The sequence below is a fragment of the Poecilia mexicana genome, unplaced genomic scaffold (genome assembly GCF_051168715.1).
Source record: "Poecilia mexicana isolate PSO_F unplaced genomic scaffold, ASM5116871v1 scaffold_11, whole genome shotgun sequence".
NCBI classification, from domain to species: domain Eukaryota; kingdom Metazoa; phylum Chordata; class Actinopteri; order Cyprinodontiformes; family Poeciliidae; genus Poecilia; species Poecilia mexicana.
Window position 1 is genome coordinate 17384980 of NW_028263380.1, and position 140491 is coordinate 17525470.

Below are 140491 nucleotides of genomic sequence, written 5' to 3' on the forward strand. Positions count from 1 at the left end.
AAGGTGTGCGTCTCTGTTTCAGAGCAAACACACATAAACTCCAAAGACAGTCCAGCAGTAAAACAAGGTGTGTCTTCAGAGGTGCTACGTCGCAAACAACAATGCCTGGATTTAGCGATGATCAAAGAAAGTTTAATGTTTTCTGTACCAGAGGAAATCCACACAATAATTTTGCTGTTTGAGGACAATTACATCAAGTCTCAGGAAGCAGCTGTAGCATTTTGGCTTGTTTTGTACCCTCAAATGTCTGAGTTTGAGCAAATGTTAGTATCAAAAATAACCTGAGTAGAGACAGATTTCTTTTATCAAGTGAAAAAAAAAAAGCTACAATAGCCGATTATGAAAAAGCAATTGCCCCCGAAACCTAATGGCTTCTGGTGCCACTCCCAGCTGCCACAACCACCATCAAGCCTTTGCAGTAACTGACAGAAAGTCTCTTGCTCTCCTTTACTGAAATTTATTTTTAAAATCCAGTCCAGTTTCAGAGCACAGCAGGTTTAAGGTAATGCCGCAGCAGCTCAGTCAGATTTAACTGGATCTTGACTTTGTTTTGGAGTGGATGTTGGAAGTCACAGTCTGATGAACGCTCATTTTCCTTCAGGATTTTTTCGATTTTATGGCTGCATCAATTATGGGAAGTTGCTTTGTCTCTGCGAAAAGCAGCCAGACCATCACACTGCCACCACCGTGTTCTTCTGCTCGTCTGCCAATCTGCTAAAACGCCGGCAGATTTACTCTAAATCCAATTACCTTTCAAAAAGTCAAACTTTTATCTCATCGGTCCACAGGATGTTGTCTTGAGGATCAGGAAGATTTCTTAGAGATTTTGTGGTGCTAGTGGACTTTATTCAAAGTAATGAGACAAGAGAGCGTGAGGAAAGAGAACGGGGACACGGAAACTTGAGCCAAAAACTGCAGTTAGTCACAGAGAACAAAGTGTGAAAACCTTTTGTCAAGGGGCCAGGTTAGGTTGGACGGTGTTTTTTCACTTCATGTGTTGAACTAAGGCATTCTGTTTGCTTTTTCAAACCTTTGTGTGTACCGACGTAGTGATCCATGCCTGTTCACTTGCACTTTATTGCCCTCTTTTCCACTAAACACCCGATTCTTCTACCTTTTTTACAACTTTAACCCCTTAAGGCTATAGGAATTCGTCCTTTTCTTGTCAAGAGGAGCATTATTTTTGATCAGCTAATTACACAGCTGGGTAGTTACACAAGGAGGGCAGGTTAACCCAAAACACTCCAGATGGCAGAGCAACAGGAACACCACAGCTCCGTGTCTCATTCTCCGTTTTACTTTCCCAGAAGTTAGTTTTCTGTGAACTTACCAGGCCTCTTTTGTTGCTACATTTGAGTTTTCGATCACTGTAAGTTTTATTTTATTTTATCCTTCTGCCATTTCCTTTACTTTTTCACACTTGCATGGATGCAGTGAAGGAAGGGAAAGCGACAGAGCCAAATTGTTTCACTTTAAAACCACAAACTTTATTGTTCTTCTGCAACTTGTAAATGTTTCTCCTGAATTTGACTCAAATCACCAAACAGATGCATGTTCTTCAAATGCCAGGGATCATTTTGGAAGCGCTCTAAACATGCCCACTTGTGCCTAATTTGCATCTGGTTTGCATGCGTTTATAATTTCTCTGATTTAATTATATTCAAATAAATGTTTACTTAATGCTGAATGAAAACAAAACCTTGAAAAAATAAAATAAAATAATATATATATAATTTTTTTTTTTTTTTTTTTTTTTACATAATTACAAATGAATCAAGGCTGTAAATAGTAATGGGATTTTACAGGATCTGGACTGATTGTAAACTGCAGAGAGCAAGCAGGCGACCAAGAGTCCAGAAATAGACGGTTTGTGGGCCGGATGTGGACCGTGGGCCGCCATCTGAGGGTCATTGGTCTACAGAGGGCCACATACAAACATGATGGTTTTTATGACCAATTTAGTAGTCTGTAGCATAAAATATATATATTTATACATATAGAAAAACCAAAAAAGTCTGGGTATATAAAAAGGACAAAATGAGGTCTGGCTATTGTTAAAAGAAGCTACATGCTATTCATTTGTTATAAATGGTGTGCTTTCAAAATTTTAACATCATCTGCTTCTGTTGTTATGTTTTTTTGAACAATGTATTTTACATTCAAAGTTTGACATTTCACTTGATTAACTGATTAGTCAGTGAAATCGCTGTTTGCTGACATCGCCACCGGACGCTAAACTCAATCAGACCGTCCTCGTTTAAACCCATTAACACCAAAACCTGAGAAAACTCCACAACGAGACGAAGGGAGACGGCGGCGAACAGATGGGGGTTGGAGAAATCAGTGAGGATGCCGACAGAAGCCTGGAGGAAGAATAAGGAAATCCCACAGAGGAAGAAACCGGCACATTTTTTCTCTTACAGGAATATTGCTTACAACGGTAATGAAGTAGGACGAAGGAGGAGATCGATATTTAACCAACAAGGATATATGAAGGTGTCGAGACTGATTGATGAGAACAAATTATCTAAATAATCAATATGCCCATAGCTGGTGTTCATGAATTAATCACAAACAGATGCATGGTCAAGGTAACGAGAGGTTGGAACGGCTCTAACCAACGCCTGTAGCAAAATACAAAGCGTGTCTCTGCAGAGGCAATAAGCGTGTACAGGCATGGCGTCACGTGGTGCAAACCCCTAAGACCAAATGTGCTCAATAACTTATGACGCTCAGAAAGCACATCATAAATATGCATTTGGACCTCTGCTGCTTGAGACGGGTTCAGGAAACATATTAAATGTCATTTCCTATATTTTCATCTCACTTTTATTGGCAACTGTGTGGTCGGCGTGCGCAACAGGAAGACCGCGATAATCGTTTTATGAAGGAGTGTGGGATTGATGCTCCATATATGCAACGCTTTCCTCCTGAGCGAGAGGCGACAAAAGGATGACAAATGGTGGCGAAGATGGAGGGAAGTGATGCAGTGGAGCTGCACAGATAGGTGTTGGGACAGTGAGAGATGGCGGGCGGGGGGAGCGATGGCACTTGCTTATTTCATCCGCTCCTTTAACTCCAGTCGCCACAGCAACATGCCTGGAGGGCACTCCAGAGAGGCGTCTTCGCCGACAAAAACAACAGAGAGGCGCAGACTGAGTGCGGGCAAACGGGAGGCAAAGTAGTCGCACTGAAATGAATGGGAGCTGCAAAAAGTGGGAGCCATGTAAGCCTGACGCAACAACCAAAGAACATTATCGGGGTTTTTTTATGTGAGAGATGAACACGAAGGAAATGATGACTAGATTTCACAACGGTTCACCAAATGCAATCTGAAAGTGCGGCGTACGTTTTACACCAGGGTTTTTTTCTTCTGTTTTACAATTATGTCTAGCAGTTTTGCATGTCTGGGGAATCATATTGTCGCTGATTCTTTACAAAACAGCTCAAACTCAGTTGAATGGAGACCATTTGCATTCTTTCTTCAGATTCTCTTCAGGGTCTGTACTTTGACTTGGCCATTATGACACAAAAGATTTGTGCAAAACATTTCCGTTGTAACTGTGGAAGTCCCCGTTGTTTTTCATCAACTCTGTCCAGCTTCCCTGTCCCTCCTGAAGATGCTCACAGCATGATGCTACCACCACCGTGTATCACAGTGTGGATGGCGTATTTAGGGTAATTTTTCAGCCACAAAATGTATTTTGTTGATGGCTCAAAAATATTTACCTATGTTCTCCTTTGTCCAGAGCCTCTTTTTCCACATTTTCTGCAATTACGTGACTTCTAAAGTAATCTAAATAGTTTCATTTTACTGTCACAATATCCATTAAAATACGTTTTCTTGCAATGTAAATATAAAAAGTATGTTTTCAAGAAGAATCATGCCAAATAAAGAATATTTATTCCTGTAAAGTTTAACCAACAGTATCCAGATTTATGGGTGTGAATGTCACTCACATGCCCTTGAAAAATGTTATAAGATACAGAATTAGCAGAGTTAATCAAACCAAGACTAATGTTTCACATTTGAAATTAGCAGAGCTGTTAATATGGCGGGTCGCCATTAGGATCGATAGAGTGGTTAAACTACCAGCGGCAAAATGAAGCAGGTTAATTAAAGGCTCCAAATGTTCAAACCCTCTCCCGGTGCAAATTCTGCTATTAAACACACACAGACACGCAGGTACACACACACGTGTAATCACTCCAACACATTCGGTATCACTACACGTCCAGTGGCTTCCCGCAAACAGCATTAATTTCCTCAAAAATATTAATCTGACATTAATCCCAGCTAACCTCAAACATCAATTTTGATTTTATTTCCTTCTAATTCGGTTGTTTATATCTCCCAACACATTATGAAAATCATTAAGAAGAAGAAATTCATGCTGGAGCTCCAAATGTTTTCCTTTCAGTTGCATCCAAAAGTGTTTTCTGCAGTGATGGGAAGAATCTAATTCAAACCAAACAGGTTTGGGGAATCCCTGAGGATAACTGGAGAGTTTTCAGCACAACTGCAAACCTTTAAGTAGATGCATATACATCTATGTATTTATTTATTTGCATCTACCCAACCAAATGGATCAGCAATATTGTACAATCTTAAAAGCAAATGTATATGTATGCATCTGCACATTCAGACAGATCTGCTCTTCTTCTGAACTAATAATAATCCCAATTAATTGCACAATCGCCCTGCGTAACTCACGATTAATTGCAGATTTTTTAAAAACGCACTTGATGTCTCAGCTGAATTGGGGTGGACCAGTTATTATCCAGCCCAAACATGATGAATATTAGCACGAATATTCTACAGAAAACTCTCATAAAGCGACCCCATCCTCTGAAACTTTCACCAGAAGCATTCTTATGCAGAAACTTTCACGCGAGACAATTGTGCGGAGAAAACAACAACAGATTTTAAGTTGGATTACAACAAGGAAACAAATATAGCGCAACAAATGAAATCTGACCATTGGAAGTGTAACGCAGAACTCGTTCTATGAAGAGCTGTTAAAATAAGACACGTTTTTGTGCTGATCTTACATGCATCATTTGATGCAAAACAAGAAAAAGTTCAGATGTTACAGAGAAACGTGACCCGTATCAAGAGGCAGCCTGAAGCAGGAGGGGTGAAGCAAAGAGCAGCGTGAAAAATATCAAGAAATCACGACGTTTTCCTCCCTCTAAGATGTGATATTTGCTGTTTAAAGCAACATCCTAAAGCCACTGTTTCAGCAGCATGGTGATGGTTGATAAGACAAACCAAATCTTTGAAAAAGACTTTCTGAATGCGCCCACTGACTTCAGCACACAAACACTTCTCTGGAAGCAACGTGGATATAATGAGCATCGTGGCATTCTTTGGTTTCCATTTGAATCCACTAAGAAGATTCACTTTTAACCAGCATCATGTTGTTTTTTTATCCACTTAATTTGCCACCAGCTTCTGTATCAATTATGTTCTTTTTTTCTTCTGACAGTTGACGAGCATTTGAACAGCATGCCAATGTGTAAATACAGCGTAATGATTAAACCTTGGATAATGAGCCAGAGAGGATTTTAGTCTTAAATTCTCTTCTTTCAGCTTAATCCCAAAGTAAACAGCAGCGGGTGAGGCCTGTTCTGCATTTTAAAGATATTTTCTTGTTGCCATGGAAGGATTTTATTCCCCCCCTGATATATCAAAAGGAGAGAGGATGTAATTAGTATGTTTGTCTGGTCGAGCCTCAAAATTACCAGAAGTTATTAGGGAAGCGCATTTTGCTTTGTTTTTTATGCGTGGCTGCACTGAAAGTGATAATAAGAGAAGAGAAGTGCATATGTTCACAGAATGCAAAAAGTTACCGGTGTTTTACAGCGGCACAGGCACAAAATGTGCACTGCTGTAATAGTCCTAAAACCAGGAAAATACGAAACGTTTGAGTAATTTGGAGTTAATCCTGTTCTGGTTGCAGGTCACATTCTTAGTGGACGTATTTTAAATGAACAGAATGTAATCAATAAAATCACCAGTTTATTAAAATATGACTAAACTCCCTGCAGGTGCAGGTGCATTTTCAAATGTGAAATATTCAGCATTTTCCTGCACATTCTTCTTCAATTTGATGCAATTGAAATCATGTTGTTTGCTTCATTTTACCTGAATTTCTTTCTTAATTTGTGTTTGCTTCTGTAGTTGGACTATTTGGCTTGATGTGCATCAGATTTATGTCAGGTTTGTGTTGCACTTTGCACATTCAGCCAAGACTTTCAGATATCCATTTTGTATATCACCCAGTAAGTGTGAAATCCTGGCAAAGAAACTCGCTACGGTTCGGGCTTGACATTCAGAAGAGCGAAACTTTCTCAGAAATACTTTGACAAAATAACGGGAATCTCTCTTCTGCTATACCTAACCTATCTAAAGTTTTTCTGTTAAGAAGCTAAAGTCTCTATAAAAGTGTTGCAAACCTGAGTGTAGAATAAAAATGGTTAGATTTAATAGAGCTAATGTCTTGTTAATAATAACAGCTTGATCAAATTCATATGTTTAAAACCAAAGCTAAACAGAGGAGAAGCACCGAGCCTGGGGTACTTTCTATGCTAAAGAGTAATCAGAGTAACTGGCAGCAACAGCTTCTTTAGAAAAGATGCAGCTAAACATCAACAGTATGGAGAGTTGATGACAGCAATAGCTCAATCATTGGCTTCATCCAAAGTGAAATAAAGAACTTTGTTCACGAAAGTAACAGGAGAAAAAAGCTTCAGGTGTTGGCTTTATTGTTTCAGTTGTTGTTTTGTTTTATGTCTGTTTTATTTGGCTTGGTGTACAGCATTCTGGCCAGCAGTGTTGTTTCACATCAATCAGTCAATCAATCATTTTTATTCAGACACAAATCTGGTTGAGAGTAAACAAAAACAGACAGAACAACAAGAAGACAATACAAACAAAATATAAACTTAAGGCGCCACAAAGTAGAGAAAAACCTCACTGTTCTTCACAAATAAGTGCTTGAATAAATCAAACTATGCTAATGATTACTATTTTGTTAATAAACATTTAAATATGGAAATCCTGAGTGTGACATCACTGAACATGGTCACTGGGGACAGCAACGACAGAAAGCCTCAAATCCCATTACTAATTGTTTAGCGATGCAGCGCAGACGTTTTTCATTCTTGTTTGTGAAACGAATCACCAAAAAAAAAATAAAATAAAATAAAATAAAATAATAATCTCCTTTTCATTTTAAATTCAATCACTGGTTGTAATCCTTACCTCTGTTCAGACTGGGAAGACCTTACAGATAGAGCTTTTACAAATCATTTAGGTGGATAAACTGAATTTGAGCAAAAATATATATGCTTTAACTTGAAGGAAAATTATTATTTTACAGACAGTCCATGCACACACCGTGCATGAGATGAGGGGGCGTGGCGGACGAGCGGACGGACATGTGCGCGCCTCTCTGCCATCAGAGGGCGGGTTTGTGTCGTTGTGTGCGCAGCGTGCGGCTGCTGCTGCGGCTTCTAGTGAGAGAAGTGGCAGGTACCCCCCCAAAATACCTCCCAGCAAAGATCCAGCGGCTCGGATGTGACTTTAACAGCTGACCAACCTGCAATAAACTCCGATATATGTGAATTTGGCGGCTTGTTTCGCCCCTTCACCAGCTGTTTTAAATGAACGCTGAGCTCGGAAACAATAGGACGGACTTAAAAGTACACAGAATTGGCTCAAGTAAAGATGCCTGAGCGGGTTCCGTCGTCGCGATGGGGCTTGAATTGAGGAACACGCATCCCGAAAGAAGAAGTCGCTGAAGTTGAAGACGCGCTCCTTTTGACCGCTGGGATGTTGTGAACGACGCGTCGTTTGGGACAGAAGGAGCCAAGAAAAAAAAAAAAAAAACAACAAAAAAAAAACAAGGAAAGAGGGGGAACCATTCAGGGTTGGAGCAGCACCCGGAGGGATTATGGCTCTCGTAACGTTTTCTCTCAGCCTCGTCACCCTGGTGCTTACAAACTTGCACCTTTCGAGAGCCAGCAGCCGTCATGCGGTGTATTGGAACAGCTCGAACCTGCAGTAAGTAGCTCTCTCTGCAGCTCTTTGTTGGTGCGCACCTCTGCTGCGAACTGTGTGCAAGATTGTGGCTGATGCGTTTTGTGACAATACAATAAAGAAAAACACAAAATCTATTAGTAACGAGATGAAAAAAAAGAAACTGCAAAAACAATTTTAATGCCACATCTCTGATAAAAAAAACAAAAAGACAGCACCTGACGTGGATGCACAATTGTTGCTAAGTCAACCAAGTCTTAATAGATTTCCTAACAATATAGAAATCAGTATTAATGAGCAGGCGGTGCTCCAGATACCGTCTCCTTGGCTTAAATCAGGACACATCTGGAAGAAAATTAATAGTTAATCTTCTCTGTTTCAATCTTTTAATGAAAAGTCTTACTGTTATCAATTACAACACATTTGAGCTCTGGTAGACATGTAGTTTCCTAACATACAGGTTCACCACACTTCATGCAGTTCAAAATGGAAAATAAATAGATTTAATATACAGAGCGATCTAGTCAAAGTCTTTATTTCTGTTCATTTTGTGGACTAAGTAATTAGAACCAAGACTGTAAATTTCTCAGGAAAATACAAAGTAGAAAATTAATAACAGTGATATTTGTAGCTGTTTACACAATGACTGGGAAAAGACATTGTTGATTTGATTGACACCATCAACAGGAGCATCACTGAGTAGGATTTAAAACTGGACATGACGCCACACGTTGCAGAACAAACCAAGTCCAAATAGATCTGCAAACAACAATAGGTGATGCATTTCCTTATATTTCGTCTTTGACAGACAAAGCAGACAAATATCAGGACACACTTCTGGAACATTGTGAACAGCTTTACTAGAAACTATGGGGCCTGAAATGGTTCCTTCAGGTATTTGTAGGTTACTTTTGTAAGCAAACAAACCAATTGGTTTGGGAAAGGATTTGAGAAGGAAAATGAGTTAGCTCCAAATGCCTTGATGCTTTATTAGGTCATAATGTAATGCCTGGTGTGTCTACATGGTGACACTATTGATAAAGTTCGATGAGGTATCATGACTTTCATTGCTGGAGTGGCCGTCCCTTCGAAAGCCTTCTGACTCCTCCAACATGACATGCATGTTCCTGTAGTTGGACGTGTTGTTAACCACTGAAGGCTGCTCAAACTTGCAGGAACGAATCCCTGCCACGCTTTCAGCATGCAGACATAATTCCTGCCCATTGTTGGACTCCAGTAGAAGTCTGGTGTCTTTCCTCAGGTAAGCCCCTGCAGACGATCCGGGCTGCTTACACCTGTACGAAAGCCGTCGTCCTCTGGGTCAGGGATCGATGTGGATTTCTGTTTCTTTGTCTTCTCATTAGTCAACCGTGAATCCATCTTTTTTTTTTACCCCCCAATATACACACACACACACACACACACACCTACACACACACACACACACACACACACACACACTCTCCTCCATCCGTGCTCCACGTCTGTCCATTTGTATTCCCCTCAGATGCTGGCCTCTCCTACATCTCCTCTCTCCATCTCCTGCTTGGTTATTTTCTTCCCTCTCTTATTTTTCCGAGGTGTCTCACCAGTTTTTCTGTCCTCTTCAATTACCTTTCTTCGGTGTCTCATTATTGTCGCCCCTCAGCATCTGCTCCTGGTCCCCCGTTCATCTCCTGACAGGACGCACGGTCAATGATTGGAATTAGAAACGGTGGAAAACTTGAGACTGTGACTCAAAATTCGAGACGAGTAGAGACAGAAATGGCCATAAAACTTAATCGAAACAGTCAACGGCGGATGCTGCAGGCCTTTCAGGAGCTAATTTATGCTAAAGTATGAATTTAAGATTTATGACTGCAGTAAATCCCCTCTGTATGACAGGAATGGTAATAAACCCTGACAAAGTTGCATGTAAATGCTGTAAAAGCGCGCAGCTTTTGAGTGCTGTAATCAATATCAGTGCTCCTTATCAACGTCGGCGAAGGCTTTTGGCAAATTCTCTGTCTGAAATGATTTTCCCAACATGAGGCTTGCTCATTTATCAGCTTTCAATTGACGTCTATGCGTTAGGGTGACAAATATGTGCGTATATTATTATGCTCAATATTGCATGTGTGAAAGAGAGAGACAAGGAGCGGAAGGAGAACGGAGGGAGACAAAATGCAGGTGTTTCGTCTGCACGCCTGCATGTGCACAAGCTCCTCTTTTCCTCCCACTGAGATACAAATCTCTAAAATAATGCAAAACCTGACCCAGTTTGCAGGTAGCGGAGAAATCCGCCGAGGCTACGGCAAGAATACCGATGGCCGTCAGGCTTCAAAAAGGCCTTAAAGCTTTCTCCACAGCTCCATTTGAGGCCTCACTCGCTCAGGAAAGGGGGCTCCCTTCGTCATCCAGACCTCGTTACGGAGACAAGCCCAGGAGAGGGAGAGCGAGAAATGAAAGTGGTGATATGCAGCCAGAAAGCAGAAGCCTTTAAGGCCAAACTTTGGTTGAAGCTGTAATGTTTTACCCGTGAGCGCATCGTTCAGCGCAGCTGCGAGAAATGGGATCGCTCTAACAGCAAGCTGTTTGCTCAGAAGCCGTGAAAATGTCATTTTCTGATATTTTAGTTATAGGATGTCTTTTTTCTTTTTTTTCTGTGGCTTTTGAAGGTAAACGTTTGCTGTCAACCTTGTGATAGCCTTACAGCACTCAGAAACTGCACTGTCACAGCGTTTACGTGCAACTTTGTCGAAGTTTATTACCATTCCTGTCATACAGACGGGATTTACTGAAGTCATACATTTTAAATACATATTTTAGCATAAATTAGCTCATGGAAGTCCTGCAGCATCCACTGTTGTCTGTTTCAGTTAAGTTTTATAGCCATTTCTGTCACCGTTCGTCTGGAATTTTGAGTTTCCACCGTTTCTAATTCCAGTCTTTGACCAGGCGTCCTGTCATTCTGCAAAAACACAAAATATTACCAAGAATTTTTGTCTCGTTTCTAGTGCAAATATCTTTGAACTCTTGAAACGGGACAACACTTGCTTGCTAGTAACTTTTTACCAAGATATGCGAGCCTGGTTTAGGTAAATAACTCTGATAAATAAAAAGTACTAGTTCCACTGGTAGATTATTTCACTTAAAAGTCTGCCAATGAACTAGTACTTTTTATTAATATTTGAGAAATACTGACTTAAAAAACAGATTTCCCGCTAAAAAGTTAATTGTAAGTTAGTTTTGTCTTATTTCAAATGTATTAAGATATTTGGACTAGAAACTGGGTCAAAATACTCAGTAAGATTTTGTGTTTTTGCTGACAGTATTGAAACACTGAAAGGTTTTTGAAAAGTTTCCAGTCTCACAGCATTGTGTCGGCAGCATCATGCTGTGGGGATGCTTTTCTCCAACAGGCACGGGGAATCAGGCCAGATTTGGTGGGAAAATGGGTGGCGCTAAATCCAGAACAAACCTGGAAGAAAACTTGAGGGTGTAAACAACTTGAGATTGGGGTGAAAGTTCATCTTCCAGCAGCTATTTCCTTCCAGAATCTTTGGCAAGACATGAAAAAGAAGTTTGTTATCCAATCTGACGGAGCTTTTAGCAAAAATGTCTGACTCCAGGTGTGAAAAGCTTACAGAGATAACTGCAACATAATGTGGTTCTACCAAGCATCGACACGTAGGAACTGAATCTAAATGCCCAACACACACAAAATATTATGCACTACTTTTATCTTTCAAAAAAAAACAAAAAACAAAATACAATGTTTTCTTGTTATAGCGTGACAAAATGTGCAAAAAGTTCAAAAGATACAAATGTTTTTCAAAGGCACACCACACGCCTAATATGTTCTGCTAGCGCCAAATTTGAGCAAATTTCTTCCTGGGGGGGAAGCCTTCCCTTTCGCCATCGATAACCAGCACGCTGTGTGGATTTACACCGCTTTCAGGAAGTAAACAATATCTAACAACTGATTACAGGTTTTTCTGCTGCCTTGGACATTTCCAAACAAGATCTCTCGATTATTGTAACCCAGAGAAATGCCTCGGAGCTCTTTGATCATCGCCCAAGTCTGTCACTACCACGCCGCCTCCCTCCCCCCGCCGCCCCCTCCGAATAGAAAGTGTTGGTCTCAGCTTCTGCTCTCAGCAGTGTGCCCGGCCAACTCGTTACAGATGTCCCTGCTAATGGCTGACTAAGGCAGGAAAAAACACACACACAGGCCATTAAATCATCTCGCTTCTGAGGCAATCTGCCAATTAGAGGGGGAGATGCGGAACATCTTGAGAGAGCGCGGGAGCAGCGGTGCACTGCGGTAGCCTCGCCTACTCGCGAGCAGCGTGTCCCCTGCTCCTTCCACTTCCTCCCATCAGGTGCTTGGCCTCTCTGGATACACGGGGGCACGTCTCTGTAATTGGGCACCCCGTGTCAGCATGATGGAAACAGGAGACCGGCCTTCATTTAATCTACTACTCCTTCCATAAGTCATGCAGTGTCCCTACTAATGTTCAGCCGAACACCGAAGCACAAAGGAAATGTGCCACACATCTCCTTGCTAAATTACTATTCCCTTGCCCACTCAGCAACTGGAAGGCGATCTTTTCAGCTATTTGCGGCTGGTCCTGAGTGATTTACAGCTCTGTGTGTTTCATTCTGCACATTATGACCCTGATTTGGACCTGAAATGGTGTCTGTCAGCCCCAGCTCGCCTGATGAAAACAACCCAAGTCCCGACACACCATACCTAGTGCTGGAAAATAAATTATCACCTTGACAAATGGCTTCCCCTGGAGTGCTTGGAATTTAGGCTTTGTGATCAATGTTTATTGGAGGTGCCGTCTTTCTAAACAGGCTCATTAACTGGCAGGCGGGTATATCTCGGAGGTTTGACCAAGCGGTAGCTGGAGGTGGTTTCCCTTGGGTGAATGGAAAGCTGATGGCTTATGGAGAAAATCTGAGCTGCACTGAAGGAAACTATTATCAAGATACAACAGGAAGTACGCTAAGTGATATTGAAGGGGTTGCAAGATGAAAATTTAAGAGATGGGGAAGTGTTTTACAGCGCATAATGGGAAGGAGTTGGCAAGCTTTCTTTTTTTTTTCTTTAGCAGAACATTGATTGAGTTGGATACAAGTCAGAAAGGCAGAACAAAGAGCATTTGTATTTGTATTTTTTTTTTCCACATGCAGAAGTTGAGTTATTTGGCCGAATGTGCTGGAGCAGCTGTTTTCTGAGGAGATGATACCCGTAGGAGTTGATCCGTGTTAATGTGGACACCGGCTGGGTCAATCATGTGGACCGGCGCTTGGAGACAATAGCTTCAGCCATCCGCTTGCCCCTCCTGCCCCACACGCCTTGGCACAGACGGTACAAGCAGATTTGCAACCTGATTACATGGACGTTTGTCCGTCTGCAGCTCCGTCTCTGGGCTCTCTGCAATTTTGCATACAAATGCATCCTATTTATTGGCATTTGATGTTTTCCTCCGTCATTGCACAATGGCGGCGTCTCAAACAGCCAAACGGAAGTTAGATGTTTCATACAGCTAGCTTCTGTTTTTTAGTTTTAACAGATTTGTCAAATGTTTTTTTTTAGTTCTAACTGTCAAATCTTAATTGTGATTTTATTTCAGTTTTAATGTAAAACAACAACAATGTAACCGAGCACTTAGGCCAAAGAACATTTCTAAAAAAAAAAAAAAGAAAAAGAAATTAGGATATCTCAAATATTTAGTTTTTTCAAAATAACTTGCATAACAATGTCTAAAGCACGACTGCTACTAAAGTACTAGTTGCACTGGTAGCTTATTAACCTACTTCTATGATGTAAATGAAATAATCTGCTAGTGTAGCTAGAGCTTTTTAGTCAATATTAAGAAATCATTTACTTTAAAAGAAGCTTTTCTAAAAAGTTACTTGCAAGTTAGTTTTGTCTTATTTCAAGAAACTAGGTCAGAAATCCTCGGTAAGATTTTGTGTTTCTGCCGTTTTCCAGAAGTCTTGGTCTTTGTAGATGTTCAGTTTGCGCTTTGTGTTATTTATAGAGAACACGAGTTTCTCTTCCACACTTCCCATTAAAGTTGTACTTGCCTGAATGTACAGGAATGAAATTTACATCAACAGCAGCAGCAGTCAGCTGTAGGACCTGTGATGGCCCGAACATTTACAGACGTTTTTCTCGTCTGATTTTAGGGTGAACGTGCTTGGATGAGCAGACCTGGGTATGTTGGCAGATGTTTCAAATGAGTGTAGCATATATTTTATTATAACAGATAAAAACAATACCGATCATGATAAAGCAAATGGATGAAAATAAAACCCATTCCAACACTTCATGACCTAAAAGTCTCTTACCCAAAGTTTGCTAATGTTAGTGTTAACATGCTTAATGTGAAGATGGAAGAAAACTGTTACACCCATTGAACTATGGAAGTGTGACATTTCCCACTAACCCCAACCTCAAAATCCAAAATGGCTGCCACATGTATGAAGTGTAGTCATGGTGGCACTGATGAGCTGTTCATTTATATCTCAGAGTTTGTATCTCAACACAATGTATGATCCATAAAAAGCTTTTTTATTGAGACCCATTAAATAAAGAACAAACAAAATACAATTCCTGATCTATGAGTCTGTCCCATTATTCTTCAGTGTATAGAAATTACAGGAATACATTACATTAGCTTGTTATGCTAATAGTAGCTTGTTTGTTTTTGAGTATAAGCGATTTCTCTTTGTTTTCCAACTTTATAATTGAGCAAAACTACAAGATCCAAACTATTCAGACAAATGGAAAGCAGAGTTTGTGTTTTAAACATTTGTATGCTAACTGCTAACGCTAATGCCAACGCGCAGATTAACTACATCTAACCACATTCAGATTAGCTTTCCAGTCTGCTGCTCTTCATATTTGCTATTAGTGACACAACTTGATAGAGAAACTCAGAGTATTTTTAATGGTTTGCATGGGCCGAAAAGCAGCCGAGTAGATCAATGCATTTCTATGGTATGGGAAGGTGAATTGACCCCGAGCAGAACAAAAACATAACCACGTTGCTTTCTGAGCAACAATCAGTCTGGGCGCGAAAGGTAATCAATTTCTAAATGCATTTTTAATTAGATTTTGCTGTGTCAGTAAATTGCCATGAAGCATTTGGAGCTCGGGTCGGGGAGCTCAGATCAAGTGTTGCCTCGGATCGACATGCTTGTGAATTGATTATGAAGGGCTTGTCAGTCACTCCTGTGGGCTTGGAGCTCCTCGGAGGCCACAAGTGTGTTTATGTCAAACTAGTTCTGGGTATGGCTGCAGCATCTGACGTTTAAAAAAAACAAAAAAAACATTGAGGTAAGCTTAGATGACAAGGAGGCGCCTTTAAGGCAAACGTGACTTCTAAACAATAGTAAAATGGGGCATTCAATCCAGATCATCGTGGATTAAAATTCAGTTTTCATAACCAGGAGGGATTCCCCTCTTTCCTCCTGCTCTAGTCGAGCTCATCATGTATATTTTATGGTGAGCAGAAGCTCAGCTGCAGATCTTTTGCCATAGACGGCATTTTCCCACTTCGCAAACTGAACTTTTTTCTTCAAGTCAAACACATTTATACAAGTCGCTGCGTCTCACTCTCTCCTCCCACTGGGGCCACACATCCAGCTGAGGCGTATTGCTGTTTACATAAATATATGATGTTAAATAGTTTAACCTTAGTTTATGTAAAAAGGGAGTCATGAAAACGGCATTCACCGATTATGCAACCCTGCATGAAGCTAATGTTTGACTTCGTGGGCAGGTCTACCTCTCAGGACAGTGGTCGATTCTTAGGTGAGATCAGTGGATAAGATCAACTTCACATGTAAAAATCAGCCGATCGCCGATAAATCGGCTGGCCTATAAATTGGTGCACCTCTGTTCACAACTCCTCATTCTGTTCGCCAATCGGATGAAATTCAACAGGAAAAAATAAATTCAATGGGAGCAATAATCCCAGAGCAGCTGGACACTGAAGGGAGATGAGAATCGAGCTGAATTGCAAAGGAAGCCAATGACCAACTTGCTGCAGAGACATTTTCACCCATTTTAATGCAGATTTATTTATTTATTTTTGTTCAGGGGCATTAGAGGAATTTTTACAGCTACTGTAAGGTCATCCCAAAGCATCTCAGTGGGATTTAAGATCGATCTTTTTGTTCTTTTTGGTCAGCAGTGCTTCTCACCTTGGACCTCTCATGGCTGCTATTTTTACCCATCCTCCTTATTATCGTTGAATCATGACCACTGACCTTAACGGAAGCAAGGGAGGCTCGTAATGCTTCAGATGTTTCTCCTTCCACTCCTGGGAAGGTTCATGTTTTCTCCGTTTGTGGTTTGCTGGAATCCTGAAGCTTTAGGAAAGGTTTTGCGCCACGTGGCTCAGTGGTAGAGATGCAGATGCAGAGGCTGCTGTCCTCAACGCCTTTGTCTTCGGTTCGATTCCTGGTCCATTTACTGCGTGTCAAAACCTTTAATAAAATGGATTTGCAGAACTTTCCATTCTGAAACTTGTTTTTGAAGTCCTTTAGGGCATTGTGTGTTGCCTTACATCGTTTTGCTTGAACTATTTCGTAGTTCTGCATGTTTGGCAATAATCAGGTATAGCTAAATCCCAAAGGTCACATTTAATTCATTCAACTTTTTCACACAGGGTTAAGTTAGTTTGGAAAGTTTTTTTTCCCTTGGGTAATAAAATCATAATTTGAAATCTGTATTTTGTATCAGTTTATCTTTGTCTATTATTTACTTTTATTTAGGGGTGCAGAAAAAAGGCAACAAATGAAGGAATCTGTAAAATGGAGTAAATATTTTATCAAGTCACTGAATGAAACGGCAAAAAGTAATGCTACTGCCTCTTTTTGTTATTATAAGTGCTACATTGCAGCTGCAAATTTTAGGTTGTGAAATTGAAATCTGCAAATGGTCAAAATGCATAAATACACAGAAAAAAAAATAGACCACTTGGAACGATCAGTTTCTCTGATTTTACTCTTTATAGATTTATGTTTGAGTAAAACGAACTTTGTCCTTTTATTCCATGAACTACTGACAGCATGTCTCCGGAAATCCAAGCAAAAACCTTGTATTTATTTGCAGAAAATGAGAATTGGTCAAAATAATGAAAGAAGATGCAGTGCTTTCAAATAATGCAAAGAAAACAAGAAATATTTAGAAACAAAAATATGCTTTAACTTGGGAAGAGTTCAGAAATTAATATTTGGTGGAAGAACCAGGAGGTTTTCAATGGGTTTAGTGGATTATACAGCTCTCTATATAGTTTACATTTAAGCTGAATGGAACCTAAATAAACCATAGAAGCTTTAGTTATTAATCTGTTAAGATTCAATCTTTTGTTTAATGTTTCTGTCTCTTACTCCTCTCTGGTTCCCGTCCATCTTTGCATTAATATAAGGACCTGACTGGTTCGGTGTCATTATAAACTGACCATAAGCTCTGATGGAAAGCTGCCCAGGTACTCATCCAACAGCTAACCCAGATGAAAGAAAAATGTAGTCTGCCCATCAAAAGACATTAGCATTTCCACTCTCAAAGGTTATGAAAACCGCGGCTAACAGGCGGTGGGAACCCACAGGAGATGGTACTGATCCCAGACAGGTAGAACCAATTTTAGGCTCAATGATTTGAATGCAAATGCTTCCTACAAAAAGAGGGTCCTTCCAACTTCCAAATGGTGGCTCCATAGTACATTATTCTGGGAGCCTGCACCACAGCGGCCCGGCTACCCACTGGGAAATTACATTGCTGCAATGATAAAAATGGCTGCCATGTTGGAAAAAGATCAAAGGTGTTGATAGGGGGACGGTCACTGGCTGGAGTTTGATTATTTGGGAAATGGGTCTTTTTTTATGGTACATTGGCTGGAAAAACGATCTGGCCGGCTCAGCGCCCGGTGAGAATAAATATATCTGTTTTTTTATTAAAGCAGAAGGCCGCCTCTGAGCTGCGGCTGCAGAGGTGGCGTTTCGCACCGACTGCTTCGCTCAGAGTTATCGGCGTCCCCTAGTTTAAAAAAACAACAACAAAAAAGCAGTGGGAGAGGATCGAAGTTAGTGCTCTGTCATATCTTATTCTCTGTTCGGACCCTTCAGGTGTTTAGGCGTGACGGGTCTTCCCTCTAATGCAGCGGCGTGAGGAGCAGTGGGAACTGTCCACACAGCTTAGTGGATTACTCGGCTCCACTTTTTCCTTCTGTGGGAGGGCAGTTTTTGATATGAGCAGTCCTAATAATTAGATATTGTGTTACAATTGAGATTTTTCCTTTTGAAGACGTAATTACGTGAAGACTCTGAGAGCCTCTGGCAGCCGTCGTTCCTGTAATAAGACTATTTGAAGAAAATGGAAATGTCTCTAATTTGACCCTTCAGCAGCAGCAGGAGCTGCCTTTAATGAGTTAATAGCTGATTCTTAATTTTTTCCTTTTATGGAAAAGTTTCAATCCCCTTCAACTGAAACACCAAAGTCTTTAAAGCTTGAAAGTTTGATGCATTTGAAACTTGGAGAACTTTTCCTGCTGGCAGCAACAGAAGTGTATTTTCTTGTGTAAAACATTTGAAGATATTAAAGCTCATCCGTATTATATGATGAGATGAATTGAGCATGCAATTCTCAAACTGTCTTGTGATTATTCCTCTATCATCTGATGTAGATATCAAACTGTTCGGTTACTTTAAAGTTCAGGAGTTACTCCATTTAATTAACCCATCAAAGTTTTTCTAAAGAGTGATTGGTCTCTCTGAGGAGCGAAACTTATTTATAATAAATGCAAAAATTAATTGAACTCTTGTGTTTTTTTTATTATTGCTCAATTAAAGTGCCACAAGATCACAACAAATCTAAGAGGAAACAAACAAAATGTGACTAAAACAAAACAAAAAAAAAACTTTACCAATTCCCTTTCAGATTCAGGTTAAAAAGCTCCAAAAGCTTAATATTACTTCCAGTCAGAGGAAACATAAAAATGTTAATTTAAAGATAATTTGGGCCTCAACTCTAAAGAAAAAAAAGACAAAACGCAACACTCCAATCTTGACAAATTAAAAAAAATGTTTTCCATTCTTGCATACTCAGCATATACAAGAAAACAATCTTAAAGAAAAGTCAAATTAAACATGTTCACTGGGGATGTTAAATGCTGAAAGTTTTGAGTTTGAAATCACTTTTCAGAAAACTGATGGCAGATTTCATATAAACAAACAACAAGCAGAGTGAAAAAAAATCACTTTTTTCAGGAATTGTCACCCTGAGGTGAGGGGAAAAATAGTTTTGTTTCGTCTGGAATAAAGTCTGAAGTGACCTGGACAGAGAGAGTGTCTCTAGGTTAAAGGTCGGATCCAGCCGTGTGAGGTAAATGCTGGCCCAAGTTGGGGTTGTGACACAATATTAAAAATGAAATTAGAATTAATATTTGACGCATTGTATCAGACATCTGACTGCTTTTTCTAATTTCCTTTTCCATTAAACCGGAGAGACGAGAAGGGCTTAAAATCGTGTGGATGGAAGATTGTGTGAGAAAGTAATCTCATCTTGTCTCATGTCAGACAGTCCTGTCAACTTATTAAAGTCGGTTTCCAGCTCCAGTCTGTCATTGACTCGGCTCGGTTCGATTTCCGCACGAGTCGACTTCCCTTTTTTTTTTTTTTCTATCCAATTACCGAGGCAGATTTCTGCCAGAATTAAAATTCTTTTTTAGTTTCAGATGTTGGGTTAAACTATCAGTTTTAAAGAAAACCAGAGCTTTTTTTTAAATTTCATGTCAAACTGTTGGACAAACCACCCAACTTGGCAAAGTGGACACAGTGAAATGTCCCAGTCCAATATCTTTACTGGGATGTTTCCCAGTAAGACCAGTGGCGCTCATTTGCCTCCAAATCTCAATAACTATTTTTGTCTCCCAAAAGTTTGGAGTAGCATGAGACTAAAATCCATAAACTTTGACTGTAACAAATAAGTAATTAAGTTAATCTAAAGATTAGTCCTCATCTTTGCATATTTAATTACTTTTCCTAAAAATCTTTTCCACAAATACGAGTTCCTCTCTGAGTTTCCTCAGACAGTTCATTCATCAGCCCAACGAACTGGCAACGTCGCACAACAGTGTGTGATCACAAATCATAAGCTAATCAAACAAAAATGTGTCAATGAATTCGCCTTCTGGTGGATTTTAATGTGGAACGTAACTCCAATCTATTCATGGAAACATTTTAAAGAAAATGCAGCTGGAAAACAGAAACGCCTTGATGCCGGGTAGCGTTTCAATCCAGGAGTTGCATTTATTTCCTTGCAGCTGATTGTAGAGTGGAAATAAGCACTTTTTGTAGCTTATTATCTTTATCGTTTTTTTGTTTTGTTTTTACTTTTCATTGTCTAAGTAAATATGCAGTTCTGGAAAAAATGAAGAGCCCACTGCACTGAACCCCATTGAAAACCTCCTGGTTGTTCCACCAAATGCTGATCAAATATTGGTTTCTGAACTGAGTTAAAACATTAGTATCGTTGTTTCTAAATGAATACCAATTTGTTTTCTTTGCAGTATTTGAGGTCTGAAACCACTGCATCTTTTAGTTATTTTAACCATTTCTCATTTTCTGCAAATAAATACATTTTTGCTTAGAATATCAGAGACATGTAGTTCGTAGAATAAAAGAACAATGTTCATTTTACTCAAACATACACAAATTAAAGGTGAAATCAGAGAAACCGATCATTTTAAGTGGTCTCTTAATTTTTTCGGTTTAAAGAATAACAAAAATATATAGTCAAACCAGTCATGCAGACAGAATTAATTTCTGCCACAAACATTCCAGTTCAATCTTTGTTATAATTCACTGCAGTAAAAGTCAGTTTATGCTGGAAACGCTTACAAAGTTTTATGTTTTAGTTATTTTTGCAAAGGAAAACTGTGCACCGGTCGCTCATACTAAACAAGCATATGGTGACTGTGCAAAAGAACGACTCCCCTTGAACTTGGGAACTGGATCATCTCTACACAGAGAGCAGCAGCAGCAACAGTCCACTCCCTCCTCAAGCACAAAACTGGAAATCTGTAACGGCACAAATACTATTTCATAGCTTTGTGTTTATCGGCATCCTAACAGAATCAGCTGGGTGAGGGAAAGTTGCAGCAATGTTTTTGCAAAGTCATGCTTGCATGCAACCCCCCCCTCCCCACATCTCTACACTTACATAATCCACTGTATAATCTGCAGTCAGCAGATCAGAAGTAACACTGTGATATCACACTCCTTCCTTTTCATCCTCTGCCCCACATCTTCCACCTCATCATTTAAGCAAGTCTCGTGTTGGTCCGCATCAAAAATCTGTCCGGGAATTCGCTCACCGCCTTGATGTGTAAATTCAGTTATGGTTAATACATGAGCTACGGCGCATGCATAATCATGTCTCTATGCTCACACATGGATTCCCCCCCCCCCCATTCTCTTCCCAGTGTTATCAGTCATTGATTTATACGGGCGATGCGTGACGGCATCCTCCGTCAGCGGAGGTGTAGGAGGAGAATCTCCTTCCTTTCCTCCCCCTGTGGGTGGTGGTTCAGTAGGAATGGCTCTACAGTGCAGTCTTTTTTTATATGTGGGGCTTGTAGAGGGATGATTTTGAACGGTATTAACATAGAGATAGAAAGCAGCACATTTCCACAGCCTGCATCAATGTGCTTCTTTTTTTTTTTTAATGTGCCGAGTTATTTCAGACACGTCCTTATGTTTGCAGGCGAGGTAAAACCCACTTTCTGACTCTAAGTGGTGCAAAAGCGAGATTTGTGTGTGCGGCACATGTCAGAAAATTGATTATCTGCATCATTTAAAAGGACGCCTTCAATGCAGCACCAGCCTGCATCTAGACTCGTGCGTAAAAAGTGGGAAAAGCAAATAGAAGAGCCCGGCTCCTCGCCATGCTGTGTGTGGGTGTATAGAATATCAATGTCCTGCTGTGCTTTCACTCCCGAGTTTGCCCGGCTGCTGTTAGTTGGCATTTCAGGTATTTTCACATCTTATTGTCAGACTCGTTCAGAGCGCTTGTGCGTGGACGCTTGTTTGATTGATTGTCCGTGAAAGCGGAGTAACGATTCTATCTGCGCATCTTGGAACTTTCTGTCTCTTTCGGTCAGAGCTTGCACGGCTTCTGCAGCAGCAGCAGCAGCTCTCCGTGACTTCCTGCCGCGTTGTTTGAAGTGTTTTTCGCTCAGCCTTCTGTTCCCGCTCCGTTCTCACCTTGCTTGGAGTCAATGGGAAGTCCCAGAAGACTGCTGCGCTCAACCGCATTGCTGCGCGTTGGCGGAGGATGGGCCCTGCCGCCCATTTACCTCCATTTGCTTCATCATTCATTAGCGCAGCTACTGAAAGAGGGGATCACATATGTCGCCTCGTTGCTTGGAAATCCCTTCGCCTATTGGACACAGTTGCATTTGTTATAATTACTGGCGCTCTGGGTGAGCCCGTCATCTGTCCCCCTTTTTGTGTTCATTAAGTTTTTTTTTAAGCAATCAGAGTAGAACACATTGTTTCTGAAATATTCCTTCCATAATCTTTCTTTCTGTTTTGTTTTTACAAACTAGATTTGTTTGATTTGTGGGACTGAGAGACATTATTGATATTGGTCAGATTCCCCCAATTATGCTGTGATCAGTGACAAACTCCATGATTCAAAATGCACAGAGCCTTTGGCTGGATATTGGAATTGGCCAGTTTTCTATTGATCGGCTGTAATTATTGAACAGCAGGTCTAGTTTTGATAGATTCATCAAAGCATCTAAACTAAAATTTCCCACTATCTACAGTCTACATACACATGAACCCACAAGATGCATTTTTATGCTTTTTCTTTTTTAGTTTAATAAAAAGTTGAAGGTTGGAACAAATGTAGTGATGCACAAATTGGAAAAAAATTGAAATTCTTTGATTTGATGTTGGATTCAAAACTTTTCTTCTCTCTAATGAAAAGCCTGGTTCACATTTATTTATTTATTTTAATTTTGTCAGGGTTATAACAATCAGGATAAATGGGTCAGAGCTTAGAGAAATACATAAACTTGCATTATAGCCTCACTATTCCTGGTTATGATTCAGGGAAGCAATAAACAAAGCTGAAAGAAACTTATCCGCAGATTCTTGGTCCGACCCACGAAAAACAAACTTAAATTTGAAACTAAGCTAAAGCGAAACCGTTCTCCTGTTGTTATCCATGACTGTCTTCTCAGTGATGAAAAGAGGTATGCATTTAGAGAATTGGTTTGAAAAGTGGGAGTTAAAAAGCTGACTACACAACAGTTTAAAAAATGTACCTCACTGGAACCGTAATCTGAAGTTAAAGAACTGGAGTTACATGCGAGAGAAAGAGGAGTTTAAGTTGACGGGTTGTTTCAAGATTCATCTACGCCCTAAATTTGGACACATAATGGACTTGAAAAGGTCTTGTGTCAGAAATCTAATTCACTTAAACTGTGAATAAAGTGGAGGGAATTCTGGTTACATTGGTATTTTTCTCTGGCATCTTGTTGAAAACCTTTAATCCACGGAAACGGGATGAAGGCAGTTTTGAAACGATAACTGCTTAAACACTGGCACACCTTGATGCAGCCCCAGACCAATTGCACACGCAGATTGCTTTCTGTTGCAGTTTAAAACACATGAAAAGAATCTGTGATCTTTCCTTGCAGCCTGTTTGTATGTCTTTCATTATAAGGTAAGGATATAGGTTGGGTGCGATGAATAGATTTGCTTCTGCTGCACTTAAAGGGATTCTGTGCCACTTCCCAGGAGGAAGACGTAATAAAAGGGAAAAACTGCGACAAAAAGAAAAATAACCGAAAGGAGAGAGGAATAAAGAGGGGTTGGAGGGAAATACTCGGAAAAAGAAGAGATGTGGGAGGGTGATACAGTATAAAGCAGCGCTGATATGTGAAGGCATCGAAAGAGTGTGTGGAAGTGAGTATTTGCAAAAGGGGGACGAAGGGGATATTCGTATGAAGAGGAGAGGAAGAGTGTGTATGGAGAATATTAATGGTGTGGCAGGAAGAAGAATATCTATCTAATCTAATCTAATCTAATCTAATCTATCTAAATGCAATCCCGCGCCATATTTTTTTTGCCTCTGTGGGAGGACCCTGAAATCCCTCTGAGTGCTTGTCATCTGTTGGGATCTACAGCAAAAAGGAGCCGAGAGGGAATTACGGATGTCGGCGTGTGGGTGCGTGTGTGTGTGTGCGTGGGTGTGTGTGTGTGTGTTTGAAATGGATGGAGCAGAGAGGGACGGAGAAGAGCCGCTAATAAGCTGCACGTAACATAACTAATGTAAGACACAAATGACCCAAAGAACGGGAACCAAAAAAAGAACGAGGAGGCGGGGTGAACTCGGAGAACAGCCAGAGAAGCACATTGTTAAGAGTTAAATGATGTAGCCAGGGGAATAACACACACAGCCCGGGGTTGTTGTGTATTATTGGAATAGCAGGGGTGACACGCACACGGCAGCTGCAGAAGATGGATTCCCCCTGTGGAAAGAGGGCCGATGCTGGGAGTTTTATTCCCTTGAAGCTCCAAACGCTGGTAGAAACACCTCGGTTCTGATTGGAGGGACGGCGGATAGCTGCATTTTTTTTTTCTTTATTTGGATTTATAAAATAGGAACATTTATTTGAAAGTTTGAGTCAAAGTTATTTTCTTTTTCTGGAAATTATCCTCAGAACAATTGCAACAACTTCCAAATTGGCATTTGCAAATTACAAAGCACTTCATAATTGCTTCAGTTGTACTAATTGGTCTGAACTTTCAGTCATATTAAAGGTTCCACCAGTCTTGATTTTAACGTCAATTGATTGTAATAGGGAGGTAAATTGGTGCCAAGATTATTACAGTTCCCCAGCTAATGCGTAACATTTATGTGGTGTGTAACTTTTGGTATTTTTACCTCAGATTGCCTCGGTGATAATGAAACCGTGGAGGTTTTACCAATATAATCTGCGGCACTGCATCACTCTATTTACTCTATTCTCTTGAGCTGAAAGTTGGAACAACTTGTGATTTGGCATTTATAAATTACAAGACATGTTGCTAGAAAGCTTTTATTTTTCTAATTGGAAGGATGTTTCAATCAAAACTTGTCAACCTTAGTTCATTATTGTAACTGTACACCATGCCATTGCTCTGTTATGCTATAATTTGGTGTCACTCCACTGTGCTTTTTGTTGTTACGGTGGAGATGTTTTGTTAGTGTTATTCTTCATTGCTATCGTTAAAGATACAGTACACAAATTCATCTATCTTTTCCTTTGTGGGTTGCTATAATTTATCTGTAGCTACGTTGGACCCCCACCTATTCACGGTTCAGTATTTCTTGGATTTGTCTCCAAGTTATTGGTTGATATTTTGCCTATTTGCTAACTTTTTTAATAGAGCACATCCCAAATAATTTAAAAAAATCACACCTTAGGAAGCAAAAATACTTATGCGCAGTAGGAGCAATTCCACTTGATGCACTATTGGCTCGTTTTTGCAGAGCCGGCAACCCTGGAGCGTAGCTTTCTTTCTTTTCTGCTTGTACGTCCAAGAGTCAAAATAAAGAACACCGCGGATGTTAAGTTCTGCTCTTATGCAAAAACAGTTTTCACTGAGCGTATTAACGCTCATCAGGATATATTTGGTGTCTGAACTTTTTAAATTGGCAGTTGTGTTTCCAGTGGGACCCTGAAGCTGTCAAGAAAGTGAATCTTAGCGATTCGTGGTTCCAAACCTTATAAATACAGGTGTTCCTATGTATTTATAAGACTTGAAATGTGTAAAAATGTCAGTGTCATTGAAGACCTGAAATTTAAATCAAATTACATGTTCTATCAGTCTTGATTCTAACCTTCAGTGTTGCCAAGCTAATCCTATATGTTCAAACTCTTAAAGAGGCGGTATTATGTATTTTCCAAGCAGATGGTCAGATTTTTTTTAGCACAGTCATGTAACTGTTACCTTCAGTTGTTATCTATCCGTCTATCTAAGGTGTTCGATACAGGTCTAGCCCTCTGCGAGGTCATTTAACGTCACTTTCTGACCACTTTTATTGAAAATGTGACCAGAGGAGACAGGAAGTAAACGAGCTCTGGATTCTTGTCTAATGAGCCACTGTTCAGCTGTAATACAGATACAGTGAATCACAATGGTGGCCAATGATTGCCGATTTCTGGTGTTTGTTTTTTTTAATTGGTAGGAAAACCTGAGCCAATGAGAGAATGTCTGGTCAGGCAGCATTTCACTGCAAACAAGTGCAGACATACATTGTTACTGTAATGAGCTATTGGCTTCCCAAACTGGTGTCAACACCAGTGAGGTGTAGAGAAAACAGCCTTCGAGGCGGCGGCCGTGTTCTGAGGTTTGCATTATTTCCTGTTCTGACCTCCCTAGATTTCAGTTTCTGAATCTGATCTGTTTGGTTTGTCCCTCCCGTGTGTTGTTTTGTCTTCATTTTCTCTACTCTCATGCTACTTCCTTACACTGTTTCTGGGTTTGTTAGACTAGAGCGTTGCAGAACATTGACATGCTGAGGAGGTTGTTGCTACCAGGGAGTTGAACTACGGATAGAACTACAACATGCAGGACTGGCTTTGGACAACCGTTAAACCTTGTCCAGTCTAACAAACTGGACAAATTTTGTATGGTTTTAAACTTAATGATCAGAATTTTAGCTCTTAATAGTGTATAGATTTTTCATACTAGAGCTTAAATTACATTTATTTGTCTTGCATTTGCATTTTTGGTTCTTCAATCAGTTTCTTATTACAATAAGCTAATTAACTTTTGCTCCCAAAACTGGCTTTTTAAATGTCTAGGTAATTGAAATTATATTGTCTTTTTGTGTGGCGTTTGCTTGTTCTCCACATGCATGTATGGGTTTTCTCCTGGTACTCTGGCAGGCCAAAAGTGACAAATTGCACTTTGGTATGAATGTGTTTGTGCGCTTTCCTGTCTGTCCTGAATGTCTTTTTTGTTGCCCTGTTATACACTGGTGCAAATTAAATCTCAAGAGTAAATACATTTTATAGGCCACATTGCTATATATTTAATCATCAATATGGAGTAATATTTTAGCAGTGGTATATGGAGGAATTTTTCTGCCATAATCCAAGAGCAGAGAGTCCGGGCAGAGACTAAGTGTGAGTTCGAGGAGAAGTTTTGAAACGTTACAAGTTTTGAGAAGAAAGACATGAAGTCCTGCTTTCAAAATGAAAATGCATTTTCAGACTGATGATATGTGCTCTTGGATTATGGCAGGAAAATTCCTCCATAGAGGAAAACCTGTAACTAATAGTTTCTTTTCTATTTCAAATCGTCTACAGTTTTATTTAAAGTTTTTTTTGAAAATTGTAAGTCTCATACCAACTCGTGCCTTCAGCTTGTGCAACACACAACATTTATTAGTGATGATTTTTCTTTTGTGTTTGATTAATGATGAAGGCTTCTCTGCATGTTGTAGTAATGAGGACAAGGACTTATTATTTTTTTCTTTGGTCTCTGTGCTTTACCAAGATTTTAATTTATTTTCCCATTGAATAAAACATTTTTTCAGTCCAGCTGCCTCTTAAAAAAGCATTTAAGTTCATGTTCTGCCATTATTTCGGCATATTTCAGTGTTTATCTTATATTACGCTCTCCCATTTCCCCCCATGAGTTGCTTGGTTTTTGATGTGGAGGCAGATGGCTCAAAGCTCGTCTGCCTTTGATGTGGGAGACCACAGTTTGACTCCTGAAACAAATCTGTAATTAGCAGAGCAGAAGAGTCCAGCTAAAGGGTCGTGAGCCCTTTGCTAAAGAAGAAATCTCTTCTTTTTAAAAAAATATTTTGTCAACATTTACTCCCGCTGTAACTGTGCGCAGGGTATCGTCTGGTAATTTCTCAAGTGACTCAGTTTAACAGAGTACAGAAGTGGTTCTTCTGGGGTTTTTTTCTGCCTGCGTTCTCCTGTGATTACTGGTTCCTGTTCTAACAGATACAGAATTTAAATGAAACCGAGTCTCACCTGGCAGCCGGTGCCTTAGGTGTGAAACTGTAGGGAGGAATTGCATCGCAACGCTTTGCAGTCGTTCTGAGAAACGCTTTCCCAGCTCAGCAGTCGACTTCAGCAGTTTAACTCAGAAGTAGCATCTGTCTCTGGGTGATCATTATCCCAAACAGGCAAAGTCGACAAATAATAGATTATTTATTTCGGCTGAATAAGCATCAAAATCTGTCATTTTGGAATAGTAAAAGCAATTGGGAAAGAAAAACATCTGGATCGTCCTCTGATTACTTCTCAGATATGATTGAATATGTCATTTAATTCTCATTAGTTGATAAAAAGAGAAAAAGAACAAAACTTGTTTGGGATTTTGTGTTTTATTTATTGAATAAAACTGTACATTATTAAGTAAATATAAGTGGCATAAGTGTGCAATTCCTCCTCCTCCATATTTGAAATCAGTCTTGATTAACTCCAGTTAAATAATGCAATGAACTTGTGAAACATTTCTTCTTCTTACTGTTCCTGTACTTCTCATTTTACGTCCTCGTCTTTGGTTCATTTTTCCTTTATTAGATTTGATTTAGTGAGTCCAAAGTTTTATTTATTTATTTATTTACTTTCTTTTTTTTCAAATCTCCATCTGGAACATCTCAAAAATACTTTCATTTAGAAAAGTTCCCACAGAGTCTGGAAAAGTCTGGAATTGTATGAAAACATGTAAGTTAATGGTGGAATTAAGTTTGAGTTGCCATAGTCAATTTTATTTTCTAAAATATAAAGTCTGAATTGATAAAAAAAACAAAATGGCTTTTTTACTTTGGTTTATTTAGAGGAGCTTTCTCTTTAGTTTTGAGATTTATTATTTTACCTTTACATTGCAAAAAAGACAGATGATTCTCAAAGCTTTTTCTCTTCTCTGTTTAGACAGATTTTGATGAATTAAGGAGATAAATAGTTTTAAAAACAGTCAAGTTCCATGTAATCTAATTGTTTAATACAATCTGAAGACCCTGTTTCCATTCATTTTGATTCTGACGCCTGTGCGAGTCAGTCATTTTTTTATTTAACCTTCATTTTAGCAGGATAAAAAAATAAGACATTAAAAACTTCTTTTTTTTAAGGGAATCCTGGCCAAGAGGCAGCAAAAAACACAAAGTAAAAAATAAAAATACACAATCACAATACTTCTAGTATGACTGTTTAGGAACCCTGGCAGATAATATTCATAGTACTCTATAAGTAGATTATTCAAAATGAAATAAAATCTCTTGTTGCAGGTACAAAAGTCCCAGAGGCAGACGTAGACGCTATTGATCCATTGGTGGGAAAATGAACTTGTTATGGCAGCAGACACAAAATAATGGCGCACAGTCTAATAGCATTTAGAGTACAAAGTAAAAATAAATAAATACAAATACAAAAAGTGAATTTAAGTGACAGGAAAATGATAAACTGCAGGGTTCTACACTCTTAAATAATGGTAATAAATGACACTCAGGGATGTTTTAATGAACTCCCAGAGTCTTAAAAGCATCCGCAAAGTCAATGTTTGAGCCCTGAATGTTGAGCGGTGTGTGTTTCTCCAAACGTTTAGAGTTTAAGCAAAGATCGTTGCCCTCACAACAGTCCACAAAATCCCTGATGACATACTTAGACTGCAGGTCGTTCTCCTCAGACTCACGGCTAGCAGTGGCTGAATTGTCCAAGAACTTCAGGAGATGACAGCTGCTGGTGTTGTACATGCAGTTATATGTGTGTGAAGGGTGAAGAGGAAAGGTTAGAGCATCGTTCCCTGAGGAGCTCCTGTGCTGTAGACGACCACCTCAGACATGCAGCATCACGTACTGAGGCTTGTTGGCGAGGTAGTCGATTATCCGTCCAGCCCGGTGCGTGTCCACTCCTTCTCCTCTACGCTTCTCCTGCAGCAGGGACGACTGAATGGTGTTGTCCATTAGTCCAGTTTCTTCTCTGAAAAACGCAGATATGAAACTTTGTCCTAATGTGATTCCCTGTCTTGTTTTTAATCATTAAAACTGAATCTCGTGACGTCAAATTGCAACTTTTTAGATAATTTCTAAAATCATGCCTTTATGTAACAGAAATTGCCACTAAGACGGGAAACAAACATTTTGGACCCTCAGCTGTGAGACTCATCAGAAGGCTGTAAAAACGGGGAGATCTTGTTGTGCGAGCCGATTGGTCAGCCACTTGACGGTGATGAGGCTGAAAGAGTTTAAAATGAAATTGACCCACAGTCTGTGCCCTCATTTGGTGACAGCGGCATACGCACACAAGTCTCCTTGCAGATCAAAATTATTATATACCCCTCACCGTTTCCCCACCTTGTTCCTCTGCGGCTGTCAGATTGAGTCGTGACAAGCTCATCAGCTGACAATATGAGGGCATGCACCTTCTCTGTGGTGCTCATGGTAGAAATGTTAGACTGTCAAAAAAATAATAACCACCAAAGTGAAGGAGCAAAGATAATATCTCCTAAAACGGCGCTTAGAGTGAAGATAGTTGGCCATAAAAAAGAAAAAAAAAAAAACTGCTGACGGAGTCACTTTTTGGAGGAGACGCCAGCAGGAAATTGTGACAAATTCTCAGCCAGCGTTTATACGCAGATATAGTCTCATTTATCCTCAAAATGTTCAGCGTATCTTCAAACGTGTCCGTCTTCAAGGATGTGCAGAAAATAAAAATTGTCGTTATCCTGACGGTGAACACAACGACATCAATAAAGATTTCTAACTGCTTAGAATGTGTTTAATTATTAACCTTTTAGACAATTAGGCTAATTTTCTCTGACGAATCCTTGTTGGTAAAGATCTAACATTGGTAAAGAATATTCTCCATTAGTACACAGGTTATCAGCGATGGTTTAATCTCTTTTAGCTGTATGAACATCTGTATCTTGTTTTCTGAAATTCCCAGAAACCTGCTTTTAAGAGGTAATAATGAATTTCACAGATAATTTAGGATGAAAGCAGTTGTTAAAAACCCATTCTCAATATAAATTATCCACTCTTCTGGCTAGTAAACGACAGAACAAACATGCTATTTCTGCATTTGCTAACATTTCAAAGTGAATGTCTACAATTAAACATATCTTTCCTCAGCATCCCTCTGCTCTTAAAGGAGCAGCTCCTCTTTCCCCCCTTATGGCTCTGCAGCTGTGTATATATCTCTAGTATATCTGTACTAGTCAGCAAAAAAGTACAAAATAAAACTTTCAACAAAAGTTATTGCTGTCCTTTACTTGGATAGCATTAGCACCCTTGTTTATGCACCAATGCTGGCTCTTTTAATAAGAAACAAACTTATGCCGAATGTGAACTTTTTAACAACACAGACTCCTAAGTTAAAGCTTCACAATGTGTCATTACTGTAAGAGTAGTTTACTTGTTAATATTTTAAGACCGCAGTGTTTGGGCGGAGTCTTTGTGCAGCAAACACCTTACCAGAGTCACCTTTTAACCTTTTAGAATGAGGTGGGGCGGGGAAACACCAGATAAAAAAAATTTAATTTATCTGTCAAATATGCCTTAACCATGTTTCCTGTTGCTTTTATTTATGGGAAGCTGTTGCCCACACTTGTTGCTGACAATAGAAGGACAATCTTACATACGATGTGCATTTTATCTGCACAATTTATAGATGATTTTCAACACTTTGACTGGTGATGGGACAGCAGAAGAAGTGGCTCCTCACCCAGGAGTCATTAACGTGAAAACTGCCACCATACCATTTAGAGCAGGGGTCTCAAACTCCAGTCCTCAAGGGCCGCTGTCCTGCAGTGTTTAGATGTGCCACAGGTAAAAAACAGTGGAATGAAATGGCTTAATTACCTCCTCCCTGTGTAGATCGGTTCTCCTGAGCCTTGCTAATGACCCAATTATTCTTTTCAGGTGTGGTGCAGCAGAGGCACATCTAAAAGTTGCAGGACAGCGGCCCTTGAGGACTGGAGTTTGACACCCCTGATTTAGAGTGATGTTGTGTTGCAATGCTATTAATGTCAGAATCAATGATATTGTATTTTATTTTTCTAATATAATGCAACTCCAATGCAAAAGGGCTTCCTGGCTCTGTTTCCATAGACAAAAAACAAAAACAAACTTCTCTTCTCAGGTATTACAGCCTGAATTAACGCAATCAGAGTTAAACTAAACACACAGTGTCCTAATTTTTGGAAATTGTTTTTCTGAAAGTTAATTAGTTACTCTAATATCAGTTCATTGTTCAGCTGCAATAACTACTATAATTTAAAAAAAAAGTCACATTTGAATTCAGTCAATTTTAACAACGATCTTAGTTACTCGTGTGGCCCTTTGGGGAAATTATTTGCCCACTCTTGTGATAAATGTTGATTGAATTAGATATGCTTCCTGTAGATATTTTTTGCTGTGACTTTGCTTGATTGAAATAGTTTAAACTAAGCAAAACTTTTAAGTGGAAATTCATTCAGGTTAACTGCTTCATGTATGATAGATATTTTTGACTTGTCTGTGAAGGAAGTTTGAAAGTTTTTGGTGTTTTTTGATATGCAGAAAATGTGATCTATTTGAAGGTTCCAAACTTTTAGGCCCCACATGTTTAAACAAGAAGCTGACATGCTCTCAAATTGGAAACGAGTGTTAAACTGCATTTACTTTAATTATGCAAATGTCCTCCAATACATGTTGGGTAATCATGGCAATTTGATTAAAGTTTTGATTGGAGGGAAGCTTTTGAATGCTGTTAAGTTATCAGTACTGTGCTTTTATAAAACATCTAATCAGAATTTGAAAAAAAAAAAGTTGTGGCACAATCAGAATAACATAATGTCTAACTAATCAGAGAAGAAAGGATTCCTGTGAGGTGCGCAGACAAACACGCGTTAAGAAAAGCTGCTAACTTTGATTCCTCCCTGCAAAGCTCCGCAGGTGTGGTCCGCTCCTCCTGCGCCGGCTATTAGCACAGCCCATCATTGGTATTCATTTCCTGCTCCTGATTCCCCGACAGTATTTTTTTTTCTCCCCCCTTCTTACTTGACAGAGGACCGTAGGTTAAACGCCGGGGGGAGCGCTTCATCACGACTAGATCTGATCCAATTAAATACAGATTTAATCAGCCCCGCAGTCTCCGAGTGAATACGCAATGCGACCGGGCCGGCGGTGACCGGAGGCCCGGCGGTGACGGCGTGGGTTTGCCGTCCTGCTTCCATCCCCAGGCTGAGAGATTGGCTTAGTGGGTGAGGAGGAGGCACCTTGATCCTATCTGACCTGTCAGCTGAACACATCCTCGTATCTGCAGATGGGTTCTAGATCCAGTTTCTTTTTAATAACTTCTTGGAGCCGGGTCCTTCATTCTCTGCGGTTCCCCCCATCGCGACGACCTCTAACCTGCTGATTCACTGCGATAAGATGCAAAGGTGGTTGCGGGAGATTTGTGAGATTTGCAAAAACACTCAATTAATTACTGATTTATGAGCTGGATTATATCTGTGTCTGAGGGAGACGATCTCTTTTCTGGGGTGTTTACCGGTCGCTCCATGGAAAGCACAGAGGAATTGATTGAGTAAAGATTTTGCTGTGTGTGGGAAGCAATCCTGTGATATGAAGTAAAGCTCCCGAGTGCCCCATCAAAGTCCACTGTAACTGCTGTGTCACCTTCAGAAATCCAGGGGAGGATTTTACACACGAGCTACTGCAGAGCCTGTTAATGAGAAGTTATTGGGGAAGAGGGCTTGCTTTTTTAGCACGGCTCCCCGTCTGGGGGTCGTTTTCCTCCTGACACGAGTCCTAATTACAGATCCCACTGTTTTGTGTGTGTAAGTGTTTGAATGTTTGGAGGGGGGAAAAATATCCTGTCTGCCTGTCACTCAAAATGTGCAACATAAATAAATAATGGCCGCCTCAACTAGCTGCGACCCACACAATGCAAACATGACACACCGCGGCTCTTAGAGCGCTGTTTATTGTCTGAGCCAAATCCAACCTGGCAAGCAGTTTACCCTGGCTGGCAAATTTAACAAGGAGTGGTGTAGAGGGGGGAGGGAGGCGTACCTCTTCCAGGATGCCAGCCACACAATGCAAACAGGATTTTCTGTTTTCTGTCTGTTTAGTGTTTAGGCTGGGGAGCTTTGGGCTATCAGATTATGGCTGTCTGGGATATAAATGTAATGACTTTTAATGAAAATCCAGTCAGTGAAGTGCAGAAAGTGTGTAAGCTTGCTCAGAAAAGCATTTCTTAATTTGTTCTGGAAGAAAGCTGAATTAGCACAAAATATTTTTTTAAGACTAAAGAACTCCAGATTCCATACCTATACAGACATATCAGTTATAATTTCAGGCATATTTACATTTTTAAAGGTGACCTACTGTGGGTGTATGGGCTATACAGAACATGTTAACATTTTTTGCACAAAATTGGTCTGCTCAGCTATGCCTATTTGGAGCTCCTTTCAGAATGAGCTGTGTTAGAGCCTCTCGTTGCTTTGAATCCAAATAAAGCCCCCTGACTCAATGTTTACACTTGCATGTGAAAATGGCTGCAAACAGATGCACAATTATACAACCGTGCATCTTTGAAAAGTAGAAGTGGAGCCTCCTGCATAACCAGCAAGAATGCAGCAAGTGCAAGGTTTCTGGATGGTGAGTCTGTATTCGCCATTGCACAGCAAATACAGTTCTAAAACCAGGTGACCAAACTTCCTGGAACTCAGCTTGGGTTGCTAGGTGATGGGCGGAATTCCACTGGGGTTGCTAGGCAATGAGCTGGGCTTCACTGGGGTTGCTAGGTGAGAAGCGGGGCCTGCTGATTTGTTATATTATATTCTGGACACTAAAGAAAACATGAACGTATTGCCAAAATCAGCTGGGTGGTTTTTCTTCTTTTTTTTGTGGACTTGGACTTTCCTTAGAAGCAGTAGAATTCCAAATAGAACTACAGAAATATGCAAACTTTGATTTTTGCATAATATTTCCCCATTAAAAAGAATTTAAAACTCTCTAAATTTAAGTCTGGAGGAGTCTGGAATACTCCAATGGAAAATGAGTTGCCTGTAAACCAGACCTAAAAAAGTGTAATGTGTTAATTGCTTTGGGAGACACTTTTAGCATTTGACACCTGGATCTCAGGTCAGTCGTCTTTAATTACTTCTCGTGTTCAGGGAAGTCTCTCATTTATTACTTCCATGTGTGAATGAGGTGAAGAGAGAGGCCTCATCAGACGGCGCGCGCTCCTTCAGGATGGCCTCCGCCAGTCGCTGCTGTAGTTTGACATCTCAAACAGAGTCGTGTTTGAAGTGCTCGGTTGGGTGCCTGCGCTGTCTGCACCGGGGTGACAGTCGCTACGCTTCTTCAATTCCTGGAGTAACCCCCTCCTCCCCACCCTCCATCCCCTCATACCCATGCAAGTTGCTTCTTTTGTATTTGCATACCGAACAAACAGGAAATTGTGTTCATTTGTATGCAAATGTGTTTGTCCCCAAGGCTGGGATTTTGAATTAAAAGTTTTACCGTCCCATTAATTCCAAATTACACTCCCGCACTGACATCGCCTCCTCCACGCGACGTGGGGGTGTTCGACATGCCGTCCAAACGCATCTCAGTCGGCTTGGGCTGTTTAGTTTGCCATCTGCGAAACCGAGTCAGAATTTGGATTTAATCTGGTCCGCTGATTTGCAGATTGATCGTCTGCACAATGTTGCAATCTCTTCTTAATTATCTCTGGAAAATATGCAAAGATTTCTGCGTGATTGATATTTGAAAGTACTACTTGAGACAGACGTGAGGAGGCCTTGAAGTGGCTGACTGACAAAGTCGTGGGATGCACGGCGAAGTAAAGGTTGCTGAAGGCCTTCCTCCATGCCGATGCACCACACCTCATCAGCCCAGCTCATTAGGTGGCGCCTCATGAAAAATGCATGGCCCCGTCGGTGACGTGTGGCACGTATGGCCTGATGCTGACAGTCAAGGTAATGTGAAAAATTAGCATGTGCACATCTGCTTCTCAAAAATGGCTTCGTCTTTTCATAATACTGCAGACAGAGCAGAAGGATTATATGAATTCAGTCGTTTGATGAATTACGTTAGTTACAGGAACTAACGCTAAGCATATATTAGTTCAGACCTCTTAAACAAACAGCAACAGATTTATCAACTTTTTTGCACATGACTTAGAAGGACTTGTCTTATTAAATCTGATGTGATGAAGGATGCTTTAGCCACTGTGATCTACTTCAAAATGGATTATTTTGCACATGTTGCTTGGCGATGCTGCACCAAGCATCTCGTCGTTCGCATCCGACCAGAATGAGCCGTGCACAGAAAGTTTTTGTGAAAGGATCACTACGAGCTGATCACACCCCATTTTTAGAAACTTAGAATTAAGTTGTGTTTTGTTGGTATTAATTTGAGAACAGCGACAGTCTCTGCTTTTCATCCAGAGCCGAGTAATTGTTGCTAAAAGAGGCTAAACTCTAGCGACTTAGCGATTTTTGTTGATTGTCAGAATGTTGGGGCTGCCTGGTGGAACGATTTGTAAGAGTTTGTTTTTTTACAGTAGAAAAAGATCTTACAGTAATTGGAACTAGTCTAGAAAATTAATGAATTTGAAAAGTATTCAGCTATCATCCATTTATGTCATTGCTTATCCGGTTAAATTATTTGGATGTTAAAAACACTGCTCTTTAGTTTCACTTTTGCAACTAATAAAATTAGAATAATTAGAAAAAATATTCAATGCAAATTATAAAAGACCCAGTAACTTGTATGTGTTGGACCTGGTGAGTAAACGGCTCCTAAAACGAATGTCTAAAAATGTCAGAAAAAAATGCACTGCCCAACAATGTTGTTCACGATGAATTATGGATTGGACACGTCTTGTCACCATGCAGACTTTTGGCAGCCATCTCACGTGTGTGTGTGTGTGTGTGTGTGTGTGTGTGTGTATGTGTGTGTGTGTGTGTGTGTGTGTGTGTGTGTGATGAGCCAAGGAGGACACATCATATTTGACAAGAGTGAAAGTGTTAAAGTGCTCAGATGCCTGTTTTGCTGATCAAAAGAGGATATAGTTTTCATGTCTTTTCAGAGACATTAAGCAGGTTATTTTCATTCATTTTTGTTTTTTTACAGCTCCAATCAAAGTCAAACTCTCATCTCTTGATCTCAGTCACTCACAGATCTTTCACTCGCTGGTTTCTGACTACACTACGCGACGCCAAAGGATATTTTTAACAAGACTTGCAACTGAAAGGCACACTTTCCAATCATGCCAACGCATGGACTGGATACAAGGTTCCCACGTATTATTACTCTGAGTGAAACTAATTTCCAAACGTGTAAAATAATCAAATTAATTTTAATTAAAGAAGCTTCGCAGCCAGTTTGAACTTGCTAGTTGTAGTTGCTGGTGGTGCAACCCCCAAAATTGAAACAGACCAGCTTCTGCTTCCACTTAGCAAGCTCATCTGAACTCTGGTGCTGACCAAACAACTCACCTGTGGTCCACCCTAAAGCACATGTCTCTGTTTACTTTTAGTAGAAATGCAAACAGACTGATCCAAAAAGCCACAAATCTTCTCTCTGCATCTGTTTAACTCGAGCAGAACGTCACACTCTCCCTCACTGCTGCCTGTCCTCTTATGTGCTGCAGGATTTGTCTCATTTGAATAGAGCAACATGGTGATATGTCACTGCCTTGCTGCTGCTCAAACTGGCCAGCATCTTGTTTTGATAGCTCTCCCAAAAAGCAGCTGTCGTAATTCGGTTTGTTGTCCGCTTTCGAAAGTGAATTCCAGGTTCAGTCTAACCAAGTCGTCTTGGACTAAGCTGGTGCAACAAAGACCAAACAAAGTCATGTTTTTGTGGGATGTAACTGGAGTAACGGGAGAGAAGTAAACGACTTGCAGAAAAAACCCAGGACCGACTTTCTCACCATGCAGCCTGACACTTAGCAAAACTGTAATTTGACTCAAGTGAAAGTCAAATTACAGTTAAAAAAATACATTTTGGAATTCATTGGAAAATACTCTTCTATATTTAAAATAATCAAATAAATTGTGTTTTGTTTACAATTAGGTCTTGGGTTTTAACTTTCTTACTGGTTTGCTACCAGTATTTAAGACAAAATATATCAACACATTTGAAGAATAAGTTTTGCTCCCTTTTCTGTTAAGAAAACACATGATTGGTTTTCTTCTGGTTCCCTGTTTGCTAAAGCAGAAGTAAATTAATAAAAACAAAAAGCAAGCCATTGGAAAAAAAAACAACAAAAAAACCCCACAATCTTTCGAAGCATCTGCAAAAACTGATTAAGTGGTGCGAAAACAAAATGTTGTAATTGGCGTGCTTTATCTTTGTAACAAAACAACGTTCAAAAGAACCACTTAAATTAATTTTCTGGCACATTTCACAAAGATGTGCCAAAATTAATGTCAAAAACAGATGAAGGTGAAATTGCTTTGCACCTAAACAAACCCCACTTTTTAACACCCAGAGAATAATTGCTCTGTCTCCATTAGCAGACCTCAGAGTCGCACTTTCTGACATTTACATTTTTATTCAAAATACTTTTTGTTTGCTGCAAGGCTCTCATTAACATTTCCGTATTACTGAAAACATTAGATTGCTGCCTTTAAAACTACTTTACACCAGTTGGATGATATGAAACAAGCATTTCTTTTTTTTTTCTTGTTATAAATCAGAGTAAAACATGAAAAATGTGCTGTTGTGTTGACTTGTAGGAAGGTTATGAATTATGAAAATATTGAGTCTCACATTGAGTGCATAAAACAGAAACAGCAGAATGACTCATTCTTTACTTATTTGAGAGCTCCGTATTTTATATTTTTCTCCATCGCATTTATTATTAATGAGAAAAAAAACCCGTCTTCTTATTTCCAAGATTCAAAACAAAATAACTTGGTGCACAGAAAAAAAAAATCCCTCACCACACATGCATCATATTAGCCTGTCACCTTTGACCCTGCTTGCTAATTTTAAACACTGCAACATAAACTTCCTCTCTCCTCCTATTTGATCAGTAAAAAAATATCTCCACAATTTAAATACATTAAATAGTTTTTATCTCGCTAATGGTGATGAGCCACAATTAGTTTAGTTTAATTTTTACAGCACCAAATCACAAAACCATCGTCACCAGGCTCTACACAGGACAAATGAATCCATTATACAAGTAAATTAAATCAGAATTCAGTGAATTTAAACAAATTTCTTGCAGACCTGACAGATTCCAATGCAGTTTTAGTAATTCAGTTCCCAGTTGTTTTCCTCTGATCAGGTGGATCTAATTAGAGGAACATTTTACAACAAGATAAAAACATAATTTAATTTGATGTTGATTTTGTTTTATTTTTTGCTTCCAAAAGAAAAAGAGCTCTTGTGCATTTGACTACTCTTATATGGTGATTTAGTATTTTTAGATTTGGAATTTGGTCACAGAGGGAAAGAGGAATTATAACTGGACATGAATCGGTTATTTCTTATTTCTTAAACGCAAAAAATAAATGAAGTCAAACAGAAATGTGGCTATTCTCCAGTAACTAATACTCTAACAGCATGTCACTTAAAATGATCTTGGCTTTAGTGCATTAGAGCACGTTGCAGAGAAGTTGTATGTTAAATTTTATGTACATAATATTCAAGAGAGAAATGGACAAAAAAGCAGTTAAATACAGATAGGAAATAGTTTTTCAAGGGGATAAAATAAAAGTTTGGGACAAAATGCCAATGTATAAATTGGATGAGGTGGGAATTCATACTAAAACCTATAAATAAATTTAATATGCAGAAAACATAAATCAGTTTATCTTGAATATAAATGCAGCTGGACTGCATTTGTGCTGCACTTTTGGATGTGGATTATTCAAAGTACTTTACAGTAAAGTCTTGTCCACCAAATTGCGTATGTCTAAACAACTTGTCCAGGGGAACATCGACATGAAACATGAGGAAGCTGGAACTTAATCTACAAGTATTCGGTTTGCAACACAGTCGCCCACAGAAGTAACTTTTGTCAGAAATATTTTAAAAACATTTTCAAAAGCCTCTTTTAAAATGAGTGGGTCTGATTTCTAAAATTTTGCTTTAATTGGTCGGAAACTAAGCAGAACTTTGGATCTATCGATGCTCATTGAACGGCTTCCTGGTCCCGTCTTTACAGCTCCGCTCCAGACTCCATTGTTTTGATCACAGTGTCGCCTTTGATGTACGACTTCTGTTGTCACAATTGCCACGAGTCATTTTCTTTAGAGTGTTTGCAGGAAAACGAGTAACAGAAACCCAAATCTGGCCTGAAGGGAACCCACGTCGGTTCCGAGGTCAACAGAAAGTGGCATAAAAAGAGGAGGGAGAAGAACGTGGCATTAAAAGAACCAGCAGCATTATCACAACCCCCAGTAAGGGCAGCATATCCACCGGTGTTGAGCTTTGAATTGGGGGAATTGAATTAGACTGACTTGTCTTTAAAGGTTTCTACAATCTAGCTGCCAAAGGCTTTTCTGTCTGAGAGCCAGCGAGGGTCAGCCGGACCGCCTGAGACGGCAACAGCCCTCAGTCACAGCCACTCAGAGAAACACTGGAGGTGGGGAGAGGAGAGAGACGAGCACAGCTTGGCAGCTCCACTGGAGTCTGATAAGCTTTAATGGCACTGCCACAATGATTCACACCACGACACACACACACACGCGCATACAGACCTCGAGCAGCCTTGTGGGGAAAAAATTTTCCGGACCCTGGATAAATTTGCAGTAGCAGGGAGTCTCTATTTACCAGTAATTGCATTTCTCTGCCCTCTTTTAGCCCAAACTTCAAAAATGTTCTGTGCCTCGGGAAGCCGGAGGTGGCTTGGGAGAGAGCAGCAGAACGTGTTGTCGGCCTCACACGGCGCTCCGCCGCCGGTTGACAGCTTATAGGGCCAATCTGTACCACGCATGGATGCAAGCTGTGTGCAGTACATAACCTGTCAGACAAACACGCTGTATCATCTGCACTTCCTGAAAGCCTGCTCATCCAAAACAGAATGTATTTAACCAGTTCATGTCTGTCGGGTCTACACTCAGTCACTTAAAAGACCCATTACTCACTGTCACAGGTGCAGTGCTGTGAAAAAGTTTTTGCCCCTTACAGATTTCTTCTTTGTGCTTTTTTTCTTTTTTTTTTTTTTTTTTTGTCAGACAGAAATGTTATAGATCAGGAAAATAAGTAATTTTGAAAGATAATCTCATTTATTAAGGAGAAAAGATTTACCCTGTTTAGTCATTGGCAACCTTTGGGTGTTTATAATAACTAAGGTGGAGAATAACATTAATGGAAGGTTTTCAAGAGTGCCTGTTTAAGTCCACACCACCTAATCTCTATCATATCAGTGCTAACTTTGACTAGGCCATAGCATGCCTTCTCTTTAGGTTTTGTTTGAGCCATTCAAAGTGGACTCGGGTGTGCTTTGGAGCATTCCCATGTTGCTTTGCTGTTTGAGCTTACGCTCACACACTGATGGCTGGAGATTCTCCTCCAGGTTATATCAAGTTGTTCAGATCCTGTTGGTGTCCATACCGTCACACTTTCACCACAAACACCTGAACGTCACAAATACACGTAGAGCCCCGCAACAAATGCTTGTAAATGCCAGTTTTAATATTTCAATTATAGCTTAATATGCATTAAAGGGGCAGTATTTTTGCAAATCCAACTTTTTTGGAGCTTTAAATCGTGTTGCAATGTTATTCCCTCATGAAAAACATACATGGAGTGCTGCCTTGATTCTTTCATGGATGTCTGAGAAATCTCCTAATCTCCATGGCAACCATTCGGGTGTGCTAAACGCCTGGGTGGACTTAGCCCCGCCTTCGAGGTGCAGCTCCTCCTCCGAGCTGCAGTGTTCAAGCTTCTCAGCTTCCACCTCACAGAGCAGCGCTCTGCTGTGACTCCCACACTCAGTTCCTTCAGACTAGCCAGCAGCAATTAGCAAACAGATGGAGCTGCGCATACGCTGAGCTCATTATGCAAGCTACTTCTCAGTGAAACACTGATAAAATGACATTAAAGGGTTAATAGAGAAGTGAGGTCATGATAATTTGCTTAAGCTGGAGTTTCAGAAAGACAGAGACCCAATTTCTAGGCGTGAAATTACAGAGACAAGTTTCTTTTAAGATGTATTTGACATATACAGCATTTTCTATAAAAACTGAAGTTAACATATAGTCACTTGATTGTTCTATAAAATGGCACCATGTGCCGGGAAAAGACATAAAACACTCTCTTTAATCGGCTCAGTGGAAACAGTCTAGGCTCTACAGCAGAAGCTAAAATCCGTCGTTTATTTTCACTTTCAGGGGGTAAAAACCAATCGGTGCCACAGAAAATGCATGATGCTTCTTGACTGGCTGCTGTGCAAATGCAAATGTTTATCAGAGCTGCCAAAATTATGCTGGGTGCTGTAAAAAGATGTCAGCAAATTACAGGCAGGAACAAAGTGTTTTGTTTTTAAATCTGATTTTCCATTTTAGCTTGACTGGCAGCGTTGCATTCTGCAAGAGATTGTTAATATTTAAATCCCAATCCAATGATTTAGCCTGGCTAATCCATATCAAACCAAGCAGATTTTTATTTTTATTTTATCACAAGCTAAACTAAAAACAATGATCTTGTTTTCTCCATAAGCAAATAAAACTGTTTGATTAGAGCGGCCCCTCTGCCTTTAAAGCCCAGAAAGCTTCTAAGAAATTACAAGTATTGCAGTGTTTTAAGTTCTGGATTTAGTTTTCACATCTTGGGCTGCAGACTTCTTCTTCTTGTGAACATTTGGCTGGGAAGATCAATACCACCTGTCTGACTGGTTACTAGCCAGCTGCCAGTTTGCTTAGCTTTGCACAAAGACTGGAAACAAGATGAAACGGCTGCAGCAGTGTGTCTCTGTCAATAGCAAACTTGTGGGCTCATTGTCAAGCTGCAGAACGGATCATTGGATTACTGAGCTGTGTGGAAATGATGAGCAGAGCAAAATGTGCTTATTTTTATGACAAGATTGTTCTGTTTTTACGACAAATACCCCCGATTAAGTTTCTGATTGTATCACAACGTGAGCAAAAATAATGCCTCTGGTTTAGAGTAATAAAATTACAACATCAACATAATCAAATTGCTATTTTTTTAAAACACTAAAATGCAACCAACTGGGATGAGATTTAATAGACATATTTAATTAGTTATTTTGATGGTAATATAGGAAGAAAACAGAGATATGAAATCAGTTCATGGTATTTCAGGCTCATCCTTGATCTTAATTCAGCTTTAGCTCTTGATATTTTGATGATGAAGATTAAATTCCACATTGAATGATTTAAAACTGAATACATGGATTTTACGCTGGAAAATCTGTCAAATTTTTGCAATGGGACATAAAACATTTTTTTTTAAACACATAACTACTTTTATTGTGATTTATTATTTCTTTTTTGCACATTATATGTTGATCACACAAATAATTGTGGAAAAAGGATCCATAAATGAAATCATAGATTTGAAAACAGGGGGCTTCTCGTTTGGTTTAAAAAAGGCATACAATTGCAATTTCTTTTATCTATTTTGTAGTCGTTATTTATTTATTTTTGGTCTTTTCCCAGCTACCAAAGGAGTCTTACTGTCTGGAGAATTTTGAATAGATCTGCTAAATTGTCAGTGTCGTATCAGAATCTCATTTTCACTTCTCTCCATACTGTCAATATCTGCAAATCCTGAACCCCGAATCCACTGTTAGCGTTTTGAAATGGCCCAGATTCAGGCCGGAGTCCCAGCTTGAATCTGATATGGAGTCCATGGCACGCCTTAAAGATGATGGTGGCTGGGTTATACAGATTACCAAGATAAATCATCAAAATACCGGCGGGAGCTACAGGAAGAGCTGCAATCATAGGTGTTTGATTGCAGATTTTTCCCACAGATTTTTGAGCGAGATAAAATCAATGGTCGACAAGCCAGTTTTTAAATTAACGCTTAATAAAACAGATACGACTTCCACGTTGTTGTTTTTTCTTTTGAGAGATGCCTTATTTCTGTTTTAGAAAGATAGCTTTTTGCTAAATTAAAAAACAATTTTAACTCAAAATCTGCGAGGGGAAAACAGGCGAAAACCTAGAAAACAAAAGGTTTGCTCTTTTTTTTTTTTTTTTTTTACAAAGAGTCATTGTAAAAGTGGCTCTCAAACAACAATGCACTCAGCAGCGTCGTCTCTGGGGAGCAAATGCTTGCAGCCTGCTGCCTAGTGGAGCAGACTGCTGCATTTCACATGACTCAAAATGTCCATCTGCCCCCCATTATGTGAACAACGTTGTGTTTTTATTTCTTTTTGCTGCGTTTAGCATTGTTTAAAACAGAATCTCAACTCTCTCTCTTTATACTGCTCTGTGTAAACATGAAGGAGGAGGCACTTAAAAAACTAACAGGAAGGCAGCCTCAGCGCAACAGGTAATTATGTGTGTGTGTGGTCCAAATTGCATTGTGGGAGGCCTGCCTGGGACAGAAAGATGTTCTCTCTGTGCCTCAGCCATTGTTCTGTCAGTGGATCTGCATGTTTGGCCGTCCAAGAGGAGGAGTTAGCCCCTCACCGGAGAGCACGACCTCCCTGAGAACGGGAAGGCGGGTTTGGCGTTGATTCTGAACTCCTCTTGAGAACGTCGGCGCCTGTCGTGACCTGCAAATCGGCAGGTAGGGCGCCAGTAAGAAGCCCACGAACAAAAACATCTGCCTGTCAGCGTTTCTAATTGTTTCAGACACATTCACTGGATTATTGGTTTCATTTTGCTTCATAATCACTGCTCATTGTTCCCGCTCGTTGTTTCCCTGCTCAATTTGTTTGTTTGTCTTCACACTTTTCGCAACACAAATGTTTCCTTTGTCACGCCGGCCGCGCAATTTCTGTTCAAGGAAGACGAGTTAAATTGGGTTTAAGGAGCGCGGGAAGGAAGAAAGCCGAGATGGAAGAATGAAGAGGCACCTGCAGACATGAGAAACAATAAAACAAATTAAGGAATGCAAAATTAAGAGTGTTTTAGTTTCAGGCTTTACGGGCAGTTTTAACCTGCGCACCTCATACGAAATGATGGATTACTCACAAAAGGACAAATTACCATATTAAGTAGGCATGTTTTAATTTATGAGTCTGGCTGCTGAATATGGCGCCTATTCATCTCGGGACTAAGCATCCCTATCACTTTCAGATGCCCGGCTTCTACCGTCTGAGATGGTTTTGATAATCCCAGGTTGAAGCTTTGTATTTATCTGCTAAGATTAAGATTCTGGACTCCATAATCCTCTGATCATCACAGCTGCTGCTACATCTTATGTGATATAACAGGAGTTTGACAGTGGAAGAAGGCCTGCAGCGCTAATAAAACATAATGTTTCTTTTTTAGTGAGAATAAAAATGGATGAAATTTCACTTTAATCTGCCCGTTTACACTTTTCACTTAAACCTGTCACGTAAACTCTTAAATCCCAGTTTTAACTCATGAAATATTTCATTTGGGTGAATCTCCAAAATGATCAGAGACCTTGGCTCTAATCCATCTTAAAGTGAATGAAATTGCTCTCTAACAATGTTTTAATGCCCCTTCATTTATCTGCTGTACATCTGACACAACAATCATTGTTTCCGAGTGATCACATAGCCGGCTGCTGCTGATTGTCTGAGCATTTTTCCAAGTGTGTTAAATCATTTAAAGGGAATTATTGTTTTAACAGGGGTCGTATACAGAGGCTGTTGTTTCTGCATCCCTTTGGGTTGAATTGTCATTTAACAGATAACTGGAAATATTGAAACTAAATAACATAAAGTCACTCATCATCCTAATCGGTGAGACTTAATATTTCAGGCGTTGGCCTCATTTTGTGGTCCCACTCCTGTGGATACAAAAAAACAAAAAAACTTTTTTTTTTTTACACATTGCCTTAAAAACATCAGATCTTATATCCGGCTCTTATTATGAATTCACATTCCCCTTCTCCCCTCTTCACCTCACTCATCCCCATACACCATTGTCTGCTGGTTCGGCCCACTTTGGTAAAACTTAAAAATAAATAAATCACATTGTGCACACAGCAAACAACCAGATGTACTAAGGAAAGGTCACAGATGCCTTTCATTTTGAAGCATTTATTCACTCACCATAACAGCACTTTTAATTTTTCTACAGTGCACACTTTCGGTTTAAGTTCCTCCGCTAATGTTGCACCAGAAAACGCATCTCCAGTGAAGAAATGTGCATGCTTTACCCTCCGCAAAACAAAAATCTGTCCAGCTCTCCTCTAGCTGGGCTGTTTTTGTGTTGCTGGGCAGCGAGGACGGAGACGTATCGAACAAATTTTACTCCGAGTTCTTCCAACTTCCTCCCAGATCAATATGAGTCTTAAACTGCTGCCAACTGGCTGAAACTGCCTTCATTTGTCTCCCATCCAAGGCTTTGTCCAGATTTTACATCATTAATGACCGAACACATCCATTTGAGCCAAACGGCCCTGAGAGGCCAGAGAACACTGACTCATGTTGCTCACACACATTAATAATGCATTATCGCATGTTACATGAGATAATTAACTCTGCTGTTAAATGGAAGCTGAGTCCAAAGTGCCAGGATGTTGTTGCCGAAAGTGAGAAAGCAGCCAGTGATCAGTCCATCTTTGTTGTGAATGATTATAGGCTTCACACTTTTCGTTTGATTTGCAATTTGTTTCATCATTATGTCAGCGAGTGGCGCTACAATTAGATGGATATTAATCAGCTGCGCCGTAATTATCCAGAGAGAACTTTATTCTCTAAATTTTGAAATGTTTGTTACAGGATCATAATGTCTGCTTTGTCACATTAAAACATTTCCTTTGAGTTGCGACAGTTTTTCCATTAATCACTGACAGACTTTTGCATTGATTAAATTAGTTCTTTTCAACAATCAAACAATTTTCACGATATTTTCCATCAAGAATATTCCTTTCATGTTTTAAAATGGTGTGAACTACATTTCATTTATTCTTTTGAGACCAGTGATTATGGAAATGTGCAATGTGACAATAAATTATGGACAAAGTTGGTTTGTAAACTATTTTGAATCCATTATTTTAGAAAAATTAAGTGATGTCTGGGTAATGTGATAAGTGTTTTGAAAAGTAAAAAAAAATGCAGTTTGGTTGGTATTTTTTGAAGACTTGGATAAGTATGGCAAAGAGAAAAATTGAGAATGGAATATAGATTTGTCCATTTTGGTGCTTTACATCGCTTTGTGTTAAACTGGCATGCTTTATCTGATTAAGTTCCCCATCAATATTCAGGTTAAATGAATTGCCATGTTAATGGCTGTTTGCCATCTAAAAAAGCTTCAAACTCAGGCTGAATCTGACTGATGGTTCTTAATCTAAAATACAAAATAAAGTACATCAACTTGCTCTAATATTCCTTATTTGACAAGTCCAAGAGTGCCAGACTCTTGAAATACAGCTGATCTAAATTGGTCTGCTTTCCACAGAAGGAGTGATCTTAAAATTCAGAAACTACTTTTAGCATTTAGCATTTTAGGAAACGCTTGACTACTATTCAAACCGGTTCAAGACTTTGTACTAAAACACAGTTTAGAAATTTCTTGTGGCAACAGGTTGCTGCGCAAAGTGTGGTTTGTGTATCAACCTTGTGGTAATTCAAAAATAAACCTCGAAATATCAGTGAAAACATGCAAGAAGCTTGTCAGCAGTTCTAGGAAACTGTACTTTCAGTAAATACCGTTTACTCGGTTACTGAAAAGGGTATAATCATTTCAAAATGCCAAAAACAAAACAAACAAAAAAAACATGATTTTGCTTGATTGTTTCATCATATATCTTGTTTCCTCTTCAGTGAAGACGAGCCTCATATACTCAAATATTTAATTTGTAAAACTGAGTGTGCAAAATATGCTTCCAGGGCTTGCTAATAATGGCTGACACAGGTAATTAAAAAATGCCTCGACAGTATTCAGATCAGGCCATGCCTGGGAGAAAATGGTTAATCAGAACAAGATAAATGTGTGATTATCTAATTCTTATGAAATGAAAATAAATACTTGTGTAAAATCTCATTTTGTCCTTCAATTCAGCTTCTATTATGCTGTTTTGTTTTCGTATTTGACTGAAACGTAGAAGAAGAAACTATTTGGCCTTGGCAGAATCTGCCACTCTACATGGCATGACTCAGTTGTTCGTGTCCTTTAGTCATTTTGTGCTTCTCAGCTCATTTTCTGCTGCATCCTTGAGCCAGAGAGGAAACGTTTTCTCCCTCAGTGTCTCTGCAAAGTAAATAATCCGTGTTACATTTGCTGCACATTACAAATAGACTGATTCCGACTGCGATCTGCATTGTGCCGTCTCTAATCTTATAACCTAATTGATCACTTACATGCAGCCCGAGTCGTTCAGAGGTTTGCGCTCTAATTTACGTTAGCCATGCTCGAGTCGCCTCTAGCACAGCTTTTCTTTTTTTCCATCCCTCTCTCTTGTTCCCTTTGCTCTCCATCTATCCCCGGCGGTTCTGGTCCACTGCTCTCCCTCCATCTCCCTGGGCTCTTTATTGACTGTTGAGCGCAAGGCGGTGTTAAACCAGCATCGATGTAATAGTAGGCATTAGCCCTTTGAACTGCCCTTAATCTGCCTGTAATAAACTCACATTTATTTTGCTGACTTGCAAACATCCAGCATGCGAATGAATTTATGTTGGATCGGGTGAAGCAGAAAGAGACAGAGGAATCGGGAGGCTTGAGATTTCAAACGTGACAATAACCTTGGTAAAAAAAAAAAAAGCCATGTTATTGTACATTTACACAAAAATTCAAAGCAAAGCTTTTCAAAATGACATACCAGCTCTTACAGAAACCAGAAAACCAACAATTACATGTATTTTATTAATTTGTGTATGACACAGATGCACGAATACTGGACACACTTTGTTTATAAATTCTTCAAAAACTACACTGCAGAATCCCACCACAAGAAAACAAAATAGCAAAAATGAGTTTTGCTATTTTGTTGTAAATTGGTTATTTGATTGGACTCATATATGCAAGTATTTATTAGCCTGCTAATTTTTTTAGTCGTCCAAGAAGTTCTGGATGTTTAACAGACATCTCTCAAACAATGAAGACATGATGGGAAAGAAGAATCAAATTTGCCCCCGAAAAATTTGGGCCGTCACTTTAAAAGAAAATCCTTGTTGCTGCTGTAGTAATGAAAACATTTATTATAGTAAAAGCGCAACTTTTTGCATTTTTCACTGATATTTTTGATTATTTCAGATGAAGGACTCCATGCCATCACCCTAATATTTAACTCAAATTAATGGTCAAATTAAAAGATTAGTTTAAACCTCAATCTGCCAAGACATTTAATCTACACTTTGAAAAACAAACCAACTTATTTTCATGTTTGTCACTCAGGTACATTATAAGTGTGATTTTGTTCTTCAAAAACAGCTATTTTGTCCTTTTTACTTGTTTTTTTAATGCACTTTTTTCCTTCAGTGGCATTTACTGTTATTCTTCTCACTCCACTGAAAACACAGCAATCATTTTGCCACATTTTTTTTGTTTTGCATCAAAAAATGCAGGAAAGATTGATAAACAGAGCCACGAAAGAGTGGACGGGTCATTAATTTCGTCAAGTTCCAACAATACATCATGTCATCTATCACAACCCCCAAAATAATTGGCAAATAGACTTTTAGTGAAACCAGCTAATCCAACTGTGCCTTCATATGTCAGTTCAGTTTATTCCAGTGGTTTCCAAACATTTTCTGCGCCCCCCCTATGGATTACAAATGGCTGTATGGTTGAAACAATGCGTGGGGGGTGGCGGGAGGCATCGACTTTTTTGGGGGCAAAATGAATGTACGTAGCTGAAAATAGACACCAACATCGGTAGCCTACAGGCTACTTGTTAAGCTTAAGGTTCCGTATTGATATTAGCTAGTCATCTTTTAGCTAACATTACCTGCATCCAACAGCTTTACTCAACTCAGTCGGTAAGTTTGGAGGGAAAAACTGTGAAAAGTTCTTTGCGTTTTGCTGGTTTGCTGCCGTGATTCTAACACAAACCTACGTAGCTCCGCCCAGCAGCAGCAGGTCTCCGTCACAGGTGTAAACCCAGCGCGAGCGTCGTAGCGCTCATGTTGCGTTTAAAGGCGGCTCGGAAAAACAGGTTACAACATGTTAACAATGGATTAAACAGTTTTAACTGCTGATAAAAGTGACAGAGGACACAAATATGGGAATTGTGGAAGCCCCTACTGTATCAAATTGACATAGGAATAACAGAGTTGGCCATTCTAAGGTAAAAACCCAGCGCATACAGTGTTCATGTTTTTTTTTTTTGTTTGTTTTTTTTATCCAGACGGCTTCCCGCGCCCCCCCTGCAATGACACGGCGCGCCCCACAGTTTGGGAACCTCTGGTTTATTCTACCGTGTTTCCCCGATAGTAAGACACCCCCGATTGTAAGACGTATCAAGGGGTTTCAGGGGGGTCGGCTAATATAAGCCGTACCCCGAAAGTAAGACATATGTCTTACTTTTCGGGGAAACACCGCTCATCTAGCTGCGCGCCGCCTCCTGCCCACGTCCGCACCGTCCCCCTCTCCATACGTCACCGCGCCGTCCCCCTCTCCATACGTTACCGCCCCGTCCCCTGCACTTGTCACTGCCGTTAATTTTATGGTTAAAACAAAAAATTCGACAATTTTTTTCCAATATAAGACATACCCCGAAAGTAAGACATAGTGGGGCTTTTGGGGATAAAAAGAAAGTAAGACACTGTCTTACTTTCGGGGAAACACGGTATGATCACTTTCTCAGTAAACAACAGTAAAAAAAATGTTTGCTGAATATGATCAGATGTTTAAGTTTTGGAGACGATCGTAATCCTCGACACAATTTCCTTCTTCCCAAGTTCAGCATCCATCATGGGGTTGTGCATTATGCATCACCGGTTCAAACACGTTGAACTGAAAACTCTCTGAGTTGATCTACACAGAAAAAAAAAGGAATTTCTTTGTGGTGACACTGGTTGTTTACTACTGTTTTCACAATTTAGTCAGTTCTCATGACTCTTCATGACAGCTGTGTCTCACATATTCAAGATGCAAAAAAAATATAGGTATATATTTTAGGTGTTTTTTTTTATTTAATTAGAAGCAATACTATTTGACTGGAAAAACAGGAAAAGTATTAGTACATCACATAACGGACATCAATGGAACAACCAGCAAAGGACAAAAAAATCTATCTGAATATTTAAATGTTGGTGAGTTAATGCCGAAACAGAAACCAGGAGAGTAGATAATCTACTAATAATATAACAAAACATGTTCTTTGGTTTATCCTTAATGTATTAATTTATTTCTTCATCTTTCCCTTCCCCTCTTCTACCCAAAATATCTGTGGCTTGAGATCAATTAAAACAAAAAGTATCAGGGAAAAAGAAGGAAAAATACAATCGGAAAAATAAGTGCCAAGATGAAAAGAAAAATCACATCCTAACCCAGATAAGTTAAACCGTTCCACCACTTGGTTTGCACTAATTGGGTGAATTAAAAAAAGGGGTAAAACATTTCTGTCATTTTTTTGAGGAAATTATTTTTTCCCCCCATTCTGCCATTTTTATTGTAGCTGCAGTTTGTGCAGGGTGTTTGAAAGCGTTAGTATTTTGAGTATTTACACAGCCCTTTACATTTTAATTCTTTGAAAATCATTTTTGACTGATACATTATGCTTATCTGCACATTTTCATCTTTAGAGTCAGAAGTCTAATAACCTGAAATGATCTGGGTAAGTCAAGCTCATCCTGCAGTCACTCCATTTGCCAACTGATAGTAAAGTAATTAGTTTATTTTGTTTACAAGCCGTCTGTTTTAGGCAAAGGAAATTACAGCTGCCACCTTTCATCCAACTGATTTGTGCAGCAACAGGTGGAGCAAGGCCTCCACACAACTGGAGAAAACTTTCTCTGGGATCTCATCGGCACTTGAAAGTGAATGAATGGGTTCAGTTAATATTTTACTGATTTTAAATCAATATTCTTTTGAATCCTCGGCATACCTTTAGTACATCCGATGTGCCGATGTACTAAAACTCATTTGGCCGATAACAGATACCCATACGGATATTTTTTTTTTCCTAAATGCTGCATCATCTTCGTCCATTTAGCCTGCTAGCCTCCTTTTCAGCCTCCTGCTAAAAAGGAGGCTGAAAATGATGCAACACTTTCAACTTGCATTATGTTTAATGTCGGATATATTCATGACATCTGCTCTCTCTAAGACAATGACAAGAATCAAACTGTGGAAATTTGATGTGCTGTAGGCAACATCGTCACTGGGTGGTCATAAAAACAACGGCTTTTATATCGATAAGTTATTTTGACAGTATGGCTGATGCCTGATATTTAATTTTACAGCTAATATCAGCAGATACCAATACCATGCGCCCCTACTTGATACTCTGCTGTCTTCCTACATAAACTGACTTTGCAGCGGGGGTATCATGCTTGGTGGGAAGCCTGTCGAAAGCCCCCGTGTGCTGTATCAGAAGCATGTCTGAGACTTTCCTTTAATTGGAAGGTAATTGGAGCAGCACCATTGATCATGAACCACATCCACTCAGGCTCCCTCCCTGTTGAACTTGGGACTCTTCTGTTTTCCGCTCGCTGACTCTCTTCCTCCCTGTCTGCGCCACCTCCTTCTCCTCCTCCTCCCTCCATGAGGAGAGTGTCAGTCATGTGCAGTGGAGCGAAACATAGGAACAAGGCCCCCTGCCGGGTCCAGAGCACGTGGGTCAATGTACGTCTGGGGCCCGAGCCACAGGAAACGAGGAAAAAGCTCAGTGTGGCATGGAGAAGGGGGAAGAGGAGATTAAGAGAAAGAGAGCAGCTGCGAGATGTGGAATAATTTGTAGTAGCTCGTGCGCTCTATTGCTCCATTTCATCCAGCATTTAGTTAAACGGGATTTGTTTTCTTTTTGCCTTTTGTTGTGCGGAACATCGGGGAGAAGTCAATTTGCTGGCTCATTTGTCAAATGCTGGAGTGCGTCGGTGACATCTCTGCGGCGCCGTGGAGCGGAGAGAGGCTTTCTGTATCAGCTGGAGTGTAGACGGGGAAAGAGGCTGCCACAGATTGCCTGTGTACCGTCTTAAATGCGCACTAGAAAACAATAAAAACTAAGGGCAGTGGCACATCACTGTGGCACCAGATTGATTCTTAAACGGTACAGGGCAGCATGAGAGGAGGTGGGAGGGAGATAAAGAGAAAAATGGAGGACAAGAGGGCTATAGATGGTATCTCGCAGGGCTAAAAGATTTATTTTTTTTTATTGATGCTGTAGTTTGAAGGAGACCAGTGCCTTCTACGTAAAAACCTCTTTAAAAGGTTAGCAGATAGAAAAAAAAAAATGACAGCATTTAAATTGAGACAGAGAGCAGAGTGGTGACTTTCTGACCAGTGTGTGATGGCAGCTGTTCCTTTTTACCATTACCAGATGCTGAACATTACAGACGAAGACTCGTTGATCCAAAGAAACAGTGCATTCATCATTGTCCATTCATGCATTATCTTCTGTCTGGCCAAGATCAGGTCGCCAAGGTAACGGATGAAAAGGTAACCTGGACTTCCCAACAACGGATCCTCCAACTCAGTCCGTCAGGCCCCAAAATGTTAGAAGGACTGGATAATATGGTAAACAAAAAGTGTCACAATATAAAGGTTTCATATCAGTCAATATCAATAATTAATAATTAGTTTTAAATATCTGAGATACTGCCAAACTGGTAACATGACATTTTCTGTTTTATTCTCTTTTTTACTCATTTTCTCCTTTCACTTCTTTTTAAGCAGCCATGAGGCATGATGGCCAAACCTGGAACAACTACAGTCACTCAACAGGTTGTTGCTAGGTAACCGAGGGCAATTGAGTTGCTAGGTAACCAAAGAGTGAGTGAGTTACTTGATGCCACCAACTTTGCTTAGCTCGCTGTTTTAGAGATTAAGCAGCTAAAGCTTTTCCTCTAAATCCCCCAGAATGCTGTGCGGTTCTGGAACAGAGTTCAGTGAAATTATTGAACATTCAGACGGACGTATTTTCTGTTGATATTGATCACACATTTATTACAGTATATATTTCGTTATTGATGTATTAGTCAGTCAAACCCAAAACTCGTCTCAGTCTTATTTAAAAAGTCAAAGTAAATCTGGGGCTTAAGAATTATAATCCTTTCAGAAAAACACTTCCAAGTACAAAGAGGGTTTCCACTGTCCATACTGATTTATATTAAGATATATTTGGTGTTTGAACTATTAAAACAGACATTTTTAGGGGGGATCTCAAGCACTCAGATTTCAGCAGGTGGTTGTGATCCCTAATACTGACTATCCACTTATTACTCCAGTAAAAAGAAGGTCATATAAGGTTAAAGATTTCTTTTTAATCTATGTCTGCCTTACTAGGTGCATCTTGTTGGGTTGGACCTGTTGTCTTCTGTGCCTCTTGTTTATAATTGAATAGATTCAACAAGGTGTCAGAAACATTTCTCAGCGTTTTGACCTGGTTCCATGTGAGATATAAAGCTGTACAAGGGCGCAGTTTGCAACTAAAAGTCTTGGTTTTGTTGCTCTGCTCTTTGTCACTGCCTCACTCATACAGAGACGAGAAAAGGTAAAAGTGCAATGAATGAATGAGGCCATTTATTTATATAAAGTTGCACCAAAAAGCATTAACATAAGGCACAAAAAACAGAGGAAATGCTGCTTGAAACTGGAGTAGGACTCAGGATTCTTCATTTGGCATTAATGAGACATAAAGTGTGTCATGAAAAAGTGATCGCATTGAAGAGACCGAGTGAAAAATGAATGCCTGAAAGAGCAACAATAGCTGGTGAGGGGATGAGAAGCAATAATTGATGTGGAGCTGCAGCGTGAGAACGAACGAGAGCAAACAGTGTGCCGAACCTCGGCAATCAAGAAGACAAACAGAACGGGGTGATGAATACGGAGCTGCAAATGAGAGCAAATGGGCAGCGAGAGATGAAGTCAAGGAGGAGAGGGAAGAAGTGGAGAAGAGCTGGAAGGGAGGGAAAAAAGGAGCCGGCTAAAAGGAGGGAGGTTGTTGTTTTAAGATCAGTGCGGATGAGCGCGTCCCCCCCATCCCACCTCTCTGGGGAGGGAGCCCATCGGCTCCACTTGTCTGTCACTCCACTCGTTCATGCCTCGCTCCGAGGGAGAGGGCGCCGAGTTGTTGGTGTGTGCGCTGTGGGCTTCAGGTGGCTCGTGTGGAAATGGGGGCAATTTGGAAAATAAGTGTAGTGCTCTTTTCATCACCAAATGAGTCACCCTTCCTTTCATTATGCTGCTTTTCTTCCCTCAGATTCAGTTTTTTTCCCCTTTCGGATAATCTTTTCACTCTCGCTCGTTCTCCGCCTATTTGTGGAAAGGTTACTCTCATGATTGTGTTCTGTTTGATCTCGACGAGCCCTAAAGTTTGATTGAAATAATTGCTTTCATATTCTGTAAAACAGTGGATGGTTCGGTTTGAGATGGAGCACAAAATATGGTCTTCAAGCATTTTTGCAACACAGCAGCTATGATGCTGCAAAAAAAAAAAAAAAAAATACATTAATCATTTGAAATCAGACACAGTTGGAAATGCACGGAGCACATTCCTTACTTTCTGGTCTAAAATTATTCTTTTTTGAGGTAGTTTTCAGTTGTAAACCAGACATCTCAGACAGATTGGATGATCAACATAAATCAGTTTGAGCTATAAAGGCATAAACAGTATTTATACCTTTTGTTTTCAGACTTGCACTTTTCTATTTTTTGCTTTGCTTTTATTCAAAGAGGTGGTTAAAAAAATAACTTTTTTCTCCTTTAGCGACAAAGCTTTCTCTGCTATCTTTGCTATCTGATTTTAAAGGATCGGTGTGACTGGCAAACGTGCCACATCGCCTTTTACTGTCCATGAATCTTCATTACAAGCATAATACATGTTTGAAAGTAGAGATGTGCCGATCAGGTTTTTTCCTGCCGATACCGATACCGATCACCCATGATGGCCGATACACCGATACTGATCACATAATTATTATTATTTTATTTTTTTTTTTGCACTGTTATAAAATGCATTTTATTGGTTGTTAAAAGTACAGAAATGTTAGAAAAAAAGTCACTTTGTTCCAGCATAGATGGTAATTAGAATTAGTCACTTTTTCTCTCTGCTGCTGAGTAATGGAATTAATTTGAAGTCAGCATGGCACCGTTTAGTCAAACACCAGTCTGGAAACTACAGGCAAATTTAAAGCTTTCGATGAATTGCATACATATATGGAAGTCATTTTATATCACCACGGATACTGTGATTATACCATTATTCTATTTGTTCATAAATGTGCTTTTTAGCAATGGATGATTCACTTCCAACACCAATCATCATAATTGAACCCCATTACTAGTTCAATGTACAGAAAGTAATAAGTAATATCAGCCCCATAACAAACGGAAAACTAAAATGTAATCCAGTAACGTTAACTGAGGCTACAACATGTTAAATATTCTGTTTTTAACTGGATAGAAATATGGATTAAAGATATTAGCTGAACTTTTTATTTGTTTCTGATCATGAATCTACTCTCAATTCAGACAAAGAATATTTGAATTTTTTTTTTTTTGCTTTCCTTGTTAAATCTTCACTGAAAGTGTAACTTGTCTTATATTGCTTCACTTCCCAATTTTGCTGCGAAACCCGGATCTGTCTACTGCCGAACATATAGAACCAGCAAATCACTTTAATGTCTGACAGCATGAAGTAGTAGTTCATGATCCATGACTCAATTTTTAAGAAATTAAAAAACGGATAGAGAAAATAGCTGCTGGCGTCTCGACTTACAAAGCCTTTTGGGTCTCCAGTGAACTGCAATGAGAACCATTATACAGAACTGGGGAAAACGTGGAACAGTGGTGAAATTTCCCAGAAGTCGCTACTAACATTACTCCAAGAGCGCATCACCGACTCATCCTGGAGGTCAAAACATCTGAAGTAATGCAGGACTTAGTGTCTCAGTTATGGTCAGTTTTCACAATTCAGCAATAAAACAAAGACTGGCCAAAGGTGAGCTTCAAGGCAAAAACAACACAGCAGTTTGTTCACACTTTCCAAACACAAAACAAATAATAATAATAAAAAAACATGTTCAGAATCCCTGAATATTTAATTAAAATTAATTTAAAATATTCTGAGGACTGATTAAACAAAACTGGAACTTTTTGTCAATTCCATTTGTGACTGATGCATAATGATGACAAAAAGGAAACTTACAGGTTCATAGAGCAAAGACAGAATAAGTAATCATACATGATAGACGGAGGGATTCAACAGGAAACAAAGAAAAATCAACATCTTCAAAGCAAAGGCATAAAGAAGCAGATTGACTAACCAGGGAACATGTGGTTCAGTCGAGAGAGAGAGAGAGAGCAGAGAAACTGAGGGAATAGAGTAATTATCACAGGAGCCGAACTGAGACTAAAACGATACGGAAACCAAAGTGCAACAATAGATACGAAGAAACGAAGAGAAAAAAGCCACAACTATGAACATAATCAACCCACAAGAGAAAATGACTTTCACACAAATAAAACCCAAACAAATGTGACGGTAAGGAAAAGACAATTCATGTTCATCATGGCAGCGGTTCGATTCTTAGGGCTGCTGCGTTTCGTCGGGATCAGGACGACTTCCTGTGATTGACGGGACTATGTTTTTATTTATTTATGCTCTGCAGCAGAAAATCTGGAAGAATGCTTCTCTTTCTAAAAAAGTCCCAACATGAAGGTTCCTCAGTGGCCTTATCAAAGTCCACCATTAAATCTGGATGAGATGCCACAGCATGGGCCTAATCAAACTCCTCATACATATAGCAAAATTAAAACTAATTTGCAAACAGTGGACAGAAATGACTCACCAGAGATGTACAGGACTCAGTTTCTACAAATACTGTTGTTAGTTTTAGAGGGAAATTAATATTATCATTCGGCCAGTGGAAATGTTTTTCCCACAGTGTTTTGTATTAATTCTGGTTTAAAATCAGATCTGAAACACTTAGGAGAGATAAAATAGTAAACAGTGAGAACGCAAGCACTTTTTCACAACACTGCAAATAATAATAATACTAATAAAAATCTATTGTTGGATTTTTCAAAAATTAAAAATCTTGATTTTCTTTATCAAAATGTTTCATTTTGATGAAAACATTTTTCATAAAAATGTTTGTATGTAAAATTGAAAACATTTTCATCATTTTTCTCAACTGATAAAAATTTTTAATCAGATTGAATCACACTCTGCTGCAGTGCTGAATCATGAGTAATCAATGTGCTCAACTTTCTAAGCTTAAAATTATTTTATTTCATGTTTAAGAAGATCTTCTATTGCCTCCTCAGTTTTGCAGGTCATATTCAGGAAGTTTTAAAACAAGTTTCTAGAAATGTTTCTGTAAATTTGATGTTCTTCAGTGGAAGGATAGCTCATCGTGTTGGCAAGCAGACTACATTCTGCCTTGGTTTTATCCAAAACCTGTTAGTGCTGGTATTTATTTTAAGATTTATTTGGCTCTAGTGGACTTAATTTGACAGTAATCTATAGAACGGGGCAAAGAAAGTGAGGGCGGGATTCGAACTCGGGTCTATCACCTCTTCAGACGGGTGGCCCATTCTAACTGTGGCATTTTTTTAAAGTGTAACATGCTACTGACATCGCCGGTCTCCTTCATCCCACTCGTTCTTTCACTCACGTCTGTAACTCTTCATTGTTGAATCAGAACAAGACCAGGTAGCACACTGCTTTTAATTAATTTAACTCATAAGTGATGTGATTAATCTGCACGATGTAAATGTGTTAAACTTTTCAGGTTAATCGCATGTTAACATCGACAGCCCTACACTGCAGATACTCTGACATGTACAGTTCGTAATGTACATGTACATGTAAAGCACTAACTTTATCTGAAATATCAAAGGGGACATTTTTATTGCTTATAATTTGATCAGTGGTGAGATTATTTTGCAGAAGCCAGAAGAAGTTATTGTTTTTCCAGTTGTGCAGGCCTGTTGTCATCCTGTGTGTGTGTGTGTGTGTGTGTGTGTGTGTGTGTGTGTGTGTGTGTGTGTGTGTGTGTGTGTGTGTGTTCAGCCCAGTTACCATGAAGGTTATCAGCCCAGCACACAAACCAGACCAGGGGTGTTGAGGAGGCTCCCTGCAGATTATGAGGCATGAGTATGCAGCACCAGGTGCTTATTTTTACCGGCGGTTCGTGCGTCTGTTTACCCGCCGCCGCTCTCCCTGCGTTGTTTGTGTGCGCTCGTGTGCAGAACCTCCCAGCAGGAGCAGCCAAAGAGCGTTCCTCTAATGTCATCCTGTGGCCGTCCTCCAGCTAAAAGCCAGCGGCTTTCTCTCCTCCTCCCTCAATGTCACCTTTCCTCCCCTCACTTTTTACCTCCTCTCTTCCTCTGCTGCCTTCTCCTCCTTCTCCGCCTCCCTTCCCTCCCTCTCTCTCTCTCTCTCTGTGTTTGTCATTTTTCATCATCTTTGTGTGTTAGCTAATCTCCATCCTCTCGCCGCTCTCCGTCTCAATTCATCATCCCCTACTTGGGTCCTGCGCTGAAGGTTACCGAGTTGCTGATAGAAAGGAGACGAGGAATAGATGATCATAAAGACTGACAAGGATGCAACGAGGGATTTAACCTCCATTCTCTTTTCTTACTTCTTATTTCTGCCTTTGTTTCTTATTCTTTGCCTCCATCTCTTTATATTTCCGCTCACCTCCTGCTCCTGCCCTGATCTCTGCCCTTCTGTCTGGTTCCTCCTGATGACATGGCTCATCTCTCCCTCCCAGTCTGCCTCTTCCTACCAACCACCAACAAAGAGACTTCTCAGAAAGGACATCTGTTCATTTTGTAACTTTACCAACTCAAACATAAAACTTCAGTCATATTTGTTGGGGTGTTTTGTGTCGAACCAAGAAGGTCGCTAAACTGGAGAAAAATGATGCTTATCACTAAAAAATCCAAAAAGTTTCAATTATTGAAAGAAACGTCTACTAAGTTAGTAATTGATTAATTGTTAACTGGAGTATGCAGACTTCAAAAAAGACAATTTTCTGAAAGAACAACACAGTCAGAGCAGTAATTAAGAAAAACCTGTACAAAAATATGTCGATTTTTGATTTATTTATTTATTTTTTAAACTTCTTTGACAATAAATATGTTCAATCGTAACTCATGAATTGGAACAATTGTAGCTTCACCTTGTTAAAAAAATTACGTAACAAAAAAAAAACTTCTCCTGAGTACATTTGGCAAGCCATCTATTAATCAGTTAATAAAAAAAAAAAGACCAACCCTGTGCTGTATAAATGCTAAGTCAAACAGAAAGGGTTGCACTTTTCACATGTTGAAGTTAGAAGTGTTTTTTTTTTACCTGCAGATGCATCCTTTGCTACAAATAACCAAATAAATGTTGGTATTTCATTTTCGTTTATTTTCTTATGTAAAAAATTAATTGAATTATTTGTTTATTTGCATTTTTTATTGTGTTTTAGAAACTGAATAAAACCTAGATGAGCTTAATAGTGTATATCTAAACACTATTAGGTAGAGAAATAATAATAGTAATGTAAAATAAATAGCTGTAACAATCACCTCTCCACTACTTGGTGAAACACGGTGGCGGCACTATCATCCTGTGGGAAAACTGGCTTTATTCTTACCAGGGACAAGATGGATGGAGTTCAATTTGGAGCATTTCTGGAAGAAACTGTGTCAGAGACTTAAAAATTGTGCCTTTGTTGGAAGACATCCTCCCTGAACATAAAACGAGAACGGCAACGATAAATGGTTTACAGGAAACTATATTCTTATATTAAAATAACCCAATCAAAGCCCAGGCATAAATTAGATTGAGAAACTAAATTGATTTTCACACTTGATCCATCCACCAATGACAACACATATTTTGCATCTGCATCTATTTTGCAGAGAAGATTGGATAGAATTTGTAATTACTAGATTTTCAGGTTCTGGAAAAGAAAAAACAACACCCTCCAGCTGTAATTAAAACATAACATGTTGTTTCCACACTTTTCTGACTTTAGTTTGTTAAAAAAATAATAAAAATAAGTTTTATTTTCACTTCACAAGTGGATTGCATTGCTCTGCTGCATAACATTTCTGTTTAAATACTTGGCAGATTGCGGTTTTGCCATGAAGAAGTGTGGAAAGCGTCATATGGCCACCGTAAAACATATAAAGTTAGACATTAACATTCTGTACTTTGATTTGGTTCAATTTGCTCGCATATCAATATACAGATATACACATATGCACACGTGGCTGAGTGTGAGAGTTGTTTGAGTTTCCTGTCTTTACACTCATAAGGTCACATTCAGACCACGCCTCGCTACACAGGACGGCTGCATTAGGCGCTCTGCCTGTCTATCTGAAATTCTAATCACTGCACACAGACATTATTATTCAGTCTGTGCTCCTACTGGCTGCCTGTGTAACCTCCTAAGCTTTGGACTAAAGTTTCAGTGAAAGCACGCAGGCCACAGTCCATTTCATAGCACCCATATTTCTGTTGCATATTGATAAAGCCAATCTGTCGGTGACTTTCTCCGTCCTCCCCTCTGCCTTTGCCGCTGGTGTCCCACCCCACATTCACTGTGAATTCACTGAAACTGTTCCTTTTGTCACCAGCTATTTATGCATTACACATCTCCTAATAATCTGTCTTCTCATCTTTCAATTTTCTCTCCTTTGCTGCCGTCCGTCTCTACATCCCTTTCTTCTTCTGCCTCGCTTAAAGCGGTTCACCTCTCCGCTATCTCCATGCCGGGGCACACTACCCCACCGTGCAACACAATTCTTATCTCGCCCTCTATATTCCTTCATCTCATTCTTTTCTTCTTTTTTTTTCATTTACTATCTTTGCCTGACTACCTCTCACACATTCTTGCTCCGTTCGCCCTCCGTACGCTCTCCTGCCCCGGCCCCCGTCTCTTTCGGCTGAAATTAAACCCAGTCAACGTGAGTCGGTTCAACAGCGCAGACCTCAAGAAAACAGACCTTGAAAAATGAGATAAACTTGATCAAATCTGCAGTAGCTCACCGCTTTGCGGGCAGCGTGTGTATTTTTACACCCCCTGCCCCCACGCCCTGCTCCACCCAGTCTGTCTGCGCTCTCCTCCCCTCGCCCGTTTTCTCCTGCCTCTTCTCTCTCCGTCTCCTCCTCAGACAGACGCCGTCACAGCCTTGACAGTGAGGAGAGTCTGCAGTGATTAACACTGATTAAAGTGGTTAACGAGTCTCCTTTTCGTTCTGCTGATTTGAAGGTGCATGCGTGTTCAACACTTGGGCTTAGCTGTGAGGCGCCGTGTGTTGGTGTTCAACATGTGTCCATGAAGCTGTCACTCATGTCTGCAGGGCGTTGGAGAAGCAAAGTCCAGCTGTGGGAGCTGGAGGTGTAGAGGTTTAATCGGATTGTATGAACCCAAATGTCTATGTTACAGTGGATTTGAAGGTATAAAATGAATCAGGACTCTGTTTTTTTCTTTTGTTTCACATGCTACATTTTGAACACAAGATTTATTGTGAATCAAATGGCCAAAGTATAAATTAGCATCCAAACGTTTTAGCGTCAGGACACTGTTTCTTGGAGAAGCATAAACATAAGACAGGGGGCTTTGCAGTGCCAAATAATGCAGTTAAATAATTAATTTCATTTAAAATAGAAAAGTGAGAGGATACCATCCCTGTTGTAGTTCACACTATAACCACTAGATGGTGGTAAATCATCGTAAATAAGATGGTTTTATGGGCCACATATGTCTCAATCAGCATTTGTGGTGTAGTTATATTCAATAGATTGCTATCTCATGTTACACTGTCATGACAGCGTGACTGTCTTAACAAATATATGTAAAAAACATGTTGTTTATAAAAGCTTTAAGCAGGTATTAAACATACTTTTCATTAATCCCACATTTATGTATTAAAAATAGCTTTTTTTTATTGATTTGATGTGATAATTTCCTCTTAAATGTTATATTTTCATTAGCTGTAAGCAGAAAATTATCACAAGTATCAGAAATAAAGACCTGAAAACGTCAATCTGAGGGTTTAATTATTGATTTATGTGTCTCATTTAGTGAACCGAGCTACTGAAATAAACAAACCTTTCAAAAATATAACATAGATTCCCTTGAGTGTATTAAAACCGAGCGAGGATTGATGCCAATTCACAACACTCATCCAGTGGTAGCGTTTGAAAACTGGCAGAAAAGTTTTCCGAGTGGTTGAGGATTGGACTATCATTTGGAGACCTTTGCACCCTAAACAATATCCAGACTGTTTTTATGGGAAGAAAAGCATTTCTGAGAAATAAACTGTGACTTAGTGCATTTCTGTTTATTGGTGAGACGTTACTTATCCCACAGAGAGTGTGATCTGTTCTAATACCTGAAAGTGGAGCTCCGCAACCTTAAAAACGTGTCCAAGCTTACAAAAACACTACATTACTTTCCCCCAGGCTTGTTGTTTACTACATAAAACCAAGGTCTCCTTGAAAAAAATAAAATAAAAATGTGTGTGAAAGTATAAACAATCAATCTGCCTGTGCAGCAGGTAGATCCAGGTGTGATCGAGCGGGCTGGCTCAGCCTTGTACGACGAGCCCAGGAGCCCCAGGAGCCCGCGGAGCAGCAACCCTCCCAACTGAGGGGGTTCAGGCTGAGCGAGCCTTTGAGGCGCACAGATTCACATTGGACATGGCTGCCTGGGCCATAAGAACAACTCCATGAATTATGAAAGCGCACAAGTCCATTGCTGGAAAGAGATGGCGGTGGAGATAATGACACGATGTAGATGGAGAGATGGTGTGGGGGCGAGCGGGGAGGCAGAAGAAAAAGAGGCGCTGGTGCAGGAAGAGGGGGCGATGAGGACTGGATGTGTGCTGGAGGAAGAGGGGGGTTGGTTTGGTTTGGATGGAGGGAGGGATGCAGGAAGTGTGTGTGCTTGTATTTGTGTCTCTGTAAAACCTGCAGTGTGTGTTCACCAAATCTAACCAGCTGCATGAAGAATGGCCGAGTAAGCTGTTGGCATCAGACCCATCGCCCGTCGGAAAAAAGGCAACATTTTCACACAGACATCATAACTCACCGCAGGCAGGCTTTGTTCCAGCTTCTTCAAACAGTTTTCACTGTGGAGGTGTGACAGCGCGCCAGGCGGGGGATCTTCTGCCCACCATCTCTAAACCCTAGTTAAAAAAAAAATGAGGCAGAGACGAGGGATTTTTTCTCTGTCGCTCTTTCTTTTGCACCAATTATCTAATGTGTGATCTGTTCGCCTGGCTGCCTGTCATGCTCAGACTGCGGTTTGTTCTGTCTTTTAATCTTTCCAGTAATCTTTTTGCCACTGCTGAGCCGGTGTCACAGCAGCGAAGTCCAAGACGAGGCAATTCCATTAGGAGATGGCATGAGGCAGCATTCATTAATGGCCCCCGCCAGACGCTGCGCCTCTCATGAAATGAAGGCGTGGGGATATTTGGATTTCATTTGATTCCTCGGGATAATGCGTCGCGCCGCGTCACAAAGTTGCTACAGTTCCGGTTTTCAGAAATCTGGGGCTCTGGCTAGTTTCCAAAATATAATAAGATTTTCTTTTATAAGATTGTAATAATAATGAGATGAAAATGTAAAGACGAGGTCAGTACACAACCTTAAAATCTACGAAACTCTAGAATGTTCCAAGTCTGGATAAATATAGAAAACAGTTGTACGTTTTCAGACTCCATGTTACATTTGGAAGAACATGAATGAGGTCATTCATGTTCTTCCATTTTTATATCACAAGGAGAAAATAATCTTTTGAGCTGGCCAGAATAATCCTTCAGCATCGTTGCTTTTCGATACGTTTGAAAGTGAATATTGTTATTAAAATGATATGTTTTGTTGTTTTTCTTATTTTTGCTGGATTTTTTGTGATCTTTGTGGCTTATTGTACCGTCTGCTCCAGCTTCACTTTGCCATTTTACATGCAGCATTTTGGTCATTCGCTATTGATTTGTGCTTTATCGATTGATTTTATTTTATCAGTAATGTTTCTGTTTGAACACCTTCAAGTCCTTCATCTCTTAATTAACATTTTTCTCAAACCAATAAGATATTTCAATCTACAAAACCCCAGAATGTAAAATGGTTGTCAAATCAAAGCAAGCTTACAGATGCAATGGCACCTCAAATATGTGAAGAACGATTCCTTATTTTAAAATAAAGTGAACATGATGAAGTTGTCTTATGCAAAAAGAAATTCATAATCTCTTCTTTTAGATAAGACAATAAAAAGATGAGATGTTATCTAGGCACAATGAGACATTAAATTATACCATGAAACACCAAATTTGAAATCTTATTCTAAGAAATTAATTCTGTTATTGGTACAAAACGATCTTAAAATACTATCACATTACAGGGAGATATTGAAAACTGTGGAAGAAAATGACCTTGGCAGTTTTGTAATCTATTGTGAGTTTTATTATCTCTTTTCTTAAAAAACTTGACACACGGAGCAACTCAATATTTCATTTGTTGAAGATAAAGATGTAAAGAAATTTTCTAAATAGTAACAAAAACATTCAAGGCCAAAGTGGGATTTGTGCAATTGTGGAGCTCTTAGTGTTAAGAGATGGAGATTTCATTTCCCAAACGCCGTGTAAAAAAAAATCACCGCTGCTTCCAGTTTGATGACAGAGATGGGCTGAAAATTCACTGAGATATTTGAAAATTTATGTTTGAGACCCAAGAACTGTTTATGCAGAGGATATGTCACATGGTGAGTGTGTGAGAGAAACTAAGAGTATTTTTGTTCCTGTGACCTGGTGGCAAATTATTATTATTATTATTATTATTATTATTGCTTTAAATTTGTTTTTCAAATCTTTTCTGACCGGTCAGGCCTGATCAAGCTGAAACTGACCTTAATCTGCTCACCAGACAAATTTTTTGCTCCATTTCTACAAATATATCTTTTTTTTTTTTCTCATATTCCATTCCCACTGCACCCAGTGATCCCAGTTTCCCTCCTTGACACCGTGTTCATGCCCCAGGAGCTGCCTTTTTAGGAACTGTCCTGAAGAAATAAACATGCTGCCAGATGCCCCATATCAAACGGCTGCAGAACGCCGCTTCCTTTCTGTCCTCCGTTACACAAGTGCCTCCTGTATATGTGTACCGGCAACATTCACCATTCATAGCCTCGGGGGGATTTGGAGCGATTTTAGTCTGAGCAGAGCGACGCACAACTTGGAGAGACGGGAACATGGAACAATCAAAGGAGGGAAACCATGCAGGTGAACGGATAAAGGGCCGTGAAGGAGAGTGAGAAAACGTGTTCAGCAGCCAGTCAATTATTCAGAAGAGAGAGGGTCTGTTGCATCCTGGGAGCAGCTTTCAGCTTGTCCGCCTGGCATCACCTGCTAATGGGCCACAGATTGACATGCTACCTGAGCAGACTCTCCTCACCTTCGCCCCCCTCTCCCCCCCTCAAAGCCTCTCTCCTCATCTGGACAGGCTCTTATCAGTCCTCTCTGGTGGCTCATGTAAATAATTACTCCATGACCGCTGTGGTGTGCAAGCCGGAGGCCTGTTTGCACAAAGAATTGGAGATGGATAAAGGAAATAATGTGCAATATTTAGCTAAAATGAGCTGTCTTTCACAGCTGCGTCCATTTGCTCCATTTGCTCATTAGGCATCATTTTTACACACGGAGACGATGTAAACGATTATTTACAAAAACGATCACAAGCTTAATCACGAGCTAAATATCATTTTATGGTTAACACAACAAACCTGCAAAGCATAATCCAAAGTAGTCCAAATAAATTGGTTAAATAAGTTACTTTCCAAGCTAACAAACTGTAGGAGATTTATAATCCAGAAAAGTCAAATGTTAAACATTTACAAGTAAAGTTTGAGATTATTGATCCCTTGTTTCACATCAAACCTTCCTGGACTTTTACCAAAAATCTCAACTTAGACTCATCTGACAGAAAACACAATTCCTGTTAAAGTCCTGGTACATTTCAGGAAACATATTTGTGATATTTAAGGTTGGAACAGAAATGCATCCTGAACTTGTGGACGATATCTTGTTGTTGCTGTAGAGAAGCTTTTTTAGGACTTAAACTGCAACAAAAGGCTTACAGTGATGGTTAACAGTCAGTCCATGATGGCTCTTGCTTCATTCTGGCCTGTTTTATGTTAATTTTGAATTTAAGTGATGTATAACATTTTAACTGGCTGTGTTGTTAAAGGCCCATCTGGGAACATTAATTGCAAACTAGCTAAGGCTATAAATGTTGTAGTGTTCAGTATTTATTCATGCTTAACATTTGTTCCCATGCAAACAAATAAACAAACAAGAAAGAAGGAAAGAAAGAAATAAATGAAGGAAGGAAGGAGAAACCTTTTCTTGTAGGCAAAAAATGTCTGTCAAATTTTCTCATTTATAGAGATCAGTGCAATAAAATCACTTTCTCTGGCCTTTCCCATTTGGAAAGCGCCTTAGAGAAATGGGTTTCTGTGTTAAGGCGAATTTAAACTTTATGGAGAAATAAAAAGCTGTATTACTGTATTACTATACTAGTATACTTTCCTTTTTCGATTTAAAGGGTCCATCTGAAAACATGGTATGATCTTATGGGGAAGGAATTTATACGTTTTTTACTTCTTCCTGCTCCTTTTCAAGCGTGTTACGAATATTGTGGTACAAAAATATGTATCTTTTCCATTCCTTGTTCATGTCTGTTACTTTACACTGCTATCATGTTCGAAATAAATAACTATTACCGGTACTAGCGTGCTAGACAAAATAGCTAACTTAAAAAAGTATGGTTATTTTGTAAAGACAACAATTTCTTGGCATATCGTTATTTCTTCACCGGATGAATGTTTTCAAGTTAGAGGTTGGATTATTTTTTAGTTTTTTACACATTTCTACCAATGCTGACAAAAAACCTTCTGTGTGTGGCTGTTAGACATGCAAACAGAGTCACTGTGGCAGTCATAACATTATGATACTGAATGAATTACCACAGCATGTAGTGATGACTGAGCATGTCCGCGTTTCTTAACAGTGCGTCCATTTGAGTCCCTGCAGGAGGAGTTTTGTATCTACATGAAGCCCTGCCGCTGCTGGGTCCAGGAGATAAAACACCCGATTTATTCTACTTCCATTAGGCTGGCGCTGCCTGAAAGTGGTCCAGTCTAAATCTGACCCAGAAGTATTTTCCTTCATCTTTCTTTCCACTTTTCTCCTTCTCCCTCTCTCCCTCCATTGTTCTCTGTGCTTTAATTTTTTTTTTTTTTGTACTTGCTCAGAAGGCGGTGTGTGTGCCAGGCCTAAGAAGGAGCTTAAAAAAAAAAAAAATCAAAAATCAAAAATGAACTCCCCGCCGCGGTCGGCTTCCTGAGAGAGCAGACGCGGCCCCTCGCACTCTGAACTTCAAAGCTTGCATACTAAGCTCTGTACAGATAACATTAAGTGCCACTGTTGCTCTCTGTAGACTCCATGCTCACGTTTTTACATACATTTTCTGACCTCCTAGTGTTGTCCTCATTTGTGCATCTCTAATAGCTAATCTGCAGCGTTTTTCTTTACGTGCGAATGCTCAGCTGCGTTTTCCTGAATGTGCAACCTTTTCAGACCTTTTCTCGGGTTTGTGGTCTCGTCTTTAGCGAGACAGCTGGAGATTGGCAGGATAAGCAGTCTGTGTTTGGACGTCGCCTGGTGGACCAGCGTGAGCTGCCTGGCACAGTCGCAGAGGGTGTGTACTGTGAAGAATTCATCTTGATGGCACTGTCTATTGTCTGTCACAGCTCCTCTTGCTGGGTTGCTTTTTGTTTACTTTGCCGTCTCTATTTTGGTTCTGTTTCTCTCTAAAGTCAAAATCTTGTACTGCAAAACGAACAAAGCAGAAAACGAACCTCTTCCCTGGAATAACGCGAAGTAAAAAGAGCCGGAGTGTCTGACACGACTCAAAGGAGAATTTTACTCTGGGTTACTTGATGAGCGTGAATGTTTCCTTTAAGATTGTTCATTATTTAAACTCTCCTTTGTCTTTTGTTGAGATTGAAAATATGTTTCTGCACTATGCATTATGTACAGTACAACAACTTAATGTTATTTTTTTAGGTCATTAGGTCATTAGCAAGGCTCTGGAGAACGTATCTGCACAAGGAGGAGGTAATTAAGCCATTTCATTCCAGTGTTTTTACCTGTGGCACATCTAAAAACTGCAGGACAGCGGCCCTTGAGGAGTTGGACACCCCTGGTTTAGAGGATTTGGTCTTTGACATCCTTGTTTTCAATACTTTGAGCCTTTTTGCCAATTGGACAACATTTAGTTTGGTGTTACAAGGTTAGAGAGAGGAATCTTTAACCATTTCTCTCTTCATTATCCAGAGTTGTTGGTCCTCTTTTATGATCTCTTTAACGTATCCTACAGGTTATTTTAAATATTTACTTCTAAGGTCTGAAATGGGCTTTGGAAAAGCTTGATTTTGTATCAGGTGAACCAGTTTGGTCCTAATTTGATAATATGTCATATATTTGGATTAATATTCTGTTGGAAGACCTCATGACCAGGACAGGAAATTTGTTTAACTTCCTACAATTACACAATTAAATACATTATTCATGCACCTGCTGTCAATCAGATTCTAAATTAAGTTGAGATTGCTGATTTTAAAAATTAAACATAAATCAAAAAAATTATATTTATTATGCAAATATGCTTATTTAGGCAAAACTCAGACTACTGGATGGTGACAGCATTCCGCAACCAGTCATAAATCAGCTGCTCTTCTTTCTGCATTCACTGTGGCTCAGATCTTCAGTGCTTTTAAATTTGCTGCAAGTAATTCTTGTAAATCTGTAATTCTTGTGAGCTTTTATAGTGATGCAAAAATGGGGCTTCTGGGGTAAAATGTTGGAAAACACAACCTTAAATTGTAAATGTCGCTGAGTGCACATCGGTTTTAGTGACTGGTCAGGAGCATAAATTATTCACAGACGTAAATGTTCGAGCAAGCAGTTTCTAAAATTGTCGCAGAATCATCACTTTATATGTAAATATTGCGTAAATAACTGTACTACAGCTACTTTTTCACTTGGTAGTGAAAAAAAAAAAAAAAAAATATATATATATATATATATATATATATATATATATATATATATATATATATATATATATATATATATATATATATATATATATATATATATATATATATATATATATATATATATATTTTAATACGAGTCTCATTATGAAAAATTGAGAAGGGAATATCAATCATGAAATCAGCGTACATTCAAGCATTCATGCAAATAATCAAATTCTACCCCCCCTCGTCCCCCTTGTGTTTGGCAAGAAAAGAATCATCTGTCCAACCAACAAGCCACCTTCTGTTTCATTTATCATTTCAAAAACCAGTTGCATGTCCCTCCTGTATTCATCCCCGCTGAAAATTAATCACAGCCACTGACAGTGTTGTCTTTGTCTCTTTTGCCAGCTGCCTCCACAATGCCTTCAATTTACTCCTCATAACTTAAACTATTCTCATGAAAATCCTTTTATGCTCATTGCTTCACAATCCCACGATACGTTGTCAATTTAAACTGTTGGTTCAGTTCATTAGGTTGATTTTAGACCTTTGCAGGAAAACGGTGAACGACTTGGGCTTTTTCATGATCCTGCTGATCTGACTCTGTGCTGGAGAAGCTGATGAGAGGGATAAAGCCTTTAATAGGGAGATACAATTAGAAACACACCTTCAAAGAGATGGATGCCTTTTTCATCTGCATGTCGCAGAGTATAATCACAGCAATAACTCAGCAGGTAACATCACTAATAAGGACCGTCCAGGAGTATGGGCCAGCCTGCAATGCGATACTACCACGAAGGATTTCTGTCTGCGGTTATTAAGTGAGAAAGCATTCCCGCTTCACATCCATTCACTGTCTGTACCGGCTCATCCTTAATTTAAAAGACAGTGGTGCCGACCTCCAGTGATCATTGGACGGCAGGGGTGGGGTCACCCTGGACAGGTCGTCTGGGTCGGCGGTCAGCAACCTGTGGTTCTTTGGAGCTTCTGCAATGGCTCTTAATAAGTTTGATTGAAAAGGATAAAAACAGAATGACACTAAAATACTGGTAATGCTTCTCAGTTTAAATTTTTTCTATCATTAGGTTAGAAACTAGGAGGTTTTTAAAAAAAAACTTACATCATTTTCCAAAAGCATCAACAGCTTATAGAAGGAAATGGATCCATCTTCTATTCTAAAAATAGAAATAAGACGACGGTTCCTTAAAAATGACTACAAACGTCCCTGTAGATATTTATTAAAAGTTACAAACTGTCACTTTTTCTGACAGTCATGTAACATTTTGCAGCTCTAAACAGACCCCTGACCTACGACCTTCTTGCTTTAAGGTGTTCACGGTGCCCGCCATGCGGCCTGGATTCACGCTAGTTTTTCTATTATTGTTGTTATTATTTATTAGTGACAGATATTTCTTTGTTCCATAATTAGTTTTTGTTTTGTTAAGGTTAAACTTTTATCTGTTCATATTATATTTCACGTATTTTGTACAGATTAAAGTGTCCTCTCATCCCCATGCTTGAAAATGCTTATTAGGTTATTTTTAACGTTTTGATGATGTGAGCTGCCACACGTCTCATTACTGTACACTTTGCTGGTGAAAACTGTTATTCCACCTATAAACCCGCAGTGGGATCAGGATCAAACAATGCTACACAGATTCTCTTTGCAAACATCCCTGCTGCGATAAAAGCAAATATAAAACGCCATCTGTCCTCTGGTGGATTTATCCACCAGTTGGAGGAGAGCCAATGTTTAAATTTTAACTGCATTTTTGTCTGATATTTAAAGTTACTCTGTGCAACTCTAGTAAGTAAACAACATCATAAAGTGCATGTATTATTAAAAAAGAGATGCCAGTTCATATTCCCTTCAAGTAAAGCTGACTGCAACTCGTATTGCTTTGCAAGTGATCAAATCAGAGGATGAAGATGCTGAAGTCTCGTTATTATGTTGATCGAGTTTCGTTATTTTCACGACTACAACTCAAACAAACATCTGAAGTCGTCCGTTTAATCAACGCTCTATTCGTATGCTCGATTTTCAGTTTTCGGTGACGAGAAGCAAAAACTGAAGGCTGAATTTCACCTCAGCTATTATTTATTTGGCAGACGTGAAACAGTTTCTGTGTCTTGATTTTGAAAAGCGAAGATGTTTTGTTTACCTTTTCTAAACAAATTTGATTACTCAATTATTAATCATCAGGATAATTGATTACAACAATAATTTTAGCCACAGCCTTAGTGAAAATTGGATACCAGCTAATGGCTCAAAAATATCTTTATAGTTTAAACAGATTTGAAGGTTAGTAAATCTGAGTCATTTATGAAAAAAATAGTCATTTTTATGCGTGGTGCTGAGAGGATGCATAGATCTCTAAAACTCAGACATTTTTGAAGTGATGCTGAAGGAAACAGTCACAAAGTGGCTGAACCACAGAGATGAAGACATTCAATTTTACTAAAACGTCCACTTTCAGCTATCGGGGTGGCATGAACCATCCGTAACTCTCCCACCTCGCTCACAGATAAGACACCGGACTGATAACATCCAGCAATTGTCAGGGTGGGACTGCAGCTCTGACTGGTTATTGTTTCATTTATGAAGCTGTTTCAGTTTATCTTTGTTGGTGCGCCGATTAAATGTCATGACCAGACGACTTCTCACTAATGTATTAATTACCAGAACGATTCTTCGTCTGAAAGCTTCGCCGTTTCAACGCGTCTCAGCTCTGCTAATGTCTGCAGGCAGTTTGTGGAGTTTGATCTAAAATCCCAATGATTAAGCGATAAGTTCACGGTTATTTCAGTGGCTCGGAAAAGTATTCATACTTCACACTTGACTGTTTCACATTTTTATCACTTAAGGAAGCACGATATTTACTGGGATTTAATTTAGTAGACCAACACTTGTTTCACTCAGAAGTGGAACGAAATTCTGCACAGTTTTCAAATGTTTTAAAAAAAACCCTGATATCTGTGGCTTGTTTATGTATTCATGTTGATCCTTTGTAAAACCAACTCCTTTAAGCCTCTTCCAGCATTTAGAGTCTTTTTTATGCTCATTGTTCTTTTCAAAATAGCTCAACTTAATCAGATTAGTTAGAGAGCTTCTCCCTCTAAGCCTCAGTTTTCTTGCTTCAGATTCTCAGTTGAATTTGGAGGATGAGCTCCAGTCTCATTCTCTGTTTCCTGTCAGGATCGCCCTGTAAACTCCACGCATCAACTCCAATAATCCTCCCTGTCTCTCCTGAAGAAAGCATCCCCACAGCATGCTGCTGCCACCCCCGTGTCTCACCATGGGGATGATGAGCTCATTGTGATGTTCAGTGTCAGTACTTCTCCCCGGTTCTTTACTTTCTGCCTCAGATTGTAATTCTGACGTAAAGCTTCACGGAGCAGCAGAAAAAACGGTCTGCATCTTGGGTAAGGCCAGTCAGAGAACAGAAATCAATAAATTGCTGTCGAAGTAATTGGTTAGAAAAAGGATAACTCTGTCAAGGTGTCCTTGGCTCACAATTACTTAAGCAGAAATCCAGGCTCACATGGGGTCAAAAAGATGCTTTATTGCTCAGAACCTCGTCGCAGTTACTGGTGTTGTTAAACATTCATGACAAAGTGTTTTTATAATAAAACTGAACCTAAACATGTAAAAAAAAAAAAAAAACACAGCCAAACGTAAGGATGGGGAGAGATGGAAGACATGTGGAGGAAATCTTTAAATATATATAAAAAGGTTCATCGGTTTTTGTGATTCCAGAGTGGCTGAAAGGTTATGAAAGAGAGCGATGGACGTCTCCCTGCGGTTTAATAGCAACAGAGGAGGGATGCAGCCGTCGGCCTCTTCCCACTAACTTGCTCAGCACTCGTCTGTTTCTCCGTCCTCCATTTTGGATCGAAGCGTCGTAAACTGGCCCGTTAATTGCAGCGTTAACTCAATCAGGGATGACTCACCGGAGATGGAGCTTGTGTGCACGTGCAGGTTTTGTCTGTGTCTTTGTGGGCGCATGGTGCCCGAGTAATGAGTCGCTGAGGTACAGAGAAAAAACAGCAGAGTGTTGCTTGTCCGTCCGACTTGATTGTAAGCGTCTTAGCGGAGGTAAGCAGAGGCCTGGCGAGAGGCATTTGAGCTGCAGCGGTTTGTAAAGCCGTGGTTTATCCTCCTGATGAGGCTGATGTTGATTACCCTGGGGAGGGCCTTTTTTAAGGTCATCGTTGATGTTGTCCAGCTGACCTCATCACTACTGAGAGGAACGTCTTGCAACACTGCGTCTTGTGGGAATGCTGCAGAAGCATACCTGCAGGATTTTTACATTTAACAGACTCTCCTAATTTATTATGGCAAGCATAATGGAAATAGATCAAAACAAATTACCCCGATAATTAATTATAGATTAGTTTGGCAATAAAGTCCTATTTGTGTTATGTAATTTGTTGTTTATAAAAACCGTTCTCATATTTGCTCTGAAGACGTGGAAGCATGAAAAGCATCAGGGGAGCCAAGTAATGCATGTCTCTTTAAGAAAAATCCATTTCTGCAACAGCTCCCATCTAGCATTGGATGTATTTTAGCCCAGACTTCTTTGCAGAATTTTTTATACTTTAGACTTAATTATTTATTTATTTTTTAAATCAAAGTTAAGTCTAAACGATGTGATGTTTTCAGAGACGGACATGCCGGTGCTTCGGATCATTGTCCTGCTGCAGCATCACCCATTAAGTTTTATGGTTGCAAACTGTCCTTTAGGCTTTTTCATGGCAGAGAGCAGAAATAATGATTTTATCAACTGCATGAAGCCATTCTGGTCCCGAAGCTGCAAAACAAATGGCTTAAACTAAAACACTATGTTCTGACATGATGTTAGTTTTGCATCAGACGTAACAGGACAAGCATCTTTTGTCTCATCGCTCAACAGAATATTTTCCCAATAGTCTTGGGGATGATCAAGACGCTCCATGTTTTCTATTTTTGCATTTTGCAAACTCTGACCTTATTGTTGCCCTGTTGTTAGATGTTGTTCTGGGTTCTTTTGTGACCTCCTGGGTGAATCTTTGATACTTCTGGTCTTCCATTCACTCTCAAGGAAACTTCAACATTGTTTTATGTTTTCTCCATTGTGGATTGCTGGATTCCCAAAGCCTTAGAAATGATATTAGCAGTTTTATTACTCATGTGTCTAAATTACTTTAATCAGTTTATGATGTATTGCTTTTAGAGATCCATTTGATTATGTCTTCGATAAATAAAATACAAAAATAATTGGTGTTTAACGTGAACATATGCTTTCAAATTCTTCCTTTGCACATTTAGATCATTCAGTTGTGGTCTATATAAAGTGGAACTGCAATGCGTTGCTCTCAGTTCCTCGTTTTTGTAGCTGCACATGCCTCTCCTCTTTTACTCCTGTCCTGAGGTGCATCTGAAAGCAACTTGTTTCGGTTTGGTCCTTTTAAATGAAACTAAGGCATTTAACACCCTGCCCCCTCTCCAGAGTGTTCCACTCCACCATGTTCGACCATTTTTTACTTTGATAGTAATGAAATAAAATGACATCAGAGTCATATAGCACTTTCAAACCCTTTGAAGGTTTAGCAGTAGAGATACAACTATTTAACGGGGAAGAAGAAGAGAAAATGCCAAAAGAACCAGGGCAGAATATAATGAAAGCTAGGCTGCACCAGGAGAGACTACATTTTACTTTTCGATACTCCTAAAGACTTCAAGTACACAACTAAATGGATTTAAAGGGTAAAATAGTAGATTTTGCATGATATGTTGCCTTTAACATCTATATTATAACCTAGAAATAGAGTGGAGAAATTTATTTATTTTAAAAATAAGAAGTTATCACAATCAGTGCCACTGGCAATTTATTTACACTTCCAGTACTGCTTACTACTGGCATCCATAAAACGGTGAATATATTTACATGTATACAGCTCTGGAAAAATGTAAGAGACCACTTAAAATGATCAATTTCTCTGATTTTACTCCTTATAGGTTTATGTTTGACTAAAATGAACATTGTTCTTTTATTCTATGAACTACTGACATCATGTCTCTGAAGTTCCAAGCAAAAATTTTGTATTTATTAGCAGAAAATGAGAAATGGTCAAAATAGTTAAAAAGATGCAGTGTTTTCAGACCTCGAATAATGCAAAGAAAACAAGCTCACATTCATTTAGAAACAACAATACTAACGTTTTAACTCAGAAATCAGTATTTGGTGGAATAACCAGGAGGTTTTCAGTGGGGTTCAGGGCAGTGGGCTCTTCATTATTTACATAGACAGATAATATTTCTATGGAAGTCTTTTAGCACAAAACTATGGAACTGGAGAGACGTTGATCGCTGTAACAATTAATTGTGTTTAGACCTTGTTGCGTCTTCAGAATGATCGGCTTATTTTTTATTACATTTATATAATGCAGTCGCTCCAAATGTTCTGTTAGCACTACGAGTGTCTCCTACTGTATCCTGACCTCGCCGCTGTTATTTATTGCTTCCTGTATTCTCCAAAGACTCCCTTCTGTGCAGATGTGTAAGGTATAGTGGTGCTATCTTTGTCTCATCCTCTTGTCCTCTTCACTTACTCCACCTCTCCCCCTGCTCTTTCACTCCACCCCCTGCAGGCCGCCTCCCCCGGCAGTCTTCACCAGCCTGTGCAGCCTTTACTAACTAGCTGTGCGCTCCCACTCGCAGAGAAATGATGATGAGACAGCAAAAATCACGGCAGAGACAATGCAGGGCGGAAAGAGGAGGAAAGTGAAAGAGCTGCAGGAAAGAAATTTAAAAAAATGGAAGAAAAAGAGCCACCGGTCTCTGTATGGCTCTTTTACCTTGTATGTTCATTCCAGGGAAGCATTATGTCTCTTTCTGGATTTTCCTGTCCTTTTCATGGCTCTTTATTGTCATGCAGTGCATTTTTCCCTCACTGTTCCCTTCTCTTCTCCTCATCCTATCTTAACTTATTAAGTCTGACTCACCCCTCCCTCTCTTTACTTTTCTTCTCCTGTCTGCTCTTCGTTTCTCTCTACCCGGCAACCTTTTTGTCTTGTGCCACTAAGTGGACGGCTTATATAACGGAAAACACCTGAGGGGGGACTCCTCTCTTCCTCTCACCCACACACTCTACATCATTTCTCTCCATCCTTTGCTCTTGCTTTCTTCTCTCGTCTGCCTCGCCTCCTGTTTCTTCTCTCCTCGTTTCGCTCTGGTGCTGATTATGCTTGAAACAAACGGCTCTTCCGCAGTTGAGGTTTGGTTAATGAGTTAAAGCAGGTTTGGGTCGGCTTTAGCTGCATCACAATTTTGAAAAAGCTGCTCCCGTTAAGTTTCTCTTTATTTGGATGTCAAACACAGTGAGAACTTTTATACAGTTTTAATAAGCACAGAGTATTGTTGCCCCTCCCCCACATGTTGCTGCAAGCTGTCAGTCAGCTGTGTAGGCTGAAAACATGATGGACACTTTATTTTTTTTTTTCCCCTTGGGAAGAATTTTCAACATAAACACACTTTCTGTACAAAAGCACCAGAAAGCTTTTGGTTTTGCAGCCTTTATGTTCTGTTTATTAGTCGGTCTGTTCCCTCTAGAGTTAATTAGTTTGAATGAGCTAAATTTTTTAGAGGGTTCAATAAAAAGTAACTTTGTAAATCTAAAATTTTAGTTGTTTTTTTTATGTCCTGAACTGGAGATATTTGTCCCAGAAATGATCCAAATACTTTAAAAATATTTGTGGAAAATATGTCTTACATGCCAAAGTATTTTTTAAATTTTTTTAGTTGGACTAAAATTTACTAAAGCTCATTTTGCCCCTTTACCATTTTTATATTATAGTATCTATATGTCTCTATACATCTGATAAATATGACCCTTAGTATTGTCATTATAACAGTAACGGGAATTGGTGGTGTTGACAGTGGTATTGTTTTAGTTCACTAGTCCTTATATTTCATCTTAGCTGTTCAGTTAATAATACATTTGGATCTATTGGTTCTCAAACCTTTTATATTTCTAGCTAAATCTTTTGCGAATTGGTTTTACATCATTTCAGAACCCTGAAACATAACATGCTGAAATCTCAGTGTAATGTATGGAGCTCTGTGGGAGGGAAAACTATCCTCTCTTCAAAGTGCTTTTAATAAGTTGTGAGACTGATTGATTTATGGACGCTAATATAAGCTAATGTGGTTTTAACCTCATTAAAATGTGCAAATGAGCCACTTTGGTCGCCTCTCCTGCACAATTAGCATTTTTCTGGTGTCTTTACTTGCAAATCTCAAGGTGGACTGCCTTTTAATACCTAACTGGCACTTATCACAGAAATAAGCATTTTTATTTTTCAGGAGTCATAAACCCTCCTCAGGTAGTTTCAGCGTTAGTCGAACGTTGCCATCCTCTAGGATAATAATTCTCTCTTACTTTTTACACAACACTTGACTCCCTCTAACTTTTTATACACATCTCATCCCTCATCCCTCCCCCCCCATCTCCTCCACCGTATTCCCCCCCAGCCCAGTCTCACTAAATATAGTCCCTGCAAAGCGTGGCTGCGTCGTCTCTTCCTGCATCGCTGTAAGACGAAAGTCTGTCATCTCACATCTGCAGCAACGGGGACAGAAAGTACAGATAAGATTGATGGCCAGAAAAAGAAGAGGAAGCCATTAAAAAGTAGATAAACATCTGCATGTGGGTAAATGAATAAAAGGGTACAAATCTAGAAACAAAAGGTGAAATTGTAGCATGCTCGATAGTGAGACACAAAGAGAGAAAAGATGAGGTTTATGCCGTTCCTGCCGTTATTTTATTTTTAATTGAACAATCAAAACTGTGGAGGCCTAAACGTGTAATGAGTCTGGCACCGCTGTAAGAAGCCCGATGATGGATAGTTATGACTGTGTAAGTGCTGCTATAGGAACAAAACAGATGATGTGTGTGGAGGAGAAGACAACCAAGAGATAAATGTTGTTGCATAGGGAAGCATGGAGACGTTGGACCTTATGTTCAGCACGATATCTCCACCTAATGGTAGAAAGGAGTCATTACAGTTAGTTAGAGTAGGTTACACATCACTGCAGCCGAGGACAATTCCCATCTCATTAGCTCACCTGCAGGAGCCTTTGTAATGATTTCTACTTTGTCTAATTACAGACTGTGTAATTTACATAATAGGTGTACTCAGTTTTACACACAGAGTAGGTAATAGCAGTCACAGCACCCTCGCAGCTGTTCAGCGAGGGGCTTAAAGTCATCTGAGGGGGTTATGTTACCATCACATCTGCTTGACCACAGAGAGGCTGCACCTGCCTGCGAACAGAAGCTCATCTGTTCGTAACGGCTCCCTGAGGAGCGAGCTCCATGATGGGCACAACGTGCAGACCGGTTCCCCTGCATCCAGGACATACATCGGCCCTGACAGGATCTCCTTCTACCTCAATGACACGAACGTGCTCAGGGCAGGTGTTAACACTCAGGAGGGCAGATTATCATTCCCAGCATGATCCTCGGCCCTCGCCAGGATGCATTAAGTGAGGAAACGTGTTTTCACACGTGGAGAGTCCAAACTGCACTCGTGCACCATGTTAATAGCCTCCTATTGTTTATGGATGCTGATGTGAAGATGGTAGTCCTGCTTTACTGCTACATACATTTGAAAAAGGGATATTTTATTTACATTTTTTGTGTAGTCATAGTATTTATTTATTAATTTTTTTCTAAAAATAGATTCATGAAGTTAGGGTGTTTTACCACTTGATTGGGGACCAAAATTGCAACACTTGTTGCATTTTCAGCTTGCATTTCCCAACTTTAATGGAATATCAACAAAGTTTTGCACACATTTGTACTGGAAATTGAGCTAGTGTCAAACGAAAACCTCCTCCTTCTCCTGTGGTGGCGCTGTCGATTGCACATCCACGCCTTCCCAAACAAACTGGAGTTTGATTAAAGCAGACTAAGCAGGAGTGGTGTGAATATATCCTCGGACATTTTGTCATATCCCAGCCAAACGTTCTTCTGAAATGCATAACGAATTTTCATTAGCGTCAGCTTCTCATCCTGATCCGTGTCTGTGTTTTAATTTCCAGGCTTCGGAGAGAGGGATACACCGTGCAAGTCAGCGTCAACGACTACCTGGACATCTACTGCCCGCACTACAACACCAGCCAGCGTGGGACCCTGGAGCGCGTGGTGGCCGAGCAGTACATCCTCTACATGGTGAACTACCGGGGCTACTACACCTGCAACCCCCAGATGGGTGTCAAACGCTGGGAGTGCAACCGGCCCCACGCGCCGCATACGCCCATCAAGTTCTCTGAGAAGTTCCAGCGATACAGCGCCTTCTCGCTGGGCTACGAGTTCACCGTGGGCCAGGAGTACTACTACATCTGTGAGTCACCGGCTCATTGTGATGGATGGAAAAGGCCTGAGGGTGCTGCACAGCCAATATTGTGATCCGAGGCCGTAATTTAGAGCGTCTCTTCGCCCACGTGTATTGATGCCGTGTGGGTTTTGATAATAGATTGTCGAAGTTTAGCTGAGGACATTGAGTTTCCTGGTGCTGCAGTTTGTATAGTTTGTGTACTGAACCTTGAAATTTGTCAGATTTTGTCTCATTAGAACCACAACTTTAATTTATTTTAGTGGGAATTTATGTGCTAGATCATCACAAGGAGTGCAGATTTGTGAAGTGGGAGGAAAATAAAAGATAAATGTTCTGGTACAGCTGAATACAGGGGAAGTTCAGTATAACTTGCCACCATTTCCGTGCGAGTGTGTGCGTGAATGGGTGAATGACTATTCAATGTCTATTTACCATTTTCCATTTTCCTTCAGAAGTTGTAGTCAGTAAATAGAGTGCGGTTGTGTGTAATTTAATATCAGTATAATTACAACTGCTTTTTGAAGGCCTACGGGGTTTGATGAAGAACATTAGTGGATAAAAACAGCATCATGAAAACAAAAAAAAACTTACCAGGCAGCCCGAGGATAAAGTTGTGGAGAAGTTAATTGCAGGATTGCATTATGAAACAAAACAAAAGCTCTGAAGGGCTCTATTCAATCCATCATTTGAAGATGAAGAGTATGGCACAACTGCAAATCTACCAAGACATGACCGTCCACCCAAGCTGAAAGGTGGAACAAGGATTTACCAGGGACCCAGCCAGTAGGACCGTGGTAACTCTGGAGCAGCTATGGACAGGGCCGTAAGAACGATGTGGCCTGCAGAGGGCACAATGTTGACATTTTATGTACGTTTGTTCTCTGTTTTAGCCACACCCATCCACCACCACGGCCACAGCTGCCTGAGACTGAGGGTCTTCGTCTGCTGCTCCACTGGTGAGACGACTCTGCTCGTGTCTGTTATTTTGTTCCACAAACAGGGAAGCAAAGAGACGGAGAGCTGCAGACAGAGAACAAAATAAAGAAGATCTAAGAGTTGTGTCTCAGGAAGAGGGAGAGAGGGAGCCTCGTCTGGTTTTGATGATGCCGTTTTCTCCCTCAAAGCAGCTCTTTGAGCATGGCAGCCTGATGTTATTCTGTCTCTGTGCTATTACAGTAATGCTCCAGCTCATTCTGTGACTGACATGCTCTCGTGAAGATCTACAAAAGACGTAGAGAGAAGGAAAAAAAAATACATTCAACTGTGAGATTCAGATCTCTCTGCCCTCCCCTCCATCTGTCACTCCCCTTCCTCAGCTTTCTTCTTGACCACCCCCTCCACCTATCTCCCCGTCTCTCTTTCTTCCTCTCTGATCCCTGCTGCTCTGTATAGTGTGTGTGTTATTTTTACCCTGGTAGTCTGCGCTCTCCCCTGCAGGCCTTTGATCAGGCAGCGTGGTACAGAAAGCCCCCCTCCGCCCCTCCTCTCTTCTAACCTTGTCAGCACTAATACATCCCACTCTGAGGCCAGTGTCATTCCCCATGTACAGATCACCTTAACACACCCCAGTGTCGCTGCCAATCTGTTGATGCACCTCCATTTGCATCTGTGTTGTTGTGCTAAAGCGTTTGAGGGCGTTTCATGTCTGCCTGCACATTTCTGCCGTCAATTTGTCTGATGTGTGCACATGCATTGAAGGGTTCATGACATCCTGTCATTTTTACAGCTCGCCATCAGAAGTGTTATTGACTTCAGCTGCCCTTCGTTCTCTTTTGTCGCCTGCTTTAACCCTGACAGAACAAGGCTTCAAGATGAGACAGAGGGGAGAATAATGATGACTTGGCTAATGCAAAGCGTTGCTTCTGTCTGTGCATCATTAACAGGAAACAAGTCACAGGGAAAAGAGGGAAAAACTATTTTTATTCCAAAGTCGTACGTAGTAGGACGTAATATGCTGGACCCATTTAATTGAATTAACTTCCTCAAATAGGTTAGGATAGAACAAAACATGTTCATAAATTTTTTTTTGCACAAAATCATTCTTAGATAATGATATTTTAGTCTGCTCTGTTTTGCCTATTTTGAGCTGATTTCAGAACTTTACATAAGTTTAACTTTACATAAGCTGCAGCTGGCCACGCTCCCCAGCTTGGCGTTAACAGTCACACGTGAAAATGGCTGCAAACAGATGCCCAATTATACAACCATGCATCTTTGAAAAGCAGAAGTAGAGCCTCCTGCTCAACCAACAAGAATGAAGCAAGTAGTTTACGAATGATAAACCAACAGCAAAACACTTGTCTTTTCCAGCAGCCATTGTACAGTGAATACAGTGGTAAAACCAACTGAACAAACATGCAGGAGATCTGCTGGGGTTGCTAGGTGATGGGCTGGGCTTTGCTAGGGTTGCTAGGTGTCGGGCCGTTTTTGATCTGGCTCATTTTCCAGACGTCAAAAAACAATGGTGTCATTTAGCAAATGGCCTAAACAAGACAATAATTTCAATGCTACAAAGTTTCAAGTTAATAAAGTTATACAGCTTTTTATTTCTCTTTCTCACTGTTTACGTTTTAATTATGTTTTTGAAATCTCTTTCTCACATGCTGTTTTTATTTTAATTATGTAAAGCACTTTGAAATGCCTTACTGCTGAAATGTGCTATACAAATAAAATTTGATTGATTGATTGATTGAATGCTGTTGTTTAAGTTTGATTTTTACAGCAAAAAAATATTCAATCTAATTTTTTTTTTTTCTTTCTCAGTTCAATACCAGGGTTTCTGCAGTGTCTTGTAGAGTCCTAAATCTATGCAGACTTTCCATATTACATCTGAAATACAGTCAGTTATGTCTTAAATTTTGTGTGTTTGCTAAATTACTTCCTTCATCAGTGTTTTTCTCTGGTTCTGAAACTGGCTTTTGAGTGTTCAAGAAAAGAAACTCAAATGTTCTGGTTACATAATTCACACTCGGCTCTATTGTTGCGGCATAGTTGACGTTTAACAATGTTGATATGTTGACTAAACCCCATCAGCAGCAGCAATTAGAAGGCTCACCGTTTGAGCAGAAAATGGTCTTTAAACACTACCAGTGTTTTAAGACATAATTGTAATTTAACAAAGCTTTATTTACTTTGCTTATAATATTTAGCAGGTGAAATATTATTCAGTATTTATTAAGGGAAGCTTAAATTTTACATGTAGCGCAGGCCTTAAATTAAAGTTATAATTAATTCTTTGAAAGGACGTCCGGTGTTTGGAGAGTTTGTAGGTTTGCTGCTGTGTATTTGAACATTGTGTTTTTTATGACCTAGTTGCAGTCAGACGTCAGCTGCTGGACAGATGTCTTCACATTAGACTGTCGTATTCAAAAGAGTTCACAATCGTTTTATTTTTAGAGAAAAGAGCCTTTCTTCAACTACTCTAAACTATCAACACCCGCTAAAGAGGGTATTATGTATTTTCCAGGCATATGATATAATTTTATACCACAATCAAGTAACTATGTGACCTCCAATTGTTGTACATATCAAAAACAACTTGAAATAAATCTGACACCTTGAAATTGGGCTCTGTCTCTTTAAGAACCTCCTACAGAAACATTGTAACTGACACTCAGTTACAATGTTTCTCCATGCCGCCACTGATGCTGTTTACAGTCGTTCTTTGGAGCTTTGTAGTTCATATGAGCGAATTACTGTGCAGTTCCACCGGTGTTTGCTGGTTGCTGCTGCCGCTAGTCTGGAGGCGCTCAGTGGGGAAGGTCTTCACCTTCGGAGGTTTTCTCAGCTGAGAAACAGCCCAACATACATTTAAGCTTGGTTATTTCTTAGCCAAGTTGCGGCAACCTGCAACGATTTCAGCTGAAATATTCTTACATTTCCATCAACTTTGTGGATTAAAGGCTTTCCATCATTTACAGTCAGCACTGCTTCTGCTCAGTTTTCCTTGGTGTACCACACTACCTTGGTCACTGCTTTATTATCACAAACTGCCTTCCTTTATTTTTCGTTTCTCGTCAGAATTATAGACGTTGCTGTGCAAAGTAGAGCATACTGCTGCTATTTTTGTCCCTGCGTACGCCGGTACACTTGTACTGCTGCTCTCTGTTAATCCATTCATGCCCACATTAGCAAACCCACATGTCATCCATTCAAAAAGCAAACTGGATTTAATTCCAAGTCTAGACAAACAGTCAGAGTAATGTTTTTTGTCCTGCACTGCCTAAATAAATTCTTTAAATCCTCCAGGCGCAGTCTGGATTTACCGTCCACAATTTCTTAACTGTTCCTCCAATCCACTTTAACTCCACCAAGCTGACCGATTAAAGTGCGCAGATTGATCATGCTGCAAATCTCACTTTTCTCTTTCTCTCTGTGTGTGTATGTGTGTGTATGTCTCTCCCATAATTGTTTTCTCCTCCGTTTTTCTTTTCCCTTCTCTCTCCATCTGTCTGTCTCTGCTGCGTTCCTCAGCCTCTCAGGCAGACGACGACTCCAGTCAAACTTCTCCCGACTACACAGTCAGGCCGAACATCAAAATACACAACATTGGTAAGTGGCTAGTCGACACAAAAACGAGAAAAAAATCCATACTGGCAGGTTGATATCCATCTCAGTTTGTGGAAAAATGTTGAGTTGTTGTTTATTTTCTTATTTGTGATTTGCTGAAGACGATCCATGAAAACATGAGGGGTTTTTTTTTGTTTTGTTTTTTTACAACTGCTTAGAGCTGGACTGCAACTCTTCACTCATATTTTCCAACATTGCTTCCATAAAACCTCTAAAATAATTGGAGTCAGATTCCTGCAGATATTTAAAATACTTGAAAATGCTCCTACTATGTAATGGTGTTTATTTTTATATGCTTTAATTCAGACAAAAGTGGTGGAACATCTTCCTAAATTGGTTTTTTGGGCTATTTAGGTCTTTTGATTTGCACACATTTTAATTAGAGGCTTTTGATATGGATGGTTGGCTCTCCACTCAGGGCACCATTCTCCCACGGGGCACCTGAGCACCTACTGAGTTTTATGTTGCTCATGTCCAGTCAGTCGAGTATGCGGCGCTCATTTGAGACTGGAGACACAGCAGTGAAGATGTCTACAAGACAAACCAACAGAAATGAAAGATTTTTACATGAAATGAAGGAGATTATGAGCATCCTCTTCATGAAACTGTCATGTCTTTGGTCAGAGGCTTGTTTAAATGTGTTGTATGCTGCAGGAGATCCTTTCTTCCCACAGCCATCATGTACAATAACTCTTCAATTAAATAAGCTACAACAACATTTAATTTCCCTTTGGGGTCAATAGGATATTTTTTAATTGAAATTTTAATTACCGATTTATATTTTAAACAAAATTCAAAAGCGATATCTTATTCATGAATTTTTCATAACATTAAAATTTGTCTCTGAATCACAGCACTATTTTACAATTTTTTTTTAAAATAATCTGAACAGTTGTTGGTAATCTTTTTCTAAAAATCTAAAATATTTAGGCTGTTCATACTTTAGTTGGATCATTCTGGAGTGAGCAGGGATTCACACACTGTTTTATTGTTTTATTTTTCATTTGCAGGTTGAGATAAATGTAACAAACCAGAATGCCAAAATAAATTCACCCTAAGCCAAAATATTCTACCAGACTACGTTTAGCCATCGTTTTTGCACTATAGATTTAGTGACCAAGTTTGGGTAAAGTGGTGCAGACATTATGATTGGAGTGTTGTGGAAAAGTTAGAGGATCATATAGGATCTTTCAGACTAATGTCACAAAATGTAACTACATTGTGTTTTTCCATTAACTGAGTATTATTACATGTCTAATTGTATTTGTTAATCAAAATGTTTCCTGAGAGGTGGAAACTTTGGCTTTAGAAACTCAGATTAAGTTTTTGCAGTCATTATTTGGGGTAAACAGACATTTATTGAATCAAGGTCGCATAGCGGCATACAGTAAGTCGACATTTCTGGAGTTATAGCCAGCAATCATTTATATTGGAGGTGTTAACATAATAATTGCAATAAATGATGGGGCTGGACTGAGCCAAACCTCTGAAACAGAATTAGCCTCATTGCTTGACCTTATTACACTGTTCATTTATCATTGTCATTGTAAGATTAATTATTTCCTCCATCAGCTGCATTAATCCAGTCAGAATGCGACACAAAATTTCATGACCTCACATTAACTTACATGAGAATGAGCCTAATGAGCAGCACAGCGAGGCATACAGAACGATTACTTAGGGACTATATGGAAGAAAATCTTTGCACGGTGATGCAAATGCCCCCAAAGAACCATTAAAATAAGTCGGGATGAGTTCATTGTTTGAATCCGTCAGGCCCAAAGGCACTAAGATCGACTGAGGTTATTTCAGAAAACCATTTCAGCTGCTTTTTCTTCCTACATACAAAAACTCCACAAAGAAAATTGAGGTCTTACAAGTAAACTAAAGGTTTGTGTTTACCTTAGGAGAGCAAATGTCAGAGAACAAGTGAGTTGTTCAGTCAAACGGTTACGTAAACCCTGTATTTTCCTTTGTCTTTTCCCATCACCACCTCAAACAAAAGCCTTTTGCTGGGAATCATTTACTACGCTTTTTTCTGGTCACTGTGGCAGTCTGTGACAAGGTCTGAGAGAATGTGACCCGCCTGAGATGGAAACCATGACCAACAGAGACCAACCAAAAAAAAAAAAAAAATGGAAGAAAGAAAAGAAAAGCTCGAGCCGAGAGAATACGAGGATTCACAGTTAAAGGGAGAAGAGGAAGTCGGCGAGATAAAAGATGACAGAGAGAAATGCAGCAGTAAAGCAAAACGGACAGACGAGGAACAAAAAATAAAACTGATAAGGGAGGTGAAGAAAAACAGAGTGTAGAGGGAAGGAAGGAACGTAGTAAAAGAGAAATTCAGTGGTGGACGACTTGCTCAGTGGTAACTCCGGCTCCAGCTTGCATAGAATTTAATATAAAACACACACACACACACACTCGCTGGCAGGAAATAATAAAATATGACAGCCTCCAGTGCTGTGATGCATTCTGTTGAATACATTTGGAGGAGGATACACATTGATGCACACGCACAGACTCTCACTCGCTTTACAACACGGCCCCCGGTGGCCCCACTGACCGCTGGACTCCCACTCTCTGATTCAGCCTCAGGTCCAGACCAGCCCACAGACTGGCGCAGCATCAACGTTTCTCCATCGCATATGTTTGCCCTTCTGCCATCTTTTTTTTTCTTAAATTATCTAACCTTCTGCGTCACATTTTCCTTATTTAACTCAGCGTTTTAAGGATAACACTGCTCTGTTACCAGGGTACGATCTCTGCGTTCTGCTTGTATGATAACACGAGGCTTATTTCTAGCAAATTATGCTAAACTAACTGGGGGAGTTTCAATCATCACTCCAAATGGAGACACTCAGGATGGAGTATATGGTGGTTACGTTTTAACACTGGTAATATGTCCCAGATTTAAAAGTTTTAGTTCAGCTTCTTTGCAGATTTTTACATGCAGAAAACCATGAAAGGGGAAAACAAGCAAAAGTTAAATGCATCCTCTGCAGAGAGAAATTTCACAGTCAGCCTAACTAACCTGGGCGAGAAAAGTAAGGGAGAACAACTAACTACTACTCAGACAGTCCGCTGTAAACATTCATCACACTTAATCAGTCGTTTCTCCAGAAACTAGGGCCATTTGCAGTCTGCATGAGAGCAGCACTTACAAATCACTTTCAGGAACAAGGCCACTATTTGTTTTCCGTCTGTCATCTTGTCTAATTTGCTCGCTGTTGCCCTATTAAGAAAGAATTTCCACATCTCTGCAATTAATGTTGCTTGGTCCAGTGCACAGCGCAACCCACCGAAATGATTGATGAACTATGAAGTAATTGGATTTGCTATTTTACTCTCTGCAACTCAATTCTTTTGGCTTGTTTACGATGCTATTTATGAATAGGGGCAGTGTGTTATTGCTGATCATCTTACAGACGAGAAAGCAGCAGTGATTCTTTATTGTTGATTTAATTATCTACAGTGTTCCTCTTTCAGTTTAATCTATTTTTATCACATTGGAATTATCCCCAAGCAAACTTTTATATCGGATAAAGACAAACTGTGAGAAAAATGTTTTCAATTGTTGATGTAGTTTGTTAAGGAAAAACCAATCTACTAACTGCGTTAAATCTTGAAAGAGAAAAACGCGGCTCTGGAAAAAGTCAGTTGAAAACCTCCTGGTTGTTCCACCAAATATTGGTTTCTGAACTCTTTCTGAGTTAAAACATTAGTATCGTTGTTTCTAAATGAATATGAACTTGTTTTCTTTGCATTATTTGAGGTCTGGAAGCGCTGCATCTTTTTTGTAATTTTGACCATTTTTCATTTTCTGCTAATAAGTACTAAATAAGTGCTTGAAACTTCAGAGGCATGTTGTCAGTAGTTCATAGGACAATGTTCATTTTTCTCAAATATAGACCTATAAAAAGTAAAATCAGAGAAACTGATCATTTAAAGTGGTCTCTTATTTATTTTTTATTTTTTAGTTCAGTTTTATTCGCCAAACTCAGGCCTAATTTCTCACATTTAGTGTCAATGAATCACCTAAATAGCATTTGTATAACAACATGAAGTAGCTACTCCGGTTATCTCTGATATTAAATTATGTTTGAGGATCATCTAAGTGTGACTAAACAAGCAAAGAAGAAGTAACACTTTCACAGCTCTTGTTTTTGTTTTCCTAAAGCATCTTGTCTCTTCGTCTATTCGTTCATCTGCTACAAACCTTCCACAAGCAACAAGTGGCTTGTGATTTGATGAAAATGGGCAGTTTAGCCCTGTCAGCCTACTAATGTGCAGAATTTCTCAAAAAGTGTAAAAAAAAAAAAAGGATTGAATCCGTCTTTATCTCTAAACTCTGTGAACCCTGCAGCGGTGGCGCTCCGCCTCTGCTGTTGTAACAGCCAAATAATAGACATGTGGTCTCTGAACTGAATAAACCAAGTGTCTAAGTGTCACAGATTGCAATAACAATAAAATAAATAGACTGCGGTCTCAACAATGCACTGACCAAGCACTCAGTCATTCTGAAAGCCTGTTTAAAATCCACAGCTTAATCAAAGTCTTTCTGAAATGAAACAATAAGCTTTTGGCTGAACTTCTTGAATGTGGGTGTTATTTGAAATAAAAAAAAAAAAATCAGGAGTAACTGAAAGTAGTTAACTCTCAGAGATACTGTGTATTTTATCCCCATCCAGATGTAGATGTGCGTCTCTTCATGCTGTTTTGTGGCTCGCTGTAAATCCACCATTACTGCAGCGTCGTTGGCAGGAAGATTTATCCACCCAGACAACCTTTCCCCACCTATCGACAGTCCGGAGTTGATGCTTCTCATCTCGCCGGAAACGCCTCGGGTGTTTTTTCTGTGGACACAGGAGCCGTTCTGCCAGCCTCCCGTTGTGCTGTTGGGCCTCGCGGAGGCAAAAATGCAGCCGGAAATTGATTCCTGGATCCTAAATTTGGACCGTGGAGACAGGTGCCATACTGGAGACCTTTGATAAGTTGCAGCAGCCCTGAGGCGTTCGGCCTCCCCCACAGTCGTCTTCAGTTGCAAGATTTCTTGAAAGACGAGGGTTTTAGACGAGATGTTTACTCTGCAGTGTGTCCAAGTTACTGGAGCCTGTAAACAAGCTTCTAAGAGCTAGTTTGGATGTTTTGTACGAACATGCTTCGACCTGTAATAATTCATTACGTATTTGGTTTTTTTGACTGAAATCAGATCCCATTAGGACTGCAAAGGACTTGAGTTTTTGAACACAATGAGATTTGTGTTTTTAGTGGCACTGCGTTCTTTGAAGTCATGATGTTGCACTGAGATTTCTCTTTTACAATACCATTACACAGTGGCACTTGATTAACCAATGACTAGTCATTGAAGATGTCGTGACAGATACTAGACATTTCAAAATAAGTTAACTAATAACACTATTTACAATAACACAACATTTTATTAAACGTTTTACGCTTTTCAGCCACACAGTGAGAGCTATTTTGAAAGAATTTTTACCTCTCTTGGACTGACAGGCAAAATTTTCTGTTGGACTTTGGTCTTGGGATTGGGAGGTCAATAGAAAAAGGCTGATTTATTGTTACTGTCGAACTATTTGTGTGTCGATTTGGCCAAATGTTTTTAGATTATTGTCTTGCAGAAAGATCCATACGCAATTAATATTTAGTTTTCTGACAGAGGTCATCAAATATTTAAACTGCCCATTATTCCAGATAAAGTACCTGATACCATGTCAGGGTTTCCAGGATGTTTGGAAAGGGGCTCACCGCACCAACATGTAAATTTGACATGTTTTTCCTGCTGTTCGTCCTATTTACCACGAACCCACCTGGTATATTTTCTACTTTGTCTCATCTGAGCCGGAGTAGAGTTCAGAAAACCTTTTATGTCGCTAGCACAGAAAAGGATCTACTTAGTTTGGTATATAGATGGATCAAATGGTTGCTATGGCGATCAGGAGACTCCAAGCTGCCACTTCTTGCTGCAGTTTTTGCAGAAATCTTTTTAGCTCCCTTAACATCTGGCTCAATCTGCAAGATGCAAGATATCTTTCTGTTTTAAAGAACGGCTAAGAGACGCTGGCTTCTGCATCATTTAATAAACCCCAGGAGACATGAACACAGTATTAACTCAAAAAATAAAGCATAAAGAAAGAACAAAATCATTTATTTTGGGGATAACGTTTTGACCAGAGGGCGTTCCATGTCAGGCCGGTTATCTTCTGCAGGGACCAAATGTTCTTCTGGTTCTGCGGATGTACGTCACGCCTCCAGAGCATCCCTGATGTGACCTGTAGACTTCACCCGAGGCTGTGCTGCTTTGGATTCCCTGTCCAGCTTTCACATAGCGATGTCACGATAGATGATGTTGCTGTGGATTCACGTAAATATCAGTGTTGGACGTAAAGACAGACGCATGTTGTTCTTTAGGAACAAAAGAGAAATCTACGTCAAACCCGTTTATCTCAGTTTTCCAGGCAGCCTGGTTGTTGTTCCTGCTTATCGCTCATCATCTTGCATGTTTTTACTCGCAGACTGACAGATGCTGAAAAACAGTTTGTTTGGTTGAACTTTTATAACATCAGTGTGGCAAAATGAATCTGGTTCTGGTTTAGATCAGCAGAAATTGGATTTTTTTTTGTTGTTATTTTGAGTTGATCCGATCAGCAATTTTATCCTTGCATTTTTCCAAGAATAAAAACTAGAACACTGGGTGAAATACAATGCTTTTTTTTTTTTTTTTACAATTTAAAACATTTTCTTTTCTTACATCACAGAGTATTACATAAACATTGATTGAATAATCTTACCTCGCGTACTGTAATCGTAATTTTCCATAACAGTGGGATTATATTAAAGGTGATGATGGGATTATAATGTAAGCTATTTGTCTGTCTGTACAACTTGTTCTACTCTCTGAACACAGAGGATTTATCTGGCACAGGTATATTGATTTTATCACAGGTTGCATGTACGACATTTGATCTGGCAGCGTTTGGATGCTGTCCAACAATTTATGTTGAGATCTATGGTTACCTGGGTTGCAATTTCTGGGAACAACAACACTAGCTCTGCATTAGAAAGCAGAGCACTGCATGTTAAAGTTAACCTTAATAATTCAAGTTGTAGTTGTAGAAGTCGTATAAATACCAGCTCCTCATCTAAGTAAACCCAACAAATTAAATATGTTTTGATGTGCTTCACTAAAGCTGACATCATCTATGAGCTTACATTTGTTTTTTAAAATAAAACATATTTGCTTTCCTTCTTTTATAGTGCTGTGAAAGAAAAATACCCTCTTATTAATATTACTTATTTAGCTTCAAACAGTGATTATTCATTTATAAAGGGGTTAAATCTGTCCAAACCAACCTGGACCAATGTAAATAAGTAATTGGCCTCTAAACCTTCCAATTGGTAACAGCAACTACCATCTAGTAATACACAGCTCTGGAAAAACAAAGAGCCCACTGCACTGAACTGCATTGAAAACCTCACAGTTATTCCATCAAATACTGATTCCTGAACTCTTAATGAGTTAAAACATTTGTACTGTTGTTTCTAAATAATTATAAACTTGTTTTCTTTGCATTATTAGAGATCTGAAAGCACTGCATCTGTTTTTCTGCAAATAAATACTAAACGTTTGCTCGGAATTTCAGAGACAAGTTGTCAGTAGTTCATAGAATAAAAGAACAATGTTCATTTTACTAAAACATATACCTACATAAAGTAAAATCAGAGAAACTGGTTATCTTGCAGTGGTCTCTTCATTTCTTCCGGAGCTGTATATCACATTGATTTTATTTTGACCAACTCTTTTTTGCTGAATTGTTTCAGTTCAGCTACATTGGACTTTTTTAAGGTCATGCTAGAGCTTCTCAATCCAATTCAAGTATTGTAGATTATCTTTGATGTAAAATGTTATCTAATCTGAAACTTTGAAATGTGTCAAAAAGTGAAAACATAAGCAATCATCTAAAGTAATTTTGTGTTCGGTAAGTGGTTTGTTTTTGCACGTTGTGTTGTGTTCAATAATTGAGCAACATTTATCTCAGGTTTATCTAACGACCTGTGATGGTTTAATCAGCTCTGTCTTGTTTGTTTGCCTTATGTTGTAGAGATAATGGGAAGGATTAGTTAGGAAATGAGCATGATGAGCCTGCAATCCACTTTTACTGAATATTCCTAAACACGTTCCCCGAGCTCTTTCTCCGTCTTTCCCCTCCAGCTAATGTTCTGTTGTGTCAAATCAATGCTAAGGCCATAGTAATTTGATTTGATTGAAATCCCTCGAGGACAAAAACATCATTAGCCTGAAAAAAGTAACACATAAAAAAAAAACACACATCAAATACGACTTTGTTTTTTTAATTTCCTCTCCCACAGGGAAAGGCCATATGTAGCTGATGATAATTGGTAGTTTGTTGATAATCGCTTCATGCCTCTTTCCCTGCATATGTGAAAGCCCGATTTGCATGCGTCGTTCGGCGATTTTAAATTGATTAATTTATAATACAGCAATATTTCATCCTGGCTTTTTCCCCTCCGGTTTTGCTTATTTTATTTATTTTTTCTCTATGCTTTTTGTTTTCCAGATGAATTTAACCCTGAAGTTCCCAAGCTGGAGAAGAGCGTGAGTGGCAGCAGCCCGTCGCGTGATCGCCTCCTCCTCACCGTGGCAACGATGCTCGTGCTGGCCGTCCTGTTGTCCTAGCGACCGTCGCAGGGAGCTTGTTGGGCCGTCTTTTCCAAAGGGCTTTGTATCCCTACAAGTTTTTTTTTTTTTTTCTTTTGTGAAGATGTGATAGCTAAACGAAGAAAAGTCAAAGACAAAGAAAAAAGAAGCGAGGCCTTTTTGCTGTCATATTTACACCTGCATCACATGAAAACTACAATATTTCATGCAGGTGTGGCGACCACATGGAGATTACAACCGATATTAAGAATCCAATTTTTCTCGTGCTGCTCTCATTGGATGCAGATGAGAGATTTTTTTGTAGCATGATAGAAAACAGAAAATCTGAAGCATAACTCTCATCGGATGATGAAAGGAAGGTTTTTGTGTTGGCTTTGAAGAAGATGACAACTTTAAACTCGAGAGTGGATTTTTTTTTTTTAAGGCTTTGCTGCATCAAACCGAACTTTGATGTGGTAAAAAAAAAAAGACAAGATGGACTTTGGAAACTGTAACAAGGCCTTTATATGATTAGTGAGTAATCAAAACGACTGTCATTGTCCTGGACATTGTAGAATGTTTTCATACTGGTGTGTGGTAGCTGCTGGTGATAAAAGCCCAGGGAAAAGGGTGAGAATTTATAAGAATATCCAAGGGCTTTTCAGTAATCCATTTTCTCCAGACATCAAATATGCTCTGGCTTTGTGATAGGCACAGATTCAAAGCCTGCTTTTCTTCGAAGGGTACCGAGTGCCCCTCAGAACTAGTCTTTTGTCTGCATTTCCTGCCTTCGCACTGTAACAACCCGAGAAAAATACAGACCCTGGACTAGTAATTTGACGGCACTTAGACGCACTAGATGTGGCATAGACGTGTGTTTTGTTCCGCCGCATTTACCTCCAGCAATGGGCTTAGAAAAGTTCCAGATGTCAAATCTTTAAAAAAAAAAAAAAAAATAGATGAAAAAAAATGAGGGGGCTGGGGGGAGTCTCCTTGCAGCAATCAGCACCGCCTCTAATTTGCAATTGTTCAGAAACTGTCAGCAGCAACTTGCCCTCTTTTCACTCCCAGATTACCTGTTTTTTTTTTGGTTTTTTTCCCCTCCACTTCAGGGGCTGGCAGCCAATCAGGGCTGATAGCCACTGCAGCAGTCCCAGTTACCACGGAGACGACCCCATACAGTCGCCAAAGTGCGGCAGGTGCCTGAGGAGAAATTATGCTTAGAATCTCAATCTGTAGTCATGGAAGAATAGACCCAGCATGAGCATCCGGATCATACGGCGTATTGTGAGAGCCATTTTTATGGAAACAACAAAGTTTTGCTCCCAAGTTTTTTAGATAACGCTGTATGAACCATGGTGCTAGCATCACAAAGCTCTTAAAGTAATTGAAGAAATATTCTAACCTAAATGATATGAAGATATTTTCTAGATGGTATTGTTATCCCTGACAGATGTAGTACTAATCGTTATTACCAACTTGTTTCCTCTGACTGGAACTAAAACTAACACAATGAAGTGGCCCAGTCAGTTTTCTGACTTGAATCTCATAGAGAATCTTTGGAGGAAACTAAAGATTAGGGTGATGGAAATGTCGCCTTCACACCTTCATTAAGTTGGAACTCAACCCAAAGATTAATCATCAAATTACATGTGTAAACATGCGAAAAGCTGGCAAAGCTGGCACTGATGAGTTAAGTTACAGTATTTTCTGCATCCGATCTTTTTTTATATGTAAAGCATCCAAGGCGCATTGAGCAAAACAAAACAGTCAGATAAGTCAGGCGTCTCTTACTCTGCGATGCTCCTGACCGCTGTACCTGTAATGTAATGTAACTAAAACATTTTGACAGATCACCATGAGCGCCGTGTACCACATAAAATCGCTTTGAGGTCAGTAAGCACAACCAGAATTAATCCATACTAATTCACTAGAGGGCGCTGTTTTACTCCAGCACAATGTATATAAGACCCTTAGGATTGATAGGGGCACAGTTGATTTTTAAAATAAATTTAAAGGCTTTTAAGTGCTCCTTTTAGTCCAGAAAATATGGCACTAATTTTCCATTTTCTATACCTTCTTATCCTTATCGCTGGGCGGGGGGTTGCTGCCATCTCCAGTAGGAACTGGGCAAGCGGTGGGTTGCTCCATCCATCACTATGGCATGGTGCCATAATTAGAACTATTACACACCCAGTGGTGACTACATACTTGTCACAGGAGGTTATCTCTACCCCAAAGCCAACTACTGATCTGATTCTTGATAGGTCGGCATGGTAACCGAGAGGCCAGTGCCAGTAGAGAAGGAGACTTCTCACTTAAGCTAGCTTTGAATAGGCTTGTGACTAGTATACCTAGGATGGTCTCCTGCGTCTCGTACTTTTTTTTCTTTAAGGAAAACTTTATCTAAAAAACTAGTTGATTGCTTGGTTTCTGATGCCTGCCTATCATAAATCAGACCAGTAGCTGGATATGGTCACCTGTGATGATGGGAGTAACCACCACTGGGTGGGAAATGGTCTTAATGTTGGCACTAAAACTGCACCATACATCACAGGGCAACGGAAGCTGTGCAAGACCAGGATTTGAACCCAGGACCTTTTTGCTTTAAGGGAACAATTAAATCAACTTTTCCACCATGCAGCCTCCTACTGCTGCTCCTGCTGCAACTACAAACCATTGTTAAAATTGTTAACCTTCTTTTTTACAATGGTATTTTGACAAATGGATTATGAGCTCCAAGTCTTTAAGTTTGGAAAACTTCCTTCCCATAACTGACCACAGACTCTCTGTCAGATTCCACTTCATTAACATTATTTCTAGTAAAAAAAAAAAAAAAATGCAAAAATGATTTAATTGTAAACTTTAGTGTTTCATCCCGAACTCAAACTTTTGTTGCTTTCCAAGGAGAACTCACAATATGGCGGATGTGGTAGTGACATCGAGGCCAATGCAGCGTCTGCTCTCCGGTTTCTGAAGCTAATTGTGGCACCGTCTTGATTAAAAAAAAAACAAAAATCAAAAGAAAAATAAAATGTGTGAATGTGAAACTTATGAGAAGTTCTTTTATACTGCGTAGGCAAACCTTAATCAAATTACAATGTTGTGCGTTTTTATTTATTTACTTTTAAAATGCTCTTATTTTGACATTAAAGTGTATTTATCTACATAATTTATTAATGTGCATTCTTAGGCCTTTGCTCAATAAGCTATCGTACCATTTTTTATCATTTTTCTCAAAACTATTGGATTTGTACTGCAGTATTTTGCTTGTTTAGACAAATAGATGTAATTCAGCCGGTCACAGACAGTTCTTGGTGAATGATTCAGTGCAAGCATACACTCCGTTAGCTGATTCTTGTGCAAAAAGATGCAGCTGATAATATTGCTGAGAAGCATGTCATAAACCAACTGGGAATGCACAGACAGAACTGGTGTCGTTTGAGCCTGCACTGTAATGTAAATTTATAAATACATGCAGGGTTCCAGAATGTGTATGAGTGTTTTAGCGTGTGTGTGTGTTTTTTTTTTTCCTATGTGTGTGTGTCTGCGTGCGTGGGAGTGAAAGGGAGGATGTATGTAGGTGGAACGTGTTTGTCCGCGCTTTTAAAGTACGTGGCATTTAGAAAATTTCGTACCCGTTAGCGGAGTCATTTGTAGGATCTGAATATGCAAGCGTGTCTGAGGGAGAATGCGCTTTTCAGTCTATGTTGGTTTATGTTTAAAGGGTGCGGGAGGGAGGGAAGGGGCTCGAGATGCCGGCAAAAGCATTTACTTTTACTGAAGACAACCACAAGATGTGTTTACGTTTGACAAGAATGAATAAACTGTAAATTAAACCAAGAATGATCAAAATGATGCCAATTAAAATCTTTTTGCAAACTTGTTTTAGAGGGTTTATTTGTCTGTCTGCAAAGACTATGTTGTCTCTGTGCAAACATTACCTGAAAGTGAAGTTAGCAACACTATAGTATAGAATAGAATAGAGTTAATTTGGACTGTAGTTCTTTTTATGGACTTATTTACATTAATCTCACTTAATTCTTTTGGTTTAGAGATAACTTACTTTTTTGTGCTCAATTAACTGAAAAATTTCAACTTAAATCTTCAAGTTAAAGGAACTTTTTACTTTCAATGCTGGGTTCGTATCCTACGTCTGACCAACTCAATATATATCGTGACATCCAACTCAATTAAGTTTTTATAAATTAATGCATTAAGTGTGTTTAGCAGTGATAAATTTAAGTTACTCTTACTCAAATCATTTAGTTTACTTCAAATAAGAAGGAATCTAATAAAATCTCGTTTTTACCAGGATTTTAGATGGCCTTTATTTGAGAGTAGATAGACAGGAAAGTGCCAGGAATCGAACCTGCAACAGAATAATGTCTCCTCATGTGGGTTGTGCTCTACCCCTGCGCCACCACAGCACCCTGGTTAGTATCGGATCTGTCCCTGGTGAAGCTTCCTTCATGGAATCAGACGTGGGATACGAACGCAACGTTGAACTTCATTGTTTCAAGTAAAATCAAAGTAAAATGTGTGACTTTTTCATTAATCCAACACAAAAAAGTCAGTTGTCATCATTAAACCAAAAGAATAAAGTGAGATTAATCCACAACATGAACTAGAACACAAATACACTTTTTATAGTGCAGCTGAGAAACAACTATTTAAAAACAAGTTAGATTTTCCCCTGGTTCTGCAGATCTTTGTCTTTTTCTCATAAACTCTGTTTTTAGACGCACCGAGGTAAAAGCACTTATGTTGGGCCTGAATGATCAGTTTTTTCTAGTAGCCCGTCTTTAGAGGCTCTCACTTCAGTTTAACGAACAGCCTGCCATGAAACATAATCACAGCATGGAGTGGAGGCAGAACCAGCGCTCCACATTTCTCCACTCTGTCACTCCGAAAGAAGAAAAAGAAGAAAAAAGAAGAAAAAAACACCTGCAAGCCATTCATGTCCCTGCAGATTTGCCACTCCACGTCGCTCTCCTTTCTCCCCCTCACCCTTGTCGGCTTCTTTCTGATCTCCTACACACCACAGAAAGGAGGTGACAAAGTGAGGGACACGTCTCAGATGCTCTAATGTCCATGTCAAAAAGGGACAAAAGGGGGCAGAGGAGATTTTTACTTTGATGTAGCACACAAGACCCAGAATCAGGAAGTGGAACAGATTCAATGGAGTGTTTGTGTGCTTCCAATTGTTGGGTTGGTCATATATAGATAGCGTGCCAGTTACAATAACCTATACACAGTGAGTCTGTTTCACAGATTGCAACTTTCTATTTGCTCTGACGTTTGTTCATTTTCTCCGACAGACTGATAATTGCAGGGGAGTTCAGCTTACAGTCCCTAAACGTTTTAAAAAATCTGGATTTGCACGTAAATTGACAGCATGAAACAGTTTAAGTGTTTTAGCTGCTGCTCCTGTGCATGAGCTGACAGCGTATTGCATGGTGGAGTCTGTGCATATTGTGGATGAGATAATTTAGAACATTTGCTTTATATTTTGTTGCCTGCAAGGAGCTTACAGAGCCGTCATAAACAGCTTTAATTCCAGCCTGGAAAACCAGACAGTTAAGTTTTGACTGAAGTAAATAAGAGACCTAAAGAGGAAAGCTATCATTTCGAAGGGCATCTCTAACAAATGGGTGTAGAAAGTGAGTTTAAAGAGCCATATTACAAATAATGTAAGTGAAACATGATCGGCTTTTATCACAATTATTTGCTCTGGAATCAGTGAAGAAGAATCCGGAGAGAAATGTTTGAATCAGGGAAGCTGAGCAAAAGTTTGCTCCGCACTTTTCAAGTTTTAAACTAGTAAAAAAATAAATAGCGCATATCATTTCCTTTCCTGTTTGCAATTATGTAATATCTGTGTTAACCTATCGGACGTAATCCTAATAAATTCCATTAAATCTTCAGAGAATGTAACCAAAAAATGTTTTAAGGGCTGCGAGTAACATTCCCAGGTATCCAACGAGCCTTCGATCCAGACTTACAAAGGAGGACATTCCATTAGCATGAGAAGATGACCTCTCTCTCCTGTTTGAAGACACATTATCATTTTCTGAATCATTTATTGTGAGATAAGCCATCTGCGGCTCGGGGCAGGTCTGCGCTGTTAAGGAGAAATTCCCTTGACGAGCTCCGCCGTCTGGCTGCAGCAGCAGAACAGATGCCTCCTCCTTAGAGAACATGTTATAACTCAGGACGTCACTGAGACAATCACTGAAAATAACGTCACATTCAAGGACTTGGTTGCAAGCTCTCATTTCAAAGATAGGAGCCGTAAAACTGGATAGTGGCTCATTCAAGAAACAGATGTCACAGGCAGAAGACTACTTTATTCCCACTTTTTCATCTCACTCAGCCTCTGAGTTTTGCCTTTTCTGCACTCAGTTAATGGAAGTAAACACATGACTCAGTCCCCTGTTTGAAGCCCTCCAGTACATCAGTCAAATATCCAATAAAAGGGCTAATCTGACTCCATTAACTGATAAGCAGAGTAAACTCAGGACATATCCTGCATCGGCTGTCACCTTCAGGTCCAACATCAACATTTTAATGGGAATCAATTCCAGGATATGGCACTTCAAATATCATATCTAACTTCCGTAGGTCATTACTTGGTTATTTTTGATTAAATCGATATGCTCCGTTGTCCACTTTTTGGTTCATGGATCATTTTAAAGCAGCTAAAAGCAATGTCAACACATAACCGATTTTATCAGGTAGATCTGTCCAACTATTCATAAACACAAATAGCAAATCAGCAAATAGTATAACTTCAACGTCATTCCTTTAGGCCTCCAGATGAAGTTGAAACCGAGCCTCAGAAAGGAGATTTAATCAACTTAGCCTGAGTTTTGGTGCCAAACGAGATCGTTTGAGTATTTTGGAAGCTGCTGATCAACTGGGATTTTACAAGCCATCATTCAGGTTTTTTGAAAACGGTTCAAAAGTGGGGGAAACACTCAATGAGCACACAATGAAAAAACCCTGTTGATCTCAGGGGAGAATGGAGTGATTGGTGTAAGATGATAGAGAAGGAACAGGAGCTCAAATGACCACTTATTGCGTCCAAGGAAGCAGATGAAGCACAGTTTCCAGTAACAATATTAGAAAAAGGCTGACGAGTCCAAATTTCAGCTGCAGCGTCCAGATGACCCACATGGTGATTTTGGCAGTACTGGTATCTTGAAGTCCTGGCTTTGAATACTTATACATTCAGTTTGCTTTAGCCTGGCGATTCTCATCTCCATTCAATGCTCGGTTTAGTATTTCTCCCATTGAGCTTTATTTCTCTGGCCGAAGGAGGAGTTATGAACGATAATGTTGACTTTCTGCGCTATTACTGCAAATATAAATATTGATTTAACATTAAAAGCCATCTTCTTTGGCTTGGCGCTTCTCTCTTCGCAGTGGAGGACAGTTGTTTACGGCGCAGGCAGTTTCCGGTAAGTTTCATAGCGTCAAACTAGCACATTATATACCGTATATCACAGCTAAACTTTAGTGATGGGGTAGATTTACACACCTCAGTTGATTCTTGTCACATGATATCTGCTTTCCCCACCCAAAGCTTGCTTATTTCTGGACAGGGTTACAGACGGTTCTGGTCTACCTAAAAATAATGCGCAAAATGAATCCTGGGTTTTCACACCTAAGGGAAATTCACAATCTCTTATTAATGTGCAGGTTTTTACATCGTTGGAGAAAACTGGAGTACCAGGAGGATGCATGTGTGCAAACTTCACACAGGAAGTACTACAGCTGGGATTTGAACCAAGGAGCTTCTTGCTATAAGGAGACAGTACTAATTGATGTTCCACAGTTCTACTGTCTTTAAAAATAGTAATTTCAAACACCTTGCATACATCTGCATATCCAAATTTGGCATGTTTTTGTGAAGAATGTGTACAGGCCATGGTAATCAGACCACTATGGCTACATCATAAAGTTCATTAACAGGGTAGAAGTGACACAAACACAGGCTGAGAGTAGCTATCTTCCTAACTTCCTGTCTTTTTTCCTACACACTCCTCTTCTGGTGTCATTTTCTTGCTAAGCTTGTCTTTGTCCGCTCGTCTCTTCGTCCTGTATTTGTGCAGATCTTAAGCATTTCTGTTCTGTTTTTTGAAAACAGCACATTTCTGTGGATGTGTGGATTACTTTCGACTGCATTTGGAGGAAACACACATTCATGGATTTATTGTTGATCTAATCTGGTTTCAGTTTAACATGTTCTGTCTTTAAAATGTACAGTTTGTTCAGCAACACTTTGAAACAGAAACCATGAAACCATAATCACTACAAGAGATTTCTCCTTTTGGAAACGTGTCTGATCTGTGCAGAACTGCACCGGGTTAACCAGGCAGCTTGGCAGCTTTCCACCCATAGGTGTCAGCAAACCTTTCCTTTACTTCATCCAGATAATCTACCACACAATATGCAGCAGACTTTAAAATATGTCCCCATATAAGAACATTTATAAGACAAATAATGATAAACTTGGGTTTGTGTATGACGTAATCTTTGTTTTGAGTAGAGTTTGTGTTTTCATCAAAGCAAATTTTCATGCGTTATGCTTTGAAAGTATAGTTGAAAGTACATACACTTGAGTCAATAACCTATCAGATAAGGCAGTAAATATTCATCAGACTTTAACTAGGCCGTTGAAAATCCACCCAAGGAACAATGTGAATCGCAGAATATGTTACATTATGTAACCCTTAAAAGGACGAGCGTACCTAGTGTAGTGGACAAATGATTTATCTAAGCCCAGCAGGATTATGTAGATTCAGGTCTGATGATGGTATTATATGGTAGCTCTATACATAAAGCTATTTTAGTTTGCTGCACACACAAGGGCATGAGGTTGTTGACGTCTTTAGATATTGGATTAAGATCGGACCAGACAAAATGTTCTCTTTGTTGCTCACATAACAACCCTGCTTTTAAAAACTACTGGAAAAGTCCTTCGAGTACAAAATGCATCCATTTGGGAATTACTTAAGCAACATATTTCACTGACCTTCTCAAATATTGCAGTAAGAGAAAAATCATTATTTTCAAAGTTACTAAATGATGATAGTCAAAGTCGTTGTTCAAATGTGTGTTTTAGAGCAAGCAGTTTCTTTATGGCTGCCCAAAGAGCAGCTGCCACGCTTCGTCATTAATCAGGTCTTTTTTAATGAATCCACTCACACCCTGCTTAATATTATGCATATTTTATCTGTATCTTCAGGGATCACAAAACCCATTCACGCTACTTCACTAATATTTTTAAACATCACACATATTGTTAAGAAACGAACAATAACGAAACTAAATTTTCCTCTTATTTTGCCCCTTTTGGTGAAGTAAATCTGTTATCTTGATGGCTTAATTCCAGTTTTTGCCCCACATATGACAAAATACGATATGTGGGGCCCAATATTTCATCTTTTAAGGTTTTTGTTAAGTCGTTTGTCTATCTAAGCTCAACCTTTCAGGGTGATCAGGGTGAAAAACACAGACGGCTATTTCCAGGTGGGATTTTTCCGACCAAATGATAAAGCATGTCCAAATAATATTCAGCTTCAGTTTTCTTCCTCCGTACTTATCCAGCCCTTACCTTTTTTCACACATCGGTTGAAGGAGAACAGACATTGTCCTTTGTGAATCTTTGAATGATGAGGAAGCTTTTAAAAAACTGACTTACATGGCCTCAGTTCACTCGATAGGACTGATCTGTGTCTCCCGTGTTATTCGGCTGGAACCGCGTCAAATCTCCTCGACGTTCCGGATTTGATCTGACATTCCTCCAGCTTCAGGTCAACCCGTGTCAACTTTCCTCCTCCGCATATACAGAAGCTAACCCTGGTGGAGTAGTTGACGTGAGGAAAGGTGATGAGATGTTTTGGGATCCAAAATGGCATCATTTAATACCCTTGGAAAAATGGTGTCAGCTGTGGCAACAAAGACACGGGCAGAATAAGGGAGGATGATGTGACGGTCCATCTTTGACGTCAGAGAGCTATCGAGGCAGTTTAACAGCTAGATGTGTCAGTGTGCACTTCAATATATTCAACAGTTGCTGATCTGACTCATGCAGCTCTCAGGGTGAGACGCGTATGCAGGCTTGGAGGTCAGTATGAATCGTGTTAAAAATGTGAAATATCTTAAAGAAAGACCCATGTAGGCTCACTGAGTTATGAAATTTTTATGTAAAGTTAGCTTTTTAATTCATGCATCACCCCATTAATTCATGGTGTTTGGAAGCAAACTTTAGTTGCACATGGGAGGAAAATGTGAACATGCATCTTAATTAGAACGACGTTAAGCTTCCTAAAGGGCTTTTGCGCACATTAATTTGGGCTTTCTCCGATCTCATGTCAGATGATAACTGTGGCAAGAAGAGAAATATGGGACCAAACAGACCACACTGCTGTCTGCAGTGACATCTGGCTGCGTGTTGGTTTAAATCCTGAGGATGGGACTCTGCGCTAGACGAAATGTGACGATGCAAAAAAAAGTTCTCACTCTTCAAGATGAAATTGAAAGTATTTTCGTCAAGCTATAATAGATTCATTTTCTTAAATTTTCTCTCTTCATTTCGGGTTTTTTGCACCAGTGCAAACTCTTCACCCTCTCCATCCAGATGGAGAAATATTGCCCATATTCTCAAGTCCAAGATTTGACAGGTCAGAACTACTGCGATATTAGTTCTTACTACAGCTAAGAGCTATAATGGCGCTCCAATAGGCTGGAATTAGAGTTGAAAGTTTCACAGAGATTATAATGAAAAGAAGGATTCTTCATAGGATCAAGAAAATGATGGACAGTCCTGACCATGCTCTTCATGGGACTGTCTTAGGAAGGCAGAGTATCTTCAGTCAGAGGCTTCTTCTGGTTCAGTGCAGTACAGACTGCTGCAGAAGCCATCAGGATCGTCAATAACTCTTTGAAGAATCTAAATTAATGAGTTACAACATTTATAATTTTCCCTTTGGGATTAATAAGGTATCTAGTTTTTAATTATTTAGATTTCTTTATTGTTTTATTTTATTATTTGTTTATGTCAATGTAATTTATAAACTATGCAAGCTATTAAAAAATATGTACGACCATTTGGCAAATATTCTGACTGCATAGCCTGATTTATACTATATTTTATTGCATAATAAATTCTTAGGAGTTGCTTAAGTGGAATGTTTTCCAGAGTTTTCTTTCTACCTATCTCATCTATGACCCAAATCATGAGTTTATTCATCTCTTTTACAAAATCCCTCTCTTCATTCTGACAGTCTTACAATCTCTCCGTAATCCAGCTGTATTTCCTCTTGCCTGTGTCGTAGCCCCCCCCCCGTTTTAATTTTAGACATCACTTTCATTCGCATTTCCACACTGCTCCCTAATCACCACCCTCCCACTTCTTCTTCCCCTTCCTCTTGCCCTCTAGATTTAGCTGTAATCTGTCATTTCTGGTCATTACATCTACTCGGCTCTCAACAGCTGGGGACCCACGCGCACACGCAAACAGACATAGATCACGTGTGTGCGTGTTGCGTAGATGTTTGTGTTGTCACACCCTGAGCATCTGCCCACAACTTAAATTTAAGAAGAGATGTTCCCTTCCTTTGCAAAATATGATAATGTTGTAGGAGATCCATCAACTGACAAAAATACTAAATGGTATCAAAAATTATTATTTTAGCCATTAAAGAGTCATTATTTTCCATTATGAAGTCGCCGTGAGGTAGTGCATTTTTAAAAGCACAGTCTTGTGCTCTAAAAATTATAAGTAAAATTATTAAAGTCAAATGCCATAAAAACTATTTGACACATTTTCATTCTAGTAAACACAAACAACCCAAACCAACCTGGTCCAATGTGAAAAAGTTTTTGTCTCTTAGCCCTTTCAAGCATCAATTATGATCCTTTATGTCAGGATTTTTTTCCAAAGTGTTTTGATTTTATTAAGGCATAAAAAAAGGTGGGGGAGAAAAAATTATTTAAAAAAACATTTATTTTCCTTTTTTTTCTAGATGATCAGTTGTAATTTTCTCCAAATACAAAGAAAATACATCAGTAGTGTTGGTCTTTAGGGGTTACTTGATGTCACATTTTTTTTTTTTTTTTTTTACCTACAAGAGTTTTCTACAGTAAAAAGGAGGGACTGCCATATTGGATTTAACAAAAATGTTCTTGGAATAGTTGATAGTGTGTCATATGATGCACTAGTGTCCACTTCAGTTGTCTGTGTGAATTTATAACATAAAAATCCACAAGAAACAGAAGAAAATGTCTTTTTTATAGCCATGCAGTGACCGCTGTGCATGAAAGGGTTAAAATAATAAGTAGGAATTGGTATTTTCACTTCACTGTGGTTTACTTATGACCAACTCTGCTTTGCATGATTGTTTTAATTTAGCGACATTAGGGGGGTTTCAACCTTAAAGAGCCTGTTTAAGATGTTTCGTAATCAGAACATTTGATTAAAACTTTAAAGGTCTTGTTAGACATAGATCCAATCCAATGGATCCTGAACACATGAAGCTGTCGAGCCAGATTTACCAGGATGAACATTTTCCTCAATGTCTCTCCTTTTCTTCCAAGTCCGCAGAATATTTCCCCAAAAGCAGTGAGAGGCCTTTGTGTTCCCTCTGGTCACCAGTGGTCTTGGTTTCTTTCTTACTGTTAAGTCGTGACTCACCGATGCGCTCAGGAGTAACGCTGGTAGGCCGGCCGCTCCTGGGAAGGTTCACCCATGTTCCACGCTCTCTTTATTCCTGGATTATGGTTCTAACTGAGGTTCGCGCCAGTCCCAAAGCTTTGTCACCCTTTCCACATTAATAGCTGTCAGTGACTTGGTTTCTCATCTGCTCTTGAATTACTTCTTATAGGGACATGGTGTGCTGCTCTGAGATCTGGCCTCCAGGTTTGTTTTAAGGAATAATTTGATTTAGTCTGGCAGTAATAGCTTTTTCCTTTTAGCAAGTGAAGCCATTATTTACTAACAGTTTTTTTTTTCTTTTTTGGTAATTACTCTGTTTAATCTTATTATCTCACCACCGCAAAGATTACTCTTACTTTTGACAAAAGAGTATTTAACCAAAAGCATGTCTTTTTTTTAAAAGGGGCACCATTATGCATAATCAGGTTTTTTTAACTTTACATCACGCTATAATGCTATTCCCTCATCAAAGACATACCTGGAGTGTTGCCTTGATTCTCCTCAGTGCAACGCTGGCAAAAATGTTGTTAAAATGTTAATAGAGAAGTGATGCTGTAATGACTTCCTGAAGGCGGAGTTTCAGAAAGAGCAAGAGTTTTTAAAGACATAGGTGTTAAATTATAAAGTCAAATTTCCTTTGAGTCATATTTGATAAATATAGCATTTTTATAACAACTGAAGTCAACACATTACTTGATTGTGCTGTACAATGTCGCCATATTGACTAATTGCATTTTAATTCTCTGTCACCACATTCTTTATTTTCCATCCAAGTGACTCATTTTTAGTTTGGAAAACAGGTGAGCACATGCATGAGCACATCCTCAAAATATAATACACTCAAACAAAGTTACTGCAACTTTAGCTCTTTTGTAATAATAAACTTTTCCGTCATTTCCGCCATCCTTTTTGTTTTTTTTATGTTTGATGTCGCTGCTCTTGGTTCACTGGGAGAACCCTCTGATGCCCAAACTTTGATTTCCTGGCTAATGTTTTGCAACGCAGCTGCAGTATTCCGTCATGATGCTCTCTGCTCTGGGAAGTGCACCACTCCCTGCAGCAGGAAAACACCTACACAGCATGATGCTGCTTCCCCAGTACTTTACAGTTGTGTTGGTGTTTACAGGTTTCACCTTTTTTCTTTCATCAAGACCAAAACAGTTAATTTTTAGTTTCGTCAGACCTCAGAACAGATCTCCAGGTCTTTGTCACTCTGTGCGTTTGGAAGCAGTGATCAGTTTTTTAATGTTGCTATTGAAATAATGGTTTATTCTTTGCCCTTTTGGCAAAGAACTAATCCTGCCACAACATTTTTAGACATGAGCATCAAAGGTTAGAGGAACGCTATGAAATCTGTGCAATTTTATGATGCTGCTATGCAGACGCTCTATCTGCGCCGGTGAACATTCACTCACTGTAACATGCTGATAATGTCAGTGGGTGACGCAGCAAGAGAGCTGGAACTATTTTTTATTAATTTAGTTATTAATCATTTGGCAAATCAGAAGCTCTTATACCCTGTTTACCAAGGACTGAACTTTGATCCCAAGAAGGCCAGTTGTTGATGATTTAGTATTAAAACAGGAACAGCAGATGAAAAACTTGGCTAATTTTACACATTTGCAGAAATGTTTATGTTCATGCATTGTCCATGTCAAACAAATTAATTCATTTCAAAGGGAAAACAAAACAAGATGGGGATTTTACGTCAAAGGTAATGTAAGCTGCATAATGTAGATTTTAAACCCTCCAACTAAATACATCCAGAATATGTTTTTTTGTAGCAACAAACATTCTTCATGATTTTTTTTTTCCTCTTATGTTTAGCAAATTGTGCTTTAGTATTTTTAGATTTAGAGCGATGTAAAACAGATTTTTAGATTCACCAGCATGTGCAGCAAAATAACACAATGAGCATTACATCTACGTGACATTAAAATACATGCAGCTAGGCTACAATTAGCACATATGTTTCATTTGAAAGTTTTCTTCACATGTTTCTTTTTTTGTTTTTCAGATCAATCCTGTCTCTGCTTGGATTGATGAGCCTAAATGAAAAGATCTGGTTATGAACTCCACACCCCAGTTACTACCTGCATTTCTACATGTGCAAATTTACTGTAGTTGCAGGAGAGTTAATGACTTCTCTTTTAAACAAAGTCAACTTTATTCCTCATCTACTTCACAGATCTTCTTTCAGCTAAAAATGAATCAAACTCAATCATATAAAATGTAGTTTTCCTCTCTTTGAGTTCAGGCTTGTGCTTTCTGGTATTTTTGTATGATTTACAGGCTTTTTTATGAAACTGACACTTTTAGCTATAGGTCTAAGCTTGAGCCAACAAAGCAGGCCTGTTGCATTTTAATTCACATTAATGCAGTTTCTCTAAGATTTTATGTTCCTAGCGATTTTTCATCTATTATCCCTATTTGTCTGCCTCTATTGATCCTATGCCTATCAATATTTCTGTTATGTCTGTATTGTGGTTGGTCGGCTGTCGGTCCTGTTTTAACACTATATGTCTTCATGAGAGTTGCGGTGTGGGGCGACATGAATTTCCCCTGGCAGGGTAATAAAGTTTGCCTTGACCTCAAACTATTATTAGACAAGGATGTTTTTTCTTGGTCTAAACTTTCACGAGTCACACAGGTCAAAATCACGGCTAGGAGTTTGAAATAAGGCCTCCCTTAAATTCTACGTTAAAATCAAGCTCCCTGCAGAGAAACGGTGTGACAGCAGCCTGGGTTAAAAAATATCCACTCAGCTCCACATGTGAAAGAGCTGAATGAGATCATGCAGCTGACGTTGGTGTAATGTTTGAGAGTTTTCTCTCACTAAATGGATCTTATTAAAGGTTGAAGGTCACCGAATCTTCACAGTACAAGTTGTGCTTTGTTGTGAGCTTCTGTCAAATCCACTTCTATCAAATGGCTCCTTCAGATGTTGCAAAGTATCCTGACTCACTTGCTTTGGGCACATTACACTTCTCCCCCCCCCCACAAAAAAAAAAAAAAAAATCACCACGGTGAGCTAAACTCCAAAAAAATGTTTTTCATTTCCTTCCAAGTGAGGGAAACATCCCCGAGTCATTATTTCATATCACAAGGTGAAACGCAGCCATAAATATGATAAGTTCAAGAAAATATTTAGAGTCTCACAGACAAATTTGTTTATAGGTTGTCATCATGATTCAGCAGCTGCTGTGTACTGGTTTTCAGCGAGCTGCTTTGTTTTATTCTGCAGCATAAATAATCTTTGAAGGCTGAAGCCAAATGTCTGTTTGGGAACAAAAATAAAAGAAGAAGAAAAAAAAAGAAAAAGAGTTGCGAGCGCCACATTAATCCAGCATGTTGCAACGCATTAACGGTCGAGACGATGGACGGGGATGTAAACCGGCAAAATCTAGACGAAGCTCAGGAGTACAGCGACATTTTAAGTACATTTTTTAAATTATCTGTCAAGACTGGCCAATCAGCATCACATTTGGGTGGTTCCAGCTATTCCTCTGATTTTAAACTGGCAACATCTGTACAGTGTTTTTCATATTTACAGAGCGTTGCGTGGCCTTGTTATGAGTACATGTTATTCCCCAGCTGGCAGCTCACATTTACGGTAAACCAAACATGACGTGAACACAGCATGACGCCTGGTGGGAGTCAGCAGAGGTCCAGTCTTTAACAAGCAACACCTGTGCCTAATCAAGCCCCTGCCTTTATATCTCCGAGGTTCAGTAAAAAGAGAAGAAAAAAAAAGAATGAAAGAAAGAAAGAATGGCTCCTACTTTATGGCTCACATGCAACACTGTGGTACATGTGTTATATTTCAGCTGGTAAAACCCAACTAGAGTCTGCCACGGGGAACAAGGAGGCTGATATTTAAAATATTATCCTATAAAATCAGTGCAGACGTTTACTGCTCCTTCTCTAATCTCGCATGTAGGAAATATCGCTCCGCATAATCGGTCTGCTTTAAACAACGACACAAAGGGGAGTTATTCGTCTGGATTAAAAAGCTGTGCATAAGTTGGAGACTTTTTCCCCTCAGAAATGCATTTCTGGGCACTAATTCATTAAGAACTATCAGATGTGCAGCTAAGAGAGATCAGAGGTCAGACTAACCAGTTCGTTCAAACCTGACGATACTTTGCATTTTAACAAGGTGGTCACTTAGATTAGTGTCACATCAGACACAGCTGGCACAGGCCACCATTAGACTCTGATGACATAAAAATGACTTCACCGAATTAAAGCTAAAAACTAAAACCAATGTGTAACTTACGGAAGAATGTCTAACTTTAATCTCAAAAGATTAAAATCAGATTTTTTTTTCCCCCACTGGCTCTAATCATCTTCTGTACTAACCTCGTCTAACTGCATCTAATTTATTTTTTAATTTTTTTTAATGTAATCTCTACCAGTTAGAGCAGGGGTCCCCAAACTACGGCCCGCGGGCCGGATCCGGCCCGCCACGTCATTTGGTCCGGCCCCCTGAACAATGCCGGATCCGGCCCGCCTGCTCATACCAGAGAGAATTCAGTGTTTTTTTTCATATATTGTATTTTCCGGTTTATTTGTGGATTTTTCTTCAACCACCAGGGGGCTTTTGAGCAAATGTGAAACTAATATATACTCGTCAGTCACCGTTTCACTCACGGTTTTTTCCATTTGCATTCTGGGTAAAAATCTATCCAAAAGCGCGAATGTGTCGTCGTATCCCCCCCCCCCCCCCCCCCCCCGCTCGACAGTTTCGAATACAGAACAACCCCCCCCCCCCCCCCCTCGACAAGAATTTCTTTGTTTTTTTTTACTCCAAAAACTAAGACCGGCCCCCGACCACAGAAAGGAACAGCTATGTGGCCCTCGCAGGAAAAAGTTTGGGGACCCCTGAGTTAGAGCAAAACAAATATGAGAACTTGCTAAAATTAGCAGCAGTTTATAAGTAAATGTGCAGAATATTTCGCATTTTTGCTGTTCTGCGTTTTGCACCATATTTCCTGGTGGTGGGTTAGCATTAACCAAAACCTTTTTTCTTTAATAAACACTTTTCAGTTTTATCTAATGATCAAATCAAGTGACTAAATCTACAAAATGTGCCACGGTCTTCTTCTTAACAATATTAGTGGCAGAGTTTGGGGAATTTTGGGACAGGCGTGGTGTGAAACTGTTACAGAATTGAGCTCGATCTTCTCAGTCTGAGTTTATTTCCATGGTGTGATGGTTGAGGTTTCTCAAGGAGGATCATGCATCACATAAGGCTCTAAAGATAAAGTTTTATTTCCGTGCCCCGTAGCTCCTGCTATGTTATTTTGTGCCATCCCACCACATTCGCTTGAGCCAGGGGAACTCCTCTGGTGGATGGGAGTGTTTTATGTTAAAGCAGCGCCTCCTCCAACACCAAATCCCAGCATTCACTTAGTCTAACTTCCTTTATTGATAGACCTTCGTCTTTAAAGTGTCATTTGCTTCTCTCAGATTTTGCTCCAGTTTCCACAAAGCATACTTCAGACACAACACAGTAAGCGTTAATCTACTGTTTCTTAAACTGTAAAAATGCTAGTAAATTGATATCAAAACATGTTTCTTCACAACAGAAACATTCAGAGATTATAACCAGGAAACACATTATATAATTACAGTCTATCGTGCCAAGATGTTGCCCAGATGTGGGTGGACTTTTTTTTTCTTCTTTTTTTTTTATCAGTGTGTTTTTGTTCATTTTTCTCTTGCAAGTACTGGCTGTATAACCAACACATTCAATCAAAAGGAACAGAACAACCTGTATTTTCTATGTGATAGGATAACATGCACAGATAAAAGAACAAAAAACACCAGCGAAAACCATCAATTATGTAAACTTTGGCTTTCAAAAGACCTTCCATTCAACAAAAGAAAAAACAGATACTTACACCTAAACATATTAGGAATATAGGAATAAGTATCACCCTGATTGATGAGAGGATGGAGGGATAGATTGATCCTCAGATTGGACCTTCATCTGCAGGAATGGGGAGATTGTCCTGGTGAAGATAAAGCTGTTTTTGTTTTGGTTTTTTGCTACCTTCCTACGTTTCAACCCTCATTTATGATAAACAGACACAGGCTGTGACTGAACAAAATAGAAAAGATGAGATCTGTCATCTATGCTGGGAATGGAGCCACTCATCATCAGCATCAGCAGGAATAAGCCAATATGGTTTTGACTTGTTTAGGATACTTTGCAGATTTGTAAGTTCCTGAGCATTTAATAAGACTTGATGGTATGACTGAATATTAATTGTAACCCATGTGTGAAATGTTATCGTTTTATTCACCAACAGAACTATATCATCTGCAAAACTCAAAATGACACCCTGAGGTTACGAAAAGAAATACCCCTTCTCTCAAGTACAACACCTTGATATCTTTGTGAGCAGAACAGGATTGTGGACAAAAGGCAACAGAGACGGAGCCTAGACCCACACAGAACCTGGTCAGAAACCTTTTCCAGCTCAATAAAACTTCTACGGACCGGACAATGAAAATATCATGCATCTTTGCAATTGCAGAGATCCGATCTGCTCTTTCACGACCAGGATGATCGAAAGAACCAACTGCATTGAGCTCTTGGGGTATCACTCCTCAGTTTCTGGAGATACGCTGAAGAGCTTCGTCATCTGGGTGAGCTTAGAGTGAATCTGTTCAGCATGAAAAGAAGTCACCTGAGGTGGATCTGACATCTCAAGAGGATGCCTCCATGATTCCTTCCTTTGGAGGTTTTCCCACTCGAGAGATTATATATATATATCCTTTCTGACCTTTGGATTCCCCAGAATTAGCAAAATAAGTTTTTCATCCTGGACCTGATTGGTCGGATTTGAACTAAATTATGTTCTCTGTGATATTAAAACTGGACTTGTTTGTTCTAATAAAGTGATTTAAAATTACATTGGTTGTTACCTTAGCTCTAAAGTATAAGTCAGGTTTCTGCAACTCCAGTCCTCAAGTACCACTATCCTGCAGCGTTTGGATGAATCCCTGCTCAATCACACCTGAATTGAATAAAATGTGAATGACCAGACTTTAAAAAAAAAAAAAAAAAAAAAACCTGCTCACATGCAAATGGGATAATTCAACCTTTTGATTCAAGTGTGTTGGAGCAGGAAAGCATCCAACAGTTGCAGGACAGAGGCACTTGTGGGGTGGAGTTGCAGAGCCCTGGTATAAATAAACAGACTTGGAATGAATTTGTCAAATAACTGGATTTGCAGATGTTGCTTATTTGTTTATTTTTTTAAATGTGATTTAAATAAAAGACCTACCATCCTGGTTTATTTCCCCTGAAATGACCCAGAAAGCAACCTCGCCCCTGCTGTGACGCTGAGGTCCTATAATGGGCAGTGAAGGCACTTCAGACACTGATGACTTCCAGACTTCAGTTTTCTTCTTCTTTTTTTTTTTTTTTTTTTATCACGCTGCTAATTCTGCTTTCCAGAATTACAACTGAGCTTTAATAGAGCAATCCTCCTTCAAAATTCTCAGTAATGATGTTCAAATTATTTCCACCTGATGTGACGCACCTCAGTGCGAATTTAATTGAGAATAAATGTGCCAGAAATTAAATTTCCTTAATTGGATTTTTTTTTTTACAGAACATTTAAAAATGTATTTTCTTCAATCCTTATGGCTTAATTACGTGTATTAACATTTTCAGAGTCATTACAATTGGCATTAAAAGTCAATAAATATGTTTTAGAGACCCCATATTCAGTGTTTAGTTTTTCACATGTACATTAAAACCTTTTTCCTGACAACAATGGAGATTAGCAGGTGTGAAACAAAGCTGATCTGGGTTTGCGCTCATTCTTATAAATGCACAGTCGTTTGCATTAAAATGAATACTATGCAACCAGATGACATAGAAGGATTATTTCAGAAAGAACGATGTGCGAGATGTGTCAGACAGATCCGAACTAAAGATGAGTGAAAACGTGTGCGTGTCTGTGGACAGGAGCCCAGGGCAGCACTTACTCAACAGAACGAAAACAAGTCAGAACACGGTCACATGGCTCACCTGTCCAGACAAAGCTCTTGCACAATGACTGCTCACTAGAAGTCACGCTAGAGTGAAACAGAAAATCCCCGTCTTGTTTTTGTAGCATTTTTATTTTATCACTAAAATAAAAATAACATAAAGTTTTTCATTCAGGTCCCACTATGAAGTGAATATCTGAAATCCGTTCGAAGGAAGTTCCACTCAGACTTTTGTTTATGCAATTTCTATAATCAATTGCTCTTTGTTTGTTTGCGACACATTCTAGACAAACATGAACTGAAATGAGTTATTTGATGTTTCCAAAGAAAACAATAAAGTAGAAAAGGTTAGAAAAGTGCGGCCCAACGTGGGTTTTGTCCTAACAGTCGACATCTGGTGAGTCCTGATAACTAATCATTCACTGACAGTTGCTGTGTTTTCATTACTCCTCCAACACCTGGAAAAATGTTTACATAACCTAAGATCATTTCACAAGTGGAAGCACCGTGATAACCTTAGTTATTTGCAAATCTGTCTCTGGAGTGCCTTAAGTATAGTATGATAGCATATAGCATAACTTTTATTCAAGGCAAAGAAAAATGTAAACAGCCAGACATTAGTGACATTAGTTGTGAATCAAAGAAGCTCAGACTGGAGGCACAACACAACAAAACTGATTATTTTTAGTTGGTCGATTTGTCAAGAATTTGGTGTTTTAGAAGCCAAAATGCTCTTACATTCTGATATGTTCTTGAAAATATTTCTAGTTACATCAAACTCATTTTCCCTTTGGACCAAATAAAGATCATGAGGTCTTTTTAAAGGGCCGGTTGTGCCAGAATGTATTGATAAAACATGTTAAACTGTTAAAGTTTAAATAAATTCTTTAAATTAAATATTACTCAACATCTTTTCAGTCACTCCAGGATTGTTTCGTGTGTTTGTGGTAGTAATTTAGAAATATTTGCGCTTATGTATGAGAGTAAGTGCAACCGGCCCCCTGTCCTGCATGTTTTAGGTGTTTCCCTTCTGCCACACACCTGAATTGTGTCTCTGGGTGATTAACAGGCTTCTGCAGTACTTGATGGTCATGCAATCGTTTGAATCAGCTGTTCTGGAATAGAGGCACATCTAAAACATGCAGAGCAGGGGGCCGTTGAGGACCAGGGCTGAGAAACACTGGATTATAACATTAAGTAAGGCTGAAGCAGCTGTTTAGTAGAAGTAAGAAATACTGCCAGGTGGGAGTAAACCGTCACTTAGATCCAATGTTTTTCACCATTTTTGCAAAAATCTGAAATAAATTCTCAATTATGCATTTGGTAATTGATGCAAATTGGCAGTAAACAGATAAAAATTGCTCTGAATTGACAGATGAAGTAATATTTAATCACACTGTTATCCTGACGGTTCTATTTGTGTGTCAACCTAAAGGGCCACATAAAGAGCTATGGCAGACCGGCTTTGACACGTGGGATTTACATTAATACAACCAGAAGACGAATAAAGTAACTCCTGAAAGCAGTTGCTAGTAGCTGATTTTATTTAAAATCAAAATAAAGCAGGCAAGCACACAAGTTTTATATTATTATTATTATTATTATTATTATTATTAGTCAAAATGTTTGAACCCCCTTTCCAAAAAAATAAATTCACACAAAAAAATACATTGATTGTAGCAAAATGTGAAAAAGGCAAATTATAAATACCTTCTCCAGGCTCTATATTTGAGTTTCCAGTCCAGTCTTTTAGAGCTACTGTCCTGCAGCATTCCTTCTCCAGCACACCTGGATATAATGAATGTTTCTTTCCCAGGCTTCAGCACAGCTGAGTGACCGAATGCTCATAATGGAATCCAACCATTATTATGTGTGAGATGGAAAAGGGATGCATGTAAAATTTAGTGGACAGAAGCTCTTGTGGAACACCTGGAAGAGCTATTTTCACCAGCTCTTCAGTTCAGGTTCATGGTCACAATATGAGAAAAAAAAATCATTAAAATAATAAATATTTACTGAACTGGCAGGAACAACAAGCCATTTTAAATTTAGTGTAATTTGAGCTCTGAGCTGTGTGTGCTGAGCCCCGATAACAAGACGTCTGGTGGATGACATACAGACTTTGTTTAGTGTCTGTTGAAGACAAAGACGTCATTACTCAAAATTTTCATCCACCACTGCCCCACATGACAGTTTGTTGACTAAAAAGTGAGGCTGGTATCAATTTGCAGTAAATCTAACTCGGGTGATGCTGAGCGAGCATCAGGATCATCATGAGAACAGAGTATAAATCACATCTTTTCTAGATTTTTCAGCGGAAATATTAATTTTCACCTACAGTATCCCTCGCTGAGAGGAGGACAACAGCAGCTTGCTGAGCCCCAGGATGTAGACACTTGAAACAATTTCCTGACTTGTAAAAATTAACAAATTTGTTCTTTACTTGAATGGCTTGTTCTCTTGTTTTTCTCATTTGGAAGCTTGCCTAGGACAAATGGGCCTTGATGCTGTGTCATGTTTGTCCCCCCGGGGTATGAGAAGTCACCTATAAATAATGAAACTCTCTGATCAACTTAACAACAGGGGTGTCAGTAGTGATTTGGCTGCTCTTTCTTAGTACGGGATTTTTCAAGTGTTCTCAAATTAGAGGTTTGAGTACCAGGTTCTTTTTTCATGTGCTACTGCAATTAAATATGATTTAACGTCGATTGTTTTCGAATATTTTTTTTTTTACCGTGGACAGCAATAATAATGCTGTTAAAGGCTTGGACTCAAAACTTGTATGAAATTGTTTAGACATGTAAGACTTATGGAGCCCGCTGGGGGACGTGGGGGAAATTTTTCTTTTGCGTTACCAAGCAAAACGTTTACGTTACCTCTCAATAGGTTTTGTGTTCTCTCCTCAGCAACGTACTGATCAGTTCATGTGACATAATTGGATACTGAAAGTCTTTCCTATGGTGGCCACCGTACTTTTTGCTATAAAGTAAGATTGTCGTAAGGTTTTTCCATGAATGTTAATGTCTTGTTTGTGAGGCTATGTGCAAAATGCAAAAAGCAAAACAGGTCAGAGATTGATGTAAACAAACTTTTTGTAAGAAAAAAAGAAGAAAATACATCCAAACTATTTGGACTGTTTCTGAGTTATTATCACAGGGTAATAAAGTCATTATCTGACAGTTTTAGTTGTGTTCTTTTTTGTGTGCTGGTAGTCTGAATGTGCAGTTCCATCTCTACGATTGTAGTAAGCAATATTTGCATATTGCGTATTAAAAATACAATTAATGCATCCTCAATCCCATTGATGAAATCCAAACTAAAGCCCTTTACCCCAGATAGCATCCATAGGAATCAGGACACCCATGGGTCCAGAAGAGGTTACACAGACAATCCAGATGTTATGCTGGTTGTTGCACAGCACGGATTAAGCAGGGCACTTAAATAAGAAGATAATGATTTGAAATGGACCAGACTTAGAGGTCAGACCGCACTGCTAAATGAGCGGCTTGATATTTTGACAGCATTTTGTCCACTTTTGTAAATGAATGGGACCCTGAATGTAGGTCAGCAGCAGCCAGGCCATGCCACAAAAGGAATGTTAACAAAATGAGCACAAATATAAGAATTCAGGAAATGGACCAAAAGCAGCAGAACAGATTATTTCATCAAAGCTGGCTGCACATTAATGCGTTCTCCATCTGTGTGGTAAAATTTAAAGTGTTTTTCTTTCATGTATGCTAAAAAATTGAATGAATCAATTGTCGAAAAGTATTTTAAAATCTTTGCTTTTTGAAATAACCATGTACCTGATAACAAAAGTTTTTTTTTTTTTTTCAATAGGAAAACTTTCACTGGATTCGGTCACTGTTCAAAACTAGATAAAATATTTATGACTTTGAGAAACATAACAGATGTTTAAATGACGAGAGTTTATTCTACAATGTGTAACAAGATGGTTTTGTTGATCAATTTCATATGAAATAAGATCAGAAAACATTTTATGAGGCATAATTACAGAAATCTTGGCAATTCAAAAGCTTCCACACATATTTCCCTTTTAAATAATAAGAAGAAATTGTTGGATGATGGAGATTTTATGCCTGAATCCTGCTGATGAGATGTGCTGCCAGTAAATCAAACTGTCGCCAGCACTTTCTGTAGAAAGTATAACATTCATCTTTCTTTTGGAGGAGAGTTAAAGATCAAATGTGACCTTTAATGAAACAGCAGGATAAACTCTATAATTCATTTCAGGTCATATGGGGGCTTTAGTAGCATAATGGGCATTAATTAATGCTAAAATTTATGCATCTGGCTGATTAAAGTCAACAGAGGAATGTTGACCTTAACTCCCCCTGAAATATTAAATAATGTGACAGAGTGTCAACAAGACTGAAGATACAATTATTTTGCAAATTAGATTCACTTTATATGAAGTATATAGATATGAACGGCGCTGAAATATGTAGGTAATACCTAATTAAATTATGTATGACATTTAAAGTTTCTAACAGAATTTAAAATATAAATTATACAATTATAATACATTTTGATTGATTCCAATCTAAAAAAAAATGTAATTGGAAGAAAATTGAAAGAAGAAATTCAGATTCAACAATCTAAAGAATTTCAGCAAATTCAGTGAAGTTTCAAACGGGGAACCAAAGCAAAGATCAGTGCAGAAACATAACAGAACGGATAACAAGAAGGAATCGTGAGAGACAAAATGTATACCATGCTAACGACAAGACTGGATTCTCGTGCTGTAATGAGAAGGATGCAGCAGGTGGAGAAAGGAGTGCAGCAGACAAGATGAAGGACGCAGGGAGAAATCAAGCAGAATGAGGAATACAAACAAAACAAAAGTTGAAACTTAAAAGGACAAAGAAGGAAACTCAAAATCGCAGAACAGCTCAACATGGTTTTGACTTCAAACATGAATCTTATTTATTCTTTAATGTTTTGGACTTAAAATGTTAGCTTTTGTCAGGTTTGTCTGAAATATTCTTGAGCAGATGTCTTTGTTGTGGTTATTTTAGCACACAGAGGAAGATAGTCCTACTAATACTAGACAATTTAAATAATACTAAATGCAATTTAAGAGTCTTTATCTTTCTAAAACGTGTGGTGTACTGCTGCATGCTTTTGTAGCTTGGTAGAAACATCATGTCCAGTCATTTTTTCCGACTGTCAAGCCTGCTTCACTGACGAGACCGGTCTTGCGCTCTCCTCACAAACGACTTTCTCCGTGCAAACACGTTGCTCTTTAAAGCGTCTTCTTCTCCCTGGAGAACGTGTAAGTGGGCACGCGATAACCAGTGCGCTTTCATGTGCTGTCATGATAATACGGGAGAACGTCTCCTCACTGACCTATCCTCAGGTGACTCGCCAACACAAACAAGCGCACGATGAGTACAGTGGCGGAGAGGCGCGAGAGGCCATGCAGAAAGATAGACCTGGACAACAATAAATGCATCATGCCGGCAGGAGGAACCCAGTCTGCTTGAAACATGTAGCTGCGAGCTCCGCCGTTGTAGTGTGCAGGTTCATAATGCGGAAATCCCAAAGGGGCAGCACCTGCCATCTTATAGAGGCAGGAACCCACACAGGCACACGGTTTGCAGGGCCAGCGGAGGCTGATCTAGAGGTGTAGAGTGGGGCCCCTTGAGCTGAAGGTCTTTGTTCCTCTTTCATGGGCTCTGCTTCCCTCTGATGATGGGCCCATTGTTTGAGCTTCCAGCGGACCTGCACCATTCAGGCCTGATGATAAAGCCCCCTTTCACCAAACTAAAGCAGGGGAAGAAGGAGGGAAAAGAGGAGAAAGGGGAGAAAGGCAGTGATGGAAGTGTGGAAAGGCAAAGAAGATGGGCTGGAGAAACTCAGGCGAAGGACGGGGAAGGTGTTTTTTTTTTTTTTGACGAAAGAAAGAGTTCTGCAAGCGTGAAGTGTGAGATCTTCAGATGCGTGCCTGCAGAAAGTTGGAAAAGGAAGAAGAAAGCAATAAGGTGATCAAAAAAGGAGCATGAGAACAAAAAGGTTGCCCCCTTTTCCTTCAACAGACTGCTGATCAAAGATTACCCCTCAGGTGAACAGAAGGTTGTAGTTTCGCGATATCTCCTAGCTTGTAAAACAACGTCAGAAACGGCATGCACAACGTGTCAGTTGCATAATTTACTCTTTTTACACGATTGCTTGAGACTCAGGAGAAAGTGCTTTCACTGAACTTTGAAAAGATTTAACACCAACATTAACGGGAGCTTGTGAAAGCGTGCGACTGGCGATTCTCTTGGTTGCAATGAGGCACAAACGTTGCTTATGCAAGTATTTATTTATCTTGTAGCCATGTAGCTAAGCTTCGCTCGCCTCTTTTTGCCCAGAAACCAAAGAAGGGGGAGAAAAAGTGAGGAAAGAAATATGACCACTGCAGTTGTCATGCAAAACTAGAGGGGATGCTGCAGAGAATGTCGCACAGCGCTCGGTCCTAACAGCAGGGTTCTGCCTCTAGGCACCCTCTGCCCTTTCTCCTCCACAGGATTATAGGGGTGAATGGTGAGCACTCATCGTGGTCATGTGTTTCTTTTCCTGGTACTCGGAGAGGAAAAAGTACAAGCAGGAAGCAGTCGAAGTGGTAAATACTAGCCAAGTACCACAGGAAGACATGGATTGAGGCCACAGGCCATAGAAAGGCAAGTAAAAGGGACGAAACAGGCAGACGCTCACATCCGACAGTAAAAGATTCAGCGGCTTTTCGCTCAGATTAAAAAGCAGCAGAACGGAAATCAAACAAACCGAGCCATATTAAAGCAGATTAATCCCTGCAATTTAACGCGGCCGTTTCTCACCACGAAATTGAATAATCTCGTCTGAAAGACATAAAATTAGTCACCTTTTACGTAAAAAAGGAGTGTGCTATTTTGGGATGGATCTTGCTGTCATGATGTGATGCGTTGCAGCAGCGGTGGTCATCACGAAATAATCTGCGCCGAACCCTTCCAGACTGTTCCGTATCAAAGTGCAGCAGCATGAAGAGTCACGCTACATTTAAAAAACACAAGATTACATAAAATGCTTTGCAGAAACGGAACGGAGATCCCAAATTGAAGCTGACTTTGTCAACACTAAAGACGGTGACGATATTTGTCAGAGAATGCAAAGAAATGTCGCTGCAAATACAAAAAAAAAAAAAAAAAAAAAAAACAGTGACGACTAGAACACGCTGTTAAAAGCAGTGGGGACACAGTGGCGCCCTGGAACGACTTCAGAGGTCACTTGAGTGAACATGTTGCAGTACGTCAAGGAAAATAATCATTGAACATGAGAATGGTGTTCTGAAGGTGTTTGTTGCATCAAATTCATAAAAGACAATCCTAACAAATCAGGCGAAGATACAACTCATTCCTTAAAATATGTGTAATAATTTGCGCCATGAAATAAGTGACCAAAATGTTTAGTTGACATGTTTAGGTAGTTAAATGACATTGGCGGGTTTCTTTATGCTGCCTTGGCTTTGCTGCTGACTGTGCATAAACATCTATAAGAGGATGAGTAGATTTGACTCCCAAACAACTATTGATTATTCTATTTAGGTCTCTGTGAAAAATCTTGCAGGAAGCACCTGATTTTTGTTGAATTATTTCCTCTTCCAGTAGCTGGAGTGCCCTGGGCTAACCAACACAGAGAACATGCAAACTCCATGCTGAAAGTCCTCAGGCCAGGGTTTGTTGAACTCAGGATCTTTTTTGTTTTTACTGCAATGCAGCAAGAACCTCATCATTGTGCAGCTCATTTTATCGCTGATAACTAAATAAATTGAATAATTTGTTTACATTCGGGTTATTGGTGGAGGTTTCATGTCAATCTGCACACTAAATATGTATTTGTTAAGAAAAGTTTCCCATTTTCAATACTTATTTCCCCCCCCCCCCACCCCGCTGTGCTCCACTTATTTACTGTATGTCTGCGCTGTGTTTTTGTGCAGGACTGTTATTCAGAGGGCTGAGACGGATTTAACAGGTAACAAGAAAAGTTCAAGAATTCTCGAGCCCTTTAAATGAGTGTTTCCATAAATACTCAGACATTATCAGGAAAAAAAAAAGAAATATGTCCGTCAGTCAGACGTGGATAAAAATAACAATTTTGTGAATGGAGAGGGGGTTGCACATCCATGGGTTATGATGTTAATTACAGGCAGAGGCAACTGTGGGAGACAGGAAGCCCTGAAACTGAGTGCAGAGCAAAGCCACAGGCGAGGACAAGTTTTTAGAGGAGACATGGACGTGTTTGGGAGCTCCATCGGCACAGCAACAAGCAATGGGACAAAACAACAAGAAACGCGGAGGGAAAAGAAAAAGAAGGAGGTGACAGCTATGAAAGGGGGAAAAAGCACAGAGAAATCAAGGACAAGCTCTTGGGACTGCGTTAAGGCATTCCGCCGGACTTTGTGACGCTCTGGTTTCAAATGAAGCTTTTAAAAAAACCCATTCAAAGTTTATTTGAGTTTAATTAGGACAACTTAGATGGCAGACAGATTTGCTTCATTTGTTTAAGGGGAGATATGGAGCGACGGGGAAAAGAGCGCAGAGGGATGGAGCAGGAGGGGCGGGTAAAGTACAAATTTGGAACCACACGAGCCAACCACACGCTGAAAGACTGTAATTTGGACTTTCCCAGAATAGCCAGAAAAGTAGGGAGAGAGAAGGGACAGAATAACATAAACTTTTTAGCAGCACGCAACTCTCACAACAACAACACACTCTGCCCAGGACACCCGTCAAATCGCACATACATGAATATAAAGAGGTACAAAAATAGGCGGCATCTACGTCCTAAAGCTTCACGGACGACGATTACCAATTTATGCTCTGAAATGAAAACCCGAGATCTAGTATGGTGAAAAAGTTGACGGTAGAAAGCATAGAAATAAAATTAACATATCATATTTCGGCTGTGTTTCAGCCGAGAGACTCGAAACGGTTTAAAACGTGCGTCGAGTCAGTGTGAGCAACCAGTCCGGCCACCAGTTCATCTAGAGCTAACTCATGTTTGCTTAATCTGCACTAAAACCAAAGCATAAACACGCCACGCTGTGGTTTTACACGGGAATATTTCTTGGACGGTCACAATGACTCGACTCTGGGCAGTGTGTCACATTGAATCTTTTTGTGCGACTCCAACTGAGTTTGAACTGGAGCTGTGAACGTGCCGAGTGCCGTTTACGGAGACCGACCTACATTCAGAGCAACGCTCTGGTGAAAAGCTGACAAAGGCAGTCGCAAACTTCCCAACACCACATGAGGCTGCTGTTACGTTGTTCGCAGGTGGGAAACCTGAGCAGGGAGAGATAGAGAGCATACAACACGCTACTTGGACAGTTCCAGAAATTTGAGGCCGAATTGCGTCAGCTGCCCCTCAAACGGTGCTAGCTGTGCCTTGTTAGCCTAAAGCAGAGGTTTGTACCGTTTACAATCCAAAGAGCAGTTTTTGCTCTCAGTCTGCCCAATTAAAACTCATTTAGAGCTGCACATGTAATTTGTGCATTAGGGTTGGTGGGAAAGTTTTATTTTATGAAACCTCAGGAGGCATTCCTGTTGATTTTTTTTTTAACATTCTTGTAAACTTTGAATGGACTGAACCATAATTTCTGAGGCGGTTAAATTATTTTGAATCACTAGTGCTTAATTTAAACACATTTTGTGAATGACATAAGCTATAGATTAAAATTCATGAAATATTTTTCCAGCTACATTTGTTTTACATTTTCGTTCCCAACTATCCTTGCAAGCAAATTTAAACTACATGTCTGCGCCTCTGTTTGTTTGTCATTAAATCGTCTGCACACATAAAACTGCGTTGCTGTTTTTAGTGAAGATCCAGCTACGTCTGACTACATGAAATGCCTAAAAATGCATTAACTCCGGAATGTCTTGCTGTGAACAGACTGGTAACTGAGCACAACGATACTCAAATGTGACCTTTTTTTTTTTGCAGACATGCGTCTCACAGTCCTGCTCTGTGGGATGTTAATTATCTTAGTATTAGCATTCTTCCCACGGTACCTGCCCATGTTTTTGAAACAGACGTCATCAGAAAAGTTAAAGAGCTTTTCAACATGTCATGTATATTTGTGAGATTGACATTGACAAAAAAAAAAAAGTCTGTGCACATATTGCAGAAATCCCTTCTGCAAGGCTAACAAAGTGTTAGATTCCCCTCTTTTGAGTTTTTTCTTTTCTTTTTTTCTGCTGCGGTCACTGTTGTTCTTTACTGACACAAATCTGTCTCTGTAACGGATCGCTCCGCTTCTACAAGTAACTAATACTTCTGGTTGTGCCTAAAACAGCTGAAACCAATAATCTCATCAGCAGCAGAGGTGTCACGGCTGATTTATGACTTAGCGTTTAACACTTCTGCGCAGGCCAGCGAGAGCGCCTCACACAGTGAGCTTGAGATATCCATCTCTGTGGAGGTTACGTCCTCATCAAGACGCTCTCAGCTGCATGTCGGCTGCGGAGACAATGCACAGACATGCATGGCTTCAAGCAGCCGTCTATCAAAACCGTACCGATTTGCTCCGTGCATTCAGAGTAACTGGAAGCAGATGTTATGGAAAAGCTCTGCAGGACCTGACATTCTGTCTAAAACACAAACAGTATGGATTGCAGGGAAGTATAAACAAAGCTCCAGTCATCCCAGCGCTGAAAAAGGTTAAACATCAGCTCTAATATATCAAGCCTTCCCATATCTGGGTTGTGTTCAGTTTTACCTCATTACCCAGGGAGAGAGTGTGAGAGAAAATTCAGAGAGCTCCAACAGAGACATACCTGGTTTCAATTCTGGCATGACTTGGAAAACCTTAACGATGAAGATAAAGAAATAACTGCTAGTTTAATTTTGATAATTGCTGCCAGGGTCCCTTTGGGTGAATGAGACAGCTGTATCTGAATCAAGGTTTAAAAAAATAAAAAAAAAGAGCAGGAAGATTTATGTCTTTGGATTAAAAGGAGCAGGACTTTATTTCTGTTAGAGGCAGAAGTTGCAAAGGTTGTTAAAAATCATGAGAGCTAAGCAGAAAACGTAAAGTTAAAAACTTTACCTAGTCACTCATCCATTTTATAAACCTCCTAAAGCCTGGATGGTTTGCAGAGTACTGGAACATCTCTCTCTTGTTAAAGTTTATCATGAGAGGAAGGAAGAGGGTGGAAAGTTTTAAACCTTTCAGAATAAGAGTGTGACGTGACAATCTTAAAAATTGTGACTCTGATGTCATAAGATGATGCTTTGTAGTGCAAATCATTTGGAGTACATTTCTGTTAGCCCTGCACATACAGTATAAAATGTATAATTTGGTAATTTTTTGCCAAAATGTTAGATTGTTCGTGTCATCTAGGTTTGGACTTTGACTAGGCCATTCTAAAAGAAAAGGCTTTTATTCAAACAATTCTATTGTACCTCTGGGTGTGTGTTTTGCAGATTCAGCTTCTTCGTTTTTCCCACCCCATCGTCCAGAAAGCAGGACTGAAAGCGGGATTATGGGGATGATTTGATTAGAACGATGTGCAGTGCTGGTTTTGCTTACAAAAACGGAAAAAGTTTGAGGAATATATATAAACTTTTGGAAGGCACTACAGATAAATTTTCCATAATTTTGTTTTCATGCTATAGGCTACAGAGAGCACGACAAGAAGACAGCGTGCAATCTTCTTCTTGGCATCAAGTACTCTAACTTGGACTGCTTAGCTGAATGCCCATGGCAGTTCATCATCAGACATGTTTTTTAAAAAGCTTCTCTTTGCATCATCTTGCAGAAAAGAAAACGATTTAAATTAAAATCATGTACCGAGTCCTTAGTAAGCGCCGAGTAATTTCTGTCTGTGCAAAGGTGCCCAGTTTCACACTTCAAAGCAAATCTACAACCACGGCCTAAGAAGTAAGGCAGTATATTTCATATTCAGCTATTTTAATCTCGACCGTTGCTTTACCTTAGACACACATTACTGTTTAATGTAAAAAATTTGCCACAATGCTTACCCAATTAAAATATTTTAAAGTGTAACCAATCCTCCTCTGGAAGCATGATCCTTTGATGCTTTTCTATCCCAGTATCTGACGAGGTTGTAAAGGCCAACCAATATAAAAATTCAACTGCCTAAGAATCATCAGCATTCAGCTTCTACATGTAAACCTCATATGTTCGTCTCGGGTCCAATAGGTTGACTTCACGTTCATGTCCGCTGCTTAATTGCGTTAAGTTGTGCTTGCTGAAACATGTAGCCATTGTTACATAACGTCATGAAAACGGTTGTGTTTCTAAATCTCGTGTGCAGTAACTCTGATTCAGGAATTTGGACCTCATGATGGATTTAAAGTACTTTGGCAGCAGTGCTCTGTTTCAGCAGGTCAGGCAGGAGAAGTGGGTCATTGAAACTGGGTCACATCGGCCTGATGGTGACCACCCTGAAGCCAAATAAAATGGGTGTTAATAGTGTCACGTTTGGATTGACGAAATAACGATTTTGACCACAGGATTATAATCCTATTTAAGTTATACACAAGTGTGAATTTAACTGTTCAAAACTGAAAAAATGGACTGAAATAGATTAACATTTTTAGCTTAAAGGGATTTAGAAGAGAATGTTTTTTTTTTTTTATTTTACAGTCGTACAGTCATGGAAAAAAGAGTAATTAAATTAAAACTTAATTTCCAGTAAATGAACGAAAATAAAACTGGCCATTCTCCTAACCCACTAGGACTCTTCCCTGAATATCAACGGCTTGGGTTATTTTCAGAGTCTGATCCCACTGTATGTCGCATAAAACAGACAAAAGTTGCTTCACGTGAAAAGAGAATGGTTTAGCGCACAACTCCAGAATCCAGGCAAAAAGTTGAGGTTCATGTCTGTCAGACACGAACCACCTTTCTGTAGAGGAGATCTGACAAATCTGACCTGACAAGGTAAGGCAACCAGACCCAGAAAACTGTTTGCTCAGTCTGTCAAAACTGCCAGTAAAGGACAGAGAGGTTTCCTCTCTTTGTCTGACCTCAACGTGTGAAATAAAAGAGAACATCTCTTTCAAGTAAGGCAGATAAATGTTGATTTTCATGAGTGGCCTCTCACCTAAATTTAAAAGTTTGAAACAACCAGAACTGTGACAAAAATGAACGACGAGGAGTTTAACTTGGCACCATGCAAGGTGAGGAAGATCCTTGGAGTCTTGGAGTGATTAATTTTAAGGCATTTGGAGACACGACAGGTGTGAAAGTTGTTGCTGTATATTAAAGGTGTAAAATGGATGAAATCCAGCAATCTGACACTTTCCTGAAAAGAGAAAACTCTGACGTGAGGCTCTGCAACGCTGAAAGCCTTCAAACACCACAGGAGACAATCGGCGCACGGCCACAAAATTCCTTCAGTGATAAGGAAAAGCACGTAGACATCTCCGGCATAAAGTAGGCAACATTCCTGACACTGAACATGAAATATTGTCAAAGTGGACAATCAAGAGATGCCTGCATGCCGTCGCTGCTTATCAGAAGGCACAAACTACGGGGAGCATGGAAGGACAAAAGAGTTGATAAGACTTACGTCAAACCGTCCAGAAAGCTACATGAATGTGAACAAGGAGCTTTGATGAGATGGAGATAAACTTTAACAAGGCAAGAAAGAAGGAAAGAGATATACAGAGATTGTAATCCAAAGTAATCTGAGCTCGCATATATTGTCCTCTTTTGTACTTTTGTCAATATATCACAGCTTTTCTCAGTCTGTATTTCTCATCAGTTTCTAGAATCATCCTTGACTTTTACAAATCAGCAAGTGCATTTCTCAAAAATATTCAAACAAACAGCAAAAGCAAGTCTCTTTCTCGAAATATGACGTTGAAACTGCGGTTAAGGTTTCGGTGACAAGTACTGCTAATTATAGTTGTCAGAGATCAGTGGTAATAAGATTCACTTTTACACTTTTATTGTAATATTTTCATGGTGATACTGAAAGATTCATGACCTTCACCTTTGAGCTTTTTCAGGAAACTGCTTGATGATTGTTTGATCTAACAAACAGCTTTTGCTGGAGAAAATCTGCGTCACCTGGGAGCAAATCACCAAGTCAGGACAGAAACAGGAAAAAAGTCTGCATCTTTTTTGTTATTTTGACCATTTCTATCTTCTGCAAAAAAAAAATACTACATTTTTTGCTTGTGATTTCAGACATGTTGTCTGTAGTTTATAGAATAAAAGAACAATGTTCACTTTACTCAAACATAAAGAGTAAAATCAGAGGAACTGATCGTTTTACGTGATCTCGTATAATTTTTTCCACAGCTGTATTTCATGTTCTATCATTGTGTGAACACACTTGCTTTGCTTGTCTGTCACTTTCCTGCTGTTGCACCGGACTTTCCACATTATGGGACAATAAAGGGATTTATTTTCTATTCTGTCTCACAGTTTGAGGAGTCGCTATCCGGTTTTTATGGTATAGAGCTTGCATTGTGTGGCATGTACAAGTTCTTTATGGCTTTTGAAATCCCTCAGTGCCCCGGCCTGCACATCCTGAATCCAAATAGTAGAGGCATTGTTTTAGGAAGGATCACATATATTTATATATGATGTGGTGAAAAAGTATTTGTCCCTTCCTTTTTTTTTTTTTTTTAGTTTTTAAAAAAAATCATATACAAATATTTCAGGTTGTCAAATACATTTTTATTTGTGAAAATCAATGACTTTTAATTGATGGTTGTATTTATTAAGGGGAAAAAGCAACTCCAATCAACATGGTGGCCGATCAAAAGCTGGATGATTTTAAATAATTAATAGAACCAGAAATATTTTTATTGATAGAGAATGTACGCTATCATTTTCAAATCTTTGATGTTTGATGTTCTGAAGCACAACAGCAAATCCAGTTTTAAATGGAAAAAAAGGAGATGGTTTTGGATTGGTCTAATCAAAGTCCACACTTAATTCCAATTGAAGTCTTATAGTGTTGTATGTAAAACACTATTCCTGTTAAAAACTCCTCCATTGTGGCTGAATTAGAGAAGAGTGGATTAAAATCCCTACACAGTGAAGAATCTTTGCCACTTTCTGCAAAAGCTTTACTAGCAGCTGCTGCTTCTAAGGGCAGCTAATTTTTATTTTCAGGGGTCAATTACTGTTTCATGTTGGGTCTTTCTTTTTATATGAAATCATCTACTCAAGGTATCTTTGATAAATATAATGTGTGATTATCTAAGATGTATAAACAAAGCAAAAAGAGGAGAAATCTCTGAAGAGGCTGAGAGTTTTTGGGCAGCAGAGGAAAAAAAACAGAGTGAAAAATTGTCAGGCTCAGATCCATTCGCTTGCAGCCGGTTTTTCGGTTAATCTGTATAAAAGATAACAAGATGACATCCAGGAATCACAGACGGCACTCATCAAAATCTAACAAAATGTTTCTCACTGGTTTTCTCAGCTGTTTGCTGCATGGTTATGACTTTGTATTTTTATGTTTCTATGATGTAAAGCACTACGAACTGCCTTTTTGCTGAAATGTGCTGCGTAAATAAACTTAAGTTAGGTTTTTAACAATGAATGTGTTAACTTCAACCCAGCAGAAGGACGATTAGCAAGTCTGTGTAGCTGAACAGTCATTTAGCCAGTGGTTTCTGCCAGAACTGCTGAGCACCAGAGAGTGACAGGAAACAATTTCAGTGATTGATTCTAGAAACGTTTGTTGGTTATTGCTGCAGCTTGGTAAACATATTTAAAACTGCTGCTTTCCATCTGCTTTTATTGGTAGATTTTAATATGATCGTATTTAGCGCATCATGTCTGGAGTGTGCTCAAATCTTTGTATCATCAATTAAATTTCATCTGCTGTGAGGAATAAGCTAAACAAATAGTCTGACATTCTGGTTATCTTTGCGCAGGAGAAGATGGATTCAGCCAAATGTGTTTGTCAGTAATAAGCAGCAAAACTCTGCTTTTATTCAGGCCTATTGACTTTATTTTGTTGTTATTAATCTACATGTGATCCTCACTTTGAGTTACTTTCCCCTTCTTTAATGGAAGTGAACAACCAAACTCTCTAGACTTTAAAGTCTTAAAGTAACATAATGTTCTTAAAGTAATGGTGTACCGTAAGTATTGATGAAACCAATTAAACTGTTAAAATATCATTAAATAGACGCTTGTTTCAGCATTCAGTAAGCATTTCTAAGAATGAAATATTATTGAACATGTTTCGATCAGCCATTCCAGGATTTCCTGATTGTTTTTAGGGTTTTTTTGCAAACAAAATAACAGATTTTGTGGCCCTAATTTAGAAACATTTATAAGGAATTTTTACGATATTTGAGCTAATGTGTGACATTAAATGTGACTTTTAATTAATCTCCATATCAGTCACGGAGTACAAAGTAAATCTGAGGCTGAAAACTGAAGGTCCACAATCCAACTTGGAAAAAAAGCGAAGAACGAAATGTAAACACTTTATTTTTAATTAATTTTGAAGGAACAGATGAACCACTAACTGTGGAATAATTGGTTTTATTTAAAAGTTTCCGACTGAACAAACACGCTCAAATTTAAGGCTGCACAGTTCAAACTTTCACCAAGAAATTATGGGACTATAATAGGATATTAATTTAGTTTACAGCTCTTCACACACCTTGTCCAGGGGTGTCACAAAAACATGGTGGATTTCTGTGTTTGAAACGGTCTGTGGCCGACTGAGGCTGTCATCGCTTCAGTACCTCCTATGCAGTCAATGTGAGATAAATCATTTCCTGTTTAGACACATCTGAGGCTTCGTAATCCCATGGAGGGCTGGCAGAGCTGCAGCAGAGCTCATCACCGCTGAGATGAGTCAGCCAATCATAGAAAACAAGCACCACCACAAGCAATGTGTCATTTTATATCCTCCCAAACCTCCGTGTCACAACTCTGCAGCTGCCGTTCGCGGTGTGCCCATATGCTGAAGGGATACTCGGCATATCTGTAATTATCATCTTTAGCTGAGTTAAAACAAATAACCTAAAGTTATGACATCAGAGCTGAACCACAGAGGCCGAGCAGATATGGCTTTTGGTGCAGTTTGGACAGATTTGATTTGAGGTTGGATTTCTTACCAACAGTAAACAAGCTGCAGGGCACACTTGACATCACAGGGAAACCATTGGTTGTCAAGACAAGTCAAGGAGATACGGCTTGACGGCAGTGTTTTCCCAAAATGCACTGGGCATCATTAGCCAAAATGCCGGCGAAAGGGAAAAATATGCGGCTTCTTCTTCTTTTTTCTTTTTTTTTTTTTTGTCTTCCTCTTGGTTTTGCATTTTGACTGTGATTGCGCTTTGGTTGTGATGCCAGCGCCAGAGATTGGAGGGGTGCGGGGGAACCAGATCTGCTGCTGCAGATGCAGGGAGTGTCGCATGTTTAACAGCGGAGACATTGGCCTGGATTGGTACAGACGACGCTCTGTTTCCACGCGGGACCAGATTCTCCTTTTGTTGATTTGACGGCTCTGTTTTTCCGTCTGCTGGGGGAGGAAGCGACATTCTGTGCTAATGCAAACTCCAGCATACACAAGCAATTATTTCAGTTCCCAGGGTCATTTTGGTTTTCAATCCAGCAGTGAAGGCATATTTGGCAAACACTGATCCAGGCTTGGTCGTGAATAAATCACGCTAATACTGCACGCTGACATTCACCATCTTTTAGTGGTTTTTGCGAGGCTTTGAGCCAAATGTCCGGGATAATTACATTTGATCCAGGGATCTCCTCATCACACGTTTCTTTGCTCTTTGAAGGGAATAATGAATGGGGCTTGATAAAAGATTGTTATCGCCCAAGCTGAATTTGCTCAGGTGTGTTTGTTTTCCCTGCAGAGCTGCTGCGAGGGATCAACACACCCATCAAGCATGTGCACAAGCTCACAAAGTGACGCTTTATCACGGAAAAAGCACACTGATGTTCATGCAATTTAATTTAACACAATCTCTTCAGGCTAAAGGCAATAAATGAACAGATCGGTTTTAAACACCACTTTCCCCTAAAGCTTTTACACTGTAGGAAATCTTCTACCATCCTAGGAGGAATTAAAAGCTGTTCTCTGAAAAGTGGACTGCATCCAGAATGTGCTGGAAGGTCATGTTATTTGCATGAGATCTGATCAAGTCTGTCTGAAAAGCCACTGTAGGCAACAATCATGCAAAATCAAAATTGACAATTTAATTAAATTTGCTTTTTGGGACTCTCATTTCCATCGATTTTAATTTCAATGACTTTCTGCCTCCGGCTTTGCTAAGTGCTTTTAATCTAAGCAGTATATTCTTCGCCGTATCAATAAAGTTTGTATCAGTTAAACACACACACACACACACGCACACACTGCACTGGAGGGTCTTCTGTGCAAAACTAAGATATGGTGAAGTGGGACTGAATGCTTTTAACCGGTCCCTGAAAGTACAGAATATGCTTTAGCTTTTGATATTCAGACAGAAAACGTTACTGCATTTTCCAACACTGCTTGAATGTTAGTTTCTAACTATTCATCAGCCAGTGCATCTAAATACGATGCCATGGACAGTATAATTCACTATTTTGTCATTTCTGGTGAAAAACACATTGTGGTTAATAAGCTGCTTCCATCACACTGACATCAAATACAAAATGAATGTTAACAGGCTACTCCCAGTTTACATTGTTGCAGCGTTCAAGATGTTCAGATATAACTCTGTTTTAAAGTGGCCGGCTATTTTTCTTTCTGCTGATAATAATATGAAATATAAGCTTCTTTACAATATTACCAATCTCTTTTCGGATACAATATTTCCTTTCTAGGGAAATATTGTGCCATTTTTAAAAAAAATTGGAAAAGCACAATAATTAGATTTAGCTAATTTAACAATATTCTAATAATTAGAAGTGCAAATACAAAACGTTTTACACTTAAACTCTTGCCAGGTCTTAAGTGAATAGCAGCCATATTGGATTTTCAATTAATAAATCAAATCTTTTTTTTGTCACTTTCACTTCCAGAACAAGAGATTTAAAAAGGTCAGTCGACTTATTCAAAATAAAAAATAATAGGAAAAACAAATAACAAAACAAATGACAAAAATGTTTATTTATAAAAGGTTTATACAAAAGTCATACATAAACAAAACACTTAGGTTGAGTTTATATCTCTTTGTATTTGAGGTCAAATTCTCCAAAGAAGAAGTGAAAGCATTTATTATTTTGTGAATCCGTTGTTTTGTACACAAAGCAAACTTAGCATGCTAGCTAAGGGTGATGCTACATTTGAATGACTTCAAAAAGATTTTAATGATTTCCAAAGAATGACTTGACAGCTTGGAAAACCAGTGACATTTACTTTAGTATTTAGCATTTATCAACAATTGCATTTTGCATTTATCCTCTTTTTGTTAATTCAGACAATAAAGAAACATGGTTGGTGACTGACGTTGTACATGAATGACTCACTATAGAAAAAAAGCTACCAGAAAAGTGAATAAACAAATTAATCTGCGGCTTTTGCTGTTTTTTAGCTCCACTTTATTTTTCTAACTTCAAGCTCAGAAACTTCAAAGTGCAACTGGAACTGTGCAATATTTAATTTAATCAATTATGAAAACCATGGATTAGCTTATAACCCTGTTAGCATGCTATAGTTAGCGTGAGTGACTAGTCAGAACAATCATCATGCTCAGGTAGTATAGTATGCTATAATTCATTAGGTTGTATAAACTTAGCGCTATATTTTAATTGATCATTTTCATTTACCATCACACTTTAAGTCATACAAAAAAAAACTACATTTAAACTCTCAAAAAGATCAAAAACTCATATTATAATGACTACCATCCAAACAAAGCTTCAGTTTGTGCTTGGTCTCCTAGTGACACCCCGCAGTATTTGTTGCTTAAGATAACACAAACAATATTTTTTCATGACCCATGAAATGCGATGAGTTGGCCTGTTTTGGTGTTTTGTGGTCTTTTTATGTTTGGTATCTGACAGCGAGTGTTTTGTTTGGGATTCTGTAATGTGGTCAGCACTCACACGAGAGACAAGCCCATCGGCGCAGAGCCGGGTGAGGGAGTTTGACGTCTCCGAGCGTGTGAATCCAGCAAATGTCCATATTTTGTGTTTAGGTTTGTCAAAAAAAGACAAGCGTCTTCACATTTCTAAGTGCAGTGTGTCCCCGCAGTTCTTGGAAGCCGGGTCTTTTTGGTTCTATCTGTGTGTATGTGTCTCTACGGCGCTCTGCTATGGAAGAAGCTGGGCGAGCGCTTGAGTCTGCAGCAAATGGGCAGACAGACAGATGAACATGCCACAATGTGACCAAAAGAGAGGAAGGCGATGTCAAAAACAAGAGGAAGACAGGGCAGGGAGAGCTTGGATGGAGGAGAAAGTGGGGAGAGCCGGGGCCCCTGACCTGACCACACTGACACACTCAGGTCTCTCTGTCCTTGCCAGCTGTGCATTGTGGTCGACTAACAGAGGACACACTTACACACACATATACTTATCTACGCATGCTGGCGATGAGGACATACTTGGCCTGGGTGAAAGCCTGTGAGTTTGGATGCAACAACCCATCCATGCGTGCTAAAGGGAGTGTGGAAACTACCAAAGCTCCAACTGTCTGTGTTTGTTTTCTCTCCGGCCTGTTTCTCTTTGTGCTCACGTCGCCGAACCTGTATGCACATCTGTGTGTGTCTGTGTGAGGACGTATGTTTACATGGCAGCTAAAGAGTGCCGGAGCTCATTTCCATCTGTTTCTCTAGCTCAGCCTCTCGAGTGGGCAGGATATTGGTGTGCGCTGCGTCCCTCGTGCACCTCTTCGTCGACTCAGGCTCTTCTCTGTGTGCCGACATGTGTGTCGCGTCTGCAAACCATTTGGAATGTCGAGCACAAACGGAGTAATTAGAAATAAGTGCTCAAAGGTGTAACGGTTAGATGCCACAGCTTCCCCTCCCCCTCCATTAAAGCTCCCCTCCCACACTCCATCGCCGCATTATTGAAGCCACCCTTCCCACCTCTACATTTTGCCTGTTTCCCAACATGTACGTCTCTGCAAATAGAAATGGTCCCGCTAACAGGCAATGTGGGCACGCTGTGTTTTTGGAGCGGGCCATGGCTAGTGCTGACTGGCTCTGTAAGTGCTTATTTTTACCATGTGTGGAGATCCAATGAACTGGCAGGGCTGAAAGGTGCAGGAAATGCAGCATGGTCAATAGGGAAGGTTCTCTGCTTATTTTTGTTTTGCTTCCAAGAGGCAAACATTTGTTTTAATCTTTTTAAAAGTGTTGGTGATCGATACTCCTTTGTGTGAAGACTGGTGAAAAGCAGGATTAAAGAGGAAGATTCAGACCTGAAATGTTTTTTTTCTCAATTCAGGAGATGCATCATAATCCAGTCGACTGTTTTCCAGGTTTTCATGTATCAACTCTTTATGATTTATCATCTTGTTGATAAACTACTACTGCTATGTTTGTCTGGTTTCTTTTTCAACTGAGCTGATGTGAACAAATTGTGTCTTTGAGGTTTTTGTCATCAAAGTGGCCAAAGATCCAACTATTCAGCCATTGTCCTCCACTTATCTGAGGGCAGGTCACGAAGATCACAGAGCTGAGGGGAAAACCCAGACATTCCTTTTTCTCAACAACATTCTTGAGTTCCCTACACCAGAAGGAAGACATAATCCCTCCAGCAAGTGTCTGCTCCAGGGTTTCCTCAAAGTAGGACATCCAGGAAATATCCTGACCACCCGACGTGACTCTTACGGGTGTGGAGGAGCAGCAGTTCTACTCCCAGCTTTTCCTGGATGTTGGGTCTGGAGAGAGCTCTGCTCGGCTGTTTGTGTCTGGATCTCCTTCTCCCGGTTGCTAAACAACATCGTCTCATGAGGTTCTGAAGCCGTCTGACTCAGTTGTTCCGACATACTGGCGGATTTCAGCACGCGCCCATATTACATCCATCTCTCGCTGTTTCCTATCGTTACTCCTGAACATCAAGTTACATCAGCACCTCATTTTGTGGAGAAGTCTCACCGAGACCTGAAAGGCTCAATGCATTCTTTTTGTGTTTGAAAGCCATTGCCACAGACCGAAAGGGGACACACATCAAGGACGCTGCAGTGCACACATTGGTCGGATGTGCAGTGAAACAGAACAGATTCCTAAACTTCAGCCTGTAAGCTTGAAAAGGACAAGGAACCGCACAGCATTGATGGGTTCAGATTAAAGTCTTCATAACCTTTTGCAAAACACTTTTGAACTTAGCACATTTCTACTTTGTGGTGATAAACCAGTGATCTACTTGGGACCAAATTATGTAAATTGAGCAGTTTTTAGGACATACTTTGACATTTTACCTCAAAGGTAAAAGCTTGGTGACTGGGGCGTTTTATTAGAGACGAACAGAACAATGAAGCTGCACCTTAACATGTTTGTCACTGCTAACTTTCCTCTACAAGTCTCAAACTCAGGGTCAAATCTGGCCCGCTGTATCTTTTCATGTGCCTAGACTCCAAATTACATCAATAAGTCCTTCTGGTTTTTCACAAATCTGCAAAATTCAGACAAAATCAACAAATCTCCACATTTTTTCTGATTTGACTACAAATTTTCTCAAAATTGGTCAAAGACATTGAGCGTAAGTGACTGCTGCCTCAGTCCCTGATCAATACGGCGAGTAATAAAAAGTCACATTTAACATCATATATTACAAAACAACAATCACAAAAGCTTGGAGGAACAACTGTTTATTGATATTTTAACAGTTTAATTGGTTTTATCAATATATTCTGGCACAAGAAACCCTTTGAGAACATTCAGATTTTTGTTATGGCCCAAAATGAAAATGAGTTTGAATGCCCTGCCCTATTATCATCAAATAATTCAGCAGTCAGTGTTAAAAAATAAAAATCTTCTAATTTTTGTTTATCCCGGTTAAAGGGCCTAAACATTGCGAACTAAGTTAATTTGAACTTATTCGTCCACCACACTGTAGCTGAAGCATCACCACAAATTTTGTCTTCAAGTTACGTGTGAAGATTTGGTCTGTAGAGCAAATTTCTAATTTACAGAGGGACACCTAAATGAATTTGCTTTATAGTTGCCCACAGTGAAAAACAAAGTCTTAAATTTCCTAACAAAATTAGTTTTAACAGCATAACATTGGGATTGTCTTATTTCTATCCTCCAGATGGAGAGATGTTTGATCGGTGATTTATGAAGGCAGCCTTTATGACCAAACTGTTTTATGGAACGGTTTCATGTTCAAGTGTTTGTTATACTGTAACCCAATGTTTGTAGATTTCTGCAGTCTGAATGTGCTGCATTCAGGCAACACTCTCCATGTGTTTGTGGGTGTTTGTCTCCTCTTTTCTAGGAAACAGGCTTTCCTTGGTGAAGCAGACAGCCAGCCAATTCTGATGTAACCTTTGTAACCTCCACCCACCACCACCTCCTCCACCCTTCCTCGCCATCCTGGAGAGAAGCTCAAAACAGATTTTTTTTTTCTCTGAGTCTGTAGGAGATAGCGTGCAAGCTTCCGTTAGCTGAGGTTCGGACAACCTCGTAAATGCGTGCACGCGCACACACTGCGCATATGTCGATGCCTGCACGACTGTGGGGACTTCCCACACCAGCTGATGACATCTCAATCCAGCGCCACCAAGTGCAGAGCTGTCCACACTCAGAGAGGAAAAGAAATGGAAAACCGTCTTGCTCCGGCTGAGGTCAGCTTTGAGAGGAAAACCCAAATGTTGAGTGTGCAAAGTGGAAACCTGAAAATATGTGCTTTAATCGCTGTCCTCACTTTGCCCTCGAGCGATACGTGCTCCAACCCAAGTCAAACAAAGGACGGCGAGGGAATTCAGCACAAACATATTTGCATATGCTCGCAGTTCTCTCCCGAGTGAGCGCGAGCGCTGCACGGAAAATTGATCCAAATAATTGCATCTGCAGTCTAATTAAGATAACGCTTTTTCCACTGGATCTAATCAGTTACACATATAAACAGATCTGCTGGGCTGTGCACAGATTTTGTGGCCAAACGCGCCTTCTTTTGCACACATATACATAATGGTAAACACACTGAAGCCACCATAAATTACAACCATCCCATCTGGGAGCATTAAGAAGCTGTTAATGAATAGGGTGCTGCAGCAGTGGCCACAAGTGGAGCGAGCCAGCTGGAGGAGGGAGGAGTGGCGGATGGAGGCGGGTTGGGGGGACTGGGTGGCATCTGGGCAGCAGATATGTGTGCAGTCATGCAGAAGAGGCTGCGGTAGGAGTGGATGTCTTGAGGGAGGAGAAGGATCCAGAAGTTATGGTTTGCAGCCAGCAGTTTTTTTGGGGTGGCGTGGGGGGGGGGGTTCTTCGACCTGCCTAGTTGGAAATCCAGCCAGTGGATGTATCGCATGCAAATATTCATAACAATATCTACACCAGGTCAAACGTGAGTGCTCACTGTTTAACCTCAAACCCTTGAAATGGAGTACAGAGATGAAAAACCAGATAAACTCAGTCACCCCGCACAGCGTGCGTCCAGCTCTGGTACAGACCGAGCCGCAGCCTGCAGGGGGAAGGGCCACAAGTTCAGTGTTAGACTAACGACTTCAACTTTCCTCACTGCTTTGAAAAAAAATATTCATACCCATCGACATCTTTCATATTCTGTCACAGTGCAAACTTTACCATAAACTTTAGCCAATTTATTGGGAGTTGAGCAAAGACAAACTAGAAAATAGTAATTAAATGGAAGTAAAATGACATGTTTTTGATTTTTAATGGCCAATGAAATCCCCTTTTACTTTGATTATCCAAAATAAAATTGAGCACAGCCAATTGTCTTCACAAGGAAAATAGCTATTAGCTTAATCTCAGTATAAATACAGCTGTTCTGTGAAGCCCTCAGAGCTTTGTTGGAGACCATTAGTAAACAAAAATGAAGACTAAAAAGCACGGCAGACAGATCGGGGGGAGAGATGTTGCGACGTTTAAAGCTGGGAAAGGTAATAAAACAAGATCGTAAGATTTAAACGTCTCACATAGCTCTGATCGGTCCATATTTTAGCAATGGAAACCGTAGCTCTACCAAAACGAAAGTTCATCCGACTTAACTAATAGGGTGGGCAAAGATAGATATCCACGGCTTAGTTGGAAGTAATGTCCAGGATATTATTCTCCTCATATTCGGCTTTTGTGAAAGACAAACAAGAAGAAAGCCATTGTTGGACACAGCAAACGTGTAATAACGTCAGATGAGGAAAAAAATGAGACTTTTTAGCATTTTTTTTAAACTATGATCTGCACTGTGAGTCACAGTGTAGGGACGTTTTCCTTTTGCAGGGACAGGAAAGCTGGTCGGAAATGATGGGAATACGGACAGAGCGAAATTACAGGATGATCCTGGAAAGAAATATGTAAGAGTCTTAAAAACACTTGAGACTTGGGTGGAGGTTTCCGTCTTGTAGGAGGACAAGCCCTAATAAAATAACTTGGACACGGCATTAATGTGTTTGTCCCAGTAAATGTTAAGACCTAAATCCAATCATACATCTGCCATAACGGTTAAAACACTCTATTCAGTCTGATTGAGCTGTTTTCCAAAGAAGAATGGGCGAAACCATCAGTACGACTTTACTTGTTTAAACTTTTTAACCATATCACGTTCTCTCCCCACTGCACTCTTCTTGTTGTTTATCAAATACACTCGCATTAAATAGATGAGGTGTCTGGTTGCACTGAGACAAAATGGCACTACAGCAGTAGGTGTCTGAGGA

The 140491-nt window shown here is 39.5% G+C and overlaps 1 protein-coding gene across 1 annotated transcript; it reads left to right on the top strand.

Annotated features, from left to right (window-relative positions):
* Positions 1–6802: 6802 nt before the first annotated feature.
* Positions 6803–97863, top strand: efna3a (ephrin-A3a). Its single transcript, XM_014987744.2, has 5 exons — positions 6803–8068; positions 80435–80736; positions 81621–81686; positions 85204–85281; positions 93900–97863. Exons 1-5 carry the CDS (start codon positions 7959–7961, stop codon positions 94016–94018), a joined length of 675 nt encoding a protein of 224 aa, XP_014843230.1. The 5' UTR covers positions 6803–7958; the 3' UTR covers positions 94019–97863.
* The last annotated feature ends 42628 nt before the right edge of the window (positions 97864–140491 follow it).

What these genes read in the sequence shown, in the direction of transcription:
- efna3a (XM_014987744.2), top strand. Translation starts at nt 7,959, where the DNA reads ATGGCTCTCGTAACGTTTTCTCTCAGCCTCGTCACCCTGGTGCTTACA. An exon ending in TGGAACAGCTCGAACCTGCA is followed by an intron (nt 8,069 to 80,434) that starts GTAAGTAGCTCT and finishes TTTAATTTCCAG; the next exon opens with GCTTCGGAGAGAGGGATACA. An exon ending in CCAGGAGTACTACTACATCT is followed by an intron (nt 80,737 to 81,620) that starts GTGAGTCACCGG and finishes TCTCTGTTTTAG; the next exon opens with CCACACCCATCCACCACCAC.